The sequence below is a fragment of the Mesoplodon mirus genome (genome assembly GCF_964341445.2).
Source record: "Mesoplodon mirus genome assembly, chromosome: 12".
Lineage (NCBI taxonomy): Eukaryota > Metazoa > Chordata > Mammalia > Artiodactyla > Ziphiidae > Mesoplodon > Mesoplodon mirus.
In genome coordinates, this window is record NC_138988.1 from 41,194,839 (window position 1) to 41,312,022 (window position 117,184).

Genomic DNA, 117,184 nt, shown 5'->3' on the forward strand with positions numbered 1-117,184 from the left:
ATGGAACTATTTATGGACCTTTGTTTTTCTATTTCAATTTTAGAGTAAGTTTATCAAATTTCTTAAAAATTCTAACTGGGTAAGTGACTTTATAGATTAATTTTGGGAAAAATTACATCTGAAATATTTAGTTATTCTATTTAAAAGCAATGGCTCTTTCTCCATTTATGCCAGTCATTTTCAGTGTCCTTTATTAGAGTTTAAAATGTATTACTGCAAAAATCTTGCTTAGTGTTGGATACTTTAATTCCAAGGTATTTTATAATTTTTAGCTATAAACTGTATCTTATTTTGAATATAGTTGTGCTATACTCAGGTTGGTTGGCATAGAGAAATATTGATTTTAAAAGTCAGTTACTGAAGTATTATATACATACACAAAAAAAGTGCACAAATTATGTGTCCAGCTCAAGAAATTATCACACAGTGAACGCACCTGTGCAGTCTCCACCGAGGTCAGAAAGTAGAGCAGTACTAGCACCCAGAAGCTCTCTTATGTCCTCCCAGTTACTTCCTTTGTCCTCCTCCCACAAAGTATCATTATTCCTGGCTTCAGAAAGTATAATTTTTTTGGCCTGTTTCTTTGTTTTTTTTGCGGTACGCGGGCTTCTCACTGTTGTGGCCTCTCCCGTTGCAGAGCACAGGCTCCGGACGTGCAGGCTCAGTGGCCATGGCTCACGGGCCCAGCCGCTCCGCGGCACGTGGGATCTTCCCAGACTGGGGCGCGAACCCGTGTCCCCTGCATCGGCAGGCGGACTCTCAACCACTGCGCCACCAGGGAAGCCCTGGCCTGTTTCTTAATGTTATATGATGTTTGCTGTAGGTTTGTGGCATATAATTTGTATAAATAAGTATTTTCTTTCTGTTCCCAGTTTGCTAAGTAAGAGTGTTTTGTTTTTTAGTCGTAAATCTGTGTTGAATTTTTCAAATGCCTTTTTCTGTTGTCTATTGAGAAAAGCACAGTTCTTTTAGAGAAAAAGAACTGTTTATGTGGGGAATACACAGAGAGCGCTTCCAATTGTGGGACCACCCTTGTACCCCAGGACAGTCTCTACATGATCATGGTGCATTATTTTAAAAAATATAATATTGGCTAATATTTTATTTACAATTTCTGCATCTGTGTTCATATTCATGCAGTCATACAACTTGATTGTTGGAACTACTTGCAAACTGATAGCGTGTAAGCTGTTACACAGAGTGGGAGGCCTCTGTTGGCTCCATGCTGGGACTTTTTCTTGAATGGTCTACGTAAAGACTTCTGACATAGAAGTCTGGAGCTTTTCTTGACTCTGAGTAGTGTGGGGACAGAGGCCTTCTGCATCTAAGAGATGCAGAAAGCTTTATAGCCTTTCAGGAACGTGGCCTGGGGACTTACCCTGACACAAGAGAATACATTTCCTGTCCTGGGGCTCCTTCTATGCTCCTCCCTTGTTTTGAGGTTCTGTGCTCTTTGCTCCCTGTGTGTCTCAGTGTCTCTCTCCTCCTCCTGTCATGTCTCTGTGTTTCTGTCTTGATGCTTTTTATCTCTGTCATTGTCATTTTCTGTCAGCTCAGTGCCTTTGGGCAGGCCACTGCTCTTCTCTCACCTTCATTCTCCCCTTCTTTGAAATGGAAGCAAGTCCCCAAGTTTACAGCCTCATGCAAATTACCCTGGAGGGCATCTTGGTCACAGTCATTCTTATCCTCCTCTATGCGGCCACTGTATCTCCCTGTCATGCTTGTTCCTGAAGCTTGTGGCAAACCCTGGTGGCCGAAGAATTTGGATGTGACAAGCCATTGGCCCTGGGAGGTGAGCCTCCGAGTGGAAAATGAGCATGTGTGTGGAGGGGCCCTCGTTGATCTCGACTGGGTGGTAACTGCTGCCCACTGCATCCAAGGGTGAGTGTGGCCCACGGAGACCCAGGGCTGCAGCGGGCCCAGCCTAGACTCCTCATTTCCTCTATGAAACAACGTGGCAGTGGGGGACGTGGGGCGGAGTGGGAAGGGATGTCCAGAACAGGGAAGAGTCATGCTCATGATCTCACAGAGGCTGGGGACTAAGCTTGGGCAGGAGCCCCAAGCAACAAAGACTATATCCTGACCAGGGCAACAGCATACACCCTGTATACACCCCACCCCTCACACACATTAGAACATGCGTGCATGCTAATAGCTGCACACTCGAATACACAGCACATAGACCCGGCCGCTTGAATCAGCTTGACTGATGAATGAGGAGGCAGTCATATCTCTGACTCTGAGGGCCCCCTGGCTGGATGAGCAAGATGGAGTGAGCAGGGCAAATGAGGCAGGACTTCTGCTAAGGGGAACGTCCTTGGCGGAGGTAGGAGCATAGTGTTGCTTGATAACCTGACATCTACCAGGTGGGGCTCTGTGTCTCCTGTAGCACAAAACAGTATTCAGTGATTCTCGGTACCTCCAAGCTGAAGCCCACGGACTCCGCGAGGGCCCTCTTGATCCCTGTGAGGGACATCATTATGCACCCCAAGTACTGGGGCCGGAACTTCATCACGGGTGATATTGCCCTCCTCCAGCTTCACACTCCTGTCGTCGTCAGCAAGTACGTGCAGCCCATCTGCCTCCCGGAGCCCACCTACAACCTGAAGGTTGGGACGCAATGCTGGGTGACTGGCTGGGGCCAGGTTAAACAGCGCTTCTCAGGTGAGGAGAATGGGGTCGGGGGTGACGTGTGGTACCCCAGAGGGTACACTCCTTTCCTCTGGGGCCTCTCCTGCTGAGCCCCCTCATGGTGCCTCTCAGGAAGCTTGGTTCCTGGTTCTTTGGATGTGTTAGGATTGCTCCTCACATGGGAACTGTTGCCGTGGTTTACACCATTGCATTTGCTATGGGCACTTCATTTAGTCCTAGGAAAACCTGATCATTTGCCTCTTACGGAAGCTCAGAGTCAGGGATTCATAAATTCACTCACTCACTGATTTGTTCACCTGAGAAACTTCGATGTTCAGGCATCTGCCACACGCCAAACCCTTGTCACTGGTAATGCATGCCCTGCCTCTAGGGAACTCATAACTGAGTATGGGTGGAAGCATAGATTAACAAGGAAAGAGGCAAAGACTTTGTCAGGTGATCTTGAGAGCAAGTCGGGAGGGATCTGGGATGATCTCTGGCAGAGAGTCTGCCTGAGATGCCTGAAGGAAGCGCGAATGTCAACCAGGTGGCAGAGGGCACAGCCAGTATAGAGCTCAGAGGCTGGAGAGAAGCAGCATGGGGGTGGGGTCTCAATTTCTGAGTGGTTGCATTGAAACTTGGATTGTAGCCTGCTTGGTTCAGGAGCAAAAGATTCCCAGAGAAAGGGATCCTGAAATAGAGCCTTAGAGGGCAAGGTGCTTGCCCGACATGGTCCACACCACAGGGGGAAGGGCCAGGTGAAGGAGGGCATGGAGGTGTGAAGGGGTGTGGCTGAGTCTTGAGGATGGAGGTGACAAGACCCTGGGAATAGGCAGGGCTGAGTAGAGTGAGGAGTCAGTTCTCACTCCACTGGACTCCTCCACAGCCAACTCCACGCTGACCCCAGAGTTGCGGGAGGCCGAGGTGTTTATCATGGACAACAAGATGTGTGACCAGATTTACCGCAAGAAGTCCCTCATCCCCCGCGTTGTCCCCCTTGTCCTGGGGGACATGATCTGTGCCACCAATTATGGAGAAAACTTGTGCTATGTGAGTTTCTGGGAAGTTCTGGCAGCTCTCCTTCGGTTGGGATGACCCCAGGTAGGGGGCATTTCCCCAGGGAGAGGTTTGCTTGGCCTCCCTCTTTGTCATCATCATCAGGTAGTGCCCTGCTCCCATCTTCCTTCCCCGTGACTTTGATTTTGCCCGATATTCTGGGATGGGATCCCCAACTGAGGAGTGAAGGAGGGCTCCAGGTAGTGAGATCCTCAAGGAATGAAAGAAGCTTCCAAGCAGAACTCAGAGGGTGGGCATTCTGGGTCCCCCAATCCCTTGCATCCCAGCTGGGTCCAGAGACTCCATCACTCCTCTCTCTTTGCCTAGGGGGACTCTGGGGGTCCGTTGGCTTGTGAAGTCGAGGGCAGATGGATTCTTGCTGGGGTGTTGTCCTGGGAAAAGGCCTGCGCCCAAGTACGTAATCCAGGCGTGTACACCCGTATCACCAAATACAGCAAATGGATCAAGAAGCAAATAAGCAATGGGGTTCTCTCAGTCCCCTGCACCTCCTCCTGGCTCCTACTCCTGTCCTGGCTGCTGCAGCCCCAGATGGGCCCCTGATCTCCCTTCTCCTTTCTTCTCCATGCTTTGCCTTTGCCAAATGGGGCCAGATCAAGGTTAGACCAAGGTCATGGGTCTGTATTCAACAAGGGTCAAGGTGGGGAAAGAGTGGCCCCTGGGAGACTGGGTCCTTCTTTGACCTCCTAGTGGGGAGGATGTGGTGGATGACTAGGCCTTGAGTGACCAGGAGAAGGGAAGTGCGGCCTAGAAGGGCTTTGGAATTGGGGACCAGGATAGCAGGGATTAATTAAATCTGTGCAAACATGAGCTGGCTCTGTTCTCTTTTCTGGGTGGCCCTGGGAGTTGGGGGTTGGTGCGTGGGTAAGGCCTCCTGGAATTAATTCTGCTGGGAGGCTCCCCAGAGTGGGGACTGATGGTTTTTGCTATATCACTTGTGCTGGGGCTTTGGGAAAGGGCCTGGGCCTGAGGCATCAGTTTCCTCAACTGTAAATTGGGCATGCTGTAAGAGAGCAGTTGAGACATGCACTGTAGGTGACAGTAGGAAGGACCCACATACCGTGCTCCAAAATCAGCTTTTTTTAAAAAAAAAAAAATGGCATTTAAAAAAAAAAATGATTACAAAAGCTCCCCTCCTACTTTTTTTTTTTTTTTTTTTTTTTTTTTGCGGTACGCGGGCCTCTCACTGTTGTGACCTCTCCCGTTGAGGAGCACAGGCTACGGACGCGCAGGCTCAGCGGCCATAGCCCACGGGCCCAGCCGCTCTGCAGCATGTGGGATCTTCCCGGACCAGGGCACGAACCCGTGTCCCCTGCATCGGCAGGCGGACTCTCAACCACTGCGCCACCAGGGAAGCCCCCCTCCTACATTTTTTAAAAATTTAAAACAATTGAAAGCAATGTCTGAATTTTTGTTGTGATTTACCAAAAAAATTCAGAAATACATGTAAAGATTCTCCCTTGCTCATTCACCCCCACCACTAATGCTGCTCCCCTCCCCAGAAGTAATCATTGTTAGCATCCTTAAATAAAATATCTTTATGGTTTCTTAAATAAATAGAATCTTATATATGTATTATTAATAACCTACATTAAAAAAAAAACTATATGGGGGCTTCCCTGGTGGCGCAGTGGTTGAGAGTCCGCCTGCCGATGCAGGGGACACGGGTTTGTGCCCCGGTCTGGGAAGATCCCACATGCCGTGGAGCGGCTGGGCCCGTGAACCATGGCTGCTGGGCCTGCGTGTCCGGAGCCTGTGCTCCGCAACGGGAGAGGCCACAACAGTGAGAGGCCCGTGTACCGCAAAAAAAAACAAAAAAACAAAAAAAAAAACTATATGCCTTGAAAACCTATGTCAGTACCTAGAGCTATTCATAATTTTACATTATTGCATGTGTACCGTGTGGATGTAATGTATGTTATTTAACCAGCACCAGGTTTTAGGCTGTTTCTGACTTGTCAGCATTGTGACAGTGCTGCCATGAGCATATTGCTGCGTGCTCAGGGGTGGGATGGGGGAGAGCACAGTCTGAAGCATTTCTGTAGCGGTCTTCCTAGGAGTGGACTCGGGAGGACCATCACAGTAGACACAAATTTAGTAATTTTGGATGAATATAATTTACTCCTCGCAAAAGCTGAACCACTATACATTCACACCTACAGTATACAAGAATGAATGCTTCTTTTTGCTAAAAATGGATATTATTAATCTTCAAAAATTTTGCCCATCCAGTGGTAGAAAGTTATATCATTGCTGTTTTAATTTGCATTTTCTTGATTGGAAAAATGTCTTTTCATGTGTTTATTGAAAAAAAGCTATACCTTTTCACTAGTAAATCCTCCGTTCATGTGCTTATTTTAGAAATTAGGTTGTTTATCTTTTTCTCATGGAAGGTCTTTATCTTTTCTGAATATTAAGCTTTTGTCAATTATTTTACAAATATTTTCTCCAGTTGTTGCCACTTATCTTTTACAAATATGTGGAATATATGGGTAATTTTCCTGTAAAGACTTTAAAAATTATTATTGAATGAAGTCAGTCAGTGTTTACTTTCTTTCTGGATTTTGTGGCTTGCTTAACTTGGCCTTCTCCATCTCCAGATTATAAAACTATCTTCACATATTTCTTTTAATATTTTGATAAATTTATTTTTTATGTGTAACTGTAATCCTTTTGAAATTTCTGTTATGTATAGTGTGAGTCAGGCGCTAACTCTGTTTTCAACTGGAGAGCCAACTTGGTTGACATTATTTCTTGTAGAGTCCATCCTTTCCTGCTGATTTGAATGTCCACATTTATAATAACGAAATCCTAATATATTTGTGGGTGTGGTTTTGAAACCTTTATTATTTCCCACTAATCTGTTTGTCTGTCCCTGGGCTAGTGCTGTACTGTTTCAATCAGCTTCATGTTATGTTTTGTTAAATGGTAGCAAAAGCTCTCCTTCTTTAAAAAAAAAATTGCCTAATCTACAGAGCTTGCCTTCCATATAAACTTTAGAATCAGTTTGTTGGTTTTCACTAAAAATGTTATTGATATTTTAACTGAAATTAAATACACAGAATATTTGGAGAGAACTGTCATTTTTACAGTGTTGAGTTCCTAACCAGGAATATGGTATATGTCTCCATTCATTCAGCTCTTCTATTCATGGATGTCTGGAAAACCATTGAGTTTATTTCTAAGTAGTTTACAAATTTTGATTATGTCTGTTATGGGTGGTATCTTTTCCCATTACACTTTTTCTAATTCTGCATATTAGGTATTTTAAAGCTGTTGATGGATTTAAAAAAGTGATCTTGATTCCTGGTCATCTTGCAAAACTGTGTATTAAATTCAGTAGTTTTTCAGTTGATTCTCTTGGCTTATTTTGGGGTAATCACATCACCTATAATGGTGACAGCTCCCTCTTGTCCTTTTTGAAAGTCACACCGTTTATTTCTTTTGCTATCTCATTGCTGGAGACTCCAGCACAATATGAAATAGTAGCAATAATGGTGAGGGTACATGTGCTGACCCTGACTTCATTCTTTCATTCATTCCCCAGATACTTGGAATTTCCTCTGTGTCAGGCACTGTTTTGGGCCCAGGTGACACAGTTGTGAACTGTTAAGATGATTATTCTTATTTAATTTGTTTACTTAGTGAAACACATGACTAGATCTCCGGTAGATTTCTTAGGTAAATCCTGTAATACACTCTGGATTAAATTTCTACCGTTTTGTTTAGAATTTTTGTTCCAATATTGGATTGGCCTACAATTTTCCTTTCTGTTCCACCCTTGGTGCCATTGCTATGCTAGCATCTTAAAACATGTTGAGGAGCTTTCTAGTCTTTTCCTGTGCCCTAGAGCAGTTTATATAACACCAACATTATCTGTTCCTTACGTTTGGTAGATTGTACACATAAAACTTATTAGGCCTGATGCCTTTTTTAGGGGACAAATCTTTGACTATTTAAAAAAAAAACTTGCATAGTTATTGGCTTAGTTGGGTTTCCCACCTCTTTTTGCATTAATTTTAGTAAAACAAATCAATTTAGCTTAGATTTTAAAATTTTAAACTGATACGTAAAATTTGAACCTATGGCTCCTTTCCTATTTTTAATATTATTTACATGTGTACTCTTTCACTTTTCTTAATTATTAAAGATTAAAATTGTCAATTTTTTGTCTATTTCATAGGTATTTTCCAAAAAAACACCTGGTGTACTGTTACTGGTTAGCTTTATGGTATCCATCCTTCCCTCATATTACTACAGGTCCTAGTCATTAGTCCACACTGTCTGCCATGTTGCTCATCATCTTCAGGGAGAAGCTGTCATACTCCCAGCTCCCAAGTGGGTGGCTCATTGGCTTGATCTAATTAGCATAGTCCAGTGCCCGGCCACCTGACCCCAGTTAGGTTATCCCAATAAGCATAAGGTATGGTTAGAGGAGAGAAATGCATACTGTCTCTCCGTATGTATGTATGTATGTATGTATGTATGTATGTATGTATGTATTTATTTATTTATGGCTGCGTTGGGTCCTCGTTGTTGCACGCGGGCTTTCTTTAGTTGTGGTGAGCGGGGGCTACTCTTCCTTGTGGTGCACGGGCTTCTCATTGTGGTGGCTTCTCTTGTTGCAGAATGTGAACTCTAGGCACACAGGCTCAGTAGTTGTGGCACATGGGCTTAGTTGCTCCGCGGCATGTGGGAGTCTTCCCGGACCAGGGCTCGAACCCGTGTCCCCTGCATTGGCAGGCGGATTCTTAACCACTGTACCACCAGGGAAGTCCCCATACTGTCTCTCTTAATGTGGATGAGGAGGCAGAAGGATGCTGGCAACCATTTTTCAATAAGGGGATCAACTCAGAATGAAGCCACCATCACTGAAGAGAGGAGACAGAAATTTTAAGCCTGTCTGAGTGGAAGTTTCTCTTAACTTGTCAACTCCTATATGGTACAAACTACCTTTTGATTTTAGTGATCAAATATGCTTCTTTTTGTTTATTTTATTTCATGAAAGTTCTTTTAGCTTTAGTAATTCAATCTTCTCCTTTGGGGAGATTTACTCTATTGTTCTTTTTCTAACTTCCTGAGTAGTATGCTTAGTTCATTATTATAGACTTTTTTCATTTCTAATATTTTCACTAATTCCATAAAATTTCCTGTGAGTCTCACTTTGGCCGCATTTCACAGGATTTTATATGTACTGACCTCATTGCCATTCATTCTATATTGTTTTTTATTTCACACTGTATTTCTTACTTAACCCAAGAGTACTATATGGGTGTTATTTAATCTCCTGACGGATAGTTTGGGAGAGGGACAGGGGCTTCTCCTTTTTCTCTATTAAAAATTATATCAATATGGATTTAATTATTTCCACATTCTGGAATGTATTGAGGTTTTCTTTGTGCCTAGTATTTGGTCAGTTTTATTGAATATTTCATGTGCGTTTGAAGTAAAAGAGTGTGTTTTGAAATAGAGTTCTAGCTATAACTGACTGGATCCGGCTTGTTGATTGGGTTATTCAAATCCTCTCAACACTTCAAATATTTTATATCTGTACATCTGCTGATTTCTGAGCGGTTTGTCATGAGAATGCAGAGCTTGTCTGTTTCTTCCTGCAGTTCTAACAATTCTTGCTTCACGTTTGAAAGCCGTGTTGTTAGGAGTGCAAGGTTCATGCCTGCTGCACCATCTTGACGGGTTATACCCTATCAGAGTAAAATATGCCCGTTGTCCTATTTAATATTATTTATTTTATAAAGATCCAGATCATAGAGTTCATTCCTAACTCTGCTGTACTAATTGATTAGGCTATAATTTTGTATTTTGTACATGTTTCTTACAGATTTTCCTTGGGGTTATTTTGTACCTTTTACGGTTTCTTGCTTTGAACATTTAATTCATTAATTTTCATTCTTCGTTATTCAATAATAAATACCTTTAAGGTTATAGATTTGCCTTGAACACACTCAAAAAGTTTTTTCAATGCATTGCTCTAATTATTAGTATTTTCTAAATAGTTTATAGAATGTTTTTATTTCCTTGAAATAAATTAACCAACTTTATTTTTAAAATTTTCAAGTCATTTGTTTTATTTCACTTACTCATTCTTATTAAATCTTTGTTTCGTTGCATCATGGTAAGAAACGTGGCCCAAACTAGTTCCACTTTTAGGGAAGTTATTGTGGTTTTCTTTTTTTTTTTTACAACTTTATTGGAGTATAATTGCTTCACAATGGCGTATTAGTTTCTGCTTAGTAGTCTAGTGTGCAGTTGATTTTTATAGATGTTCAATCCCTCAAAGATAGACAAAGCTGGAGAAGACTCTCCCACTGCAAGTGAGGTTTTTCTATTTCTCATGTGTCACTGTTTGATGTTGTTATTGATGAACAACTTTAATGTTACATAGTCATTATAATTTTTATCTTTTTTAAACAGAAAGTAATTTTATTTTTCTGTTTTGTCCTGAATTACATCTTTAGAGGTTAATATTGTCATTTCTATTTTTGCTTACATATACTTAACATATTTTTGACCATCTTTTACTTTCAACTGCTTCATATCACTTTGTTTTAGGTGAGTCTCTATTGAGTAGCATGTGAGTGGATTTTTTTCTACCCAATATAAGAATCTCTGACTTGTAAAAGTAGAGGTTTTTCTTTGTATTCACATTGGCAGTGACAACGGATATGCTTGGTCTTTATTCAATTATCTTGGTTTTATTGGTTGATCATTCCCCCGCAAAGCATTACTTTCCACAAAGGCAGAAGAGTAGAGAGAATTTTGCTTCTCTGGATTTTCTTTCTTCTCTCTCTCTCCCTCCCTCTTTCTCCCTCTTTCCCCCAGAGGAAATCTTATTGTGGGAAATCTGATTTTCTACCATGTATCCCTAAAAATAGTTTGTGTTGCCTGTTTTCGAATTTCATGCAATATGTACCATTTGGTGTCTGAATTCTTTCACTCAGCAATATGTTTTATGAGATTCCCATGTCGCTACATGTAGTGGTCTGTTCTCATTGCTCAAGTATTCCATGCATTCATCCTGCCTTTGATGGCAGCTGGGTAGTTTCTAGTTGGGGCTCTACCCAACAGTGCTGCTGCCAACAGTCTCATGTGTCTTTCCTCCTGCATACATGCATGATGTTTCTAGGGCTCACAACCAGGAGTGGAACTGCAGGTTGTGAGGTAGGCACATTTTCTGCTTTGCTAAATGATTCCAAAGTTTTCCACAGTGCTGGCCCCAGTCCATCTCCGCTAGCAGTGTAATGAGCAGCAATCTCATTACCCATGATCTTGACAACACTGACAACGGGGTGGAGCCGAAGTGAGCTGTCCTCATGGACAGTTCCTCAGGGGATTCTTGGGGTGGGGACTTCAATGGAGTGGTGGGGAGGGGTCCCAAAATGTCATTTATTCTGCTGATTCATGAAGACCCAGGCTTGCAAGCTGCTTCCTCTCAGGAATTCACCTCCCAGGCCCAAAACACCTGGCCTCTACCCATGAGCTGTTCTCTTAAAAATGTAGAGTGGGAAAAAGGAAAACTTCAGTTCCAGCTCAATTAATCACAGCAGGAACTAGCTGTCCCCCCTCTCAGAGCCTCAGTTTCCGTACCTCCAGGGGAGCCATGAGAAGGGCTTCATAACGGAACTTGAACTGGGTACTGGGAGTGCCTCACAGGCCAGGCACTAGGCACTGTCATGAGCCAGATACCTGGCGCTATCACAGACTTAGGGTTAGGGATACAGGGGCCCTGTCAAGGCCAAGGCTGAGCCCAGGAGGCACTGTCTCGGGCCAGGCAGCACGTGCTGTCACAGGCTCAGGGCAAGGCATCAGCAGCACCATTCCAGAGAGGTGTCTGGCAGCAGCATCACATCATGGCTCTGGCAGGCCATGACCCAGACCACATTGTCTACTTAGCCTCCTGCTGCTGCCCCAGCTGGGTGAGCCCCCAACCCTGGGGCAGAGGCTCACTCCCTGCTGCCCTGCATAAACAAACCATGAGTTCTAGAATTCTCACGGAGATGCCCTGCCCCACCCTGCCTCCAAGTCCCATGATGAGGACCAGTGAGGGCCGTGCAGCTGCTTGCCGTGGCATGTGGGCAGGGAGATCTTCAGGGCCTCGCATCTCCATTTCCTTCTGCCAGGGCTGAGAATAATCTCTATATTGAAGGTAGGGCTTTGGGAACATGGGAGAGAGGCAGGAGGGCTTTGTTTGCCTGGGTGCCTATATCAACTGTCCTCATGCCTGCACGGCCTCCATTTGTTCCTGATGGGCACCTCCTCATCAGACTGCATGGCGTGCCAAACCTGGGGACCCAGACAGTGTCGAGGCAGTTTCTGTTTGCCAGTGACCACGAGCATGAGGAAAGAGCCTTATTAAAAATGGAAACAAAGTAATATCCATGGAACGGATTTGGGAGGCACAATCTCAGAGAACTGGGACTTGTGATGAGGACGATGTGATATGTGGGTGACTGCTCATCCCACATAAGGGATCATTCACATGGCTTATATCTCAACACCCCTTGAAGTGGGCTTTACCAATATCCGCCTTTCACAATAGGAACCTGAGGCCCAGAGAACTAAGTGCTTGTGGTGCCAGGATTCAATACCAGTTTTCAGTAGACTCTTTGGGGGTAAAAAGTGTGGGACCCCATGTGACAAGGTCTCTGGGCTCCCACCCTAACTGACCACATGTAATCTTGTGGTGGCAGCCCTGATTCAGGTCACCTGCCAGCTGTCCATTCTGCCCCTTGGCAGAAAATTTGCTGGCGTGGCATCTCTTAGTAGGGATGTGTTCCCCAACTTAGGGGATTTGTCCTTTTCCTTCACTGTGTGACTCCCCTTCCCAGACCAGTTCCTTGAGTGAGTGAATGAATGAGTGCTCTCCTACTCTGTGCTGTCCTCAGGCATCTGTGACGTCTGGGGGTGGCGAGGATGTGCACTGCTCCTTGTAGCTAACTGCTGTGCCTGTGATGATGCGGGGGTGAGGGTCTGGGACCTTGTAGGGATGGAGGTCATGAGCCACGACACGCACTCCCATTGCCACGTGTGAGTGCACAGGGTGACGTCGGAATACAGCTTGTGAGTGGGATTGCTTGCACTCTGGAACTCCAAGAAGGGGAAGAGGTGGTCCGCAGTGGAATCTGTTTGAGCCACTGAGTGTCCCCCGTGTATGGAATGGTATCACTGTGTCTATGACAAGATTGATCCGCAACACCTCATGCTCCCAAATTAATCCATCATGGCTCCCTCCAGATTCAGCTGCTGTTCTTGGTGCTGGCATCTGGTGCTGGCATCTCCAGGCTGAATCCTGCACATCTTGTATAAGGTTTGGGGGAAGGAGATCAGAGTCAACGTTGTCCTGGACGTGAGTTCTGAGGAGTACTGTTCTCTGAAACTGAGGAACCCACTGAGGGTGTGGAGCACAGAAGCAAAGCCTAACCCTACCTCTTAGAGCTGTCGCTTTTTAAGTAGCGAAGTTCATTCTGTGGGACCCTGGGTCTCCAGGGCCTAAGCTTTGTGAGAGAGGCAAGGGCAAGGGCAAGGCTTTGGAAGCCCTCTCTTTCCTCCCAAAGTCTCCATTGGAGCAGGCTGTAATCTGAAACAAGATAGCCATAAACCCACCACAGTATATGAGAAGGGCTGGAAATGTGGCTCCCCCTTGGGGGAGACAGAAAATAAGACAGCAAGCCATTGGACAGAAACATGGGCAAGAATGGAGCAATGAGAGGGCAAGGCAGACAAAACTCCATGGAGATGTTGGGGCTTGTGCAGGTGCCTGTGTATCCCTGGGGGGAGCCACTGGTTGAGGGTAAAGGTGACCAGCCATGGGAGTGTGTGGCAAGGGAACCAGCCATCCACATCTGATAGCAGTACCAGGAGCCCTGGGACATGGTGGAACAAGACCAAACATCAACGGTTTGGGACCCTCTGAGGGACTGCTATGAGGCAGAGCCCAGTAGATGTTTCTGCTAGTGTGTATAAGTTGCAGTAGATTATTAGCCTGGTCTGTTGATTGTTGTACCCTCTCCACCACCACCACGGAACGCGCCCCTGCCGCCCCCCTTCGCCCCCCGCCCCATTCCCAGGCAAGGACGAGCCTTGCTTGCTGCTGCTGAGTCCCTGAAGCTCTGGTTGGCACTGCACACCGAACTGCTGAGGGGAACACTTTCTGGAACCACGTCTGCTTGAGGCAGTGTAAAAGGTGTCCAACTTTGCCTGTATGAGGAGGTCCATGACCGCCTGTGACAGCTTCTTGGCCAGCCCAAACTTTACAGCAGGCTATACATAAGGAACCTTTTAATTTGTCTTTAATCTTGGTCTCCAACCTTCGCTGTAGAATTTCTCCCTTTCCTGCCCTCGGTGATGTTTAGTTATTAAATACCAGTCCAAGGTGGTCCAGTTCAGAATCTCAATCTCCTATCCAGTTCAATGCAGCCCCCACTGCTCCCATTCCTGCTGTTGGGGCCAGTGAGGGGCAAGGAGGAAATTGACAAGCATCTCTACTCATTTCCTGGTATGGTCGCAGAGGGTGCACCTCCAGGGCTGGTGGTCTATGGAGGCAGGCCCTGGAGTTGTACAATGTGACATCACTGTCCATTGCTTTCTGGCTACAACTGACTAGCAGCCCTGCTCATTGCGCCCCATCACTTAGCGCTTACTGACACTCACCCCTCTGATGATTCTCTCTTCTCCTTCACTTGTGTAAACAAGGGCGAAGGGATGAATCCTGGGCTGATGGATTGTAAGCAGCCCTGGAGGGGTTGTCTGGTCCCCGTTGTTTGGAGGCTCTCTTTATAACATGGGGCTCCTGCTGCCTTTGGGCCTTTGGTTGCCACTTTGGGGGTGGTAAGAAAAGCCCCTCCCCACATGTGCATGTGGCAGTGGCTGCTTGTGACGGCTGGAAGTCTGAGGGCTGCCCTTTGCCGCCTGAGAGTCTGCATGGGGCTGTCATGGCTCCCTCTCTACCTTTTTTCTAAGGGTCCTGGTTCCAGGCCTGTGGTCAGACTAACATCTGCTGCAAGAATGTGAAGGGGAAGCTAGTAGAGGCAGGCAAATGGCCATGGCAGGTGAGCATCCTATTCCTGGGCGCGAACAACTGCAGCGGCTCCCTCATCCACCACCAATGGGTCCTTACAGGTGTGCACTACTTTCAGAGGTCAGTCAGGGTGGCCAGCCAGTCTCAGGGGCTTTGCTTTCTGGCCTGGGAGGCCCTGCTGAATCTGGGGATCCGGAAGTAGGGGCCTGGCTGGGTAGCCCTGTGCTCAGCCTGTGTCTCTCCAACCATTCCATATTTGACCTCACTGCTGGTGATCTGCCTCCTACCCCTGACCCTGTAGATCCAAGGACCCCAGATCATACTCCACGAAGATGGGAATTCAACGCCTCTCAGAAAATGGCACCGAACTCTCAGTAACTCGCATCGTGATTCATGAAGATTTCACCAGCCTCATGTCCCAGGATATTGCCCTCCTGAAGCTCAGGGACTCTGTCTCCTGGTCCCCCGTCATCCAGCCTGTCTGTCTACCTAACCCTAAACTCAAGCCATCTCTTGGATCCATGTGCTGGATGATTGGGTGGGGACAAACATATACTCGAGGTAAGTGAAGGCAGGCCGAGGTCCCAAGACACCTGCCTCTTCAGAACATAACTCCACCACGGGCTCCTCCACCCATTCCTTTATTCACTCATTCACTCCATCAGCAAATATTTCCTGAGCACCTACACGTGCTGCACATTGCCCTGAACTCTGTTGATAGGAGGATATACACAGTGCCCTGGTGTAAAAGACACTCATGGCGTGTATGAATCTCAGTTCCCAAAGTTAAGTTAACTCCAATGTCAAGCTCTTACTTTGCAGCCTGGAAGGATATTAATCTTTGGCTATGAATTGGATTTCCTGTCTGCAGGTGGCACAAGGGCTGTGGTCTCAGGTGGGTACCTAGGCATTGGGTAGCCATTGTACACACTTGTTACCTTGAGCACCAATAATTCCTGTCCCTTGTTGGTGTCATTCTGAGGTCCTAGAATTGAGGAGCCTTTGTGGGGTCCTACCCTCCAGGGGGCGGCTCACTCTGGGCTCTAGGGTCTTGCCACATTGGCAGGTAGCCATGGAGCAGTGCCCAGCCATTCACCCTCATGGAACGTGAATTACTGGGGTAATCTCTCCTTGGTTTCATTCAGTGCCTGGATGTTGGTCTGAGCCCCTTGGGAGACTTTTTAATGAGCTCGGGCTTTTTCAAAAGTCAGATTGTGGTTTGGGGCCTTTATACATCACTATCCCAGGAAATGGCCCTACATCCCACATTACGAATCTGGATAGCTCCAAGATGGAGATGTGCCAAAGAACTGAAGGGATGACGAGGCAGGATCTCTCTCTCTCTTCAGAGACCCCACAGCCCTCCTACAGTCTTCAGGAAGTGGCTGTCAAGATTGTAAACAACGAGATCTGCAATCAACAGTACAAGTTCCTCTTCTTGAAGGGCCAGAAAAAGTTAAACGGGAATGACATGATTTGTGCCATCTTACAGTGGGGCATGGACACCTGTCAGGTGTGCAGTGTCTAGACCCGGGCAAGAAGATGACTTTCAGTGGTCATACATTGCTTTCCACATGGCACTGGGAGACCTTATGAAAATCTCCTTTCCCTGGGCTTCAGTTTCCCAATATGTAAAATAAGGGTGAAAATACTTTTCACTCCTCTCCACAATTATGGTTAATAATGGCAGTACTTCTCAGGTTATTTGAGCATTTCTGAACATCAGTCACATGCCCAGATCTGGGCCAGATGCTGGCAGAACGAGTTTAGCATACATGGCATCATTCTGTAAGCAAGCTTCTGCTTCTTGCATCTTCTAGTCAACATTGTTTTTGAGATTTATCCATATTGATACATGCCTCTGTAATTCATTAACAGCTCTATCTACAATATTCTCTTTTGTGAATATTCCACAGTTTATTCTTTCTCTTGTTTATAAACATTGAGGTAGCTTCTAATTTTTTCATATCGCATACTCTGCTGCTCTGAATATTCTTACACACATCTCCCTATTTACATGTTCCAGAATTTCTCCATATGGTGCATCCTGCAAGGAACTGATGGGTCATAGGCTGTGCATACTTTCATCTTTAATAGTCATTGCCAAATTGTTTTCCAAAGTGATTGTATTAATCTATATGCTTACAGCAGTGTTTGAGAATTCCATTGTTCTATATCCTTGCCAACTTTTAGTATTGGTCAGAATGTAAAATGTTTTCCATTCTGAGGATGAGAACTAGAGAAATAGTATCCCTTTGCGGTTGCATGTACCTGTCCCAGTTACTAATGCAACTGTGCATCCTTTCATATTTTTATTCACCATTCATAATTCTTTTTCTGTGAATCACTTGTTCAGATAGTTTACACATTTTTCTATTGTTTGCCATTTTCTTTTTATTATATATATATATATATATATATTTTTTTTTTTTTTTTTTTTTTTTTTTTTTTTTTGCTGTACACAGGCCTCTCACTGTTGTGGCCTCTCCCGTTGTGGAGCACAGGCTCTGGACGCACAGGCTCAGCAGCCATGGCTCATGGGCCCAGCCACTCTGTGGCATGTGGGATCTTCCCATACCGGGGCACGAACTCGTGTCCCCTGCATTGGCAGGCGGACTCTCAACCACTGCGCCACCAGCGAAGCCCCCTTTTTATTATATTTTTCTGTTTTGGATACTGATTTTATGTTCATTGTGTATATTGCAAATATTTTCTTTCTTTTTGATCATTTTGTATATACTCTCCTTTGCTCAACAGCAATTTAGATTTTTTAAAACAAATTTTTATTGGAGTATAGTTGACATAATGTTGTATTAGCAATTTAGACTTTATTTCAATCAAACATATCTTATTTTTTCTTTTTGGTTTATGCTTATTTAAGAAATCCTTCATTTTCCTGAGGTTATAAGGACATTTTCCTATGTTTTCTTTTTCCTAAAAGTCTGGGAATTTTGGTTTCCACATTTGGGTCTTGAATCCATGTGCATTCATTTTGTGAACGATGTAATTTAGGGGTCTATTTTTATTTATTTTGTGTATGGACTACCAATTGTCCCAGTGTCGTTCGCTGAAAAAAACATTTCCTGTACTGGCTGTCACCACTTCTCTCATAAATCAAATTTCTATATACACAGGGGATAATTTCTTGAGTTGGACACCTTCAAAATTTTTTTTTCATTTTTAAGACAAGTATTTCTTGTGGTTTTTAAAATTGAAGTATAGTTGATTTATTGTGTTAGTTTCAGGTGTATAGCGTAGTGATTCAGTGTTTTTGCAGATTATATGCCATTATAGGTTATTACAAGATAATCAGTATAATTCTCTCTGCTCTACAATATATCCTTGTTGCCTATCTATTTTATATATATTGAATAATAGTTTGTATCTGTTAATCCCATACCCCTAATTTGTCCCTCCCTGCTTCCCTCTTCCCTTTGGTAACCACAAGATTGTTTTCTATATCTGTGACTCTGTTTCTGTTTTGCATATACATTCATTTGTATTTTTTGGATTCCACATATAAGTGATATCATGCAGCATTTGTCTTTATCTGACTTATTTCACTGAGCATAATATTCTCTAGGTTCATCCATGTTGCAGATGGCAGTATTTCATTCTTTTTATGACTGAGTTATATTCCATTGTTATATATATATATCTCTCACATCTTCTTAAGCCAGTTGTCTGTGAATGGGCACTTGGGTTGCTTCCATGTCTTGGCTATTGTAAATAGTGCTGCTATGAATATTGGGGATGCATGTATATTTTTAAATTAGTGTTTTTATTTTTTCCAAGTATATACCCAGGAGTGGAATTACTGGATTATATGGTAGCTCTATTTTTAGTTTCTTAAGGAACTTCCATATTATTTTCAGTAATGGCTGCACCAATTTACATTCTGACCAACAGTGTACAAGGGTTCCCTTTTCTCTACATCCTCTCTAACATTTGTTATTCGTAGATTTTTTTGATGATAGCCTTGCTGACAGGTGTGAGGTGATACCTCATTGTGGTTTTGATTTGTGTTTCTCTAATAATTAGCAATGTTGAGCATCTCTTCATGTGCCTGTTGGCCTGTCTTCTTTGGAAAAATGCCTAGTCAGGTCTTCTGCCCATTTTGATTGGATTATTTGTTTTTGTGATATTGAGTTGTATGAGCTCTTTGTATATTTTGGATATTAACCCTTTGTCAGTCACATCATTTGCAAATATTTTCTCCCATTCCATAGGTTGTCTTTTGGTTTTGTCAAGGTTTCCTTTGCTGTGTAAAAGTTTTTAAGTTTAATAAGGTTCCATCTATTTATTTTTGCTTTTATTTCTTTTGCCTTAGGAGACTGATCCAAGAAAAAAATTGCTCTGATTTATGTCAAAGAGTGTTTCACCTATGTTCTCTTCTAGGAGTTTTATGGTTTCATGTCTTACATTTAGGTCTTTAAATCATTTTGAATTTATTCTTATATATGATGTGAGGGAATGCTCTAACTTCATTGTTTTACATGTGGCTGTCCAGTTTTCTCAGTACCACTTGTTGAAGAGAATGTGTTTTCTCCATTGTATATTCTTGCCTCCTTTGTCATAGATTGACTGTAGTTTTGTGGGTTTCTCTCTGGGCTCTATTTCTGTTCCATTGATCTCCGTGTCCATTTTTGTGCCAGTACCATGCTATTTTGATTACTGTAGCTTTGTAGTATAGTCTGAAGCCTGGGAGAGTTATATCTCCAGTTTTGTTCTTTTTTCTCAGGATTGCTTTGGCAATTTGATATCTTTTGTGGTTCCATATAAGTTTTAGGATTATTTATTCTAGTTCTGTGAAAATTTTCCTGGGTTTTTGTTTTTTTTTTTTTTTTTTTTTTTTTGCGGTACGCGGGCCTCTCACTGTTGTGGCCTCTCCTGTTGCAGAGCACAGGCTCCGGATGTGCAGGCCCAGTGGCCATGGCTCACAGGCCCAGCCACTCTGCGGCATGTGGGATCTTCCCGGACCGGGGCATGAACCTGTGTCCCCTGCATCGACAGGTGGACTCTCAACCACTGTGCCACCAGGGAAGCCCTCCTGGGTATTTTTAATCCTGGAACTTTTTTTTTCTTTTTTTCCTGCAGTACGCAGGCCTCTCCCATTGCGGAGTACAGGCTCCGGACGCGCAGGCCCAGCGGCCATGGCTCACGGGCCCAGCCACTCCACAGCATGTGGGATCTTCCTGGACCGGAGCATGAATCTGTGTCCCCTGCATCGGCAGGCGGACTCTCAACCACTGCGCCACCAGGGAAGCCCTCCTGGGTATTTTTATAGGGAGTGCATTAAATCTGTAGATTGCTTTGAATAGTATGGCCATCTTAATAATATTAATTTTGAAATCTAATAGCACAGGATATCTTTGCATTTCTTTCGGTCTTCAGTTTCCTTCATTAATGTTTTATAGTTCTCAGTGTATAGGTCTTTCACCTCCTTGGTTAAGATTAGCCCTAGTTTTTTGGTTTGTTTGTTTGTTTTTGACACTATTTTAAACAGGATTTTTTAAAACTTTCTCTTTCAGGTATTTCATTATTAGAGTATAAAAATGCAACAAATTTCTGTATATTAAACTTGTATCCTGCAAACTTACTGAATTCATTTATTAGTTCTAATAGTTTTGGTTGGAAACTTTAGGCTTCTCTATATAGAGTATCATGTCATCTGCAAATGTGACAGTTTTACCTCTCCCCTTTCAATTTGGATAGCTTTTATTTATTTTTCTTGTCTAATTGCTGTGGCTAGGACTTCCAATACTATGTTAAATAGCAGTGACAAGAGTGGGCATCCTTGTCTTGTTTCTGAATTTAAGAGGAAGGCTTTCAGCTTTTCACTGTTGAATATTATGTTGGCCCTGGGTTTGTTATAAATGGACTTTATTATGTTGAGGTATGTTCCCATATGTTGTTGAGATACCCACTTTGATGAGGGTTTTTATCATGAATGGATGTTGAATTTTATCAAAGGCTTTTTCTGTGTCTACTGAGATGATCATGTGGTTTTTGTCTTTTCTTTTGTTAATGTGGTGTATCACATTGATTGATTTGTGTATGTTAAACCATCCGTGGGGCCCTGGAATAAATCCAAGTTGATCATGGTGTATGATCCTTTTTATGTATTGTTGGATTCAGTTTGCTAATATTTTGTTGAGGATGTTTGCATCTATATTCATCAAAGATATTGGCCTGTAATTTTCTTTTTTGGTAGTGTCTTTTTCTGGCTTTGGTATCAGGGTAATGGTGGCCTCATAGAATGAATTTGGGAGTGTCCTCTCCACTTCAATTTTTGGAATAGTTTGAGGATAGGTGTAACCTGTTTTTCCTATGCTTGGTAGAATTCCCCAGTGAAGCTGTCCAGACCTAGACTTGTGTTTGCAGGGAGTTTGTTTGTTTGTTTGTTTGTTTGTTTGTTTTACAGATTCTATTGCACTTGCAGTGATCAGTCTGTTCAAATTGTCTGTTTCTTCTTGACTTAGTCTTGGCAGGCTATATGTTTCTAGAAATTTGTCCATTTCCTCTGTATTGTACAATTTGTTAGCATATAACTGTTCATAGTATTCTCTTATGATTTTTTTGTATCTCTGTGATATTGGTTGTTATTTCTCCTCTTTCTTTCTTATTTTGTTTATTTGGGTCCTCTTTTCTTCTTTGTGAGCCTGGATAAAGGTTTATCAATTTCATTTATCTTTTAAAAAAACCAGCTCTTGGTTTCATCATTCTTATATATATATATATATATATCTTTTAAATCTCTATTTTACTTATTTCCTTTCTGGTTTTTATGATTTCCTTCCTTCTGCCAACTTTGGGCTTTCTTTGTTTTTTTTTTTTCTAATTCTTTTAGGTGGTAGGTTAGGTTGTTTATTTGAGATTTTTCTTTTTTTCTTGAGGAAGGCCTGTATCACTATAAACTTCCCTCTTAGAACTCTTTTGCTACATCCTGAAGATTTTGGAAAGTTGTGTTTTCATTTTCATTTGTCTTGAGGTATTTTCTGATTTCCTCATTTATTTCATCATTGACCCATTGGTTTTTTAGTAGCATGTTGTTTAGTCTCCGCGTGTTTGTTCTTTTCCTATTTTTCTTTCTATAGTTGATTCCTAGTTTTACATCATTGTGGTCAGAAACATGCTTGATGTAATTTCTATCCTGTTAAATTTGTTGAGGCTGGTTTTGTGACCTAGTGTGTGATCTAACCTGGAGAATATTTCGTGCCCACTTGAAAAGAGTGTGTATTCTCCTTTTTTTTTTTCTTTTTTGGATGTAGTGTCCTGCAGATATCAATTAAGCCCAACTGGTGTTTGGTGTCACTTATGAACTCTGTTGCCTTACTGTTTTTCTTTCTGGATTATCTGTCCATTGAGGTCAGTAGGGTGTTAAAGTCTCCTACTATTATTGTATTATTGTTAATTTCTCCCTTTATGTCTGTTAGTATTTGCTTTATATATTTAGTTGCTCTTGTATTGAGTGTATATGTTAGCAAGTGTAATATCCTCTCCTTGTATTGATCCCTTTATCATTATATGCTTCTTTGTCTTTCATTATGGTCTTTGTTTTAATGTCTATTTTGTCTGATATGAGTATTGCTACCCCCACCTTCTTGTCATTTACATTTGCATGAAATATCTTTTTCTATCCCCTCACTTTCAGTCTGTGTGTGTCTTTTGCCCTGAAGTGAGTCCCTGAAGTGAGTAGCCAGCATAATGAAGGGTCTTGTTTTGTTTTGTTTGTATCCAATCGGTCACCCTATGTCTTTTGATCAGAGGATTTAGTCCATTGACATTTAAAGTAATTATTGACAGGTATGTACTTATTGCCATTTTATTCCTTGCTTTCCAGTGTTTTTGTAGTTCTTATTTTTTCCTTTCCTCTTCTTTTTGTTTTTCCCATTGTGGTTTGATTATTTTCTTTTATAGTATTCTTGAGGTCCTTTCTTTTTGGTTTTTGTGTATACAAAACCTACAATAGGTAGGTTTTTGTTTTGTGGTTACCATGGGGTTTATATATATATTAACCCATAATTATATCTATTTGCTTTAAACTGAAGTCATTCAAGTTCAAATACATTCTAAAAGATCTACATTTTTTACTCCCCTCCTCCAGATTTTGTGTTTTAGATGTCATATTTTATATCTTCATGCTTATCCCTTTACTGTTTATTGTAGTTATAGTTGCTTTTACAATATTTTTTGGTTTTTTATTCTATGTACTGGCTTACTTAAGTTATCTTCAATCCTTACTATATATTTGTTTTTCCTATTGGGATTTTCCCTTTCCTACAGATTCTTTCTTCTTTTCCATTTAGAGAATATCCTTCAACATTTCTTTTAGGGTAGATTTGGTATTGCTGAATTCTTTTAGTTTTGCTTGTCTGAGAAATTATTTCTCTCTCTGTCTGTTCTAAATTATAATCTTGTTGGGTAGAGTATCCTAGGTTTTAGGGTTTTCCTTTTCATGAGTTTGAGTATATCATGCCACTCCCTTCTGGTCTGCAAAGTTTTTGCGGAGAAATCAGTTGATAGCTTTATGGGGGTTCCCTTGTACATGACTGTTTTTCTCTTGCTGCTTTTAGGAGTCTCTCTTTATCTTTAACTTTTGACATTTTAACTATGATATATCTTGGTGTGGGCCTGTTTGGATTCATTTTGTTTGGGACCCTCTGTTCTTTCTGTACCTTGATATCTGTTTCCTCCTTTAGGCTTAGGAAGTTTTCAGTCATAATTTCTTCAAATACATTTTCAATCCCCTTCTCTCTCCCTTCTCCTTCCAGAACCCCTACTATGCATATGTTGGCACATTTTATATTATCCCATAGATCTCATATTTTGCTTTCTTCTTTTTCTTCCATTTGTCTGTCTGTCTGCTGTTCTGATTGGGTTATTTCCATTATTCTATCTTCCAGATCTCTTATGTGTTCTTCTTTGTCATTTAGTTGGCTATTCATTGCTTCTAGAGTGCTTTTTATCTCAGAAATTGAATTATCTACTTTTGATTAGGTCTTCTTTATAGTTTCTAGTTCCTTGTTAAAAAGAATCTGTGTTTATATTGATACTCTTTCTTAATTCACTTAGCTTTTTTTTTTTTTTTTGCGGTACGCGGGCTTCTCACTGTTGTAGCCTCTCCCGTTGCAGAGCACAGGCTCCGGACGCGCAGGCTCAGTGGCCATGGCTCATGGGCCCAGCCGCTCCTTGGCACGTGAAATCTTCCCAGACCGGGACACGAACCCATGTCCCCTGCATCGGCAGGCAGACTCTCAACCACTGTGCCACCAGGTAAGTCCCACTTAGCTTTTTTTTTTTTTTTTTTTTTTGTGGTACGCGGGCCTCTCACTGTTGTGGCCTCTCCCGTTGCGGAGCACAGGCTCCGGACGCGCAGGCTCAGTGGCCATGGCTCACGGGACCAGCTGCTCTGCGGCATGAGGGATCCTCCTGGACCGGGGCACAAACCCATGTACCCTGCATCGGCAGGCGGACCCCCAACCACTGCACCACCAGGGAAGCCCCCACTTAGCATTTTTATTAGCAACTTTTTTTTTGAAATTTCCCCCTTTTCTTTTTTTTAAAATAAATTTATTTATTTTATTTATTTATTTTTGTCTGCATTGGGTCTTTGTTGCTGCATGCGAGTTTTCTCTAGTTGCGGTGAGCAGGGGCTACTCTTCGTTGCGGTGCACAGGATTCTTATTGCAGTGGCTTCTTTTGTTGCTGAGCACAGGCTCTAGGCATGTGGGCTTTAGTAGTTGTGGCACACGGCTATTAGCAACTTTTTGAAGTCAGCGTCTGGTAGACTGATTATCTGTTTCATTATTTGGTTTTTCAAGGGTTTTCTTTTGCTCTTTCAGCTGGGAGTAGTTCCTCTTTTCATTTTACTTAACTTTCTCTGTTTCTGTGAATTTAGGTGAAACAGTTATCTATTGTGGTCTTGAAGTGGTGTTTTTATGTGGGAGTGTCCCTACATAGACTGTGTGTGCCCAGTGTCTTTGGTGTGAGGGCCGGATTTGATGCGGATGCCAGCCACATCTTTCCTCATGGTGTGCTGGCCACTATCCCCTTGATAGAGGGTGTGGCTGGTGATGGAGGAGCTAGAGCCTGCACAGGGTGTGAGGTGGGACTTCCTCTCTGCTCCCTGGCTATGGCCGCCCTGTCAGGGGTGGAGTCTGCTCCCACATTGCTAGAGCGGAAACTCTGAGGTCGGGCTTGAGCCAGCTCTGTTCCCTTTAAGTGTGTGTTTTTCCTTCTCCCCCACTGGGGCTTGTGCCCCAGAGGAGGGGAGTGCTGAAGTAAATGGGGCTGAATTGGAATGTAGTTGATTTATAATGTTGTGTTGGTTTCAGGTGTACAGCAAAGTGAATCAGTTATCTACATCTATATATCTATATCTCCACTCTTTTTTAGATTCTTTTCCCATATAGGCCATTACAGAATATTGAGTAGAGTTCCCTGTGCTATACAGTAGGTCCTAATTAGTTATCTATTGAGAAGTTTGACTTTAAATCAAGTCTAGCTTTGTGATTATTGCATGGCTATGGATATTCTGATTTCTGTACTGAGATGTTTATGTGACAGTGTAATCATACGGATTATGATTACATTAATCACAGTGAGCAAAACGTTCTGACTCTGCCCAGTTTTTACCCAGGATCGGGGAAAGAACTCACCCCTTAAATACATTTTAAAGGGACAAAGGGGGTTCCAATGAAGATGCCTGTTGTGTTCAATGTACCATTTACACTTTTCCCTGTCCTTTGCCCATGTTTTTCTGTTAAACTACTTTTCTTTTTATTGATTTGTAAAAACTGTAGATATTATATGCTGTGGTAATTGGTAAAGGAACATCATGTCTTTTTCAACTTAATTTTAAGTGGTTCATAAGTAAGGTGTATACATACACACATACTTATGGAGAGAGAGAGAAGACAAAACAAATATGGTTAAACATTAAATTAGTGAGTCTGGGTAAAAATATTATACTTGTATCTTTTCTGTAAGTCTTAAATTAATTCAAAATAAAAAGTTAAAAAAAAAACTTTAGGAACCAGAAGTTTTAACCCTTTGTGAAATGCTTTACAATATTTTATGCTACTTGTCCATGATTTACCTTTTTTTGGTGTGGATTTCTTCCCATAGAGTTAATTATTAAAATTTTCATATGTTCATATTTATTGTTATTTCCCTTAATGATTATAGTTTTTGTGCTGTGCTTAGAAATATCTTGCCTACCCTAAGATTATAAAATTCTTTACTCATACATGTTCTTAATTCTTTTCTTTAAATATTTTAATTTTGATTCATCTAGAAGAGTGAGAGAGGAAACCAGTTTTATTTTTCTCCAAATGTAGCCAGTTATGTCAATAATTTTTATTGAATACTTTTTTTGGCAGTGAATTAGAAATGCCCTCTTTATTATATCATACATTCCTATCTTATTTTTGTGTATTTCTGCCCTTTGCAGTCTCATTCGTGCGCCACCACTCTTTAAATTATTGTAGCTTTATGATTCCTTTTTGTATGTGGTAAGGCAAGTCCTCCTTCATTATTCTTCTTTTAAAGAATTTACCTTGCTCTTCTCCCATGTTCATTCTAATTGAACAATCTTTGTCTCGAGGTATTTTCTGATTTTTTCTTTGATTTCATTGTTGACCCATTGGTGTTTTTTTTTTTTAATTAATTAATTTTTTACTGCATTGGGTCTTTGTTGCTGTGCGTGGGCTTTCTCTAGCTGCGGCGAGTGGGGGCTACTCTTCATTGCAGTGCATGGGGTTCTCATTTCAGTGGCTTCTCTTGTTGAGGAGCACAGGCTCTAGGCATGCGGGCTTCAGTAGTTGTGGCGCACGGGCTTAGGTGCTCCACGGCATGTGGGATCTTCCCCAGCCAGGGCTGGAACCCGTGTCCCCTGCATTGGCAGGCAGATTCTTAACCACTGTGCCACCAGGAAAGCCCGACCCATTGGTTTTTTAGTAGCACGTTGTTTAGTCTCCAGGTGTTTGGGTTTTTTTCCCATTTTCTTTTGAACAATCTCAGTATAATACTAAAAGGAAAATCATGTGGTGATTTTGGGAAAATAGACTCTATTTTGCTCTATTTTATTTGTGTCCCTAGAGCAGGAGTTTATATAGCTTTCTCCATATAATTACTGCATGCTGCTTCTTTTTTTTTTTTTTTTTTTTTTTTCTTTTTTTTTGCGGTATGCGGGCCTCTCACTGTTGTGGCCTCTCCCGTTGCGGAGCACAGGCTCCGGATGCGCAGGCCCAGCGGCCATGGCTCACGGGCCCAGCCGCTCCGCGGCATATGGGATCCTCCCAGACCGGGGCACGAACCCGTATCCCCTGCATCGGCAGGCGGACTCTCAACCACTGCGCCACCAGGGAGGCCCTGCATGCTGCTTCTTAACGTTATTCCTAGATATTTTATATTACATCTCTATTGTAATATAAAATGTTTTTTTCAGTGTATTTTCCATTTGTATTATATATTGATTTTTTGTGTATTTACTTTGTAATAAGCAAAATTCCTAGATATAGTGGATATAATGGATTCTCTTTAATTTTGAGACATACCATCTGCAAACAATGGTAAATTTGTCTCCTACTTTTCAATATGTATGCCTCTTACTTCTTTTTCTTGTTTATTGCAATGTCAAGAATCATATTCCAGAACAATTGCTCTGTCTTCCAGGAGACACTGTGTTATCTTGTTTTAGGTATGTCTCTTAATAAACAGTATAATGCTCAGTGCTATATTTTTCAACACATTTGGGAGGCTTTCCTTTAATCCATTTACCAAGAAGAATGTTTCTTTTTATCCCCCTACTTTATGTATTGGTTTGATTTTTTTTCCACTCCACTTTTCCCCTGTAGTGGTTTATAAGTTGTCATATCTCAATGTCATTCTACTACAGATATTTTCCACACACATATTTAAACTTGACTTAACACCTAGAGTTAATCAATGTCTACTGCTTCCTCCTTAGCAGGACAAGAGCCTCCCTTCCTTTTCACTTGCCTCATTTCCATCCCCCAGACTGATCTTGTTGAAAACATCTGGGAGTTCAGCTCACTGAACCCTTCTATTATATCCAAGAGTTTTTAGTTGACTCTCTTGGGCTTTCCAGGTCTATGCCCATATGAGCTACAATTAGTGATGATTTTGCCTCTTTCGTTTTCATGATTTTTCCTTTTTTCATTATTTTGGGTACTGCTCCCCCAAAGCAGCCTGGAATTGTAGCTCTACTTTTTCTTGTTGCTTACCTTCCTGGAAGTCCTTCCCACACTTCATCATGAAGCATGTTGCTAACATGGCATATCATCTGTTGAGGAGAGAGCCATTCCTTTGTTTCACTGTGGCATTTTATTTCAGGAATGAATGCTATGCTTCGTAAAATGTGTTTCCTGCAGCTATCGCAATGACTCTACACTGTAACCGAGCTAGAGTGAGTTAGAGATACGGTTGACTGGGCTCCATATCTAGAGTGCTGAGTCGGTGCCATGAACAGATTCTTCATGTCCATTTACCCTGCCTGCCAGGATTAGCCCTCCCTGGTCATGGCGTGCTTTGGTTTCATTCATCTGTTGGATTCAGATTTATAATATCTTTTTTTAGAATACATTTAATTTATTTGTTCATCCAACAAGACACCCCATGCTGGGCTCTAGGCCAAGCACAGGATAGTGTTGGTGCATGGCCCAGGAAAGGTACTGGCCCTGGAACAGCAGTCCTGTGAGACACCATCCACGCAGCCTTTGCGTTTTGTTTTGTCTTCCTCCAGTGAGGCTGGGCTCCACTGAAGGTGTGTTGAGGAAGGCACCCCCTTTGTCAAGTTATAGAATCACGAATATGCTTCACTTGAAAGCGCAGTCTATCTTCTGGAACATTTGAAATAACATAAATTATCTGCTCCTTGAATGCTGGATAGAAGTTGCTTGCGAAACCACATAGGCCTGTTTTCCTTTGAAGGGGTAGTTCTTGAGCAATACTTTAAGTTGTTTTGTCCATTATTATTGGATTTTCTTAAAAATTATTCATTTCATCCAGATTTTAGATCCATAAAGAGAAAGTTATAAATAGTCTTCAGATTCTAGAAAGTGTATTTTCCCTGGATCTGATTCTAGTCTCTTTTCTACTTACACCACAAAGTATTTGAATTTTCCTTCTCTTTGAGTTTTTCTTGGTAGGACTTACAATATATTTATTTTGTTGTTGTTTTTTAAGTACAATTTATTGACTTTATTCCTCAAGTCTATGATTTTTTTGCTTTCTAATGCATGACATCTGCTTTTTGTCTTTATTAATTCCTTTTCAAGTGTCTTCAGCTGAATGTGCAGTGATAACTTATTGATGATGATAATAAATAATTTATTTTCATTCTCTCTTGTTTGGTATTAAAGTATTTAGACTAAGACTCTTCTGTGTGAAATTCAGGCCCACACCCCATGGGCTTTGCAATGTATGGCCTTCTTATCTTTCTACACTCTAACTGTAGGTTTTAATTCTGTTTTTACTTTAACGTTTTTGAAAGTTAATTTTTTTTTCTTTGATGGGGGTGGTTCACATTTTGTTACTGGATTCTGGCTTAATTTCACGATGGTAAGAGAATGTCCACATACAAGATCTTTCTCTCTCTCTTCTATTTTCTCTCTCTCTCCCTCTGAGTTCTCTTTTTCTCTGGATTGCCAGAGTCCAGTCAACCATATCTCTATCACTAGCTTGATTATCACTGGCTTGATTTTCCCCTTCATCTTCCATTTTCTCTCTCCACAAAAGGCCCCTACTGAAATCTGTTTAATACCTGTCTTTAAAGAAGTCTGTATCTTTGAAAAATGCGTAGTGTTGCTATATGTGTATTTTACTTTGCATAAATGATGTTGTGCTACAGTCCCCTCCTGTATTTGTTTGTTGAGGAATCTCAAGTTGTTCGAGAATCCACATTAAATAGTTTTATTCTTTCCAGTCATTGCCCCCATATGCCCTGTGTCAAATCTTCCTCCCTTCTCCAAACATCATTTTGGGCAGAGTCCATAATTTTCAGTTACTTTCAGTTATTCAATACCTTGTCCTATTATAAGTCTCAATTTAAAAATCAATTTGATTGGAACTTCCCTGGTGGCACAGTGGTTAAGAATCCGCCTGCCAATGCAGGGGACACGGGTTCGAGCCCTGCTCCAGGAAGACCCCACATGCCGCGGAGCAAATAAGTCCGTGCACCACAACTACTGAGCCTGCACTCTAGAGCATGCGAGCCAAAACTACTGAGCCTGCGTGCCACAACTACTGAAGCCCACGCGCCTACAGCCGATGCTCTGCAACAAGAGAAGCCACCTCAATAAGAAGCCCAGGCACCACAACAAAGCATGGCCCCCGCTCGCGGCAACTAGAGAAAGCCCACGTGCAGCAATGAAGACCCAACGCAACCAATAAATAAATAAATAAATAAAAGTCAATTTGATTTAAACTTCGCCAAGCCCTACTCCATCTCCCTCCTCTGGAGCATGGGGGTCTGGACACTGGGAGCTGACAACTGGGTCAGCCTAGACATGGAAACCTTCAAGTCTTCCTCAACTCACTTTCTCTGCTTGTTAATTTTCAGGGTTTCCCTAGATATGCTAAAATTGACCTCTAGTTGGTTTTAGACAGAGAAAATGCCCTATTTTATAGCTTTTTTTTTTTTTTTTTTTGGCTGTATGTGGGCCTCTCACTGTTGTGGCCTCTCCCCTTGCAGAGCACAGGCTCCGGACGCGCAGGCTCAGCGGCCATGGCTCACGGGCCCAGCCGCTCCACAGCATGTGGGATCTTCCCGAACCGGGGCACGAACCCGTGTGCCCTGCATCGGCAGGCGGACTCTCAACCACTGCGCCACCAGGGAAGCCCAAATGCCCTATTTTAATTCATCATCTATCTTCAATGAGATTTGGTGTCTTTCATTGAACAGATGGTCTTAACTTTGATGTAATTAAGCCTAACACATTTGCCCTCTTCAGGTTTGTGGGGTTTTATCTTATTTTAAAATATGTGCTTCATCCCAAGTCATAAAGTCATGGCCCTACATTTTTAATTAGCTTTATCTTTCTAACTTTTCACATTTAGAGTTTTATTTCCTCTGGAGTTTTGTTATGGCAGGGTCCAACTTCATTTTTCTCCATCAGTTTCTCCACCATCTACAGCAGAGACCTCCTTTCTCACAGTCATGACACTTTCTGGAGCATGTGCCAAGTTTCCTCCACCTGCAGGCATCTGGCTGGCTCTCCATTGCCCCATTGGTCTATTTTTCAGTTTCTATGCTAGTACCGTGGTTTCTATAATTATAGCTTTGAAATATATCTAACTCTGTTTAGATATTTCTCCAGTCCCCAGCCTCTCCAATTTGCTCTTTTTTTCTCAAACCTGTCATAGAATTCATGGACTATTATCCTTCAATATCAATTCTAGAATCAGACTGTCAAGGTCCTGGAAAAATCCTGCTGACATTTTATTTGGAATCGCTTGAACTTTAGAGGTCAACATAAGGAGAACTGACATTGTTATAATTTTTGACTCTTTCACTCTCTGTTGAACACAGATAAAAGAATATTTATAAAATGTGTATGGAGAATAAAGAATAACACAACCAACACCCATACCCTCAGCACCAAGCCTATAAAATAGTGCATTACCAGAAGCTTTGAGGCTTCCATGTGATGATTACTGAATCTCAGACCATGAAGGCTCTGATGCTGCTTTGGTTTTTTTCTGCTGGCTGGCATTTGCTCTTGGTGCCTCAGCTTCCCTGTGTGCAGGGTGATGTTTTAAGAGTGAGGACATGTTCTTTAGAGTGTTTTTTTGTGGGAGTTCGCTGAAGCATGGCTTGAAAGTGGGTTCCTTCAGTCAGAATCTATATTTGCTTCTGCCAGATACCTGGACATAAAACCAACCCAGGACCTCTTTAAATGACGTTCTTGGCTCAAGTTTTTTTTAACCACCCGGACAGTGTGAATTCAAGTCGCAAGTTCACATGAGGGCAGGTGTTCCTAGTTTATTGTCACTCTGAAGGTGTGGTCCTTTCTGGGAGGTATAGTTTTTTGCAGGAGGTTTCCTCTTAGGCTCCCCTCCTTGGGCAGGCCCTGGGTTTTGCCTTTTGTCTTCTGCACCCACGAATGAGGCTGTGAAAACCAAGGTTCAGTTTCACTGGGTTTGGCCTATGGCTTTGGGGCAAAAGTCATCTTCTGGGCTTTGCTGATGGCTCTGTGTTTCAGCCCTCCCTTGGGTTTTGCACTCTGAGGAGTCTTTATTTTCTTGCCAGCTCACCCATGCATTTAAAATCTCACGGGTTTAGTTATCTTTAGCAAGGTGGGAAAGGGGATCTAGTCTTCCATACTGCAGGAAGCCAAATATTGAGAACTGACTTTTTTACATTGTTTTAAGTTGCCTCATCTAAGAACAACGGTATATCTGTACATTAATGTAGGTCTTCTTTTGTGTTCTTAAGTATAGTTTTATTATTTTTTCCTTACATGTCTTATGCATTCTTCATTAGATTATGTCTTATAAATCTTGGTTTACACTACATTAAAAAATCTACATATATGTGGGGGAGGGAGGGAGAGCATGAGCTGTTTTTCAGATTTATAAAACTTTTCAACAATACAGAAGAATGTAAGAAAGTTTTAAGAAAATCATAAACCCACCATCAGCAGAAATAACAGCTACTACTTTTTGATGTATGCTGTTGTAAACATTATTCTTATACATGCACCTGCTTTGCGCAGAGAGAGGGGGCAGGTTTGCATTTCAAATGGCTCATTCTGTAAGCAGGACTGTAGGAAAGAAGAAAGTCAAGGGCAACACCTTGGAGGCCCACCACGATTTAAAGAGAAGGCAGAGGAGGGGACCGGTAGTTATGGTCAGAGAGTTAGCAGGGGAATGCAGAGAGAGGCCATTGTGATCCTGAGCTTGGGCCCCAGTGCAGGGGCCCGTGTCACAGAGCAGGTTCATAGCCATGCCTCGATATCAGGGACAGCACGGGCCTAACACAGCTCGTGCTAAGGATATGGCCCGGGAAGGTGCAAGTTTATTTGTCCAGGACTTGCAGGGAGGCCTTCCTGCTGCCTCCTTTATGCCTCCCTTCCTCCCCTCCACAGGGTAACTCTGGCAGTTCCCTTGTCTGCCAAGTGAACCACACCTGGATTCAGATGGGGGTGCTGAACTGGAGCTTTAGCTGCAGCCGGCACCACTTCCTGGGCATCTACACCAGCACCTCCCACTTCACCGACTGGATCAAGAAACAGATCAGTGACGTGAGGTTCGTCAGTAGGGCCGGGCCAGGCTTCCTGAGCCTGGTCTTCCTCACTGGCTACATTCTGCTGGTTTCCTTGGGCTCCCTGTGGCTCCTGTGAGTGATGTTTCCAGGGCAGTCCCTCCCGGAGGCCACTTCTTCCTCCCCTCTGTCTGTCCTCAGGAGAAGTGGAGGCTGGAGGAGCACAGGACATCAGGGCAGAGTACTCTGGGGGAGGGTCCCTTTGTGTCACTGAAGTCATCATCTTTCTTCTTGATTATGGCCAGACCCTTCAAGGCCTCCCCTCCCCCAAGAGGCCTGGCTGTCTTCTCAAGGGGAGCCTCCCTGATAGTCCTCCTTGTGGGCTAGTTTCCTCTTCTGCCAAATGTGGAGCTGGACTTTGTGATCTCACTCCCTGCTTAGTCATCCCAGCATTCCAGGAATCCCCAGGTCCCTGAGCCTCTCCTGGGTCTCTGACCCAACAGTTTTCCCTCAGGCCTTACTGTGAGGGTTGGCCTCTTCCCAAGAAACTCAAAATGACCAGACCTCCACTTGTGGACCTGGTTCTAGAACGTGTGGGTCTCTCCCAAGCCCTCATATCACCCTAGGAGTCTATAGAACCTGACTGGTTCCTCCTCCCTCCCTGGCAGGGATGGGTGATGATGGGGGGCAGGGAGGGGCAAGGCAGAGTGCCTGCTTAGGGGATTGTGTGAGGTGACTGCACCCTGAGCTCCTGAGCTGCCCTAGTGACCTCCATCATACTCTGAAGAGGAAGGACAGGCGCAATCTAGCCAGTCAGAGAGGGCAGAGCTCTGCCACCCTTGTGGAAGGTAGCATGGGCCCCCATCAGACCTGGTAGGCCTCAGGTTCACAGTGGCCAGCTACCCTTGCCCTTGGGGTCCAGAGTGTAGTAGGTGTGGTTTGCAGGAGATTGGAGTACTGAATGGCCAGCCCTATTGTCTCTCCCAAGACAGCAGGACCTGGCAAATGTTAGATTGTCCTGGCTTGATCTAACTTTCAAGTTATCTTTTATTAGGCTAGAATTTTCCAACAGCTTTGAACCAAAGCTTCTCATAGAATTTCCCCAGACTACTTTTTAATTGTATTATCCATCTGTGTCACTGAGCCATCAAAATGTTCCCCAAATTCCAACATACCAAGTGGCCTTCTGCTCCCAGAAGGGCCCAATGGTTACTATCCCTCTTTCTCTGTTTATGGAAACCTCACCTGTGTCATCTTTCTAAGCAGATGGATCTGTAAGGGAAGGGCATTTGCTGAATGCCGACAATGCTTAAAATTATGCACTCTTGAAAAATTATTATTGAAAACATTTCAATCTGCTTAATTTCAGTGCCCTGGGGCAAGGCCCCACCGTAATTACCAGGCTGGATGGCAGGTGGGTCCGCTTGGAAATCCCGGATGCCAGCCCCAGGGGTTGGGCCTTCATCTCACCGGGTAGGGATGGAAGTGGGCTGCCGGAGGAGGAGGTGCAAGAACCGGCCGCGGTGAGGTTAGGGGACTCCAGGAAACTGCTGGGCCAGGCCGACTGGGAGACACGGGGTCCCAGGAGGGCAGAGGCGTGGCCAGAAGCCAGGCAGTCCTGAGCACCAGCAAGCCAGACGGAAGGCGGCTGGGACACCAGGAGCATCATCGCTGGGGGGCCACTGGGGGGCCCCGCGCGGACGGGGTCGGGAGCGCCCGCGCCCACCACACCGAAGAAGCTGCCGCTGGCTGCCAATGGGGGGCGCCGTCATGGGGCGAGCCCTGGGAGCGGCGTCGCGAGAGGAGCGCCGCGACTTATTCGCTGCTTCTCGGGGATGGAGCTCTGGTATGGGGCGCTGGCCGGCAGGCGCAGCCCCCCGCAGCCCCCGGACGTTCGCCCGGGCCCACGCCGGGCTCCTGCTGATGCTACTGCTGATACCGCTGCTGCTGCTGCGGCCCGGGGGAGCCCCACCCCCTCCCCTCCTCCCACAGGCCTGGCCTCCACCTCTGATCCTCTGCGTCCTTCCACAGGTTGCTTCGGCGCTGGCGAAGTGCCGGGGGCACTGTCCACGGATGCCCCTGCCGACCTTGGCGCCCCCTGTGCCCCCAGTGCCACCTGTCCCTCGGACGGACGTCGCTTCCCCTGGCAGGCTGCCACTAGCCAGCCGCCCAGGACCCTGCAGTACTCTGCTTCTAAAGCCGACGAGGATGAGTTCCTTCCCCGTGAGTACTGTGACCTCCACGCGGGAGGAGGGTGCCCAAGCAGCCTTGAGGACCTTAAGGGACAGCGGAAGAAGGGGCACGGAGAGAGAGAGGGGGCCTTCCTTTTACCAGTGCTTATTGAGCACCTATTGTGGGCCAGGCCTCCCATGCTGTTGAGGTAGGAGGCAAGGAAGGTCGGGGGGAGCCTAAGGTGTGCTCACGTCCTGCCTCCCTGAACGGTCTATGGGGACAGCGCCTCTCCATACGGCCCAGTCCCTGATCCAGGCTCCCAGCCAAGGCCTTTGGGGGTCTCCAGCATGGCTTTCAGGGAGCCTTCCCTTGTGTGTCTCGGGGCACACCTACAAGACATTCTCTCCAGCAGTGGCTTCCAAGCATGTTGAATTAAGACCCACATAAGAAATACTTTTCATCCTGGAACTGAGTGCACAGAATTTAACTGTCACAGAAAGTCACACACAGGACCCAGCTGCACCCTGCTGTGCATGCTGCTATTCCCTCTCCTGTGTTAGCCTTTACAGCCGCTGGTGACAGCCCACTTACAGTGATCTCACAATCCTCTAGTCCATTTGGAACACGTAGGAGCGGGACTGCAGTGGTGTTGGATATGTGCATCTTCAGTTTAAAGAACTTTTTCCATAAAAGCTTTTCCAAAGTGGCTGCACCCACTGACCCTCCCTCCAGCGGTGAGTGAGCAGCCTGGGGCCATGCTCCTCACCAACACTTGTTATCAGGGACATTTAGTTTTGCCTGGCAGGTGGTGGTGAGCAGAACCTCACTGTGATTTAAGTCCATACTTCCCTGAGGACTAATGGGGCTGAAGAGCTTCTGCATTTGTTTGCTATTGGGGTTTCATCCTCAGATGTATGTGTTCATGCACACTACCCATTTTTCTCTTAGGTCACCTGCCTTTCTCTCACTGAATCATAGGAGAAGGATCCTAGAGGAGGGAGAGGGGTCTTCCTTGGCTGAAGTAAGGAAACCAGATGGAAACACAGATGGGTTTGTGAAGGGCCTGGCCAGAGCTGATGTCTGATTGACCAGGACAAAGGAGCTAGTGGTGCACCAGGCTGGTCAGCTGGAAATGCCCTGGGGCCTAAGCTGTGGGACCAGCGAGAGGGATACCTGGGGAGTGCTGAGGCCCTTCTGAGGCTGGAGACCCCAGTCCTCATGTGAACAACATTATGTGATGACCAGTGAAGAAGGAGAATCATTGGATGGGTGACAGGCCAGCTAGAGAGGTGGGAGATCAGGCTGAGGGGAGGGAGGAGGGAGAGGTGCTGTGGGATGTGGCTGGAAGGGCCCATTTGTTATCAAGCTCCTTTCGTTTTCCTCCTTAGCCTGTGGCTTCTCCTATGAGCGGGACACCACCCTCAGGGATCCGGAGGCCATGGCTCGGCGGTGGCCATGGATGGTCAGTGTGCGGGCCAATGGCACACATACCTGTGCAGGCACCCTCATTGCCTCTGAGTGGGTGCTGACCGTGGCCCACTGCATGATCCAGTGAGTCGGGGCCTAGATGGATGGGTGGAAAGTCATTGGAGCCACCAGGGCCCCAGTCATCTTGCCAGCTGGCCCATCAGTGGCAGACACCATAGTCCTAGCCCCACCTCACCCTAGCTCTGAGCAGGTGGGGGATGAGTCCTGCAGATTCCTTTCTGGGAGCTGGGGGTTTCCTCCCCTTCCCTGGCCCCCTCCAGTCCTATGCAGTCATGCCATAGATAGGAAACGGAGGCTTGCAGCCACTGTCTAGGCCTCCCTCCTCCTATCTGCAGAAAGAATGTCCTAATTCTTCTGCTCCACACCCTTTGTTTCACTTACTCATTCCTTCCTTCATTCAACCAACAGCCTTGGCACTCTTTGAAGCCTGGGCACTGGGGGCAGAAAAGGGCTGCACCACTCCTCTCAGGTTGCTGGGGAAAACAGACAAGAAGACAGATGCTCACAGGGGAGTCTGGTCAGTGTGGGGATGAGAGAGTGGGCATGCCCATGTTCTGGGGCCAGGGAGCGGCCTGAGGGTCACATCTGGCCATGAGGGCTGACCAGTGGAAAAGCGAGCTCCAAGCCTAAGGGACATGCTGAGAAAGTAGGCTGGAGGGCAAGGCAGGGCTGATTGCACAAGGTCTCTGTCACTTCCAGGGCCCAGCATGGGATGCTGGACAGAGTCCAGAGTCTGGAACCAGAGAAAACTGGGTCCACGTCCCAGCTCCACACTTCTTAGCTGTGTAGCCTTGAGTCAGTCACTTGAGCCCCGTTTTCCCTCTCCATAAAATGAAGGGTTGTTGTGAGGACTGGACCACACAGTGTGTGTGCAGGGCCCCATTCACATCTGTTGTGAGGAGTGGGCTCTGGGGCTTGAAGCAGGTGGGTGGCCTACCTGGGTTTGCTAAGGGTGCAACAGTGTGGTGGAGGGTAGGGGGTGCAGGCTGGGGTGGGGTTCTTGGAGCTGATGGAGGACTCTCCTCGCTGTTCCCCTAGGAGTGATGTTACCTATTCAGTGCGGATGGGGAGTCCACGGGTTGACCAGATATCCAAGTCTACTGCCGACGTCCTGGCCCAGCATGTCATTGTGAACAGCCATTATCAGTCCCATCGGTACTGGTCCGGGGCCGGCCAGGCAAATGACGTTGCCCTCCTTAAGCTTGAGTGGCCACTCAAGTACAACAAGTATGTCTGGCCCATCTGCCTGCCTGGCGTGGACTGTGTGCTAAAGGACAATGCCCTCTGCACTGTGACAGGCTGGGGACTCCCCAGGGTTGATGGTAAGTTGGAGCCTCCCCACAGCAGGGTCGGTAGTGTGGGAGAGGACCTGGGTGCAGGCCAGGGTCTACCATGGGCAGATATTTCTGAGACACCTCCCCCAGAGACCCCATCCCCACCCCTGTCAGGTTCTCATCTCTGAGGTCTCTTTCCCTTTGAGGGTCTCAGCAGTGAATGTATCATGGCCATTTAGGCCTTAGGGGACCCAGATTGCCCTTGAACCCTCAGGCCCAGGCCAGGGTTGTAAATAGGACTTCCTTGAAGGTAGAGGGGGCACAGAATAGTATCTTGCTGTCTGCACACAATCCCAGGGCATCCATGTCTTGAAGCAGAACAGCCAAGGTGAGAGGAGCAGGGTTCTGTGTCTGTAAAAGGCTCCCCAGAAGATCCCATGTGGCTGGCTAAGGGCAATCTTCACCCAGAAGGTGGGAGTCACTGAGGGTCCACTCATGGCTCCCTCCCCCAGGAGTGGCCCTCAATCCCTCATCATCCCAATTTAGGAGCCCAAAGAGCAGGAGTGTTGTCCCAGGGCCGTCCAAGGGACCATTTCCTTATGAGCCCCAGGAATGTCCATTTCCTTCAGGGAACTCCTATTCTTTTCCCACAAGAGAGGCGCCCTTCCCTGTGGCCTCATAGAGCCAGCTTGCCTGAAAGCACCCACAGGGTCTCCAGCCTGGGGTGGGGTGGCTTTTTGTCATGCCTGCCATGGCCTATCTGAGGAATAGCTGGGAATGGTTGGAAGTCACCTGTCCCCTAGGAGCTCAGACTAGGGACAGAGATACAATTGAGAGAGCAGGGAGGGGAGTAAAGAGTGCCCGAGACCCATGGAGGGGAGTCTGGGGAAGCTTAGAGAAGGAAGAGGCCTTTGGGGAAAGCTTGAAGAAAAGGCAGGATTTGGACCTTAGATGGGCCTGCTGGCTTTGGGGATAGAAGGAATGCAAGAGCCAAGTTGCTGAGATCAGAATGGACTCAATGGATAATACTCTGCAGGGTGTGAGACCAGGTCCAACAAGGCCAGATCATGGGTAGCCTGCTCCCAAGGTTTCTATGTCAAGGGGCCCTTGGGAAGCATCAGCTGGAGTGGTGGGTGGCCTATGCCTGGAGAGATCTCCAGGGCTGCTGTGTGGCAAGGAGAAGAGGCTGGAGGAGTGGCGAAGAACAAAGGGAGGATGGACACAAAGCTGGCGGCAGTAGGCAGGAGCAAAACCGCCAAGCCTGAATGGGGGCCCCTGTCCCACAGGTGTGTGGCCCCAGTTCAGGACCATCCAGGAGAAGGAAGTCACTATCCTGAACAGCACGGAGTGTGAAAGCCTCTACCACAGGTTCTCCAAAATCCCCTCTCTGATTCAGATCATCAACTCCCAGATGATTTGTGCAAAGGACGTCAACAGGAACAGTTTTGCTATGTGAGCATCTCTCCCCCTTGCTCACTTGCCTCCAAGGGCACCTGGCCAGGAATGGGGCTGGGGGCACAGGGAAGCCAGGACCTGCGGGGAGGTGGGGAAGGGGATGGGGATGAGCCGGGGTGACTGAGGGGGAAGATAGGAAGATGAGGGAGGGGAGATTTGATGAGGACCGGAGATTGGGAGGAAAGAGATGAAGGTTGGGGTGAGAGAGATGGGGAGAGGGGATGGAGGTTGGAGATGAGGGAGAAGAATGGGAAGTAGTGGGAAGATGGAGGTGGGTATTAAAGAGATGGGGGATGGAGAACTGGCAAGAGAGAGATGGGAGGTGGAGCCCTTTGAGGAAGGTCTCCTGGGTCAGGACCTCAAGGGCACCCCTCAGCTATGTGACACTCGGGCTGTAGGGAAGTTCTGATGTGAGGGCACCCTGCTTCTTCCTGAGCTGTATTAAGTCTCCCTTGGACCACATCTGGCCTCCTTTTTTGTTTTCCCCACCCCTCCCCACAGGAGATAAGTGGTGAGCCCTTGGCCTGTCCTGTGGAGAGCATATGGTACCTGGTGGGAATGGTGAGCTGGGGCCCAGGCTGCAAGAAGAGCAAGGCCCTGCCCATCTACCTACACATCTCCTCCTGCCAGCAGTGGGAACACCTCAATGGGCAGACCTGCCAGCCCCATCCAGGGCCCTGCTCCTGGCACTCCTGCTGCCCCTCAACCTCCTTGCTGTCCTCTGACACTCGTGCCGTTGTCTCTGGGTGCACCCTCCCTTGCCCAGGCCCCTCCTCACCCTCTGTGCCTAGAATGCTACGGGTGCAGCTCTCGCAGCCCCGCAAGGCAGGGCAGAGACTAGGTGCTCAATTAAATGTTTCTCTTCCCCATGCTTCCTCCTTCCTGGGCCTGCTCCAGTGGGAGATGAGAGAACGAGACAGGGGAGGGATGGGTGACTCCAGGCAGTTTATACTGAAAAGTACAGAGCCCCAGGATCTGCCTCCATCCAAAGGTTCAGGGTGGCTCCCACAGAAGGTGGAGGGAGTGTGTAGGGATGATATTGGGGTCTGATGATGGAGGGTCAGGCTGAAGCTGGAGCTGCCAGGACACAATGTGAGGCTGGGCATAAGGGTGCAGCTGTGTCTGGGCCGGGGAGGTAAGTGTGTTCTCCTTGACTTTGACCCATCTTCTGGCCGGTGGCTAGAACATACCCTGTTAATGCCCTGAAGCACTGTAGTGGACTTTGACCTTCCAGCCCTGTCCCCTGTCTGGAGACTGGGGCAGATGCCCACTGGGATCAGATATTATCCCCACCACCAGCAGACATGCCTGTCCATAAAGGGCTAGTGGAGGCCCAGGTCAGAGGTCAGGGAGGCAGCTGGCAGGGCAGATGTAGCCCGGGCCTGGACTTAACCCCAGGCATTACCAGCTGCTTCTCTGACTTATAGTGGCCCCTGCTCCTCTGTGCTTCTGCTGCCCAGCCAACAGGAGGGCTCTGGCTTGTATGAGTAGAATGATCTTTGCCATAGCCATATGTATGAGAAGCCCATAGGCTGGAGCCCAAGGGCAGAGTCAGGGTTCCCACTTGGTGGTGCAGTGAGTACTCAGCTTCCATAGCAGGGCCTTCTGTAATCTCTCTGCCCCCTCATGGCTCTAAGACCCCATGCTCCTCCCCCCATGTCAGCCTGGTTCCCTCTTGTGTAATAATGGTCCAGATCCAGGTCCAGGTCAGAATCCAGGTTTGACTCCTCTGTGTCCCAAGCACCCACTCATTGAAACCCAGGGTGTGGAGCAGAGGCAAGTGGAGAGCAGGCAGCGTCCTCCCTGGTCCTGCTGCCCTGCCTCGGGGCTAGGCCCCACTGGCTGCAGCTGACCCTCTGCCTCTTGGCCACCACCTCTCCCTCCGGCTCATCCGAATTCAGGCTGGGAGAAAAGTCAGGAGAGGGAACGTCAGCCTGGCCTACACCACCTATCACTGATCACTGCGTCACCCTCCACGTAAATGCTCCAGGGATGGGGCATCCTGAGGGGTCATCTCAGGTCACTCGGGTATGAGAAGGCACTCAGCTTTATTTACAAATCTCTGCAGGCTGCAGAGGCAGCGTGAGCTTTGCCAGCAGCTCCCCCTGGCTCGGAAATCTCCGGTGTCTCCTTAGTCTCCAGGCCCAGGTCTGAGTACCTCAGTTGATGTTTGCTGCCATCTAGAAACCCCTCTCTGCATCTCCCCTCCCCAAGGATTCACTCCCCAGGTCAAGTTTGAGCCTTCACCTTCTGGCTAGCAGTGCTTCTTTTAGGCACCGTTGTTAAGAATGGAAGAGGAAGCTCTGTGCTGTTATATTCAGCACGTGGAAGGCTGGTGGCTGCCTCAATCCCTAACCGCCCCCTGCGGTGATCTCCTGGGGCCCTGACACCTGCTACCACAGCTGAGCCTAGAAAGGGCCAGCAGAAATACCCTAAGTCCCCCTTGGCTCCTCAAATTTTCCCTGGATTCCCAAGATGGGGCCCTTCTCTCTCTGGCCCATTGGCCTCAGCCTTCTGCACCCCTGCAGCCCCTAGCCCTGAGCCCATGGGCCTCATGCTAGGCCCTCCAGCAGCCTCAGCTGCATCACAGCGTGTAAGACAAGTGTACCCATTGCTTAGAGCTTGGTATCTGCTATGCTGGGGGTTCCGCTTCTGGTCTCCCTCTGCTCACTGCCCTGGGCCAGAACCCCTGCCAGGCTTGGGGCAGCCCCCTCACCACTTAGCTGCTATCCAGCTAAGTCCGAGAACCTTCTGCTGCCCCTGCTTCCCCCAGTGACCCTCTCCCTCCTCATGGCCAGCCTGGTGTGGCCTCACATCTATCCCATCCAGGTCAGCCATCCCCTTCCAGAAGGAAACCCACATCCCATTACCCCTTTAGCCACTGCTGTTCGTGGCAGAAGAGGGGACAGAGGCATGTCTGGGTGGGTAGAGGCCACTTTGGATCTACAGAGGGACAGTGGCCCAAGACCACCTCTGCTGAGCAACCACGTGGATGGCGTGAAAGGAGTGGAGTCCAGGCTGGCAGGCAGCACACCTGGTACCGTCATATCCTTGCCCCAGTAGGCTCTAGGACAGGGTCCTGGGCCTCAGCAACCCCCTCTGAGCAGGGAGAGGGTGTTCTGCAACCTCTATGGTCCATGTATGAGCTTGGAGTCTAAGATGTCTGGACTCTGGCCAGGACTATGAGCCCCAGGGCCGGCTAGCCCCAGCCTCCACCTCCAGGAAGCTCTCCTCATTTCTCTTCTTTCTTCTTCTTGGCCTCATTCTTCTCATCCTCCTCTACCTTGATGGCCACTGTATCCACACTGTCCTTCTTCTTCTTCTTCTTCTTATCGTCTGTGGAGCAGAGGAAAAAGGGTGCAACGTGAGTGAGACAGGGTCCTAGGGCCTGCACCACAGCCTCCCAGTCCAGCCCTTCATTCCTTCTTCCTTGCAATCCTCTCCTACCTGCGGAATAGCTCCTTGTTTTCCCTGCCTCTCACTCTGACCCATTTCTTTGCTCTGGTCTCCAGAAACATGGCTGGATCCCCTCCCTGAACCAGGTGGAGGGGAGGAATAGGGCAACTCTGGGTGGCAGGATTGAGGAACTGGCCAGCGTGGCAGGGTTGGAGGGTGGCGGGGCTGGGGGCCAGGCCTGCTCACCTCCAGGGATTTCTGTGAGCTCATTGAGGGGCGGCACAGTCTCTAGTTTGTCCGTGTACATCTTGGCTGCCTTTCGCTGTAGGTACCGGGCTTCAATCTCCTTCCGGGTCCGTGGCACGCGGCAGTTGAAGACACAGCAAAGAGTGATAACTACGGGTAGGACAGAGCAGGCTTGGCAAGAGCCAGAGCTCAGACACCCCAGGAATGGTTCCCAAATTTCAGGCCTGTCTCCGTCTACCTATGTGTGTCCTACCCAAGAGACCCTCTCAGGAGGCTCCACATTTTGACAAAACCCCTGTGGGATCTGGGGTTTTCAAAATACCTTTCCTGAGCCGGGCTGGCTTCACGTAGTAGGCCCACTTTCAGGAGGGCCTTGTGCTTGGTTTGTTATTCTGCTGTCACTTTCTTGAAATTCTTAATAATTTTTGAACAGAGGGGCTCCCAATTTCATTTTGCACTGGCCCCGTATATTGTGTTACCAGTCCTGGTTCTGGGGGTTCTTTCTGACTAGACTGAGAGGTCCTGGAGGGCAGGCAGTGGGCTGGACCATGACTCAAGCTACAGCCTCCTGGAGGGTGTCCTGTGCTTCTAACTCAGGCCTCTGGGCTCCTGTGCATCCTAGTTTCTCCTCCCCAGGCTTCTGAGAGCACCTCAGACCCTGGAGGACATGGCTGCATCCTCCTCAACCTCCCTGAGGACAAGCCAGGGCTGCTCCTGGCTGTGAGAGCATGAAAGAGGGCACAGACCTTGCCCCGGCGTGTTCACCTCAGACAGAGTTATTCCAGGAGTGGTTTTCTGGCTCAGGGCAGCTGTGCCCACGCAAGCTGGGCCAGGGCATGGAGCTGGCCTGTCTAGGGACGGGCAGGGCAGGGCTGCCAGGACCCGGCTGGACTGAGTTTATTTTTCTAAGGCCCCTACAGTCTGACCACCTTGGCCCCAGCCTGAGGGGAGGGGATGGAGCTGCTTCCTATTATAAATCAGATGACCAGACATAACTTCCTGACAGACTCCTAGGGGCAGGAGGACCAGGCAGGACAAGTCAGGCCTATTTTGGGGAAGGTGTATCAGACCCATGTGGCCTGGGCTGGAGCACCCCTTGAGGTCATGTTGTGTAACCCCTTCAGCCAATGTTGTGGTCCCACTGAGTCTCCCCCAGACTCACAGAATGAAAGAAAACAAATGAATGAGATGGTTTCAAAGCATTTGTGGCTGAGGACAGGACTGGGCTCCTGAATAAATGGATGGGGTGCCAACAGCATCCAGGAACACATGGTGGCGGGTTAGTTGTGCAAGGGTCCCAGCAGTAGGTCTGCCTTTCTTACCCAAAGAACTGGGTTCTGGTCCTCTCCAGACCCCTGTATGCCAGAGGTCCAAGGTTGGACCTCCACCCTACTGGCTTGGACCACCTCTTCCAGCTACCCCACCAGGTGCCTCCTCAGGACCATGCCCATGCTCTCTGCAAAGGCTGGAGGCCTGGGCTTTAAAGGGAGCTCAGCCACAGCTATTGGCAGTCAGAGCAGGACTCAAGCACCGCCCCTCACTCCAGGCCTGCCCCACCCAGCCTGGCCTGTTTGCTTCTCTTCAAAGAGGAGAGAAAATTCCTTGGATCGAGTTCCAGGCCCAGGCAGGGGCTTGGGATAAGAGTCCCCAGGCTGGAGGGGACCCCGAACAGGTACCCCATCCAACTCCAGCTCTCTCCACAAGGTTCTGGGGGTGATGCTCCACAAACAGCTGTACCACCTAGGCCCAAGCAGACAGGGAAGTGGGAAAGATGTTTCCTCCCCAGGAGATGGCGTTTCCTACTCCCTAGAGCCCTGCATAGAGGGTAACAAATGCTAACCTATTGCTCAGAGGCCTTTGGGACTATCCCTTACCTTTCTCTAGGAAATGGGTTTAGGAGTGGAAGTCAGTCTGTGTGGTTGAGGTCCAAGTGCCTTTTGGGGCCTGACACTGCAACTTTCCTATGTGGCCCCAGGTACTTCTACCATCTAGGGCCAAGCAGAGCTCTGGAGAAACCATTGTGTGCCTTGAGGCCCCATGGTGCCCTTATCCCTGCTTCTTGGGGTACCCCAGAGCTGCTCCTTGGACCTGCACCCTGGATTGCTCCTGTGGCCCCTGCAGGGCAGATACCTCCCCCAACCCTACCTCTTGGTACTGGGGGTTATTCTCCTCTCTGGACACCTGAGCTGGGGCTGCAGCCACAGCTGTTTTTCTGTGGGGCCTCCACTCAGAAGCCTGACTGATCATTGGCCTTGGCTAGGAACAAAATGCAGGCTCTTGCTCAGATCTTGCTCCCACTCCAGCCGGGAAGACATGGGGGCATGGAAGGGCACTTCTGGTGCCAGGAGAAGCACATGCAAATTAGAGGTCCTTGTCTCCCCTGGAGCCCCCGCATCTGGATGGGCCCTTGTGATCAGCCCTGCCCCCAGGATAGCTCCAGCTAGAACTTAAATGCTCCTTTAGCCCCTGACCTGGGGGCACTCAGTAAATGTCTTATAGGGGTTATCTGAGACCTGTGTGGAGGCCATTTCCTTGCACCTCTGCCCACACTGTACCTCTGCCTGTAATGCCTTTCCAGCTGCCTAACACAAAGCCACTCATCCATCCTACCGATCTGCAGCTTGGAGGACCCCTCCTCCATGAACCCTTTGCTGGGGGAGTGTGTTTTCTTTCTCTTTACTGCCTGTGCCCCACTCCTCCCTTTGGCCTGTAGGAACCTCTGTCAGACTCTGCTTTGTACCCTGGCGGCCTCTGCCATCCAGTCGGCATTTCTCAGCCCCCTTTTCCCCAACTCCAGACCCCAACTCTGGAAGGACAACTGAAGGGAGCATGCCAAGCCGGCTTCTGTTGTGACTTCGCATCAAGCAACTCCCAGGTCCAAGAGAGGAAGGGGTCTCCTGCTTTTGACTGAGGTGGGTGTGAGTCATTCCAGGGAAGTGGTATTTGACAATGCAGGGTTTGCAGCCTGGGAGCCACATTTGCTGGGCGTCTGGGGAGCCTTTGGGCTGAGCTGCAGCCAAGGGTGGCCTTGCTGGGGCCCCTGGGTGTGGGTGTTTTAAGCTGGCAAAACTGCAGAAAAAGCATGAGGAGGCCAACGATAGGGAAAAATGACACGTCTTCGTCCTGGTTCAGTGGAGTCCCCTGTAATTACCATAATTGCCATGTGGCTGCATCGCCGGTCGGGCAGAATACTTCAGGTCACCACCAGCCTGTCAGCCCTCCACAGGGACTTTGTGTGGATCAGGAGGTGCCAGAAACCACAGCGGGCCTCCTGTGGGCGCCTGGCCTGCCTGCACTGCCCGGAATTGCTGCTCTGAGCCTCTGGGGGTGGAGCGGGGGGGTGGGGGGGTGATGAGGCGGTGCCGGGCTCCCACCGTGTTGTGGCAGCGGCAGGGGGCGGTGATGGGGGGAGCAGCTACTCACTGATGGACAACACGAAGAGCGAGAAGATGCCCACCACGTGCCACAGGCGCATATCCCAGAACACCACCGTCTCCTTGGTCAGCGGGGGCGGCTTGGGCTTGGGTGGGGCCGTGCTGGGCTGTGGGTTAGGAGAGAGTGGAATGAGCCAGGCAGAGGCCAGGGGCTGGGACGGGGCCGAGAGAGGCCCAGGTCTCAGCAATCACTCAGTCCAAACATTTCAGAATCTCCTACAATCAAGTGTCTTAGACATTCATAAACAATGCCTCAGACCTTGGGAAGTTCCAGATTTAGAACAGGAAGAGGGTAAAGCCCCAGAACCATGGAGCTGGGAACTTGGAGTGCAAGGGTGGTTGATGCTTGAGGAAACCAAAGCCCAAGGGGCAAAGGTGGATGGCTTGTTCCAATCAGGTTCAAGGCTCCTTCTCTCCTCCTGCTCCAGCCCTGGGCTCCTCCACACAGGCAGACGGGGTCTCAGGACCAAGGCCAGAGACAAGGCGAGTCCTGTCCTGTGGGACTTTGTTCACATGTACCTCCAGTGTGGGGTGCGGTGTGGAACTGGAGTCAGGGCCCCGTGACTCTGTTACTTGACCAGGACTCCCACCAGGTGGCCTCAGCAGTCACCTGTCCTACCTGAGTCACCGCCTCTGACCAGAAGGCTGGGCCAGAATCCTCACAAAACGGGTCTAGATAATTTGTCTGAAATGCAGTAGCGACACCTGGAGGCCAAAAGCTGTAAGCACGGCTGGAGCAATCGTGAGCAGAGCACAGCGCGCCACTTCCCACCTTCCCAGTAGGACACCACCCTGTCCTGGGGGTCTGAGGGGACATGGCCCTGCTCTGGTGGGTGGGAGCAAGACCTATCCCTGACCTGTGGGGCTGAGAGGGATATGACCCTATCTCTGTCACCAAGTTTGGCTGAGGGGTGTGGATGGGGGTTAGTACTTGGAGGGAGAGGGGATCCTGGGGCATCTGTGCAGTGCCTTGTCCCCTGATTAACCAAATAAGGACAGACATGAGGAGTCTCTTCCAGCTCTCTGGGAAGGAAAAGCAACCCACAGCTCAACCATCTGTCCAGTCTTTCCTCTGGTCCCTAAGCATGGATGGGGCACCTACCAAAAGCCAGGTACTTCTTCATCCAATGGACACCACCCTTCAGCATGTATTGGGGACACTTGGAGAGGATCAGCAACCTGTCCCAGGTAACCCAGAGGATCTGTGTGCCCAGGAGTGGTATATGATTCCTGGCTTTTTTCTCTTAACCAAGGCAAACTGGGGTAGGAGACTTCTTTTCTCTAGGCCTCGGTTTCTCCATCTGTTAACTTGAATGGGATGGTTCCAGTGGTCTCTGGGAAGCTCTCTACACAACCTGAGTGGTAAAACTGACAAGATATCCTTCCTCAGCATCATCCCAGGGGCCTGGACCCATTTGCGGGCTCAGACACATGTCTGTGGGGTCTGGCCCATGTGTGTGGGGTTGGGGCACACATATGGGGTTAGGGCTGGGCACTGGGGGTATAGAGCACGTGAGGTTGGATACACATGCATATGGTTGGGCACCCATCTGTAGAGTCAGGGCCAAGGTCTGGGCAGTGGCAGGGTTCCCTGAAACTAAAGCTCCGTGTGTTGGCCTAGTTGGGTTGTATAACTGGAAGATTCTGAGGGCCACGGTAAAGATCTCAGATTCAGAGCCTGGGCAGCCAAGAGCTCACTTCTTACACATTCTTGTTCCAGCTTTGTTCAAGACACCCTGATAGGGGTCTTGGGTAGAGGGAAACAGGTAACAGTCGGGCATCTCCTTGTGGGCACTGCTGGGGGACTGAACGCAAGCTTGGAGTCCTGGCCTCCATCAGAACCTCACAGGCTGATGGAGGGTGATGCCTGTGGGTGGGGTGGGTGGTGTCATGGACCCCAGCCCTGCACATCTTTCTGGTGCTTCCCTGGATCGCCTGGACTCAGCCAGGCCCTCGTTCAGGCTGTAGGCAGATGGCAGGCAGATGGACTTGAAATGCAGTTTCCCTTGATGGGCTGGGAGAAGATGTTTTCCTGGGGGCTGAGGGAAGAATCCTTGGTTCAGAAGTGAGTTGACCCCCATGCTCAGGCTTCTCCTACACCCAGACCAGCTCAGTTTCTGTGCCTGAGGCCTCAGGGCAGCTGGTGAGGGGACCAAGTACACTCCATGGGGCTCAAGCCAGCCTGGCTCCCCTTACAGGGACACTAGAGCTGACATCCGACTCCAGCCCAGCCTTCTGATCACACCCCCTGGTCAGCAGCAGGAACAGGGGGTGCAGGGCTCTGTCTCCATGTACCTCAGACCCACCAGTTCAGGGCTGTGTCCCCTCAGACCCCACGGATAAGGCCCTGTCCTCCCTCTCCCATCTTGTCCCCCAGCACCTGCCCCTTGAGGGCTCTCCTGGGTGCTTGGCTGTCTCTTACACTTCTGTTTCCCTGCTCTCTCCACTCTGCCACTGCCTACAAGGCTCCGACCCCACTCCTCCCTTGTCCTGCCTCTTGGGCCTTCTCCCTCCAGCCTAATGCTCCTGAATTTTGGGTCTGGTCAGCCTCTTTGACTCCCCTTCCTGGCTCAGCAGGAATGGGGTACAGAGGGGCCTGCAGATGGCCCCCACTCTTCCCTCCCTGGCCCAGCCAGGCTCCTGGCCAACCCCCCAGCCGTCCTCTTCACCTCTTCCTGGGCGATCTTAGCAGCTCCTTACAGTCCTCCCAACTGTGTGCCCTCTTCTGATTTATTCTCCTTCCAAACCAGGACTCATGACTCTTGCCCGCTCAGAAACGTTTGCTAGCTCCCAGTTATCACCAGGACCAATTAAGACCCTGAGTCCTTGGGCCCTGCCCTGCTTGCCCCTCCCCTCCAGGGCCTAGTGTACAGCATGGAGTCTAACTCAACACATGGCTGCTCTAGGAAGGGTGTCCTCACCCTCCTGCCTTCCACCCACCACCTTCGACCTCACTAGACCAAAGATTAGAATATAGGGGCTGAGTGTCCCCCATCAGACACTCGCTGATGCCCGGGTATCTCCAATCAGACCGGGAATCCCTCAGGTCAGGGTGAGTCTCCCCCGTCAGAATAATGTTCCTGAAATCAGAGGCTGTGCCTTCCCATCCGACCAAGGACACTAAGATTGGAGGCTGGGTCTCCTCCACAGCCTGGAAGCACTTGGGATAGTGCTGTGTCTCCCCATTAAGTGAGGTCCTCTAGGGCAAGAGGAAGGGAAAAACCAGCTCCTGGTCAGAAAGGCGCCCCCAACCCTCTGCCTGGAGGGTGACAGCCACCCCGAGCCCCTCCGCGCCGCCCCGCCTCACCTCCACCAGCTGCCCGGCGACCCCCGCGAGGCAAACCCCAAGGGCGGCGCCGCCCAGCGCCCAGAGCGGCCCCGCGCCTAGCCGCTGACCCGCCATCTTCGCGCGCTCCGCGCAGCTCGGCAGCAGTTCAGGGGAGCCGAGGGATGCCTGCCGGGCCGCCTTGGCTCGGTGACTGCCCCCTGGCCAGCCGGCGCTCGGCGGTGGCGATCTGGTCGCAAGCAGGCTGCGAGTGGGCATCATTTATTCATTGTCGGTGTCTGGTTCCTGTGCTGCCCGCTCCCACACCACTCTGGGTGGAGGGCCCGCCCCTCTCCGGAGATCACACTCCAGACTCCGCACTCCCCTAACCCGACCGAGACCGACATAGGGCCGGGAGTGGGTGGGAGGGAGGACAGGCTGGGGTCAGGTCCTTGAACAACAGGTCCCACCTTCCCTTCCCCACTCCGGCCTCAGTTTATTCATTTGGGACAAAAGGGAGGGGCTGGAATCTGCTGATCTAGGAGGCCCTTCCCATTCTGACGTTCTGAATTTGAAAAACTGTACTGGACCAGATTGGGGGGGTTGGGAATGGCATGGCAGGCAGGTTGCCATGGTGACAGGTGCTGGGGATGTCCTGGGCTTTCTGGGCTGGCTTCCTGCCCAGAGGCAGCTCTGGTCACCCTGGACACCGGATCAGGGGGGAGGGAGAGGGGGAACAGGGGATGGCATGGTCACAGTAGCCAGCTGCGGGTGTGATGGAAGGTTCCTGAAGGAGCCAGCATCTGTGACCCCACAGGACAGGGTGGGCTCCCCCTGGAAGGGCTGGAGGACCATGTTCTGTTTCTGATTGATCCTCAGCCTCTGCCCCAGCCTGAGCTCTGACTCTCACTCCAGTCTGAGCCATGACCCTGACCTCACACTGAACCTGGCCCACACTGCACTCTGGTCCTGACCTCAGAGTGAGCCTTGACAACCCAGGGACTGAGGGAGGGAGGCTCGGAGGAGCTGTGGAGACCTGGGGAGGACTTTGGAAGAGGAGTGGGGAGGCCTGCAATAGGGAGACTCCTCTGATCCATCCTCCCCTCTCTCTCCTTTCCTTCCTTCCACTATTATTAATCTGAGAAGCAGCCCAGGTGTTGGACCCCTGCATTCCTCATCACCAAGGGCACCAGTGGAGACCTGTGCAGGCTGGGGTGCTTTGGGCCTTGGGCCTGCCCTCAGAACTGGGGACCCTGTAGATCTAGAGTCTTTTGCAGCTCCTGCCTGGCGGTGCCATAGATGGGCAAGGACCAAGGCAGGCTGCAGCAGAGAGGAGAGGGCCAGCTGTGGATACCTACAGGCGTCAGGGCTAGGAGATGACAGGGCAGGCAGGAAAATGAGAAAACCACTGGCAAAGGACAGCTGGTCCATCGAGAAGACCCTTGACAGTGGGTAGAAAAGTCTGGGGACTGGGTGGGCTGGGCCACCCCACACTCCCCAGGCTTGCCCTCGTCAGGCAAACAAGAATTTCACTGAAGCCCAAATCACTTGCTGCAGCTCTCTGCCCACCATTTCTTCAAGCCATCTGTTATGAAAGCCACACTGACCAGCCAGGGAGGTCACCCTTGGGACAATGGGGTCAGAGAAGCCTTGGCTGGACTGGGCTGAGGTTAGTGAGCCTGACAGTGGCCTTGAGTAAACCATTACCCCTCTCTGCTTTGATGTCCTCATCTATGGAATGGAGAGGGCAAGACTCTCATCACAGGGCTGATGGGAGGATTATATGATCTAACAATTATGGGAGTGATGAGTACAAGCTGGCTCTCCTTGATGGGACCGCTCAGCCCGGGAGGGGAGGGTGTCATTGCTTCTTTCCATCCAAAAGGTAGGGAAAGCCCAGTGAAGAAATCTGAAAGGGAATACAATCATGTGTGTCCCCAGTGTCCCTTGATATGGCCTCTGCTCCAAGTGGGCTTTACCTCTTAGCAGGCTGTTGAACACAGCTGAAATCTCACTGTATGCTATTTATCATATACCTTTTTCCCAGAGCTTTTTCCCAATACAACATCCTAGATCCCCACATGCCCCAAACACAGTGTCAATACTGTCATGCAGGCTTTGGAGTCAAACTGACTTAAAATAACAAGATGGCCCAAAAGGCTTAGTGCAGTTTTAAGCTTTAATAACCTCAGAAGTATAAAGCTGCAAACTTACAAGAGACACCATTTGAAAGTTTAATTATTTAAATTTCCTTTTTTGCCCTTTGAAGATGGCAAAACTTGACAGAAAAAAATTAAAGTTATCCAAAATTCACGATGAAATTAGCATAAAGAAAATATAAGGAATGAAACTTTCAAATTACGTTTCTTGTAAATTTGTAGTTTTATACTTTATAACTTCTGAAGTTATTAAAGCTGAAAGTGAAGACTTATGGGTCATGGTCATATTGACAGCTGTGAGCTCTCAGTGGGCTACTGAACCTCTCCAAGCTTCAATCCCTCATCTCTAAAATGGGTATAACTACAGTATCATGGCACCTGCACATTACAAGCCTTCAGTAAATGCAAGTCGTTATGATTATTGCTGTTACTGTTGTTAAAGGCAGTGTGAAATTACATTGTATAAAACCCAACTATACTTTGTTCAATCAATTCCTTATTCTCGAATATTTGCATGTTTCCAGTTTTCCAGTGTTAAACACCGTAGTGAGAGGGACATCCTGGAAGCTAAAGCCTTTTCCACCTTTTTATTCCTCCCCCCATTTACTTGTAAAGAATTGAGGCCCAGAGAGGGGTTGTGTCCTACCTAAGGTCACTCAGGAACTGGGGCCTCAAACTCAGTTTTCAGCTCCTAACCCAGAGCTCTGCTCACTGTCCAGTACTGTTTCTACTTCTTATGAGGGTCCCCATATATTCCTGCACCCCACTCCCAGTTGGGCCCATCAGGTCTGGGGTGGCGGAGCTCTGGACCCCCATGCTCTCCAGCCTGGCTTCCCTGGAAGATAGTGTTCCCTCCATGCATGGTGGCATGAATGCTGGCCTGCAGAATCCTGTTTGTCCCTTGTGTATTATTTTTAGCTCCTATGGGTTTCCTGTAGGGATCCAGTCCAGGCTCCAGGGCCTCTGGGTTGGAAGCTGTGGGCAGAGTCATTTGGCAGGGGCCAGGGGACCATGTGGACATTCTCTTCTGGAGCCTGAAACCCCAGAGCTCAAGGTTCAGCTCTGGGGAAGCAGGGGGTAGGGAGCGAGGATCCCCCTAGTCACAGAGCCAGGCTGAGATCCAGTGCATCTTGGACTCAGCCTGGGCTGGGGGTGGGGGCTGGGTGGCCTAGGCCTGTGACACAGTGGCTGGGGCCTGTTGGGAGCTGGCAGTCTCTGACCTTGTTGGCCTCGGGCCTGGCCCAGAATAGCTCTGGGGCTGAGCTGGGCCTGGATGAGACCTGTGTGTTCATCAGCATGCGTTTATGTCCCAGGGCACTCAAGTACGTGGGAATACACATGCACTCCGCACGCCTGGGTCTCTCAGTGCGCATTCCATGGAGCAGTGTGTGAGTCTGCACACGTGCACATGTACAGAGCTGCCACCCAAGTTATGCAATATGGAGGCCCTGCCAGTGGGTTCAATAGCAGATGGGTCCGTGTGACACAGGTAAGTGTACACACCACCACATTCCCGTGACTGTGGAGTCATGTATGTGTGCAGGGGGTGTAGGAGAGGTGCAGGTGGGTGTGTGCACATCTGTGGTGGGGTTGTAAGGGCCCTGGGCTGTACTGCAGGGGGCCAAGGGTCTTTTGGGCACTACCGGGCACTACAAATTACCAACAACGCTGGGAGAGAGGCTGGGCAGGTCTTGCCCCATTTATCAGGTGTAAAACTGGGCTTGGCAATGGCTGTGACGCTACCCAGTGAGTGGGGAATGAGTGAGGGAAGACCAGCCCCCAGCCTTCCAATTCCCCTAGATGTGGCTGAACAGGAAATCTAGGCTCTAAGGAGGAAGTCAACAAGGTGCTTCTCTTCCTGCTTGAGCCCAGGCAGCACTGCCTTCCCTCAGCTACAGGTACAGATAAGGAAACTGAGGCCCAGAGAGGGGGAAGGGCTGGCCCAGAGACACCCAGCACAAGATTAGACCCCTCCTGCTCAGGGCCTGGCCTGCCTGCCCTGTTTGTTGCCAAGTGGTGGGACCATACGCTCCTGGATCACCTTGCTCTCTCCACATGTGGCTATGGCCACTCTTCAGCCCTTGGCCCTTCCTCCCAAGGCCCAGAGACCTCTTGCCTGCCCACCACAATGTGCCAGGCCACTCACAAACCCGCCAAGACCCTGCTCATCTGTGAAGGAACGCTTGCAACCCGCCATGTACTCCACTCCACTGGGGATCTCTCTTCAGCCTGGCAGGACGGGGCATGCCTCCCACCAGCTCAGACTTGAGTAGAGCATTGGTGGGCCATCCTTTCTGCATTTCCACTGCCTGTCTCTGGATGGGGCCTCTCGGCCTCAGTGTTGTCAGCCGTGAAAGGGGCAGTGATGTGGGTCATTCCCTGGAATCCGCGTGCCTCGGTAAGTGAATGGAGAACCGGAGGCAGACAGCAGACTCCTTTGTTACAGGCTTGAACCGTGGGCCCTCCCCCTGCCGGGAGGTCCGCTGGAACAACGCTTCCCCGCCACCTTTTCCAAGGTCGCAGGCCCTGGCGCGCAGACAACCGCTGGCTTCACGCTCTACCGAGCCATGTTGAGACTCAGGAGTGCGGGCAGGGGACTTCCCCAAGGTCATTCAGGAGTGGCCGCTGGCCACGGACACCCTGCCCACCGGGGGCAGCCTCGGTTTACCCTACTATCGGCCACAGATTTCACGAACCCACCTGGTGCTCCTCTCGTGCCGGCCCCTGTGACTGGTGCGGGCGGAGGAAGGTCACCGGGCTGCACCTAGGCCCGCAGGGAGTCAGAATGAGGGCGGAGGGGGGGGGGAGGTGAGGGGGATTGGAAAAGACCCCGCCGGGACGAGGAAACCAAGACTGCTTCCTAGACACACCCCGGCTCTCCTGGGCGTGAGCAAGAGCGTGTGCGTGTGTGTGTTGAGGGGAGCGAGGGACGGGTCAAGCTCCCACCTCCTCTCCTCCTTCTCCCACCCCCCCACTGTGTCCCAGGAGACTTCAGACCCTGGAAGACAGCAGATTGAGACTTCAGGAGAGCCCTAGTGCGCGAGGCAGATGGACGCCAAGCCCCGCCTACTTCCAGGCAGGCCCCCGTCCTCGACTCGGAGCGGTACCCTGAGGCGAGGCGGGGACTGGGTGGGGTGGGGGTGGAGTGGCCTTCGGGGGCGGGACCTGCAGGGGCGGGGCCGACGTGGGGCGGGCGTCCACGAGAGAGCGACCGCGGCGGCTTTCCCGGCGTGAGCCCCTGCGCCGCACAGGTAAGGGAGGGGTGGAGGTCGCGCGTCTGGGGTAGAGCCCTTCTGCTCCCCGCCCCTCCTCGCTCCAGGTGGGACTTTAGTCTCCGCTCCCCTTCGGGCCGCCGCGCGCCGCCCCTCCACGACTCCTCGGTCCCCGGCAGCACTCACACCCGGGCCGTCCGAGTTTGTCCGAAGGTCCCTCCCTCCCAGCGGGGTTCAGCTTCGTCCTCCCTGCCCCTTGGTCACCCTGTCACCACAGGACAGCCTCCCTGGGCCCGTGCCTGACACGAGGGCAGACACACGTGGGCAGTGCCCAGGGGCTTGGCCTGGGCTGTGGGGCTACCCCGCGGGGCCTCACCCAGCCTGAGAGACTGCCAGGAGGAGGTGACGCCGGCTAGTGTTGCTTGCAGTGAGAACGGCATGGGCAAATACCTGGTGGTGGGAACTGGATCCCATGTTTGGGAAATTCCAGTGACTGCGTGTACCTGGCCAGGAAGAGGAAGGAAAGCTGTGAAAAAAGCGACCAGAGAGATTGGGAAGGTGGGGGGTGGGGGATGGGGTCTAGGACAAGAAGCCTGAAGCCACGGAAGGGCAGAGGAAGGTTGTGGGGGTAGGGTGGGGGGAGAGGCCCAGGTGGAGGCTGGGACCCGTCAGCTGTGACAGTTCAGCGCCCCCTCCCTTGGGCAGCTCCTCCCTCCTCTGCCTACCACTGAGTTTGCTGGATGATCAAAGGGGGTTCCAAGGCAGCCCAGGAAAAAGCCTCCACAGCAAGCAGCACTTCCTTGCCTGTCCAGACCAGGAACTAACAGAGTGAGTACCATGACAGGGTGTGGCCCAGGGGCCTGAGGGGCCAGGCCTTGGAGGAGGCAAGGGAGAGAGGGGCCCAGCATGGACAGAGACCAAGAATGCAAGAGAGAGAGAGAGAGAGAGAGAGAGAGAGAGAGAGAGCGAGAGCGCGAGCACGAAGGTCTGGCTGCTGGTTAGATTACCACGGGGACTGGCAGCTGACTCACCTGGACACGCCAAGACTAGCCAGTCTGTCCTCACCCCGCCCCATGGTGAACATGAAGGCTGCCTGGGAAGCCTAGGTACTTGCTGTGTGCCCTAAGGTGAGTCGCCCAGCCTTTCAGGTGAGCTTGGTGGGACTGGGAGCCAGAGGCCTGGGTCTGAGCCCTGTACATGCTCTACAGTTAGTGTCCCTGGGCCCTCCCATTCCTTTCTGGGCCTGCTTCCACATATGTACATCATGTGCAGTCTGCTACTAAGGAACCTTAGAGCTGGATGGAGTGAGAGGGTAAGGAGGCCATGCCCTTAACCAGAGAGGAGTGGGTTGGAGGTGGGACTGGGGTTTGAAAGGGGAGACTCCTGCCGGGTGCCTGTGGTGTTAGGTTCAGCACCTCTTCCTCCTCTCTTGCCAGTGTACACACTCAGGCACACTCACGCCTGGCCTGGTCCCTGCCCTCACGCTCTCCTCATTGCCTTCGGGATGAAGCCCCAGAACTCCCTAGCCTGGGAGCAGAGGCTCTCGGGACCACTCTCTAGCCTCAGCTGCAGTCTCCTCCCCACCCACCGTCTCACCAGCCATGTTTAACCTCTGGCCTTTCCTCTGGGCAGTGTGACTCGGTTTCCTAGGGTTAGAGATCCTTTTGGGGCCACAGACCTGGAAGGGTCCCAGAGTAGTGTTGCCAGTTTGTGTCGGTAAGACTCATCCTTAGGGGCCCCAGGCTGCACTGAGAGATAAGGGAGACTGAAGAGCAGGTCCCCATACCCAGAGGAGCTCCCCTCCACCGGTTTATCCTTTCTAGGGAGGACTAAAATAGTTTGAAAAGCTGTGATTTAGTCAGACCTCCATTTCACAGAGGAGGTGATTGAAGCCCAGAGAAGAGCAGGGCTCTGGATAAGCTGGGGCATGGCCAGGGCCGAATAGCTGGGCAGAGGTCAGAAGGGGGTCCTGTGGGAGCTGCTGAGGTGTGAGCCAGGGGTCCAGGGTAGGGGAGCTTCTGCCAGCCCCATGGGGGCAAGGGGAGGAAACCTAAGGGGGATAGGAGCGCCCTGGGCGTGGCATTGGTTGGGGTGGGCCCCAGGTAAGTGTCAGGGATCTGATGTGCAAGGCCTCGCAACAGTGAGTTATCTGCTGCAGGTCCCCAGCTCACCCTGATCTGGTTCCTAGTCTGTACCTCCCATCCTGGCTGCACCCTCCCCCCCTCCATCTTTAGCTGGTGTCCTCACCTCTCAGCTCAGATCCCGACAGACTGCCAGCTGAGGGTGGAAAGGTCACTTCCCAAAGGGTCTTTCCATTCCACCAGTTTCTGGAGATATGGGTGAGGGTCAGATGGGCCCAGGCCGCACTTGCTGTACCCCTGACTCCTTGGCTGTGTTGTCCTGGTATGTCTGAGCTGACTTGGAGCAACCCTCCCCCAGTCCTCCACAGGGGGCTGGGGCTGCTGCAGGGGGCCAGCAGAAAGAGAAGGCTGCAGTTGGGTGTCCAGCCATTTCTCCTTCCTGCTTCTCCCTCCCAAGGCCTCGCCCTCCTGAAGCAACAACAGCAGGAAAGGTGGGGCAGGAATGCCTGGGCCTGGGCCCTTGGCCAGAGTTCTGAGGCACTCATCTCACTCTGCCCCAGAGCCAATTCCCTGGGAATTGTAGTCTCTGTCAGGGGCCTGGAATGCCCTTTGGTGTCTTTGGGGTTGGGTGGGGAGGGATGAGACCCCTTCCCATTTGATCCTTTGGGTCTGTCTGTATCACCTCATATTATGTCTACAGCCCCACCCAGGTCAACCAACTCAGAGCCTCAGAGTGTCACAGTCGGAGAGAGGCTGAGTCTGAGGGTCTGGGGTTAAAAGACTCTCTAATTCTCAACCCTGAGACGTACAGTCACGTAATCTGGGCAGATGACCTCCTTTGCCAGGTCTGGTAGGAGAGGGCTGTGTCTGATTGGAGGATGCAGCCTGGCTATGGGGGTGGGTTTGAACCCAGGCCCCTTGCTCCCCCTCCCTCCAGTCAGGAGGCTGCGTTCTCAGGTGATGCTGCTTTCTTGGAGGGTCCCGCTTTCCAGGGCAGGAGGTCCAAAGACCTGCCCACCCCCATGGCCCCCACGTCTGGAGTAGAACCTGTCCTGCCGGTTGCAGGGGGGCATGAAGTGTCTGGCTCCTGCCCACACTCACCTCACCCTCTCATGGCTTGGAATCATCTCCTCTGAAACTGTCACCAAGTCCGTGTCCCCAAGTCTGACTTTGAATCCCATCACTCCCCCACTCTGAGGCGCTCCATGGCTCCTCTGTTAGCCACTTAGGTAGCCTTTGCTCTCATGGTTCCCCCACCTGCATGCCTTGTCCTCCTCTCTGCCTCTTTATTTCTTGCCCATCCTTCATGGCTCCAGCAGGAAATTTCCCACTTCCCCCAGACCTCTCCTACATAGCCCTATTGGGTGACAGGGGGTCCTGAGCCATGGCCTTGAGATAAAGGCTGTGCTCCTCCGAGAGTATGTCCTTGTTTCCAGAGAGTCAGTGGAGAGAGGGCTAGGTTGGAGCACTACTAGATGTTACTCTGAGCCCTTGAGAGCCATGGTGGGTGTTGGAGCAGAGGAATGAGCAGGTCAGAGGGCTTAAGGAGCATCTGCCTTTTTGGTAAAAAATAGATGCTTCCCTTGGCAGTTCTGAGCCCTCTTTCCCACTCCTTCAGGCTCCCCTCAGCTGGGCCCAAGTGGAGCATGAGCAGGGGTCACTGGCCAATTCAGAAACCCCCCTTTGGGGTGACATGGGCTCCTTGCTCAGTTCTGAGGTAGGGTGGTCATGGGCCTTGCTTTTGGGCATATGGCCTGAGAGGGCACCCTGCTCCCATGGCTGCTATTCGCTCTAATCTGTGCTTGGTTCTCAGGCCCTGAGTCTGGCACCCTGGCCATGTGCAGCCCTGAGGAGGCAGCCCTGCTGCGGCTGGAGGAGGTCTTCTCAGCCACACTCGCACGCATCAACAGTTTTGTCCTCCAGCCCCTTCTGGAGGCCGGTGAGTTGAGGGGAGGGTGGGGGATGCAGGAACCGTCCTAGGGACAGGAGTCCTCCCTTGTTGGACCTTCTGAGCTACAGCTTTCTCAGCTGCAAATGGGAGCGGTGACATTTGGTGTGGGTGTCTTTGGATGGATCCAGGGCCCTCACCCCCAGTTGCTGGCTGCTTCCTTCTCAAAGGGACCCCAGGGAACCAGGCTGTGAACCCCATTCTAGCCCAGACCTGCTGTGAATGGAGACGATGTTCCATCTCTCCCAGGGCACAGGCCTGGATTCTCTGCCTGAATTCTCATCTTGCTTTCACCCAGGGCATGACTGGAAGGCAGGCTGCCCGGTTTACAAAATGACCTTGGGCAGGTGCCTTCCTCTTGGGGGCTGTGTTGGTGTATCTGTGAATGGCAGGAGACTACAGGACCCTATGGACTCCACATTCTGGACCTGAGGAAGCTCTGAAACTCGGGGAATTCTTGTACTTGGTGGCCCTAGGTCATCAGTGCTGTCCCTGTTTAGTGAGGAGGTGGACACGTGCCCCTGTTGAATCCACAAGGGTGCTGCCCACTGCTGTAGCCTGCCCATCCCTTGCTGAGCTCAAGGGGGCACATGGGCTTCCAGTTCTGTCCCAAGGACCCCAGGGATGTGGGACCCTAGCTGCAGCTCCAGGGCTAGGGGTGCTGCTGCCCCTCAGGTGACCACCCAGGGCCTCTGCGTGCTGCCTGGGAGGCGGAGCGGCCCTGTTCCCCTCACGGTGTGCTTGTGCTCCTGCCCCAGCTCCAGAGCCCGCAGATCCCTGGGGCAGAGAGTGCCTACAGCTCCTGCAGCAGCTGCACAGGAGCTCCCAGCAGCTGTGGGAGGTGACGGAGGAAAGCCTGCACTCACTGCAGGAGAGGCTGCGCCACCCGGACTCCACCAGTCTGGAATCCCTGCTGCTGCTGCACAGCGCTGACCGTGTCCTGCAAGTCCACGTGCAGTAAGATAGCCGAGGCGGGGCTGGGGCTGGCACTGGGACTCACCTGGGTCAGGGCTTTGGCAAAGGTCTGGGTTCAGCCCTGGGTTTGGGTGTTAGCCTAGTGGCAGGCTCAGGCACCCCAGATCTGAGCCTGGTGGCCTCCTAGGGAAAAGAGACTTTGAGTTAGAATTGTCTACTTGGGTCAGTTAAGACTCAAGGTAACCAGTGCCCAGAGCCAGGCCCTCAGGGCTGCAGCCACTCAGTGGGTGGGATCTGGGGACACCAGAAGGGCAGGGGCTTGGGTCTGGAGCTGAGGGTTGGGCTTGCTGGGTGTCCCCTGTGCTACCTACAGGTACATCGAGTCCTACACAAGCTGCGTGGCAGTACAGGCCTTTCAGAAGGCAGTAAAGAGGAGGAGGTGAGCACGGAGTGCTGCAGTGGGCCTCTGAGTTGGGGGTGTCTGGGAGGGAGGGCTTGGGGAAGCCTCGTCCCCAGAGCAGTGAGTGTCACAGCCCGGGACTCATCCTGAGCAATCCTGGCTCTAGCAATTACACGCTGATCCACACTGAAGAGAGGGAGGGAAGCCTAGTGAGGCTGTGAGCAGAATCCATATACCAACTAACAGGAGTGACCCTGGGTTGAGGAAGCATTCCTAATTGCTACTCAGGGTGGGCTTTAATCTCTGAGATACTGCTACCAAATCTCCAAGAGGGTCACTCAGCCACTGTTTTTCTGATGGGAGAGAGGTTTGGGGTCTGGGACTGGTCCTGGGATTTGGGGGATTAGCCAGGGCAAGGGGGCAATGGTGGCAGGTGTGGGAACAGAGGAGAGAGTGAAGGGATGTGTGGCCCTCCCTCCACTCAGCGAGTACTGGCAGGGTCAGCGGAAGGCGCTGCGGCAGCTGCTGTCGGGCATGAGCTCAGAGGGCTCAGTGGGCGCAGCGCTGGTCCAGGCTCTCCGCCAGCCACTCACCCATCATGTGCAGCAGTGCGTGCTCCTCCTGCTGAGCCTCGGGGACACTGTCGGGGAGGTAGGTAGCAGGGGTGATGGGGAGTGGGGGGCAATTGCTGGTTATCAGGCCTGTCTCCCATGGGGAAGCGGAGGGATGGGAGAAATGGGCCTCTGGCTCAGGGAACCTGCCTACTCAGGAACCCTGGTTTGAGAAGGACCTGGCCATGCCTTGGGGACATGGTCTTGTTCTGGGGGGTTTGAAGGGACATGTCCTTGCCCTGGGGTATCTGAGGTACATGGCCCTGCCCTGGTGGAGGCAGCAGAGACCCAGAGAACAGATGTAGAATCATGTACTGGGTGTGAGGACACATGGCCCAGCCCCAGCTGGGGGAGTCATCGAATGGTCCTAAATCCCCTGGAAGCATCCTCCTACTACCAGAGGAGGGGCCGGCAGGGAGAAAAGGGAAAACTTAGACTTAGACCCAGACCTCCTGACCTGCTGGGGCCAGGCCAGGGCTGGGGCAGTCATCACAGGGTGGGAGAGGATTCTGATAATACCCCACCCCAGCTGCTCTGTCCCCCTACAGCGTCACCCCACCCGGGAGCTGTTGGTGCACGCAGCCACCGTCTTTGGGAACTTGCAGTCCTTCATGAGGCAGGAGCTGGACCAGGCCATGGCCACGCAGGCCCTCTGGCACACTCTGAGCAGTCGGCTGCGGGTGAGTTCGAGGCCTGAGGGGCAGTGAGGGAAGGGGTTGCCGTCCGGCAGGGGCCCGTTGGGTAGCCTGAGCTGCCTGCTGCATGCTCCATGCCTCAGCTTCCCCACCTGGGTTGGGGGGCAGTGGCTAAAGCAGGTGTCTGTGATGTTCCCCTGTCCAGCCATCCTCACCCATTTGCTGAGCACCTCCTGGGCTGGGATGTGAGCTTCTGGCTCTGGGGAAGAGTGGTCAGCAGAACCGACCCTCTCTCCTGGGATGTCACTGAATGATTGCACCCCTGAGTCACTGCCTGTATTGCCCCTGCAGGAGGGAAAGTCCCCTGTGCTCTGACAGGGCGTGACAGGCTTGGGGCCCAGTGCAGCAGAGAATTAGGAGGACAAGTGAAGGGGACAGGAATTGCCAGAGAGAGACAGGGATTGTAGAACCCTGGGTGAGAGTTGATGGGGGCTTGGCTGGGGCCGTGGCCTGAGATGGGGTGGAGGAGGACAAAGTAAGGCTTCAAGAGAAGTTGTGCTGTTCTGCTGGGTATAGCCAGGAACGAACCCCCCCACCTTGGAGCCCCAGTGCCCATCACTGACCTGGGAGCCTCCAGGAGATGCTCAGAGTGTTGGGGGAGGTGCCTGGGGCAGAGGCGGGCAGTGGACTGGCCAGCAGCCTCCAGGACAGAGGTCCCTGAGCCTTGCACCTCCCTCCTCGCCTCACCAGGATGTGCTCTGTACCCCCGCTCACCGACTCTTGCAAGACAGCCAGGACATACCTGTGACGGTCACCCCGCTGAGGGCAGAGCGTGTGCTGCTCTTTGATGATGCCCTTGTCCTGCTACAGGTAGGGTGGGGCTGGCCAGAGGTCTTGGGGTCACAGTGGGGGTCTGGGGGCTGGTTGAAAAAAGGAGTAGGAAAGAGACATGTGGCTGGGAGCAAGAACTTGGGCCTGGGGAGGTGATGGGGGCAGAAAGGCAGAGTGCTAGGGTGGGGGCAGCAGGTGGAGCCATCCCTGAAGGAGTGTGGACTATGGAGAAGGGCTCTTCCAGTCTCAACTCTCCACAGCTGGTATCCCTGTTGAATGTCTTCACCTCAGTTTCCTTATCTGTAAAGTGGGACAGTTGTCAGTTTGTCCTTCTGCAGATGGCAGACAACTCCTAGTTCTCTTCCTCCAATAGGAGAGGAACCTCAGACAATGGTCATAGGTGGCCCATAGTGGCTGAGGAGGGCTGCGTGAACCATTCAGGGCACATGCAAGGCTTCTAGAGAGGAGTTCCATGTAGCAGCAGTGCCCGGGCTCTCGGCATTACAGAAGTCAGGAGGGAGCCAGTACTAGGGTTTGGGATTTGTTATGTGGCCCATAACCTTGGCTGTGCCTAGTACCCCCTGAACTTGTATTGCCCTTGTGATAGCCAGAGCACTGTCTTCTCTATCCCCCTAGAGTGTCAGCCTGGAACTCCCCTGCAGATAGGGAGGCTGAGGCCTAGAAGGGATGCTACTTGCCCATCCAAACCTGTGTGTCCTGAAGCCTGGTTTTGGGGTTTAGATTCAGTTTGAGTTTCCCTCCACTCCCGATTTCACCCTCTGTGCTCCAGGTACACTGACAAGTTACTGTCACTAAAAGGTGCTGAGCCCTTTCCCACCTCGGGACCTTGGCACGTCCTGTTGTCTGTGCTGGACCCTCTCTTGTCCTGGCCCATGTCTGGCACACTCCTCCTCCCCTTCAGGCCTGGGCCTGGTGCCGCTTCCACCTGTGTCTGTTGCCAGGCGAAAGGTCACTCTGCAAAATCTTCCAGAGGAAGGGAGGTTTGGTCTGTCTCTCAGAGCAGGGATGACATTCCAAGTAGAAGGAACAGCACATGCAAAGGTTCAGGCTGAGGAGAATTTGTGGCAAACTGGAGGAGGCCCGGGCAGTGGAGGGGAGTGGTCTGTGTGATCTCAGGTGTCAGGCTCAGCCGTAGGGACCTTAGGGAGGTTTCCAGCAGGGGCTAACAAGATCCACGCTGCATTTCCAGAAGACCACTCTGAGGGCCCTGATGGAGCAGAATGTCGGGGGTGCGGGAGGCTGGTCCTGGGTTTGTGGCCAGGCCCTCGGGTGGGAAGGGAGGTGGAGGAGCTGCCCTGGAGATGGGGAGCCGGCAGGGGTGGTGTGGGACTCAGTGCTGGGCGTACCACACTGAGCATGCTGGGGACACCCAGCGGTGTGCCAGCGAGCTGCTGCCTGGGAGCAAGGCCAGACCAGAGAATAGGTGAGCGTCTTGCCCACCTGTTCCCCCTCTTCTTCCAGGGCCACAGTGTCCACACCTTTGATCTGAAGCTGGTGTGGGTGGAACCTGGGCAGGACGGGTGAGCACCCCCATCCAGTGACACCCCAGGCCTTCCCTCCCTCTACCCCATGTAACCTGCCCACCCCCGGGCTCTGACTTGGGCCCGCCCTCAGCACCCTCCTGGACAGAGCTGGAGCCTACTCATCAATTCCATCTGTCTAGGTGCATGTTTCACCTCCTCACTCCTGAGGAAGAGTTCTCCTTGTGCTCCAAGGACCCGCAGGGCCGGGTGAGTGTGGGCGGACTGTGAATTCGGGGAGTGGGGTCAGGGGAGTGAGGGAAGGCGACAGGAAGGTAAGGGGAGGGCACAAGTATACAACCCTGGAGGCTCGTTGGGAACGTCAAGCCTCTGGAGTCATGGTCAGAGTGAGTCAGGGGTCAGCCTGGGCTCAGGCATCAGAATGCCGAAGAGAACAGGTGTTTTTCTCTGTGAAGCCAGAGTTGGGGCCTGTTTGAAGGTTCTGTTTGGCCTCTCTGGGCAGGCCCGAAGCTGCAAACAAGTATTCAGGTCTGGATGATGCCCCAGGGAGCAGTACAGGAGCTGTTGGAGGTCCCCACAAGTGATAAGAGTGGGGTGTGGGTAGGGTGATACCTGATGCCGCCCCAGGAGGCTTCCTAGAGGGGCTGCCTCCAGCAGCAGTGGCCTGTCCTGTGTTTCCCTGTCCCCCCGCAGGTGGTCTGGCAGTGGAAGGTCACCCAGGCTGTGTGCCAGACCTTGCGTGGGAAGAAGGACTTCCCGGTGCTGGGGGCGGGCCTGGAGCCTTCTGAACCCCCCACCTGCCGCTGTGGAGCATACACCTTCCGTGCGGAGGGCCGCTTCAGCCAGGCCACCTATGAGGGCGAGTGGTACTGGGGCAGGCCCCATGGCAAGTGAGTGACCGAGGCTCTGGGCCAAGCAAGGCAGGGATCCTCCTGGGAGCCTGAGGGGCAGACAGGACCCATATGGACCTAATTGCCTCGGGGCATGAACCAAAGGCTGTTACCCACTGTGGTGAATTCTGTTTGTCCCCCAGAGTCTCTCTTAAGTCCTCTTGGATAGGACCTGGCCCACTGTAGGTTTGTGCCAGATACAGTCTTGATGACAGTGAGGCTACCGAGTGTGGGTTACCATTCTGTTCTCAGGCGGGTGGAAGAAAACTTTCGTGTCTACATAGCATTGTCTGGTGGTGGTAGAAATGTTTTGCAGACATTCTGTCTTCATCAGTCCTTACAAGAATGCTCTAGGGGAGTGTTATCACCCCCTTTAGGTGATAGGTGCAGAAGCTGAGGCCCAGAGACTGGCATGACTTTCCCCAGGCCTTAGGGCAGGTTCTAGGGTGAACCTGGCCTCAGTTGCAGGTCGACACGACCCCACAGGCAGATAGGCTTTTGAAGGACATGGCCCCAACTTGTGCTACAGCTGGCAAAACCAAGGCCCAGAAAGCAGAAAGGACTCGCCAAGTTTACGCTTGCAAGCATTCCACTTGTTTCTGATATCCTGCCTGCTTCCGGAAAGGGCTTGAGGAAGCTTATGAACAAAAACACAGAAAAAGCAATGCTGTGTCAGAAGAGGAGACAAGGATGGTAGAAATCCCACTGACTAGCACTTGGCTTGAGCTTGAAGGTTAGCTCTGAGCTTCCTGTTGGTCAAGGGAAAAAGGCAACCTGGATGCTTCCAGAGCTCTCCCTGCTGGGTGTGGAGCGTACTCTGTGAGGCTGCTGGGGCCATTGTGCCAGGAGTAGAGAAGGGCTGAGAGCCCATGTGGGGTCATAAAGCTCTGAGAAGAAGACCGAGTTGGGGCAGAGTCCAGTCCAAGGGGGATCGAGGCCTCGGAGAGAGTCTGCAGCGGAGGCTGGCTGGGGGTCTTGTGTGTGTTGAAGGTCTGGTGGGTCTGATGCCCATGGACCTGATGCCCGTGGACCTCGACTGTGTTACAGGGGAACCCTGAAGTGGCCAGACGGGCGGAATCATGTGGGGGATTTCTGCCAGGGCCTGGAGCACGGGTAAGGCTGGGGCTGACACGGGACTGTGTGGTGGGCAGGCAGGGAGTGGTTTCCACCCCTCTCCACTGTCACCAGCCTGGCCCCATCCTACATTCCCAAACCTCAAGCAGAAACTTGGAGGCCATGTGGTCCAGCTCCACTCATTGTCCTAAAGGGGAAACTAGGCCTGAGGAGGGGGGCAGGTCATGGAGGGAGTGGTCCAGGGCCAGAAGGCCCTCCCAGAGTGCATGGGGGTTGGGGTGGAGATGGGGTGTCCTGAGGGGCCCTTGGGAACAAGATGGGGCTCAGCACCTCTCAGATTCTCCCCATCATCTGAGAAGGCCCCTTGGAAGAGCAGGGACACTCCTGGGCATGGAGGGGGTGTGACAGGTGTCTTGGGCCAGGGCTGTGGCCCCAGTGCTGACTTCCCTCCCTGCCCACTCACACTGACAGCTTTGGCATCCGCCTGGTGCCCCAGGCCTCCGAGGATAAGTTTGACTGTTACAAGTGCCACTGGCGGGAAGGCAGCATGTGCGGCTATGGCATCTGTGAGTAAGTGACCCTTGGCCTGATGGTAGGACAGGCTCGTGGGACAGGCTCGTCCTCTGGGAGGCAGGGCCAGCCATTGGTGACCCTCTGCAGGTACAGCACCAGCGAGGTGTACAAGGGCTACTTTCAGGAAGGCCTGCGGCATGGATTTGGGGTCCTTGAGAGCACCCCGCAGACCCCTCAGCCCTACAGGTACACGGGCCACTGGGAAAGGGGCCGGAGGAGTGGCTATGGCATCGAGGAGGACGGCGACAGGTGAGTGCTCGGCAGCCCGCACCAGGATTGAGGGGCAGAGAGGGCCCTCACAGACCAAAGGCCTCAGGGCACGGGGTCCCTGTCATCACTGGGTCCATTCTGTCTGTCCCCCAGAGCCTCTCTGAGGCCCCTCGCTTTCTTTCCACTCCCTCGGTTGTTGCTGAGGCTCAGGATGAGGGACCCCGACCTTGACTGCAGGAGCCCCCCCACTCTGGCCCCTCCCTACGCTTTCAGAGAGGAGTTTCTGACCCCCTGATCTGGTCCTATCAAAGGATCACAGCCCTTCCAGGCTCTCTGGGCTGAGACAGAGCCCAGTGTCCTTGGCCTGACATTTGAGGCCTTGCCTGCTCCTCTGACCTCATGCCTGCTATGCCACCTGTGTACCCCCCAGCCTTTTAGACCACTGAACATCCCCACGTATCTATCATACACTCCTACCTCAATGGCTTTGCATATGTTAAATGGCACCCTTACTCCATCTGTCCTTCCTGCCACCTCTCCCGGGAAGCCTGCCAGGATGCCCTCCCCCAGGCAGGCTCCCTTCCTCCTCCACCCTCGTTCCTCTTGCGGGTCCTCACCTCACCTGCCCTATGTCTGACTTGAGTGGATTCAGGCCATCTCATTGCTCCTTATCTGACCCCTGCCCCCCACCCCGGTCCCATGCCAGCAGAACACACAGAAGGTGCATGGGAACAATTCTGATCCAACTCTGGCCCTACTCTCTCCTCCCCCAGGGGTGAACGCTATATTGGCATGTGGCAGGCTGACCAGCGCCATGGCCCAGGGGTCATGGTCACCCAGGCGGGTGTCTGCTACCAGGGGACCTTCCAGGCAGACAAGATGGTGGTGAGTACAGTGACCCACGTGTGTCCTGAGCTACCGTTTCCCTGCTCTGGGGGGCTCCAAAGCTGAACTGAGACTGGTCAGGGGTGGGTGGGGCAGGAAGCGGGGTTCCGACTTGCTAGAGGGAGCCAGAACCTGGGCAGGAACCCAGTTCTGCCACCTACCTACCCTGGCCTTGGGCAAGTCCCTGCGCCTCCCAGCCTCAGTTTTCCCATCAGCAGCTCAGGTGAACTACTTATCGTAATGACTCACTAAAATAGCAACAATGAAGTGCATAGTAATGAGGATGCCAGCAGCCTCTACTACCCATGTTTTATAGACCCCTAACTGGGTGTCTAAGCTCTGGGCCAAGCCTCCCAACATGATCTCGTGGGATCCTCCCAGTAGCCCTGGGGTCATGTTATTGTCCCTAGTGTAAAAGTGACAAATGTGAGGCTCAGAGAGGTCAGAGAACCTGCCCACTGTCGCATTCCGTTGAGTGTCAGAACTGAGGCTCAAGCCCAGGTCTCCCGCACCCGGGCATAGCCCTTACCTTCTGCCTCACCCACACCCTGCCAGGTGCTTGGCACATAGTGAGGCTCTGGCCTGATGGCTGTTACTGATATTGTGGCTTGTTTGTCTATCTACACTTTGTCCTGGAAAGGATTGAAGGAGGAAGAAAAGGTAAGAATAGGCACATAAAATAGATTCAGAAATAAGTAGAACATGAATTGTATCCCATTTGGTTCTGAGCTTCCGGGCAGCCAATGCAGCACAGGAGCCTGATCAGCTCCACTGTCCCCGGGGTCAGTGACAGGGAAGTGGGGATGGTTCAGGAAAAGCCCAGTACTTCCTGAGCTGTAGGTGGGAAGGAAGGGTCCCCCAGGAGGCTTCTTGAGAGAGGCTGCTGGAGGGGAGGAGCCAGGTCCCAGGATGTCGGTCAAGGTAACCCAGGGTCGAGGTCCATGGGCCTTGTGCTCAGTGCTCAGAAGGCCAGGGGCTGGCATCCCACCTAGGCACAGTCCTGGGAGGTATGGCAGGGCTCAGGACCCTTCTGCCCATGGGTCACTGCCCACCTCCCCTCCCCACCGCCAGTCTTCTGCCCTTCCTAACCCACTGCTCCTACCCTCCCCGCTTCCTTCCCTAGGGCCCAGGGATCCTTCTCACTGAAGATGACTACTTGCATGAGGGCACCTTCACCAGGGACCTGACCCTCGTAGGGAAGGTGAGAGCCACTGAGACCTTACTCCATTCCCTGCTGAGACCTTGACTGGGGTCTATAATCTCCCTGCTTGGATCCAGGGCTGAGGGTAGGTAGAGCAGGTAAGGGAGGGGCTCTCCCATCTCCACTACATCTAGGGGGTGGGTACAGTGACCATTCCCTGCTGCGGAGGTGTGATTTGATTAGGTGTGAGTCAAGAGGGGATAGGTAGGCTTGCCTTGGGTGCAGAGGGTGCTGGTGGTCTCCTGGCTGTGTCCCCTCCTGGCCCCCAAGATAGGGATCCACCCCCTCCACCACCACCATCAGTGCCTTGGGCAGGTGCCCCTGGCGGCATTGTCCTTCAGTATGTTTCTGCCTGAGCTGACCTCGCAGAAGGCAGTTGTATCCCTGCTGGGGCCTTTGGAAATGTGGGGGCTATTTGACTGGCGGGTACTATGGCATCTAGTGGATGGAGACTAGGAATGCTGTAAATGGAACAGTCCCATGCAGCGAGGAATTGCCCCTCCTCAAGGCCGGTAATACCTCATGTCCTCCCGAGGCCTCTGCTTACTTCTGGACCCAGTGGTGGTCCTCCCCACTCTGACCTGTGAGTCCCTTCTCTGTCTCCCTCGCCGTTTCCTGCCTCAGATATGAGCCCTTTGGTGGTGGGCACAGGCAGGGGCTCCTGCAGGGGTCGAGGATTATGAGCCCCTTGGGGTGGGGCAGGTTGAATGGATGGTGGGAAGGCCATCCATCAGTTTCTATTCTCTGTGACCCGGGATGGACAGGCATGAGGCCTGACATGATGGGATGGAGGGGCAGCTGGACAGACATCCCTGCATCCGTCTCCTGGCTTCCAGGGCAAGATCACCTTCCCTAATGGCTTCACCCTGGAGGGCTCTTTTGGCAGTGGGGCAGGGAGAGGACTGCATACCCAGGGTGTGCTGGACACAGCTGCCCTCCCTCCAGATCCAGGCAGTACCTGCAAGAGGTGAGAGACTGACCCTCTGGCGTGTGTATTCTGAAACCTTTCTGGGGGATGTGTCTGTGTGTGTCTATGTTTCTACCCTAAAGGCTCAGGTCTCATTAGAACGGCTTTTCTGTACCTCCTCTTAGCTCTTTGGAGAGTTCAGAGAGCTCAGGTCACATAACCCTTGTCAGAGACTCTTGGAATTAAGGGCTATGTGACGGTAACTCCACGTGCCACAAAACTGGAGAAAAATACTATGTGTAGGCTTTGCTTAGACCCTGCTTTTTTTCTAGGAAGGGTACAAGACAGTTTATGAAACAAAACAAACAAGAATAAGATAGAAAATTAAAGTGTGAGTTGAACTTACAAGAAAGGGAGGTGCAGATAGGCCTTATAATCAAGCATTAGCCTGGCTCTGAGTTCCCTGGCAGCCAGGGTAAAGAAGGAAACTTACTAAGTGGAATCACTGTCCCTATCATGGGGTATTTGAGAAGGGGATGGACTTCTTCCCTATGGGGACAGAGTTCTTCCTTGGAAAACCGTGGTTCAAGTGGTGACTCTTACTATGTCTGTTGAGGTGTGGGTGGTGGTTCTAATGGTGCCAGCCAGCATTTCACATGTTGATTACTTGACACATTGTCCCTGCATGTTTCTTTTCCCTGACAGCAGGAGCTAGAAGTGGATGGCAAACCCTAGGGGTGTGAGCCCGGGTCGGGTGCAGGTGTAGGAAAATCTATGAGCGTGACATGGGAGAGCAGTGCTCCATTAGACACTGCACCAGACACACACACAGCCAGACCCCTAAGCCTATTGGCTGAGACAGGATCAAGCTCAGGAAGGACCCAGGTGTGGTAGGAGGGAGAGTGGGGTCCCGTGGCGGGGGAATCCTGGGATTTGGGCCCTGGTCTCTCTTAGGCCAAGACCCCACTCTCTGGACTTGGCCTTCAGCTCTCCAGATCTTTCTGTTTCTTTTCCAGTGCTTTGTGTGCCCCTGTCTCTTTTCTCTACCGTGGAGTAGATTCTCTCTGACCCTTCTCTGCCTCTCGTTTCTCCTCCTGGAGTCTTGGAGGTCAGGCCGCTCTGCATCCCCCGCTCCACCCACCCCACCTGGGCCCTGACTCTGGGCCAGGCTGGATATCCCCACCTCTCCAAGGGCTGGACAGAGTCCTGTCCAGCTTGGCTCCATCCCTATCCATGTCCCCCACTGCCTCCATCGCAGGCAGCTGGGCCTGGGCGTCTTCCCCGTGGAGAGCCGCTGGCAGGGCATCTATGGCCCCTTCCAGGACTTTGTTCAAGCCGGCTGCCCTGGAGACCTGCAGGAGGCCCTGCTGGGCTTCCACGTGCAGAGCTCAAGGGAGCTGCGCAAATCCCAGGAGTACCTGTGCTGCGAGAGGTGAGGCCCAGGCATGCGTGGGCGTGTGCACCCATAGGGCATCCAGAGCGTTGGGGTCAGTGGGCTCTGAGTGGGCCAGGGGAGGAAGGCTTCCCAGAGAGGGCAGGCCTGGGCGTGGGTGAGAGATGTGTGTGTGTGTGGTGCCCCAGGACCCACCCCGAGGACCACGCAGGCAGAATGGAGGACATCCTGGAGGAGCTGCTGCAGCACCGGGCACCCGAGGCCCTGCAGCAGTGCCTCAGGAAGGTAAGGGCTCCAGGGGAGGGTGCTGACCAGAGGGGAAGGCCTGCCTGTGGGCCCTTGCTGAGAGGGCCTCGATGCTCCCATCTAAGAAGCGGGGTCTTGCGTGGGCATGCTGTGCTCCAGCCCACGGTGCTGAGTATCTCTTTGTTGCCTTTGCACCTGCCCAGGCCCTGAACAACTCTCTGCATCCCCTGGGAAAGCTGCTCCGGACTCTGATGCTGACCTTCCAGGCCACATACTCGGGCATTGGGGCCAATAAGCACCTGCAGGGGCTGGCGCAGGAAGAGGTGAAGCAGCACGCCCAGGAACTCTGGGCCGCTTACAGGTGAGCTTGGTGGCACATGGGGACAACCACTGCCCTGTGACCCCAGGGCCAGGGGTGGGGGGAGCTGTGCCCTTTCCAAGCATCAGCTTTGCCTGGTGCCCTGGGTAGGAAGGGTGCCTTTGCCTTGGGTCTGGATCGAGAAAAAACAGAGGGTGGGTTGGTTAATATGCAGCTGGTGAGCATAGGAGTTAGAGGGTGGGGAGGTGATAGCAAGGCCTGACTGCAGCCAGAGTCCAAGCCCCAGCCAGGCCCTGGGCTAGCCCTGACCCCAGGAGAACTCTAACCCCACTGCAAGCTGAGCCTGATCTGGGCTCAGACACCATCTCCTGTCCTGTCCCAGCTGAGCTGTGACCTCGTCAAACACTATAAACTGAAACTTTAGATGCTGCAGTTAGTTCTGTTGGTGGGTTCCAGGACACTCAGGCAGACATCCCGTACTCCCAACCTCCTCACTGCTGGGGTTTGGGCCACTGGGCTCTGCAGACCTCAGGCTCCATGGTTCTGGGGGTGGAGCCCACCTGCCTGGCCTTTGGTGACTCCCATTCTGTGGGAGATGGCAGCCATGCCGCCCCTCCCTTTGGTTTGCAGGGGTCTGCTGCAGGTTGCCTTACAGTGCAAGGGCCAGGCCCCAGAGGAAGATGAAGATGCAGAGACAAGGTGACTGCCCCCATTAGGTCTGTGGGGTTCTCTGCCCTGGTGCAGCCAGGCTCAGGTCCTGGGAGTCCTTATACCTTTGCTTCTGGGCCCTCCTTTTGGGGGAAGAGGGTATTTCTTGGGAAATGTTAAGGGTTCATGCTATTGATCAAATATTGTTCATTGACCATTCAAGAATCAGAATGATCCATGACCTCTCTTCCTTGAGCAACCTGGGGAGGGGCACCGTCACAGTGCATCAAATGCATCTTTGTTCTAAACATGTTATCCCACCCTCATCTCTTGGGTGTATGGAGGGTGAGCAGCTGCCTCAGGCACCTCCTTCTCCCTGTGCACAGATGTGGAAACTGAGGCCTGGCAGGGGCTGAGCCTGAGGTCACACAGAGCAGGAATTAAGTGGGTCATTAAATCTGTCTCCCCAATCCTCCGAGACCAAACCTTACAATTTGCCTTCAGATTCAAGGCCCAGAGATCCTGATCAGAGAGGTCTTTCTGTTACTGCATTGCAGGAGGCATGGGAAATGGGGTTAGACATTAGGGAGAACTTCCCCCTGAGTCCTAGGAAGTGCAGAAAACTAGGAGGCAGAACTGGACTAGCTTGGAACGGCTGCTGAGAGCTTTGTTGCAGGTCACTCGTCTATCAAGGCCCTGGTTTTGCTTTCAATCAAATGGGGATCAAAATTCTGCCTCAGCTGCCATATTGGTTCTCAAAGTCAAGTGAGAGAGTGAGGTAGTCACAGATGACAACTGGTTGTGAAATGACTGAGAACAGGCTGGGAAGGGTTTTCTCCGGGATGGAGGAGGCTGGAGGCAGGAACACTGTGGTGGGACAAGGAGTTCTGTGGGCTCTTTGAGGGGCAGCCCAAGTAGATCCCCACGCCCACCCTGCTGACCCTGACCTGTCCTGGTGGTTCTCACTCAGGGACCTGCAGGTGCACAGATTGGTGCTACCCCTTGTCCTGCCCAGCTTCTACTCGGAGCTCTTCACTCTCTACCTGCTTCTTCATGAGAGGGAGGACAGCCTCTACAGCCAGGGCATTGCCAACCTTAGCCTCTTCCCCGACACCAAGCTGCTTGAGTTCCTGGACGTACAGAAGTAAGCCTCCCCACCACGACACGTTTGCCAGAGTTCTTGTGTAGCAGAGGGTACAAACCCAAATTGTCTTCAGCAAAAGACCAGGGAGGTTAATTGGCTCGTGTACCCATGAAGTTCTAAGGTGTGGCTGGATTCAGGTGTGGCTGGATCTGGGTGTCCAGCTGCATGATAAAGGAAGCAACTTCTCTCTTTCTCTGTTGAGCTCTCTGGCTCCCCCGTATGGTGACAAATACGGTACCAGCCACTCGAGGTTTATATTCTCCCAGCTCAGGCCCCACAGGGAGCTGGTGTCTCCTTCCCAACAGCTCCAGCAGAGCCTCTGAAGTTCCTCCCTGGCTTGGCTGGGGTCTTGAATGTGCCCCTGAATGCTGGCTGTGGCCCAGATTGGTCAGGCTGGCCTCAATATCTACCACTGGGGCTGGGGCAAGGTCGCCTGCTCCCAGCCCTTGGACTGAGAGTGGGAGAGGGGAGATCCTCAAGGGGAAACTGAGGACTGTTCCGGAAGTAGGTCAGGGCCTCCCTTCCGCCCTCAGTCATCAAAATGTTCTTTCTCCTCCATGCCCCTTTGATCCATTGATACTACCAGTGTTGAGGGCATGAACGTACTCTCTCCTCCCACACCTGGTTCCCTCTGTCTCAAGGTGATGGCGCTTCCCATTCCCTTTCCTGCCAAAAAACCTTGTTTCCCCTTCCGATGTGGTGAATGTTTCCTGTATCTGACCAGGCACCAGCCCAGAGACCTGGTTGTCCATGGCTTTGCAAGAGTCCCTCCTCCCCACCCCTCCTGCTGCCTCAGTGCCGCCTCCTCCATGCAGGCCTCCCTGCTCCATTGGCTCTACTTGCCTTGCGTGGCATCCCTACTTCTCGCCAGCCTGGGCCAGCTCACTGAGCCCCTGGAGCAGTCTCCACCACTGAGCTCTCTGGCCTGACCCCCAGGACTTTGCCCAGGAGGGTCCCCTGGCCTGCAGCACTGCCCCCTATCTCCTCATTGTGTCCCAGTCCCACTCGTGTTTTGGGGCTGCATGGAGGGCTGCCCTCTCAGGGAATCTCTCCTGCCCTCCTCTTGCCTGGGCTTCACACAAGCGTTCCCAGATGCCATTGTGCATCCCCTGCCCCTTTCCCCTGCTCAGCCCTCCTGGGGGACATGGAGGTGCAGGGAATTTGCCCTCTGACCTCAGACCCCACACCGTGGTCCTGGCAAAGCTTCCCATCTTCCTTTAATTTCAGGCACCTGTGGCCCCTCAAGGACCTCACGCTGACGACCAATCAGGTGAGAGTGTGGGCCCATTACCTGCCCAGGAGAGGGAGGCCTGAGCCTGAGCCGGGCCCCCAGCTTTGCCCAGGCTTCCGAGCAGCTCTCTGTCTCATGCTCACTGGTCAGAAGCTGCATAGGCGGGTGAGGGAGGAGACGGCAGCCTTTCTGCACTGTTCTGATTTCCCGTGTGGGTGAGTGTACAGCCACAGTGACCAGGTTCAAGCATAGGTCCCACCCTTTTACTGGCTGTACGACCTTGGGTGAGATACTTGATCTCCGTGCCTCAGTCTTCCCATCTGTAGAAGTAGTCCCTGATGCAGTACTAGTACTGCCTCATGTGATTGTTGTCGGGTGACGTGGGCCAGAACACAAGGGGCATCGGTTCTCAAAGTGTGTTTGCTGGATTGGCAGCATCAGCATTGTCTGGGAGCCTGTTAGAAAATCAGATTCTTGAACCCATCCCAGACCTACTGAGTCAGAAACTCAGGGATTGAACTTGGAATTTGTGTTTCAACAAGCCCTGGGACTCAGGAACCATTGACATAGAACTGGGCGGCACCCAGTGACCATTGACTGTTATGATTCTTATCTTCTTTTTCCATTTTGATCCTCCCAGCCTCCTGGAGACCATTTACCCCACTTTACAGTTGAGTAAACTGAGGCTTACAGTGGATCTGTGACTTGCCCTGGGTAACTCAACCCTCTGGGCAGAGCTGGGCTGAAGCCAGTGATGGGGAAGGGGGTGGGTGGTGAGGGGCTCAGGGGCCAGCCCTGAGGAAAGAGGAGGTGACAGAGCTGGGGGGCTGCGGCCTCATCTAACCCACTCCCCCAACCATGCAGAGATACTCCCTGGTCAGAGACAAGTGCTTCCTGTCAGCTACGGAATGTCTGCAGAAGATGATGTGAGTCCACACCCCAGGGAGGGTGGGCGTGGGTGGCAGGAGTGTTGGGGCCCCTGGTTGGGGCTGAACCTGAGGGCCTTGATCTGGAGCCAGCTACCCTGCTGCAGCACCACGGTGGACCCCCGGGAGAAGCTGGAGGTGCTGGAGAGGACATACAGGGAAATTGAGGCCACTGTGTCGCGGGTGCTCGGCCAGGAGCACAACCTGCCCATGGACGACCTGCTGCCGCTGCTCATCTACGTGGTGTCGCGTGCCCAGTGAGTCCCAGCTGGGGGTGGGCTGCAGGAGGTTCCCTTCCCACCCTGCCTACCCCCAACCAAGACATACTTCAAAGTCTTTGAACATGGGGGTTTATGGACACAGCCTTTTTTGGTACACATGGGGAAGCTGAGGCCCAGAGAGGCCCACCCAGGGTCCTGTGGGTGCCAAACTCAGAGCAGGGACCACACCCCAGGTGTCCAGCCACCCAGGCCAGAGCTCCTTCCAGGCTGCTGGATGCCTGTCCCTGATAGGTCCCCTTTTCCCTCTTGTGGTGGCGGTGGTTCTCCAGAATCCAGCACCTGGGAGCCGAGATCCACCTGATCCGTGATATGATGGCCCCTATCCACACAGGAGGCCTGTATGACTTCTTGCTCACGGCCCTGGAGGTGAGGGACAGAGGCGGTGGGCCCAGACAGAAATGCCCTGGCCACTGGGGCAGACCCCTTTCACCCCAGACACCATCACGGGGATGAGCTCAAATTCACAGCTTCTGTGTGTCTCCATGGGAAGGGTCCTCACAGAGCCACTGCTCTTGCCCTTGTTAAAAGGGGCTGGGTGGGGGTAGGTGGGCACAGTGCATCCCCGCCCTCGGATCCCCAGGGCTGAGTGTGTTCCAGGCTGCATCCCTGAGCACAATAGGAGAGGGAAGGGCCCATTTCCTTGCAGACTGTGGCTGAGGGCTGAGTTGGAGACACGGTGGTCCAGGCCCGGGAGGTGGGTGCACCCCAGTGTCAGGCCCTAGAACCTGTGCATGTGGCTGAAGCGGGCAGGCCAGCTGGCTTCAGCCTCGTCTCTCTCCCGCCAGTCCTGTTACGAGCACATCCAGAAGGAGGACATGAGGCTGCATCGCTTGCCCAGCCGCTAGAACTCCAGGGAGCTGTGGTAGCTCAGCTTCTCCTGGACAAACCGCAGAGCTGAGAGGGGCCGCCGTGGAATTCCCGTGGAGTGAGCGTGGCCCACTCTGGCCCTTGTGGCCCACAGGACAGAAGGCAGGATGAGCCCTGGAGGTGGCTCTTGGGGGAGATGAGCGTTTAATTTCTCGCAGGGAGATGCTGCTGCTGTCCTGACTGGGAGGAAGGTGAGGGTGGTGGGTGGGGCCCCAGAGCTGGTGGCTTCCCCTCCCCCTGCCCCCTGCCACTCTCCAGGCCAGCCTCGGATGACCTTCTTGACCTGCAGCCGCTCATGGACTGGGGGCAAGGAGCCCCTGGCCTCTCCTTGCCTCCCAGTTATTGAGCCTCTCTGGGCCTCAGTGTTACCATCTGTAAAATGGTGGACTACATGGTCTGTAAAGGGCCTTCCATCCATCTTGCTGACTTCTGGCGTCCTTCCGTAAGTCTGACTTTGGTCTGTTGGGCTGTAACTGAAGTTCTTGTGTCTCGGGTGGTGTCATTCCATTTCTCCTCTCCTGGTCAGAGGCTCCAAGCTGCTAGTGATGGCTCCGTTTATTGGGCTTTTTTCCCATGAGTTGTTTCCTGTGGACCTGCCTTCTTCCCGACTGCCCCAGGGCAGAGCTGGCCTCTCAGGGCTACAAGGCAGGAACAGCTCCAGCTCCACCCTGACCTGCTGGGTGGCCTCTGGCAAGGCCCTTCCCCTTGCTGGGTATGCAATTGAGAGCATGGACTTGGGGGTCTCTGAACTACAGTCCACATATCATGGCCGTGCTGGAGCAGGCTGGGGGCGGGGGAGGAAACTCACCTTGCGTGCCTCACTGCCAGCAGGTGCCAAGGGAATTACACACCTATGACCTCTGTGGGCCTGCGTGCAAGAGGGACAAGGGAGGCACGAGGTTGGCCTATGCCCTGACCGATAAGCACCTCTGGCTTAGGACCCCAACAGGAGTTGGGGAGGGAGGCATTGGGAGCTCCTTTGCCTTTGGGAGGGGAGGACTTTTATTTAAATAGTGGTTCTAGTGTGGAACCAAAAAACACAGAACTGGGTCTTGGGGCAGCTTCATCCCTGCCGGGCCTCAGTTTCTCCTACCCACATGGAGGAGTTTGGGCCAGGTGGCCTGCAGGGGCTCCCCCTGCCCTAACAGGAGATGTGTGACAGTAGGCAGGGTGACTGTGTTCTGAAGTGGTCCAAGGGCAAAGCATGGGGAGAGGGTGGGTTCATGCAGGGGCGTAGCCCTGGAGGACAAGCTGGGCCTAGCTGTCAGGCCCATGCCTTGGACTGTAAGCAAATTGGGTCATACATCTTGGCTCTGGGTGTGCCTTCCATAAAAAAACCCTGAGGGAGGCTCCAAGAAAGCCTGGGCCCAGGGCTGAATCCCCAGGGATTTAGCAGGGGGTGATCCAAGGACCCTCAGAGATATTGTGGGGCATTGAATGGAGAGACCGAGCTGCCTCCATGCACTGCTGCCTCCAGAGGAAGGGGTGGGGGTGAGCTTTCCCTGGCTGTTCCGCCAAATGTGGCAGCTTGAGTGGAGAAAGGTCCTGGGCTCTGGTTTTGCCAGACACTCCTGTGGTGTCCCCGCAGAGTCCCTGGAAGAGGGTTGAACTGAGGAAGGGTAAGGATATCCAGGCTGCCGTGGGCATGCACCTCACCCAGGACTATGGCAACTCTCCAGCAGTTGTCAGGTAGTTCTTGTCCCTTAACAAGTGACAACAGCCTTGCCCAAGGGCAGCCCTGGGTTGGTGCGATGCTGCAGCCTCACTCCAGAGAGCACCGCACACTCCCCGGCTCCATCAGGATCAGTGCGCACTCACTGCAGTGCAGATTCACCAGGACCTTTCACCCATCCTCTTGCTGGGCCTCCCCAACACCTACTGAATTGGGGCCCCTGGACAGGGCTTCAGGAGATTCCCGGGGCAGCTTGGGCTGTTGTGTCAGACCCTTTCAGCACAACCATAAAGCCAGCAGGGGCCTTCGAATTAGACAGTGAGCGGATTGACAACTGAGGTCAGTTCTTCATTTACAGAAGAGATACCTGGAGCCAGGTAACCACCTGCCATGTGGGTGCCTGGGGAGGCTGATGGAGATGGTCACCTGCGGGCAGGCGAGTCCCCGCTCCAGTGATGGCCTCCCCCGGCTGCTGCAGGAGCCCCTTCGCTACAGTGAGAGCACTGGTGTCCACTCTGTGAGTCTGGTTGGGAACCAGGAACTCTAATGCCTTGGGTGATCCAGCTGATGTCAAAAGCAGCCTCTGCCCTCCGTCTTTCTGGTCCCCATCTCTTCTCCAGGATGAGGATTCTGCTTTCAGCAGTGATGGTGAGGAAGTGGTAAAATTCTTCACAATCAATCTCAATCAGGACTTCATGATCACCAGGGCTAGAGAGGAGAGAGGCCAAGGGAGATGCTTTTCACTGACGGCATTCTGACAGGCTACAAAGAGCCACAATGGCCTTGCCCTCACGGGCCTGGACTTGGGGCTGAGAAAGACAGAGACACCTGAGAGTTATTAAATGGCCTCTCAGGGAGCAAATGTGTCCGAGTCACACAGCCCAGCCCCCTGCTTTTCTCCCTCAATGCAGCCCTGGTCCTGCATGCAGTCTCTCATGCAACCTCTCAACCCCTGCTTCCCCCCCACCCTTTACTTCCCTTCAACAGTCAAACCTATCTGCTGCCACCTCCTGCTCCCCAGCTCCTGCCCCTCCTTGTTCTGTTCCCTAGAAATGTCCTCCTCCAGTGCCAGTGGGTCCCAGGCTGCTCCATCCTCGCAGGCCCAGCTCTCATGAAGCCCCGTGTCCCAGGGCAGGAGTCTCCCTGCTCCCCAGCCCTTCTCCAGGGCCCCTTCCCCGGCCTCATCACGTTACTGGTGTGTGACTGGTGGGTGCCTGCTTCCCCCCAGTTCGCCAGGCACACGGCTCACTGTGCTTGCTAGGCCGAGAGAAGGGGGAGCTGGATCCGAGTTCTGACCAAGTCTCTGTTTATTCAGACCACCCCTGAGGGTGCTGGGAGCTAGTGCACAGTCTGGGCGGCCCCTTGCCCACTGCAGCCCCAGAGACACTGGAAGGAGTCGGGGTGGGGGGTGAGAGAGCAGTCGGAGCAATGCTGTGTAACCCGAGCAGGGACCTGAGTGAGGGCCACATGGCTTCAGCTGTCGGGGCTCCCAGAGGGATGGCTGCTTACTGTGGGGTCAGCGAATGGCAGGGACTGCCCTCCTGTGGGCACTGGGGAAGGGATAAGTTCAGGGTTAGGGTCAAGGTCAGAGTCAGGATCAGTGTCAGGTTAGGGTTAGGGGTTAGGATTGAAGTGAGAGTGAGAGTCAAGGTCAGGTTCAGGTCAGCTCAGGGTCCTAGTGCAGGTCAGGGCTTTCCTGGTTGGCTTAGTCAAGAGTTGTGCAGAAGTGAGCTCTGGCTTTTATCTCACTGTGAGCAAGAACCAGGGTTGGGGACCAGGCTGCCAAGGCCTTGATCTGTCCATGACCTCGGCCAAGTCCTTCCCCTAACTGGGTCCTCTGCGCTGTGTGTAAGGAAGGTTGTTGCTAGGCACTATTGTTCTGCCATCCAGGAAGGAGGAGGAGACCTGGAGCGGAGGAACATATGTTCTGCTCCTGGAGAAACGCAGGACTGAGCGTCTAGGTCAGGATGGGGACTGAACCCAGACAGCCTCACTCCAGAGCCCAAGCTCCACCTGGGGGGTGAGCTGGAGCCCAGGAGTCGGGGCCACCTCCCCTCTCCCCACGAGCACAGGAGGTGCCTCGAGATGGGCAAGTCTCTCCCAAAGCCACCTCCGGATGTGCCCCTGGATGAGGCCTGCCCCCTCAGATCCAACGGGGGCTGGCAAGAGACCGGGAGAGGGGGAGGTGGTCCCGTCAGCAGTACCAGGTGGCGGGTGACAGATCCAGCAATCAGTTCAGTTTAGAGCACTAGCTAGGGTCTGGAGGAAGCACACAGAGAAGTTTGGTTTTGCTCTTGTTCTGACAGTAGAGGGAGACCACAGGGCACCAGCAGTAATAAGATGACGCTAAGGGAGATCGTATCAGCATCTAGAAAATTAATCTTATTTTGTCATTTTGATGGAGGTCATCCTGCCTCCCGAGTCACTAGTCCTCAGTTCAAAGTATCCCGAGAGTGGGTGTCCAGGACTTAGATCGAAGGCAGTGGTGATGGTCTGGGACGAGGTTGCCAAAGCATTCTGAGATGACAGGCTGGGCCAGGTGTTCTGCAGGTGAGAGCCAAGTCGCTAATGCCCCCCTCCCCGACGTCTCTGACCTTCGGGAGTCCGAGGTGCTCCTTCCCCACCAACGGAGCAGCAGTCCTTTCATGGCCGCACGGTCAGTATATGTATGACCTGTCCCTGCGGTACAGGGTCTTTACCCTTTTAGAAGTCCTCGCCATTTCTTACACTGGCTGGATTCATCCCTAGGAGATTCCTCTGTGGGGCATCCCAGAACGTGGTGGCCATGCTGGCAGGACCACCTTAGGAGCTGTCACCTCATACTCATGCTCATTATCAGCAGTGTCCACAACTGCCTGATCCAGCAAGCATAGGCACGAGTTAAGGGAAGCCCCAGACTTGTCATCTCAGAATGTTTTGGCAACCTCGTCCCAGGCCATCACTACTGCCTTCAGGAAACCAGGCTACGGGACCTGTGGGTGGCAGAGCAGAGCTGAAGGTGGGCACAGGAGGGGAAAAGGGAAGCGGGAGAAGGGTCATTACGTGAAAGGTCCCGTGAGTGCCAGATAGTTGTCTGCTGTTGGCACTCGTGACCATGAGGGTGGCATCACTGTCCGACTGGATGTGTTCAGGGAGTTCAAATATGCAGCAGCACACTTAGGAGTTCTCAAATGGTGTGGCCTGCGTTTGCTCTGCAAGTGGGAATTGTGTTGTACCCAGAAAGGGTATCACTGTAGTCAACACCCAGTGGTACCCCTGGGACAAAAGTAAAGGGTTTCTAGAGTCTATTTGCCAGGACTGGCCAGGTCTAGTGCACTGGACCATGCACCCCAGAGTTCCCTTTGTCATTTGCTGGTGGAGCTGCGAGTCAGGCACATTAGCCAGGCTTCCTTGGCCTCAGGTGCTGGCATTGCCAGGCTTTGATCTATGGCTTGATTGCCATGCCCTTTGTGATGATGTATCCAGGTGGCTGTGGTCTTTACCTATGTGATGCAGAATTGGTCAGCGTGTCGCTTCCAATGATGTTCATTGCCAAAGCATCCTTTTCCATGGGTCATGGACAGAGTGCCTGGGTCCTGTGCAGTCTGCTGCCACAGTGTTTGTCCCTAAGGGGCTGGGATTCGATCCCGGTTGTTCAGTTGTCAGGTGCTACACTGATGTCCATTGGCTACTGGCTGCAAGTTGGTGAAAATGTAACAAGATGTGTTCAGGGGGTGTCTTCCAGGACAAGCACCAGTCTGCATCTCTGTCCACGGGCAGAATTTTTTCCTTTCTACATGCTTTGGCTTTTTCCTGTGGCTGCCCAGCCACAGTGGGCCGTTTAATATAACTGGTCTGACTGTGCATCGGGCCCAGGCATCCTCTGGGACCTTGGTGTACTGAAGACCACACGTCTGAGGTTCACCCATTCATGCAGGTGAGAGAGTCCATTGATGGCTGGTTTACTTCTTTCTTGGATGTACCAGTTTCATTTAATAACAGGTGCTTGCTGGGCAGGGCCCACTTTATCCCATAACACATGTGCCGGGGAGGAGCAACACAAGTGGAGCTGGTCTCTCGTTGTCCACCTATGCCCAGTTAGAAGCCAAGTTAATTGGCCCTCACATGGGGCATGCCGAGCCGTGACTGTCAGGCAACTGCCACTCAAAACAGCAGGGGTCACCTTTGCTGCGTGTCAACTTCCTTCTGCCCCAGGCTCCAGGTTGCATATCTCAGTCCCCCACACTGTCATTGGAAAGACTCTTTAGGACAGTTGGCCTGAGTGGGAGGCAGTCTGTACAGCCTGCTGGTTGCTTTCTTTAAGCACTTGTGCGTCCACCGCTCTTTAGTTGGTGTGTGGTGATCTCCTTCCCCGTCCACCCTTGTCTTCTAAACTGCTTTACTGCCACCATGTGGCTGGGCCAGGGAGCCTGGAGGGCACCTGTTGGGCACCAGTCCCAATGTCACTGTCCTAACTGTGGCCTTTCCCCAATGGCAGCATCCCTCACAGTAAGGAGAAGTAGTTCTCATCCTAAAACCTCTATTTCCACAAGGCATTATTCAGCAGGGTCAGCTACCTGGGTGTGTGGAATGTCCACCAAATGAAACAACACAGGTTAGTTTGAAGCACGTGGTAGGGCCAGTGTTGGCTGAAACGGCACCTTTGTAACCTAAAAAGGACAGCCTAAAGCACTATCCTTGCCTGGAGAGGAGCGGCCAGAGATCTCATCAGGAGCATATAGGGCCACAGCCCCGTGGAGTGTGGCTTTTTTCCCTGTTAAGACAACCTTCTGACTGGAGTTACAAATCCAGCACACAGTGATAGCTTCTGCATCAGAAACATAGGTTCCTCCACCTTGTGAGGGACAGCAGTTCTTTTCTTGCTGCCCGAGGGAGGCACCCCCTTCTCAGAGTTCTGGGTTCCTTCCCCATAGGGCCCGTCTTCCAAGTTTCTATGTTTTCATATCTTTAGCCTCCCCCATTTCTTCCTCCAGCCCTAGGGAGAGGAAGCTGCTTTATATAACTGTTAGAGCATTCTTTTTTTTTGCCTTTTCAGTTCTTCGGTTGCTGGGTGTGGTAGGCAGAATAATTGTCCTCTGAAGATGTCCACAACCTAATCCCTGGAAGCTGAGAATAGGTCACCTTACATGGCAGAAGGGACCCTGTAAATGCGGTTAAGTTGAGAGCCTTGCAATGGGGAGCCGATCCTGGGTTATCTGGGTGGGTTCAATCTAATTATGTGGGTCCTTAGAAGTTGAGGAAGGAGACAGAAGAGAATCAGAGGGAGATGTGACCACCGAGGAATGGCCCGGGAGATGGCAGGGTTGGAGCACGGGAATGTGAGAGCCTCTAGAGACTGGAAAAGGCAAAGAAATGGATTCTCTCCTAGAGCTTCCAGAAAGGAACACAGCCCAGTGAGAGCCGTGTTGGATTTCTAACCTACAGAACTGAAAGAGAATGCATTTGTGTTGTTTGAAGTGACCAAATTAGTGATAATTTGCTCTCGCAGCAATAAAAAACACGTAACTGGTTAATGCTTTTATATTAAATTCTCTTTGTTACTATAACTGGTGAGGTTTCATCTTCCCTGCCCTGGGCTAATTCAGAGACTCCCTCCAACTCCCTCACATCCTGCATGTTCCTGTCACTCCAGATGGTGGGCAGTGTGAGCTCAGGGCAGATCCCGTCTCTCCCACCTCTATCTTTCATGCTGGGTGGCCCTGACATGCAGGAAATTCTTCCCTCTGATGGGCCTCTGGGTGTCTCTAATCTTGTGTGTCCTATACCTGGCCCCTGGATGGCACAGACGCCACAGGATTCCCAGGATCCCAGGAAGCTAAGATTCTATTCCCTCCTTGCTTGTGACATCTTCAACTTATAAAGTACCCTGTCATCATGTAGGGTCTCCCCAGAGTTGGGGCTTTTGGCCCCAAACCCTCTTCAGCCTTTCACTTTAGACCCTTCTGGTCACGTAGACCCAACTCACTCAGGGCAGGTAGCAGAACACATGCCCTCCAGTTCTCTTTCATAAAAAGGGATGGTGTAGCTTCCTCCACAGACCACAAAAACAAGCACCAGATAAACTAAATAGTTAAAAGGTAAAAATAAAACTAAATATATTAGAAGAAGAGATAGCAGAATAAGTCCCTAAATTCGTATGTGAAAGACCATTTTATTTAAGGATGAGCACGAACACCTGTTGATGCTGCCTAATGGTTTTGGGGACCAAATTAAAATAGACCACCTGGTAGACTGTACCAACTATCCGTGCATAGGCTAGAAAATTCATTCAAGAAGTGGAGGGTAAAATGAAGTTCTTGTACGTGTAAATAGATAATAGATTTAATGTTGGTGAGCAGAATATCCAAGATGACCTTGAAGTTTCAGGAACTGTTGACTGAGCATGGCTGTACCCCTGGTATACTAGAGAACATAGAAAAAAAAACCTTTGTTAATTGAGAAAGAGAAATTATAAATTTGGCTTTGATTCACTGTCTCTATAAAAATGGTGATTCATTTTCATGTGTCTGTTACTCATCTATTTGAGAGCCATGAGTTAAATCTTTGGAATGCTTATTGGCTCTAGGACCTGTTTTACTCCTTATCCCTTGCAAGATGTTCTTATCAGGACTCAGCAGAAGTCTAATGTAGCACTTGGGGGCAAAGATTCAGCCTAGTAGTCCTGCCCTGGAGGCCGAGATGGAAAAGATCTCCATGGCCACTATGGTGCTGTGATAGGCAGGGAAGGATGTGACCCAGACACTGCAGAACACCAGCATGCTTGAACTTCATTGAAGGTGTCAGGTAGATTCCTGGCCCAGAAAGCCACAGCAGTGCTCCCCAGAGTCAAGGATCCCATGTATCCTAGGACACAGTAGAAGGCAGTGACAGAGCCCTTAATGCAACCAGTGATGTGTGTAGGGTCAGAGTGTGTGTTCATTTCAATGAAAGGAGGAGAGAGTCTCAATCTGGTTCTAGATAGTGACTTGGATCAAGGCACAGATGGGAAGGACAGAGTCAGGTGCTCCTGATATCAACCACTGCCTCATCCTTTTCCCTTTGTTTTGAAAGCCAAAACCACAGTAATGATTTTACCCAAAACAGTGGAAATAGCCATAGTAAACACAAATGCAAATGTTGTTTGCTGAGGTATGCAAATGCCTGTGTTGGGAAGGCCAATGGAGAGTAAGAAACAGAGGGAACCCAGGAAGAGGGAGGTGAGCAGGATGTAGCTGTGGGTTGGTTGTTGGCCTTGATGATGGGAGTGTCTCTGTGCTTCCCAGAGACCCCAAGGACCACAGCTGTGAGAACAGAGAAGCCCAGAGCAGTGCAGGCCAGAGCCATCCTCAGTGGGTCTTGATAAGGTAGGGGAGTCATTTTCTTTGGGAGACAGTGGTTTTGACTTGGGTTTGAGTACTGATGATCTGGACACCTCACACACTGGTGTGTATCTGACAAGAAGAGAAAAGATGTGCATTGTCTCCAGTTCAGGGATTCCTACTAATTCCCAAGAAAAAGAGTCCCCTTTGGGAACTTTGGGCATATTGTGCATCCTGATGCACATTCAGACAATAGCAATGAAATTTACAATTTTCCATTGATGCTGTCTAAAGGTTTTTTGGACAAAATGAAAATTTCTGTCACATCATTTCCTGTGTGTAAGGGAGCTATTTTGTTTCTTTTCACAGGGAAACTATTATAGATCCTTAGAGATATAAATATTATATCTTCAGGTTATATCCCGGATTACAATGTTTCCCCACCTTAGGTGAGTAATTTATTCTTGAGAAACATGTTTTCACTGAGTATTAGATAAGTTTAAGGAATGACTGTTAGTTTTGTTAGGTGTGATAATTTTGTACTAGTTATATGGGAAAATGTCATATTTTCAGAGAAGTTTTCAGAGTGAAATGTCAATATACCTGTAATTTATTCTCAAAAACATTTGCAGAACAGTAATAAGTGAAGCAAACATGGCAAAATGTTAGCAGTTAAAATTTTGATCACATATATATGTATATTCATTATACTTTAAATTTGAAAATGCTTATAACATAAAGATCAGAAGAGGAAAAAAACCATAAACATCATTTGGGGCAAATTCTCCTAAGTTAAAAGCATAATTAAGTTTAATTTCAGTGGAAAATTGTTAATTCATTCCAGAGCCCCAAATTTAAGCACTGAGTTAAAATAACACAAAATTCCTTTAAAAGTAGGCACACAGTTATTCCAGGTTTTAATGTTATCTGTCATAAACTGACATAATAAGACAGGCTCACTTTTATTAACTTATATCTGTCTACCTACACTGCTTTAAGTCATTTGTGTCTCTTACATATTATACACCTAAATTTCTGCTTATAAATGATGCACTTGATAATCAGTGTATGTTACTTGAGTCTTTCATCCAAGAATCCATCAGAAAACACAGGGTAGAATTAAAAAGTCTACAAAAATAATGTTAATAAAGCACCAAGATTGCCACCACAAGAAACCAGCAAACCAGGAGTAAATCAATGAGACATGCTTTTTTTTTTTTTAAGTGGGGTATAGTTGTTTTACAATGTTGTGTTAGTTTCTACTGTACAGCAAAGTAGAGTTCCCTGGGCTATATAGCAGGTTCTCATTATTTATCTATTTTATGCATATTAGTGTATATAAGTTAATCCCAATCTCCCAATTCATCCCATCCCCCTTTTCCCCCCTTGGTGTCCATACATTTGTTCTCCACCTTGCAAACTGGTTCATCTGTACCATTTTTCTTTCTGCCTTGCAAACTGGTTCATCTGTACCATTTTTCTAGATTCCACAAATATGCTTTAATATACAATATTTGTTTTTCTCTTTCTGACTTACTTCACTCTGTATGACAGTCTCTAGGTCCATCCACATCTCTACAAATGACCCAATTTCGTTCCTTTTTATGGCTGAGTAATATTCCACTGTATATATGTACCACATCTTCTTTATCCATTCATCTGTCTATGGACATTTAGATTGCTTCCATGACCTGGCTATTGTAAATAGTGCTGCAGTGAACATTGGGGTGCATGTGTCTTTTTGAATTATGGTTTTCTCTGGGTATATGCCCAGTAGTGGGATTGCTGGGTCATATGGTAATTCTATTTTTATTTTTTTAAGGACCCTCCATACTGTTCTCTATAGTGGCTGTATCAGTTACATTCCCACCAACAGTGTAGCAGGGTTCCCTTTTCTCCACACCCTCTCCAGCATTTATTGTTTGTAGATTTTCTGATGATGCCCATTCTAACTGGTGTGAGGTGATACCTCATTGTAGTTTTGATTTGCATTTCCGTGAGACATGATATTGATCCCTCCATCCCCCTTTGTCCTCACTGAAGCTCCTTTAAGGAGAAAGATTCTTAGGGGCGGGGCAGAGGTCTCCCTTTCCCCAAGAGGGATCAAAGGCTATACACACCTCTCCAAGTATGCTGGGGAAACTCAGAGAAGGGAAAGACTTAACCTTTCATGGTTCTGTTGGATACAGACACCTGTCTCCATCCTATCAGGCCCATAGGTGACTTGTATCTTGGGGGTGTCATAAGAGACCTTTGAGTGCTTAAAGAAACACCATCAGTGGCTCCTGTAGCCCTCAGACAACTGCCAAGAGCTCTTCAAAATGAGGCTACCGTTGTTTTCTCAGACTCACTATGTATGTGCACCCTGAGGGCATTTTCTCCGCAATGGGAATCGTCCAGTTAGAAAAGGTGGTGTGAAAATTTGTCCCTGATTTCAGCTGAAGTGACCAACGACACCACCTCGGCTCTGGAAGGCATTCAGGGCAGCCTCAGCTCACAGGCCAGGGTTGTTACGGATGACAGAATCTCCCTAGGCTTCCTCCTTACAGGAGAAAGTGGCGTCTGCAATCGCTAATACACTCTGCCCATCTGGATTAATGCCTCGGGCCAAGAGGAAAGGTCAATACGGAGACTTAAGGGGAAAGCCACCTTGCTTTCTAGAGTACAAATCCATCATGGTTGGTGGGATTTGTTCAGCTGGTGGGATCCTGGACCCTGGGGTACATGGTTGAGTCAATACTGTAGGAGAGTTTCATCCTTCAGCTTGAGGTCCTGTTCACAGTTGGCTAATTAACTGCTGAGTGAATCAAATGAAGTGCATTTGGCTGGCCTGTCAGTCAGATGTATCAGAACAGGAGTAAATTCTTCCAAACCCTTTGCATGATTCTTTCCAAAAAACTATTCTATCTCTCTTGTTTTACTTCCCTCCGTTCGTTCTCTGCCTTCTTTGTATCCCTCCCTCTTCTTGTCCCAAGTCTTCCGTAGACTCTGGAGCTGTCCTCCAAGATAGCCTTCTGGGGCCACTGTCATGAACAAGGGGCAGGGACCACCCATCAGTAAAGCGACTCAGGGCATACATATACAATTATGTTTATTAGGGAGAAACTACCAGCAGAGAAGCCACAGAGCACACCCAGAGGTGGGCTCAGGCCTGGCACAGCTGGACTGGGCACATGTGAGAAGGTTCCAGAAGCACCACACCCCTGTAATGCCCTTCATTTTGTAGGCTGAATGGAAACACTTGGACAATTATGAAATTATGAAATCTTCCTGGTCAGGAAGTGCCCTTGTAAAAAGAAGCCTCTGAAGCTTAGCCACTGACATCAGCCTGTTTTATGTGGACTAATTCAGACAAGCTGAGCTAGCTCTCTGCTAAAAGGGGGAGGAAATAAGCCTGGGGTGACAACCGTTCAGTCTCCTCTGCCCTGCTGTGAATGGGGTATTGTTGAGGAGTTTCTCATAGAGCAGTGTGCTTGTGCAAACCCTCCATTCATTCAACCAACAGATAAGTTTCATGTCTCATAACATATTATGAGTGTTGTTCCAGATCCTAGGGCTGTACCAGATGCCAAGGTTTCTGCCTTCATATTCAGCCTCTGAGGCCCCTGAGATGGGTCCTGGGTCTTCCTGGCTCTAACTTATCTTACCCTTTCCCCATAGCCATACTGTGTAGCTGGAACCTTCCTTTCATGGTCTTCTCCCATTGCCTTTCTCAAGTTCTCCCAAAGCTGGTCTCCAGCCTAGTGGATGCATTATCCTGGTGACCTTTCCATAGATTAGAGAAAAGGAAGCAGGGTCTGCTCATTTCCAAGGAACAACAACTAGGACTATTCAGATCTCTGAGAGGACACCAAGCCACTGGGGAAGAATGGATTGAGAGCTGAGTTTCAAGGCCTGATTCATCCCCTAAGACTCTTTTTTGACCTTGAACAAGCTAATCCTATGTCATACATCTGTTATTTTCAAGGACTAAACAAGGTTCCCAAAACACGTTTTTCCTAGAAGAGAATTCCATTGGAGCTTCAAAAATGATGAGTTACATCCACATAGGTGGACATGACAAGTTGATTTTATGATCAATCCTAAAAGAAGAATTTCATTCTGCTTATATTCATGTGCTTTACAAAAACACTAAACTAAAACACACCAATCAATAAAAATTTCTTCAGGACATGTTCAGCCTGGGAATAGGATAGAGCCCCACCCAGTCAGCAACACTTGGGTACTTCCAAGGAAAGACATCCCTTTTTAATTCTCAGAGATGAGACATTCACAGACTGTTTCACCTGCCAGCACACCCATAAAACCTCTCCCCATGGAAATGGGATCTCCAAGTCCAAAACCTCTTCTTCCCACTCATCACCTCCTTGACCGTGAATTCGTCATTCTTTCTGCTGGGTGGAGACCAGCATGGAATCAGCCAAGATTTCTGCCAAGTCTCTATCCCCCATTTAGAAGACCAGATAGACATCAGAACAGAGGGTCCTAAGATAACCACTTTTACAGTATCTAAAAAGTGTCCTGAGGAGGTAGTGCTCCAGAATATCTGAGCAGTGACCTGGGAATAGAATTCCTTCTGTGTTTCACACTCCATTTAAAAAGTACCACTTCCACCAAGCTTTCTGAGTGACCTACAACCCATCAACCCAGCTCCCTTGTACCCACCCTGAGTGAGCCATCGTTCATGGAAAGGGGGCAGCAACTGCCTGGAGGAGGTGACCTTGGGGAGGGTGGGAGACTCTGACCTCTTATAAATTAAGCAGTATAAAGACAATAAATTTTAATTGCGTTAAAATTACTGTGACCCTTGAACTAGGGTGTAGTGGTCTGATTCTAAACCTTGTGAATTTTGAAGGTAGAACTGGCAGGATTCGTGAGTGGCTTAGATGGAAGGTTTAAGAGAAAGGAGATGGGGTGACTAGGTTTTAATCTGAACAACAGGGTGAATGGGACAACATTTATGGAGATAATGAGATTAGGGGTGGTGGAAGATGGGGATGGGTGTGGAGAAGCCTTCTGGAAAAATCTTAGAAGAAGGAATGCTTTGATTTTGAAATTTTAAATGTAGGAACAGCCTTTAAGTGCACTCACTTGAAGCCCATTTGTAATCCTAGAAATTATCATTCTTAGAAGCTTAGCAATCTATTCAGTTTTTTTACACCACCATTTGCACCATCTGTTTGCCTACCATAACTTACTATGTGTCAGGCACTGTATTTTACTTATGAGGAAGGTAATTATTAACTGTATTATAAAGATGAGGAAACTGAAGCTCACATCTTAAATAACTTGACTAAGGTTACCTAGCTAGAATTATGCACAGTAGAATTCTCTTTCTGTATAGTTAATATGTTATATGGAAAGTTAGCCCAACACAGTAGGTGCTTTCTGGCTTCAAAACAAACAGCACCAGCTCCCTGGTCCCTGTGGAATATGTGCTCCCCCATCCAGTAGCTTCCTGATCACTAAATCCTTTATCCAGTGAGGGCACAGCACTTAACTTGCTGAGCAAAGAGAATCTAAGAGAGATGTCTTTGAAAAATTTTTGGACTCCTGTTGGAGTATATTTATGATGACCACATTTCTTCACCAAAAATGGTGACATGGGATCAGATATTGGCAGCACATTTGAAATTGGGACTGCTCTGGAGACCCTAGGTTATGAGGCTGCCCTTGAGATAGAACTGGGAGCGTTTTTTTTTGCAGAATTTAGTCCTTGAGTAGATTCTGGGTGCTCTCCTCCCAGTAAGTAACCCAGTACCTAACTTCTCAGACTGATGCTTTCCCCTAGAGGTGTAACTTGGCATTCTAGAGCATTGCTCAGATCTGGGGCCTCAGGTCCCAGCAGACTTTACAGGTGATGTGAGAGGCCCTGTCTCTGAAGAACAGCCCCATTCCCTGATGCAGACTCTGAAATCTCCTTTTAATGCATATTATTTGTAACCTTCTTTGTGAATAAGAGAAATATGCAGGCAGCTTAAAAAAGGGAATTTATCCCTGGTGGTGCAGTGGTTGGGAATCCGCCTGCCAGTGCAGGGGACACGGGTTTGAGCCCTGCTCCGGGAAGATCCCACATGCCACGGAGCAACTAAGCCCATGCAGCACAACTACTGAGCCTGCACGCCACAACTACTGAAGCCCATGTGCCTAGAGCCCATGCTCAGCAACAAGAGAAGCCACCGCAAGGAGAAGCCCTTGCACCGCAGCAAAGTAGCCTCTGTTCTCTGCAACTAGAGAAAGCCCGCGTGTAGCAATGAAGACTCAAAGCAGCCAAAAATAAATAAATAAATAAATCTATTTAAAATTTTTAAAAATAAATGTATTTAAAAAAATTTAAATAAATGTATTAAAAAAGCTTAAGTAAATAAACTATTTAAAATTTTTTAAATATTAAAAAATTTTAAAAATAAATAAATTCCCTTATTTATTTATTTATTTATTTTGGGCTGCCTTGGGTCTTCATTGCTACACGCTGGCTTTCTCTAGTTGTGGCGAGCGGGGCTACTCTTTGTTGCAGTGCCCAGGCTTCTCATTGCCGTGGCTTCTCTGGTTGCAGAGCATGGGCTCTAGGCGCGCGGGCTTCAGTAGTTGTGGCTCATGGTCTCTAGAGTGCAGGCTCAGTAGTTGTGGCACATGGGCTTAGTTGCTCCGCGGCATGTGGGATCTTCCTGGACCAGGGCTCGAACCCCTGTCCCCTGCGTTGGCAGGCAGATTCCCAACCACTGTGCCCCGAAGGAAGCCCCAGTAAGGGAATTTATTATGCAGATGCAGCAGTACCTCGTGGAGCCCAAGTTGGGAAAGCGGCCAGACCCTAAGAAGGACCAGAAGTGGGAGTGGAAGACTGCCAAGAACCATGGAGGGTGCTTTTGTCACCCCTACGTTTTTCACCAGGTGTCTACTTCCCTCTCATTTCCTAGCAGTTAGGCTTTCCAGTTTGAGGGCAGTGGTGGCCCCTGGATCTCTCAGATCTCCATGGTATTAGTTCAGATGCTCGGAAGGAAATGGATTCTTCCTTGGCCCCACCCCACCCAACCTGGGGAAATGTCCACTGGATCTGTGCCATTCTCTCTTCTGAACCTGAGTCAGGACAGGATTTTGTGGTACAAGCGTGGCTGTTGTGGGGACCACAGATCTGGGGAGGAATAGCCAGAAAGAAACTTCTCCTCTGAGTTTAGCTCTGGGCAGATGCTTCTCAGAACAGTTAAGGGTGGAAGCGTGACTGGGTTCCAACAGGAGGTCTGTTGAGGTCCTTTGGGTGTTTGCCATTTGGTCATGGTCCCCTTGGATCTATGGGGACTAATTATTTTCTACTCAGTACACTCTTCACTTTTTATTTGAGAAACTGATCCTTCCCCATTCCATGTAGGCCTGGTGGGAATCATACAGTATTTGTTCCTTCATGACTGGCTTATTCCACTTAGCCTAATGTCCTCAAGATTTATCCATATTGTAGCATGTGTCAGACATCCCTTCCTTTTTAAGGCTCCATCGTGTTCCATTGTATGGATATACCACATTTTGCTTATCCATTCATTCATTGATGGATACTTGGGTTGCTTCCACCTTCTGGCTATTGTGAATAATGCTGCTATGAACATAAGTGTACAAACATCACTTCAAGATCCTGCTTTCAGTTTTTTGGGTGTATACACAGAAGTGGAATTGCTGGATCATATGATAATTCTATGTTTAATTTTCTGAGGAACTGATATATTTTTTCCACAACAATTGCACCATTTTACATTCCCACTAATAGTGCACAGACTTTCAATTTCTCCACATCCTCACCAACACTTCTTATTTTCTGTATTTTTTTGATAGTAGCCATCTTATGGGTGTGAGGTGGTATCTCATTGTAATTTTGATTTGCATTTCCCTAATGATTAATGACGTTGAGCACATTTTCATGTGCTTATTGGCCACTTGCATATTTTCTTTGGAGATTTATATTGAATTTCTACTTAAATATGTCTACTCAAATCCATTACCCATTTTTGAATTAAGTTGTTTATTTTTTCTTGTTGAGTTCTAAGAGTTCTTTATATGTTTTGGATATGAATCCCTTATCAGATATATGATTTGTAAATGATTTCTCCCATTCCATGGGTTGCCTTTTCACTCTGTCGATTGTGTCCTGTGATGTAGAGAAGTTTTTAATTTTCTTTTTTTTTTTTTTTTTTTGCAGTACGCAGGCCTCTCACTGTTGTGGCCTCTCCCGTTGTGGAGCACAGGCTCCGGACACGCAGGCTCAGCAGCCATGGCTCACGGGCCCAGCCGCTCCACGGCATGTGGGATCTTCCCAGACCGGGGCACGAACCCGCGTCCCCTGCATTGGCAGGTGGACTCTCAACCACTGCGCCACCAGGGAAGCCCAGAAGTTTTTAATTTTGATGTAGTCCAATTTATCTATTTTTATTTGTTATCATATCCAAGTCAAATCCAAGAAATCATTGTCAAATTCAATGTCATAAAGTTTACCCCTGTTTTCTTCTAAGATTTTTATAGTTTTAGCCCTTATGTTTAGGTCTTTGATCCATTTTGAGTTTATTTTTGTAAATGGTATAAGGTATGTGTCCAACTTCATTCTTTTCCATGTGGGTATCCAGTTTTCCCAGCACTATTTGCTGAAAAGACTGCCCTTTCCCTATTGAATGGTCTTCCCACCCTTGTTGAAAATCATCTGACCACATATGCAAGAGTTTATTTCTTGGCTCTCTATTCTATTCCATTGGCCTATGTGTCCAGCACCACATTGTTTTGATTATTTTAGCTTTGTAGAAAGTTTTGAAGTCAGCAAGTATGAGACCTCCAACTTTCTTCTTCTTTTCCAAGATTGTTTTGGTTATTTGGAGTTCCTTGAGATTCCATGTGAATTTTAGGGCAGGTTTTTCTATTTCTGTAAAAATCACCATTGGGATTTTGATTGGATTGCATTGAATCTGTAGAATGCTTTGGGTGGTACTGACATCTTGACAATATTAAATTTTCCAATCCGTAAACATGGGATGTCTTTCCATTTATCTGCATCTTCTTTAATTTCCTTCAGCAGTGTTTTGTAGTTTTCAGTGTACAAGTCTTTTGCCTCTTTGGTTAATTCCTAAGTATTTTATTCTTTTTGATGCTATTACAAGTGGAATTTTTTTCATAATCTTTTTCAGATATTTCATTGTTGGTGTATTAGAAATGCAATTAATATGTTTTGTTTTGTGTGTTTATTTTGTATCCTGCAACTTTTCTGAATTCATTTATTATTATTATTATTTATTTTTTTTTTTTTTTGCGGTACGCGGGCCTCTCACTGCTGTGGCCTCTCCCGTTGCGGAGCACAGGCTCCGGACGCGCAGGCTCAGCGGCCATGGCTCACGGGCCTAGCCGCTCCGCGGCATGTGGGATCTTCCCAGACTGGGGCACGAACCCATGTCCCCTGCATCGGCAGGCGGATTCTCAACCACTGCGCCACCAGGGAAGCCCTGAATTCATTTATTATTAGTTCTAACAGTTTCTTTTGTATGTGTATGTAATCTTTAGGGTTATCTGTATATGAGATCATGTCATCTGTGAACAGAGATAAACCTTTTATTTTCTTTTTCTTGCCTAATTGCTCTGGCTAGATGTTCAGTACTGTGTTGAATAGAAGTCATGAAAGTGGGCATCCTCTTCTTTTGGGACTCCAGTGACACAAATTTCAGATCTTCTGTTATTGTCCCACAGGTCCTGACACTCTGTTTCTTTCTTTTTTTTTTTTAAGAAAACTATTTTTTCTTTCTCGTTCAAATTAGATAATTTTATTAACTATCTGAAACTTCACTGATCCTTTTTTCTGTATTTTCCATTTTGCCGTTGAGCTCATCCAGTGTTATTTTTGTTGTTTGTTTATTTTGGTTATTGTAGCATTCATTTATAAAAGTTCCATTCGGTTCTTCTTTATATCTTTTGTTTCTTTGCTGATATTTTTACTTTTTCTGTTTGCTTAAAGAGTGCTTGTAGTTGCTTGTTGAAGCATTTATATAAATGCTTTAAAATCCTTGTCATATAATTTCAACCCCTGTGTCATCTCAGTACTAAGTGTCTATTGATTATCCTTTCTCATTTGAGTTGAGATTTTCTTGGCTCTTGGTATGAGTCATTTTGGACTATATCCTGGACATTTTGAGTACAAGGCTAGAAGACTCTCCTTTTTATGTATCTATTTTAGTAGGCAGTCAATCTATTTATGTTAAGAACACATGTCTTGGCCCACTTTCGTGGGCTACACTTTAAATGTCAATTACTTTTCAAAGCCTTTGCTTTTGTGGTCTGTTGCTTGTGTGCTACCCAGAGGCCAATTTGAAACCTATGGTATTCCACATCATAGTTCATCTCTCAAAGTTTTTTGCTGTTTGAGCCTGGTCAATTTTATAAATGGGATGTGTCCAGGACTTGATACATAGTTTGAAAGCATCCCATTCTGCTATAGACTGAATTGTGTCCTCCCTGCCCCTCGGACCCTACCCTGCCCCAAATTTATATGCTGAAGCCCTAACCCTTCATGTGATGATATTTGGAAATGAGGCCTTTGGGGGGTAATTAGGTTTAGATAAGGTCATGCAGGTGGGGCCCTTGTGATGGGATTAGTGTCCTTATAAGAAGAGATACCAGAGAGCTTGTTCTCTCTGTCCCTCTCTCCCCCTCTCCCTCTCTCCCTTTCTCTCTTTCTCTCTCCTCATACCATGTGAGGACACAGTGAGAAGCGGCCGTCTACAAGACAGGAAAGAGCTCTCACCAGAAACCGACCATGCTGCCACTTTGATCTTTGACCTCAAGCCTCCAGTACTGTGAGAAAAGGCACTCATGCTTCTCTCCCTGTCTCTTTCCCTCCAGTCCCTGCTGCCAGGGCACTGAGGACTTAGTGTAGGCCTTCTTACCTCTTGGGAGGCATCTGCAGAACCTCCTGGCTGGCCTTCCCACCTTTGTCCTTCCATCTTTCTGTGCAAAGTAATCCTCCTGAACCATGGCCACTGTGGCTCTCCCCTGGCCAACACCCTTCAGTGGCTTCCTATGCCCTTGGGAAAAGCTCATACTCTCAGCCAGCAAGGCCCTGAATGCTGACTTCTGCAGATTCAGCTCTTGCTACACCTTCTCCTCACTCCCATTCTAGCTTAGCTAAATGTATTCCCTCCAGGCACCCAGGACCTGAGCCCTGAATCTTGCCTTCACTGGATCATGCTTACTTGGGTTTAAGTACCCTGTTCTTAAGAAGCCCTCCCTAGACCAGAATGGATCCCCATATCAGGTGGGCACCTTTGCTTGCTGTGGCTCCCAGTGCTATTTAGTCCCTCACACTTATTGCCTTGGCTTTTCTGCCATCTTTCCTAGACTGTAGCCTCCAGAGTCATCACTTCTGGTTTACTCTGCTGTATTTGGTCGTACAGCACAGTGCCAGGTATGCAGTGAATGAATTAATGCACAGTGAATCTTCACATGCATTATCTGCCTCACTTGACTGCATTTAGATTCCAGCAGCAGCATTTTGCAGTTCATGATGGTAGGCCTTTTCTTCTGAGAGCCTCTCAGCCTGAAAGCTCTGTCTTTTCTTCTCCTTCTATTTAATTCCTATTTCCCTCTTATACCCAACAAAAATTCCTCTTTCAAAAAAAAAAAAAAATTCCTCTTTCATCAATCTCAAATGAACCCAGCTGGGATTCATGGTTTATTAGTTGAATTGAATCCCAGGTTGAATGAGAGACCATAGCAGGAAGGAGGGCTCTAAGCCCTGTTTCCTGGATCATATGAGTGTGGAATCTGAGGAAATCCTCCCCCAACTCTTCTTGCCTCCTGGTGGCTCCCATCTGGGCTCCCTGGGGATGTGGATGGAAGCACTTTAGGGCACATCAGGGCATTTAGAGGACTGGAACACCACACTTGCTCTGTTCAGAACTGCCTCTGCCTTTCTCTCTGTGTCTCCTGGTAACACTGCCCCTTAAATATGTAAGGCTTTGCAGGCACTGCCTACAACCATCAAGTACTTTACAGCATGTATCTCTCTACTCCTTTGCCCTGGTTGGGAAATGTTGCACCAGGCCTAGTTACAGTTTGCACTTTTAGAAGCAGCAACCCTGTATGGGGACCTGAGAGATGGCTGGGCAGTGACAATGATATTTCAAAGTCCAGAATCTATGTGACAAGCACTTTGTTGGGGTGGCCAGATATACTTTAGAGCTGAGCTGACAGAGAGCCAACCAGTGCCAGCATGTGGAGATTTAAAAGAAAGCAACAAAATGAAGAGCACGTATACCAGTGATGGCATGGCAACCAAGTTTTATTAAAATTATCCCAATCTTATTCTACGTAAACATGTTTTTGAATAAGCCTATTAAATTCATGTCAAGAAAAATAATATTAGATCAGTTAATTTGCAATCCTTATTTTAAGGACTATTTACAATATTTTTATTTCTGCAGATAGGTGCATTTCTCTTCTCATAAAAAGAAAACAAGAGAAAGGATTACATGGTGCTGTTTCCTAGGAGAAATGTGGAGCAAAACTAATGTGCGCTGTTTAAAGTATGACCGTGAAAATCATTTCCCCTCATGTGCTTAGAATTTCAAATATTGGGATTTCAAAATTAGAAGATAATTATATGGAAATAAAGTATGCCGCATGGAGCTTTGCTGTTAGATAATCTCATCTTTAGACACACTGGGGATAATATTCTGGTCCCCATGCAGAGAGGACTGCCTTGGCTGATAATTCCCACTCAGCAGTGGGGAAGGATTCACAGGTAAATCCCCACAGGATTTACAGGTGGGGGAAACAATAGTATGGGATCTGTATGGTGTAGCAAAGGGACTCAGGGATTTGCACTGGCTTGTCCTGGCAGAGTGAGCTCAGTGCTTTGTATCCTCTTGTGTCAGTGAAGCTCTTGGCCAACATTGGCCCTCTTTTCTGTCTCATCTGAATTGTTCCGTAGTCTCAGCTTTGTTTCCAGTTTCTGCTTCCATTCTTCTCTGAGCCTGAAAATAGAAACAAGATATATACAAACGGAGTATTCATCTCCATGGCTTTTGGTTCAGGGAAGCTTCCTTCCTTTTTATTCTGAAGGAGTCTGTGTATGCATGTGTGTGCATGCATGTGTTCAGGTTTTAAAAGGTATGCAGAAGATGTGCAAATTTAAATATATACATATTTGAACTCTCACTTCTGTTTGAGCACTATTCTAGTCTTAATTCTCTGAAATTTCCCTTGAAAGTGCAATATCTTTAAAGTACAGGAAGGGGAAAAAAAACTTCAATCTAGAATTATTTACCCAGCAAAGCTATCTTTCAAAAACAGAGGTGAGATAAAGTTGTTTTCAGATATGTGAAAACTGGAAGAATTCATTACCAGCAGACTGTCACATATGACATGTTAAAGGAAGTCCTTCAAGCAGATGGAAAAATGACACCACATGGAAATCTGCACAGTGGAATGAAGAGCACCTGGAAGGACATCTGTGTGTGTGCGTATTAGTACTTTTTTTTTCTTACTATTTAAATCTCTTTAAAAGATAGTCAGTGGGTCATGGGAATTCCCTGGCGGTCCAGTGGTTGGGACTCTGTGCTTCCACTGCAGGGGGCACGAGTTCTATCCCTGGTCAGTGAACTAGGATCCCTCAAGCCGCACGGCACAGCCAAAAAAAAAAAAAAAAAAAAAAGATAATCATTTCAAAGCAAAACTGTTAATGATGTAATATGGCGTTTATAATATATGTGGAAGTCAAACTGTACTCTGTATAATAACACAAAGACCAGGAGCGGAGAGATGGGACTATATGATTGTAAGGTTCTTACCCTCTACAGGAAATAATGTATCACTTGAAGGTAGACAGTGATAAGTTAAAGATGTATATGTAAATGTTAAAGCAACCACTAAAATAACACACAGAGATATAGTTAGAAAGCCAAAAGAGGAGATAAAATGGAATCATAAAAAATACTTAATTCAAAAGTAGGCAGAAAAAGAAAGGGAATAAATAACTGTTGAGAGAAAAAGGTGACAAATAACAAGATGGTAGATTTAAACCCAATCATACCAATTAATGTTAATGCATAAGTAATCCAATTGAAATGCAAAGGTTGACAGATTGCATTAAAAAATATCCAAATATATGTTGCCTATAAGAAACTCATTTTAAATATGAAGACACAAATAGGTTAAAAGTAAAAAGATGGAAAAATATCCCATCTTAACCCTAATCAATGAAGGCTGGAGTGGTTATACTAACAACAGACAAGGTAGAGTTCATAGCAAAGAATATTACCAAAGAGAAAGAGGGTTGTTTTGTAATAAAAGGTTTAATTCATCAAGAGTATATAATAAGGCTTCCCTGGTGGCGCAGTGGTTGAGAGTCCGCCTGCCGATGCGGGGGACACGGGTTTGTGCCCCTGTCCGGGAAGATCCCATATGCCGTGGAGCGGCTGGGCCCGTGAGCCATGGCCGCTGAGCCTGCGCGTCCGGAGCCTGTGCTCCGCAACGGGAGAGGCCACAACAGTGAGAGGCCCGAGTACCGCAAAAAAAAAAAAAAAAAAATGTATATAATAATCCTAAACATTTATATACCTAATACAGAGCTTCAAAATACATGAAACAATGTGATAGATCTGTAAGGAGAAATAGATCTGCAAATCTTCAGTACCCGTATTTCAACCATCAGTAAAACAGATAAGGAAGTCAGTAAGGATATAGTTGAACAACACTATCAACCTACTGCTCCCCACTAATTAAAGGCAGTAACTCCCCAACATCCCTCTTCTGTCAGTGTTTGTTTCTCTATGATAAAAATAACAAGGAGGAAACTGAGGCACAGGGAGACTTGCTTCTCATCCGGAGGGCTCTTCCTTTGGCATCTTGCTGCTGCTATATTCAATCCTGGATTAAGTGGGAGTGTGGAGGAGGCAGGGGACCTGACATTTGTGAGCCCTGACCTTGGGCCCTGCTCCATGCTGGGCGCTTTCTTTTTTTTTTTTTTTTTAAGATTTTTTTGATGTGGACCTTTTTTTTTTTTTTTTTTTTTTTGTGGTACGCGGGCCTCTCACTGTTGTGGCCTCTCCCGTTGTGGAGCACAGGCTCCGGACGCACGGGCTCAGTGGCCGTGGCTCATGGGCCCAGCTGCTCCATGACATGTGGGATCTTCCCGGACCGGGGCACGAACCCGTGTACCCTGCATCGGCAGGCGGACTCTCAACCACTGCGCCACCAGGGAAGCCCTGATGTGGACCATTTTTAAAGTCTTTATTGAATTTGTTACAATATTTCTTTTGTTTTATGTTTTGGTTTTTTGCCCACGAGGCATGTGGGATCTTAGCTCCCAGACTAGGGATCAAACCTGCACCCCCTGCATTGGAAGGCAGAGTCTTAACCAGTGGACCATCAGGGAAGTCTCTAGGCACATTTTCTTATTCAAGCCTCAGAACGACCTAATGAACCAGAACTGTCTTCTACAATTTATGAAGGGACAACATGGAGTAGTGGTGAGGAGCAGAGAGTCTCTGGAGCCAGACTGCCGAGGTTCAGATTAGAAGAGGCAGGAGAAGGATAAATAAGAAGTTAGAGTTTTGCGACCCCACCAACCGAAAGTGTCTTTCCTGCAGTCTTATCTATGTGCATGGAGAGATCTTGCACACATATATTTTAATGTTTTAATAAACCACAGTTTGTTTCAGAGCTTATTTTATTCACCCCTTGGCTTACTCCTTGCTTAGAGACAAGGTTTTTGCATCTTCCGCAGGTCAGTTTCACTCCACCTGAGGCCTTCTGTGTACTGCCCCGGGGGACACACACGTGGCACAGGCCTCAGTGTGGCCTCTGGTGTGCAGCATGCTGAGTGGTCTGGCCTCGAGGGAGGAAGATGGCAGGGACTCCCCAGATGACTGGCCACCTGACTCAGCTTCTCTGAGAATCCCTGGACAAGATGCCCTAACACAACGCCTCAGCAGGTAGGACAGCCTGCTTTTTCTTGCCTGTGGCCAGGAATATGGCTGAGCAGGTCTCTGCATGTGGAAGAGGCTGGGTTCGCCTCTAGGGCTCAGGACGGGGTTTTGGAAGGTAACAGTGAATATAACTCTTGTGAGTTCATGCATGTTCTCAGCCCGGCAACCATGGACTGACAGTATGGAGTCATGGGCCCTGCCATTGGGCCAGCACACACCTGCCCCACCAGCAACTGGATACACACTAGTTGTGGTCTTAGTGAACAGACAGCGGCTGAGCTGTTCCCTATGAGGGGGTAGACAACCCGACCTGTCCTTCCCTGTGTCCTGTGAGTGACCCCCTGGAGTCATCGAGAGGCAGTAGGTGTGAGTGTGGTGAGGTGCCACTGTTTCCAGAGACAGCAGCCCTGGTCTGCTCATGTGAGTTACTGCTCTCCACTCAACTTGCTTGGTTAGAATAGGGGTGCACACCAGAGGGCTGAGAGGCCATTGGCCCTCTTCATAGAACCACGCAGGACATCCTGTGTCTTTACCCAAACGAGCACTGAGAATTAATTGGTCATTGTCTCCTTTGCTTGATTGCTCTTCACGGATACATCTGCTGATCTGCTCCCCAAATTTAGTGTAACCCTCACACACTAGAAATGGTGACAGAGAGGAGAGATTTTTCTGTTTATACAGATAAGAACTAGAGTGTACATTTGTTAGCTTAGAAGAATTTATTATTATTATTTATTTATTTATTTTTTGCCAGCGTGCGGCATGTGGGATCTCAATTCCCCCACCAGGGATTGAACCTGCATCCCCTGCAGTGGAAACATGGAGTCACCGGGGAAGTCCTAAAGAATTTTTAAAATTACTGCCCATAACCATAGATGGTGACAGGACCATATGCATGGAAAATCAAAATAATTATGTCCTCTAGGATGCCCATCTAGCATTCCTCTGTGGAAATCAATTTTGCTTTTAAAAAACAGACAAGTAAGTGTGGGTATGATGTGTCAATGTGGGTTCATGGATTGTAACAGATGCACCTCTCTGGTGGGGCATGTTGCTGGTAGGGGAGGCTGTGTATGGCGGGGAAGGGGCTGTATGAAAGCTCTCTACTTTCTGCTCAGTTTTGCTGTGAACCTAAAACTGCCCTAAAAATTAAAGTCTATTTTTAAAAATTAATTATCAATAATAAAAAAGAGACAAGCCACATACTTTCCCAGTGCACTTCTTCCCAGGCGATGCTCTTCTGATTCTCGGTAGTAAGTCTGTTTGCCAATTTCTCTTTCCCAGAAGCGTTTGAGCTCGTGACAGGTGTTCCGGCAGAAGACCTCCCGGCGGACGTACTGATTGTTCATCCCCTGAAAAAGAAAATATCAGCCGAACCCCCGTAGAACACGCTCTCTTGGACTCTGGAAGGTACAGACCCTGCTATTTACCTGAGGGAGACCCAGGTCAAGCACAGGACCTCACGGGGGGATACACTGGTTTGTTGACAGGATCCAGGGATGTGAAGGCAGAAGCTCCCTGCTGGAGCCTGGCGTGTCACAGGCACCTAGCAAATAGCTCTGTCCTTCCTTCCTCCTTACAGATGAATGGCCCCTCGGCTTTTTATCAGCAAGTAGTGTGTGACAGGCATTTTATGTCTTTAGTTATCACCACATCCCCATGAGTCAACATTCCCTTCCTCATTTTAAAGGTGAGACATTTGAGGAGTGATAGAATTTGCTTGTGGTCCCACAACTGTAACTGGCAGAAGGCAGGCTGCACACTTCTGAATGTTTTCAAGCCCTTTACTAAAGAGGTTTGTCACAGAAAACGGTCCCAACATCTGACACAACCGAGCAAGCAGCTTTGAGGTGTGTGCGTGCCTGTGTGCGTGCACACGCTTGTGTGTGAAATCATACATATCAGATACTCAAAAATGGTCACTTTTTTACATGAAGAAACCCCTGCCCAACTCCGAGACCTTGGTTGGTCTAGCAGACAAGTCAAAAGCAGGGGCTGGAGGGTGAGAGAGGGTGCGGGAAAGGAGTTAGTGGGCTACTGGAAATGTCCAGGGAGGAGCTATGACCAGGTGGTCGAGGCAAGGGTGATGAAGGCATTCTGGAGGTGGTCAGCGCCACGTGGTAAACAAAGGTGAGGGATGTCAGTGGAGCTGCACTGGCTGTACCTGTGCAAAGATGGGCAACCAGAGGAGGAGGGCCATGCAGAGTGACCCTGAGCAGTGCTGGACAGAGTTTGAGTTGCCTGGTCGCTAACATCCAAGGGGAAGTACTGAAGGGGCGTCTGGACACCTGGGTCTGGAATCGGCATGAAGGTCTGGATCACAGCTCTCCCAGAGGGACTGACAAGGGCAGTGGGGCAGGGTGGAAGCGGAGAGGGGTTTGAAGCCAGACATCCACTGCAGACCTATTTGTCCATTAACTTGATGCACCTTCTGTTTGACAATAAGTTCTCCAGGCCTCAGACTCCTCATCTTTAAAATTTCTCTGAAAATTAAATTTGATCATGAATATTCAGTTGTTTCACAGTTTACCAAGTTCTGAATAAATATAACTTTTGTAGTTCTAAAATCTCAAACTGTATAGGACATAGTGTAATAATTAACAATAAGTAATCGACACAACCTCTCCCAACTTTCTTTCTATAGACATGAAATAATTCTACTTCTCTTTTCTTTCTGGATCAGTATCTATTGACCTTGGCTGACCTTGGAATCACTTGGAGAGCTTTACAAAAAACGAATGCCAGTCCCCAGGGAGTCTGATTTCATCAGCCTGGGATGTGGCCTGGGTGTCAGGATTTTTAAAAGCGCCCCCTGTGATTCTAATGTGCAGCCAAGGTGAGAACTCGGTCTTTGATCCTGTCCTCTTATGTGATGGTCACATCTGGGTCAGAGCTGGCCCCAGGGATGCTGAGGTAGTGAGGGCTGAGCATAGGGATGTCACAGCAACAGCCATCTTGAAAGGTAAGCACTATTCTGCAGGTAAGAAAGTTGAGTAGCAATTTGGCTTTATCGAGGTCATACAGCTGGTAAGTGGGGCAGCTGTCATACTCAGGGCCTAGGCCCCACCCACTGCCCCCAGCTGTCCCCTAGGGAGGAGGAAAGTGACTTTCTTATCCCCTGGAAGTGCTCAGTGATCTCATACTTTCCTGGCAAAAGAGTAGAGATCCAACTGACCTTGCAGTAAGCCCCCAGAGTTTTTAGGAAATGTGATTATCCTATGTTTTATTTAAATATATTAAAACATGTACTGGTGCTCAATAAATATTTGTTGAATTGAATAAATGCCCCCCATCTCCAAGTTGTCTTTATCCTGAAGAGCTGGCCTGGAAGTGGCAGTGGTCCCTGTGGCAGTGCTTGAGGCATTGAGGGAAAGTCTGTGGGGCCAGTGAGGGGAACCTTGAAATCACCGGCTTGGTCTGAGGGCTTCGGGGTGCTTCCTAGGGGCAGGGACACGCAGGATGAATGGGTGGGTAGGAGCACCCAGAATGCAGGAAGTGGACTGTGCAGAGGCCTGTGGTGAGAGCCCCGCAGAACCAGAGTGACAGAAGCAGATGGGGTGGCCTGGGGTCGAGGTGAGGGAGGGGACTGACTGCAAAGGGGCCTGGGGAACCTTTTAAGGTTGTGGAAATGTTCTGTATCTTGCTTCTCATGATGGTTAAAAAACTGTATACAATTGCCAAAACTTATCAAACTGTACATCTAAAGCAGGTGGATTTTATTACACACAAGTTATGCCTAAGTAAACGTAGAAAGGGACTTCCCTGGTGGTCCAGTGGGTAAGACTGCACGCTCCCAATGCAGGGGACCTGGGTTCAATACCTGGTCGGGGAACTAGATCCTGCATGCATGCTGCAACTAAGAAGTCCTCATGCTGCAACAAAAAGATCCCGTGTGCTGCAACTAAGACCCGGCGCAGCAAAAATAAAAGAAATAAAAGAAATAAATATTTTAAAAATAAAATAAAATAAGCGGGGAGAAAAATTGTCTTCTGTCTTTGGACTGGAGATTCATCCAAGCTCCCCAGCTCTAACCTCCTGGGAGATCCAGCATCTCATTGTTAGGGTTTAGCCCATTCCTTCACGGGTAATACATGTTTCTGGGAGCATTTGTGTTTTGGTTTTCTGGCTTCTAAAATGTGGACAACTTCTCTACCTTGCAGAAATGTGTTGAGAAAGATATCAATAGTTGGAAAGCCCTTCGGAAACAAAGGGGATTGTCCCTGATAAATAAATGGCTCTATTCATCTGTATCTGCTCAGCTAAGAATATCATCCACCAGACCACACTCCTCTCAAGAGAATCAATAGTATTCCTTCCAGTCAATCACCACCAACCCAGAAAAGCCATAACTTCAATGACAGTTATGAACTTTACTTCACAAAATTAATGAGTGCTTAAAGAGAACGACAGTGTGTAACACCTTCACAGAATTCAGTTAAACAAAGTGTGTTGAACTTGTCACCATCTGTGAGGCATTTGTGCTGCACAAAGTGCCAAATGATGTTAGTGAGTCAACTGAAACAAAGGCACATTTGTCCATTGTGAACACTAATTGCTGTGCCAACCATTTAATCTCCTAAGTCTCTGGTTACTCAGAGTATTAAACCCAAACTGAGAAATGTGAGAGTTATTTTAAGAAGAATTTTGACGTATCAATTATTCCTGTGACTCTCGGCTAGTGTGGCTCACTGCACACCAACGTACTTCTTGCATACCCAGCACCTCATAAGAGCAACTATTTCATGGTTCTTTTTTTTTTTTTTAACGACATTTTAAAAAGCTTCATAAAGATCATGGTTTGAAACAGGGTTCCAGTTCCAGATAAAATGGAGGAAGCACATTCTACCCGTCTCTCCAAAGAACGCAGCTCCAAAGCCTGGACAGAATACTCAGTGCAACTGCTTGTGGACTCCAAGAAGTAAACAGTAGCAGGTGGATTGGAGAAGAAGGCCAGAATTCCGATTACCATTGAATGGCGATACGTTTTCTATTTTTATTCTGGTATCCCCAGTTCAGACTCAAGTCAACAGGAAACTCAGAAGTGGGAATGTGGACAGAGAGAGAGCTCCAAGCAGTCCTCTGATTCTAGGAAGAAAGGAGACTCCTGATGCTCAGAGAATGAGGGAAATCACTAGTTTTCCTTTTCCCTATTCTTGCAGGTCTCCAGGAAATTCCAAGGCGAGGGAGCTTGGCAGCAGCATGGAATTGACCAGCAGCAGGGCCTGCAGAGACGCAAAACCCACCTGCTCTGATAGGAGGAGCTGTTGTCCTACTGGATGGAGCAGACCCTCGCTGCTTTTCTCTCTGTCTCTCTCTCTCTCTCTCTCTGTCCTCTCAGCACATAACCCAGGTGTGGGTGCAGCCTCCAGAAGTGCACAGCAGAGCAGGTAACTAAAGCCCTAAGTTTCTGGCCAGAGGATTGAAAAAGGGGGGTCCAGGGAATTGGAAATTACCAGGGATACCACAGAGGTGGGTATCCTTAAAAATTGCTCATGAGTGCCTAGGCTGGCCTGTGGGCTGCACATGTGTGGATCTGATCCCAAACAGCAGAACTTAGTAGAGAGGAAATCACCAATGTAGAAAAATTGGGCAGCAGCAGCAGCCAACTAGATCTCAGTGTAATTTATAGATCTCTATTCAGTGACGACAGAATACAGATTCTATTCAAGTGCCCATGAAGCAAATCACAAAAAATAAATTCCTGGAACTAGTAAGTGAGTTTAGCAAAGATGCAGGATATGAGTTTAATGCATAGAAATGAGTATATGCTACCAGTGGACAATTGGAAATTGAAATTAAAAAGACAATACCATTTACAATAACTCCCCCCAAATTAAATACTTAGATATAAATCTAACAAAACGTGTGCAAAATATGGTTGCTAAAAACTGCAAAATGCTGATGAATGAAATAAAAGAAAACTTAAATAAATGCAGAGACATATCATGTTAATAGATTGGAAGACAACATAGCAGAGATATCAATTCTCCCAAAATTAATCTGTAGATATTTGCAATTCTAATAAAAATCCAAATTGGATTTTTAAAAATAGATAAAGACAAACTGATTATAAAACTTATGGAAATGCAAAAGGACTAGAGTAACTAAAGCCCATTTGAAAATGAAGAATGAAGTTGAAGGAATTACACTACCTGATTTTGTCTTACTATAAAGCTACAATAATGAAGATGTGTGATATCGGCAAAAAAAAAAAAGACACATCAGAGATATGTCTCAACAAATAGTGTTGGAACAATAAGATACCAATATGCAAAAAAACCCAAACCAAAAACCCCCTAAACCCCACACCTTATATAAAAATTAACTCAAATGGATTATAGATCGAATATAAAATGTAAAGCTATAAAACGTTTAAGAGAAAATATAGGAGACATTTTTTTGTGTGGCTTGAGGCTAGGCAAAGAGTTCTTAGACATGACAAAAAGCACACTTCATGAAAGAAAAACTAATAAATTGGGCTTCACCAAAATTAGAAAATTTTGCTCTCCAAAAGGAATGAAAAGACAAGATACAAACTGAGAAAAAAATATTTGCAAATCATGTATATGATAAAGGATTTGCGTCCAGAATATATGAAGAAGTTTCAAAACTCAACAATTTGAAAGCAAGCAACCCAGTTAAAAGATGGGCAAAACACTTTAGCAGACACTTCACCAAAGAGGATACACAGATATCAATTAAGCATGTTAAAAGATGTTGAACATCATTAGCCACTAGGGAAATACCAATTAAATGAAAAGTGCAGAGATACTGCTACATCCTTATAAGAATGGCCAAAATAAAAATTTATATATTGACAATATCAAGTGCTAGAGGGGAGAGGTATGGAGCAATTGGAACTCTCATACGTTATAACTTATAAAGTTAAACATATTCCCACCATATGACCCAGCAATCCCGTTGCTAGTTATTTAGCTTAGAGAAATGCAAACTTACGTTCTAGCAAAAACCTATACACCCACACACAGTTCTATCTGTCATTGCCAAAATGTGGAGACAACCAATAGTCATTGAATGTGTGAATAACTGTTGAACATCCATAGAATGGAATACTGTGCAGTAATAAAAAGGAACAAACTGTTGCTACTTTCAATAACTTAGATGAACCTCAAAGGCATTCATGCTGAGTGGAAGAAGCCAATCTCAGTAGACTATATACCCTCTATGATTCCATTTATATGACATTCTCAAAAAGACAAGGCTATAATAATTGCCTGGGGTTAGAGGTAGGGGGAGAGTATAACTGCAAAGCCATAGCATGAGGAAACTGGTGTGTGGTGGGGGAGGGGGTGATGTAATTGTTCTGTATCCTGATTGTGATGGTGGTTACACAGAGCTGAATGTGTAGCAAATTCTTAGAACTGAGAACACACAAAAGAGTCATTTTGCTCTATGTTAATATAAAAATCAAAATTTAAAAACAACAGAACTATTTTTGACTTTTTGCTATTTGATAAGATTCAGTCATTGCAAAGTCTAAAGATTATTTACCATCCCTGAAACACCACTGAACCCTGCTTCTCAATTGTCGCATGGACCAGCAGCACTGGCATCACCTAGGAGTTGTTATGAATGCAAAGTTTATCAAGACCAAAATCTGAATCAAAATTTGCATTTTAGGGCCTCCCTGGTGGCGCAGTGGTTGAGAGTCCGCCTGCCAATGCAGGGGACACGAGTTCGTGCCCCGGTCTGGGAGGATCCCATATGCCGCGGAGCGGCTGGGCCCGTGAGCCATGGCCGCTGGGCCTGCGCATCCGGAGCCTGTGCTCCGCAACGGGAGAGGCCACAACAGTGACCCGCATACCGCAAAAAGAAAAAAAAAAAAAAAATTTGCATTTTAACCTGATCCCTAGATGATTCACTTGCATAGGAAAGTTTAAGAAGCTCTGCTTCAGAATTACAAAGACCAGAATTTAGCACATCCTCTTAAGCATCAGTCTTCTGAGGAGCCCACTGTGGTTGAGAGTCTCTATCTGAACATTCCTTGAGGATGTTGGTTCCTCTGGGGGTTTTAGCATCTCTCCCTCCATATGCACTGTTTTCATTTACAAGATTTCATCTTATCAGTGCCATGTTAAATGAACACTGGTACTGATTTCTGGTGCTCTCACAGAGTTTAGCTTGTTTTGAATGCATCACTTAAATATATAAATTAGATATGGAAAAGCCCCATTAAGATTTCTAAGTCATTCCCAAGCAGATGCGAGGTGAGCGTTCAGAGGGAAAGATGAACCCCAGTGGCTGAAAAAGACAGGGTTACAAGGAGTCTATCCATTTGCTTCCCCCAAGAAATGCAAGATGAACTTCCATCCCAGGCACACTCAAGTTCAAAATCCTTTACCTTTGAGATGAATCTGCTGCTGTCTTGATACAGTGTCAAGGAGGGTGAGTATTGCAGCTCTAGGGTTTGCAAAGTCCACAGCCTGTACTGAAACCTCAGGCCCTCAACCCTTTATATGCCGAGTGGAAGTGTTTCAGAAATGCCTCAGCCTTTCAAGGTTACAGGCACCAGATTAGTAGCAGAATCACAGAGGTCTTATTCCGGGGACATGGTGACCTGCTTCCTGGTGAAAAATACCTCCCATTGCCTGTTCCCCCTACCCACCCAAGGGCAGGCGAGCTTCTGCCCTGGCAGGCCCTGCAGGGACCATGACTTGGCTGGAACCAGTTATTGTTCAGAACATGCTCTGGATTATCCGTGAGCTTAAACCTGCTGTGCATCAGGCAAAGCGGCCCTCTGCCCTTCAGAGGGTAAATGAGCCCAGGATGATGTGACAAGTCACACTTTGGGGTCACTTTACAGGACGACTTAGAGATGTGTGTTGCCCTTTGGAGCTGCTAATCCACTCAGGGAGCTTGGTGATGACATTTCGCAGTTTGCTTAGTTGTCCCCCAGCAGGAGCAAGAACTGGACACCCATGACCATCTTCCAGCAAAGGCATTAAACCGAGAAGGGCTTCTCAATTGAAAGGGGCCTTCAAGCCATTTCAAGGAGCTTGTTGTGTTCTTGGGTTAAACATCTGGCATGGTCCCTGTCTGAGAAGTCAGGTCACCATCAAACCCTGCTAGGGTACTAGTAAGCATGCTTATAACTTAGTTACATGAGTTTCAGTGTCAAAGGTCAAACCTCCACAGCAAAATCTGAGGGCAGTGAAGCAAGTGGAATTGCTGATGTTGAATCTGCAGAGGTATGCTAATAAGTCTTTTCTCTCCGAATATGAATGCCTAATGGAGCAGCAGAACCAGATAGTGCAGTGGAGGTTTTCTCATTGGGGAAAGAGGAGGTAGATTTGGAAGCAACCCCTCAAAGCATCACCTATTCAAAATGATAGCAAGAACAATGCTGATATCACTGGATTATATGTAAAGTAAAAATACCCATTTTGCTTTTAGTGTTTTTCTCTTGAGAAAACAGAGAGGATAGGATAAAAAAGCTAGTAAAATATTTCTACTGTAAGTTTTTAATACCCTTTTCCTCTTTAAAAGAAATCCACAGTGGAACAATATTTAATAGGTGAAAGATTAACTTGAAAGTTTTGTTGTTGTTTTTTTTTTTACAGACATGTTATATGCTGGGAAAACCTTTTTGGTTACATGAGCTTCTTCAAATTTTAGTGAAGCCATTAGCAAGTACTTTAAGAAAAAACTTATCAAACTAAGCTTCTGAAGTGTTGCTATTTCCTCTGTGCTCAAAAGTGATCTGAAAACCTACTTAATGCCCTGGCATGGAATTTCACAGCCTCTATAATTTGTTTACTCCAAAGGACAAACATTTATGATTTTCCTAATTTGACTGAATTTTGAATTGACAACACAGAGTCGAAAGATAGACCCATACGATCCATGACATTACTGAGCCACTGAATTCACCAACCCTAGAGGCTCCCTACCTTAGGAACTCATAATAGTGGGCACGTAAATTTCCTTTATAGTGTAAGTCAGTTGAGATGTTCTTTCACATCTTTTTTCCTAGAATATAATCTATTCTTTCTCCTTTTCTCTGCTTTCTGAATTTTTCCCCTCCTCCTCTTTCTGGTAAGGCTTCCACACACACTGACTCAGACAGACATATTGGAAAGGGCATGTACTTGGAGGCTCTGGATTTGGATCTCAGCTCTGTCACTAGTCGATCTACACTAGCTAATTAGTTTTGCTAAGTCCCAGCTTCTTCATTGTAAAATAGGAATGATTAAACCTGTAGAGAGATATAATAATGGTAAACAATTGTTTTTATTTGTATTATAAGTAACAACTAGCATTTATTAACTCTTTCTAGGTGTCTGGTACTGATCTAAGATTTATAGGTACAAACACAGTATGATATACATCATATACCTATGATCAGGGACTATCATCACTCCCACTTCATAGATAAGAAAACTGTGGCACAAAAGGGTAAGCATCTTATCTGGGGCCTTATGGATAGCAAGAGACAGATTGGGATTTGAACCCAAGCAGCCTAACTTCAAAGCCCTTAATCCAATGTGAGCTCCAGTATTGTTAAAGGTCATACCCAGATTTCTCTAGGTCTCTGCCCTGTGCTTCCATCATCTGTTCCCCAGCGATAAGTTACATAGTGAAGGGGGTTGAGACTTCATGCAAAGCTGTGGGGCTGCCAGATAAAGTGAGAAGAAAGGACACCACTCAGGCCAGACTCCCCAAGGGACATCTCTTGGAAGCAGAGGTCATGGCAGTGTCAGCAGGGCAGCCCATACAAGCTCTGTCGGGGGCTTGCTGTTTTCTTGGTTTGAACTTTTTATTTTGGAATAATTATAGATTCACAGAAAGTTGCAAAGAAATGTACGGGGTGGTACTGCACATCCTTCACCCAGTTTCCCCCAGAGTTAGCACCTTTCCTAACTATAGTACAATAGCAAAACCAGGAAACTGTCATTGGTACCATCCACACAGCTTCTTCAAGTTTCACCCATTTCACACACACGTGTGTGTGTGTGTGTGTGTGTGTGTAGCTCTGTGCAGTTTTATCATATGTGCAGATTATGTGTCCACCATCGCAGTCAAGATACAGACTTGTTCCATCGTAAGGATCCCTTGTGTTGTCCTTTTATACTCACAGCCACTTCCTTCTTTCCCTCCACCCACAACCTCTGGCAACCACTAATTTGTTCTTCATCTCTACAATTTTGTCATTTCGATAATGCTATATAAATGGAAATCATGCAGTGCGTAAATTTTTGACATTGACTTTCTGCACTCAGCCTGATTTCCTTGAGATCCATTTAAACTGTTGTGTGGATCAGTAGTTTGTTCCTTTGCTGAGTAGTACTCCATGATGTGACTGCATCAGCTTCTTTGATTTTTTACCTATTGAAGGATGTTTTGGTGCTTTCCAGTTTGGGGCTATTATACACAAAGCTTCTATGAACATCTGTGTACAGGCTTTTTATGAACAGAAGTTTTCTTTCTCTGGAATAAATACCCAAGTGTTCAATTGCTGGGTCATATGGTAAGTACATGTTTAGGTTTTTAGGAAACTGCCAAACTACTTTCTGGAGTGGCTGTACCACTTTATATTCCCATCCTGCATATATTTTTTTAGTATCTTCCTTTTCACTTGTCATGTTTTGCTTTGTTTTTTTTTAAAACTTTTTGTTTTAAAATAATTTCACACTTAATAGAAACTTTGTAAGAATAGTACAGAGAATTCCATATCATCACCAAGATTAACCAAATGTTCATTTTGCCACATTTGCTGTAGCATTTCCTACATCTGTCTCTCTCTCTATACCTATCATCTCTAACCATCCATCCATCCATACATCATCTCCTTTCTGAACTGTTTAAAAGTGAGTTGCAGACATCATGCCCCTTTACTCTTAAGTACTTCATACTTCAGTGTGTATTTCCTAAGAACAAGGACATTCACTTACATAACCACCATATAGTGGTCAAAATGAGGAAATTTAAAATTATCTTACATACAAATGTTTTTCAGATTTTCTCAATGCAACTGATAGCAATTTGGAATCCAATCCCAGATCATGTGTATACTGCATTCATTTGTCACATCTCCATTAATCTGGAACACTTCCTCAACCTTTTAATTAATTTGTTTATTTGGGTCTTTTGTCACACTGACAGTTTTTAATTCTGTAGGTCAGTATTTTGTAGAATACCCCTCAACTTGGTTTTGTTTGCTCTCCTGTCACTGTTAGAATCAGGTTATGGGTTTTTGGCATAAGTACCACTGGAGTGATGTTTCCTGCTCAGGGCACCCTAGCAGGACACACAGATAGCCATTTGTTTCTATGTTGGTGGTGTCTCTGTTGAGCATTGATTAACGTAGTGTCTGCCAGTTTTATCCACTGTAAAGTTATTATTTCTCCCTTAATTAATAAGTATTTTGTGGGGAACAAGTAGGAGACTGTAAATATCCTGTTGCTCATCAAACTTTCAGCCTCCAGGTTTAGCACCCACTGATGACTCCTGCCTGAAACATTTTTTGTTATAATGGTTGCAACTGTAATTTTCTAATACCATCTTTCCTTCTACATGTGTTAGTTGGCATTCTACAGTAGAGTTTGCTCTTCTCAACTATCTCTCAGTCTATTGGTCTGTCTATATATTTTCAGTATGGATTCATAAATTATTATTTTATTCAATGGATTATAATCCATACTACCATTTAAAAGTTTAGAAGTTTGATGCCCAGATTGTTGCAGATTTGGCCAGGGGGAGCCTCTTCAAGCTGGCTTCTGTGTCTTTTGACATGTCCCCATCCTTCTTTGAGGACCTCCTTACTTTTTGTCTCATCTTGTACCTTTCCTGCCCCTGCACTGGAATCAGCCATTTCTCTTTGCAGACCTGGCTCCTTTTCTGGAGAAAGGTGTTGATGCACCAAGGCCTGGGTGCTGGGTGTGCTTGCAGTGGAAGAGTCACAGCTTCCGAGCCCTCTCAGCACCCAGGTTTCAGGCTTTCTGAAGCGAGTCATGGGGACGCTGCAGAGCCTGATGCTGCTTGGCTGGTTTCTAGTTGCATTTATTCCTAAGACAGCCCAATACAGTGGAAATGGGACATTTTCTGAGTTGAAGGTTTGAACAACTCCCTCCTTGAACTTGGCCTGACCTAGTAGGGCAGCTGCAAGAGCCGTGTGGCTGAAGCAGTCCTTGGAGGACAGGAGAGAAGCAGGGGCGACAGTCCTAGGAGAAGACTGCCACCAGGCAGAGCATTTGGAAAATGCAGCTGCTTTGCTCCTCACGTAGCTCTTGTCCCAGAGGAGACCCTGATAGATGGAGATGTTTTTGCTTCCGCTATTGTTGCTGTTGTCATCGCACACAATCTTTCTCCTTTCTTGGAAACAAGGGATGTGCACTGATTCAGTTTTTGATATGGGTTGTCCCAAAATGGTGAAGGAGAATTCCAGGGCCCAACTGAATCTTGAGATGTTTGCATTCAGCGCAGCATATACTCTTGGCTCTGAGAAATGTGTTATTAGATGTGGTGGGGATGGTCAGGGAGAGAGCGAAATAAATAGCATGAAAACATGCCTCTCCTGCAGGAGATAACAACCCAGCTTAAAAAACCCTCCCTGCAAACAGTCCAAGGGAAACCCAGTTAGAGAGACCAGCCTGCACACCAGGAACCCTAACCATCAAGAGTCATTCGGCTGCAGGCAAGTGGGGACCTGGTCCAGCCATCAGGTTCACAAATGAGACTTTGTGAGACACCCCATTTATAAGGAAGGGGGCTGCTTTACTAAGCTTGGAGGCTGAGTGGAAGCAAAGAAGTTATGAGTCATTGGTCAGAAGAGGGCTGGCAGGAAACACACTTGCAGCCCAGACTGAGGAAGTGGCAGAGCCCCCAGGAAGGGCCATCTCTGTCCTTTGCGATGGGGCTCTAAGAAGCCCCTCGTTAGAGGAAGGTGCTTTCATTCAACGCTGAGCTGCAAGTACTGCCCCTCAACAATGTTAGGCCTTTTACAGGCAAGTTCAAGGTCAATAAGGCAGAAATTGGGGAGCCAATACATTTCTTTAGCTGATCCCAACCTCTTACTAACCTGGGTTTTGCGACACTGGAAGTATTTATGTGGGTTGCATGATGTTTCTAGCCCTTATTTGGCTGCTTTTCTGGGTTAAGCTGACTGGACCAGGAAAGGCCTTCCCAGGGCTGGTAGCCCTGAACTTTCCTGTTAACGTAATGATGGTCTCTCTTCCTAATGCTCCATGGAGTGAGTTCCATTCCCTGCAAAAGCTCACAATGCTTTACACATGACATATTAGTTATCCCATTGTTTCCTATTTGGAAGGAATGTAAAATTAGTAAGAAGATAGAATGTTTGAATTTAAGTAGAGGAGACTAATTTTCTATGAGAGAGGGTAGGGGAAGATGAAACTAATATTTATGTATGTTATATGGTGAAGTATTTGATGTTATATTGTGGTTCTTCACTGACGGTCCTCACATGAGGTTCTTGTCCCTGTTTTATAGACATGAAAACTGAGTCTGGGAAAGACTGAACAACATGACCATGATCCCACAGCTGAAAGTGGCAGAGCTGAGGCTCAAACCTATGTCAGTCTGACCTCAAAGCCTGCAGGTGCTCTTAAAGCTGGTATGTTTGTATCTGGTTGAAATTGGCCCATATATTAGGCACACAGAATATAAATAGTAACTAGCCTTATAAAACATGATTAACATTGTGTCATTTGAGCCATACTTGACTAAGACATGTCAACATCCCTGGTCATCTTCACAGGAAGGAGGGTAGGGGATTCAAAGTTAAATCTTTGATACTTAAATAGAAAATGACTATAGCCAATGTGGTCAATTAAAAAAACAGATGACCAAATAAATGTCCAAATAGAGTGGGATTGTTGGGGTTTGATCAACAGAAAGTGAGGGCTTGGAGTCTAACACTGTGGGTTCTGGAATCCAGTTTTTTCCAAGCGATTCCTGACAGCTCAACTTCATTAGCTGTGCAGTCTCTGTTAGTATGTGGCCAAGCATTGAATGGGAAACAAGAAACTCTGATGAGTGTACAGCCCAAAGACCATACCACCAAGCACAGACAGTTAAAATGGGTGCACATGGCCAAGATTACAAAGGTATGATGACTTTCCCACACAGCATCTTGAGGAAAGTCCTGACTGCAAATATTCCAGCCTATTATCCCTTGAGGTTGATGCTACTTAAAGATTATGGTCTGTCTTTTTTCGGTTTGTGAAATATGGTCACCAGAAGCAAAGAGGTCTCTGTATGGCTGGGCCAAATCCAAGAGAAGTCTGGAGGTTGTGTTAGGAGTCTACTGCAGGGCTCTGTCCCTGACTCTGCCATCTCTGGGTGGCTTTAACCTTAAACCTGTGCTCCTTCACCAGGACCCATGGGTTGTTAAATAGGAAGCAGCTGTACATCTTTCATCTCCCTCTATCTTCTCTCAGCAATTCCTTTCCCAGGCCTGATTCCTTACTTCCAGGCTCCACTTGACCTAGTGGAGCGGT

General features: G+C 48.9%; 6 protein-coding genes, 1 long non-coding RNA gene and 1 pseudogene across 14 annotated transcripts in view; 5 read left to right on the top strand and 3 right to left on the bottom strand.

Annotated features, from left to right (window-relative positions):
* Window positions 1–4,345, top strand: part of LOC309813109 (serine protease 45-like) — a gene marked incomplete at its 5' end in the record, with an annotated part of 8,282 nt that extends 3,937 nt beyond the window's left edge. Inside the window, 4 exons of the mRNA XM_082637703.1 lie at window positions 1,734–1,881; window positions 2,390–2,664; window positions 3,518–3,681; window positions 4,015–4,345. Coding sequence (XP_082493829.1) covers window positions 1,734–1,881; window positions 2,390–2,664; window positions 3,518–3,681; window positions 4,015–4,248 — 821 coding nt within the window. The 3' untranslated portion in view covers window positions 4,249–4,345. The remainder of the gene's footprint in view (window positions 1–1,733; window positions 1,882–2,389; window positions 2,665–3,517; window positions 3,682–4,014) is intronic.
* A 6,619-nt stretch (window positions 4,346–10,964) lies between these two features.
* LOC309813110 (serine protease 46-like) lies at window positions 10,965–33,108 on the top strand (the record flags this gene model as incomplete). The annotated part of the gene is made up of 7 exons (XM_082637704.1): window positions 10,965–11,023; window positions 11,617–11,639; window positions 11,759–11,869; window positions 14,683–14,860; window positions 15,042–15,301; window positions 16,090–16,253; window positions 32,854–33,108. 7 exons carry the CDS (start codon window positions 10,965–10,967, stop codon window positions 33,106–33,108), a joined length of 1,050 nt encoding a protein of 349 aa, XP_082493830.1.
* A 1,631-nt stretch (window positions 33,109–34,739) lies between these two features.
* Window positions 34,740–40,083, top strand: PRSS50 (serine protease 50; the record flags this gene model as incomplete). Its single annotated transcript, XM_082637706.1, is given in 7 exon segments — window positions 34,740–34,815; window positions 35,001–35,192; window positions 36,530–36,692; window positions 37,668–37,951; window positions 39,190–39,332; window positions 39,860–40,010; window positions 40,013–40,083. Coding segments are annotated over 7 exon segments (1,080 nt in total).
* A 2,507-nt stretch (window positions 40,084–42,590) lies between these two features.
* TMIE (transmembrane inner ear) lies at window positions 42,591–49,837 on the bottom strand (the record flags this gene model as incomplete). Its single annotated transcript, XM_082639144.1, has 4 exons — window positions 42,591–42,694; window positions 43,001–43,150; window positions 46,424–46,541; window positions 49,742–49,837. The coding sequence occupies 4 exons, from the start codon at window positions 49,835–49,837 to the stop codon at window positions 42,591–42,593; spliced, it is 468 nt and encodes a 155-aa protein (XP_082495270.1).
* A 5,206-nt stretch (window positions 49,838–55,043) lies between these two features.
* ALS2CL (ALS2 C-terminal like) lies at window positions 55,044–77,205 on the top strand. 7 transcript variants are annotated; one of them, XM_082637964.1, is made up of 28 exons: window positions 55,044–55,109; window positions 55,776–56,197; window positions 58,965–59,090; window positions 59,858–60,056; window positions 60,388–60,453; window positions 60,900–61,065; window positions 61,574–61,705; window positions 62,411–62,530; window positions 63,974–64,032; window positions 64,176–64,242; window positions 64,687–64,883; window positions 65,931–65,996; window positions 66,429–66,527; window positions 66,618–66,779; window positions 67,514–67,625; window positions 68,749–68,826; window positions 69,663–69,793; window positions 70,992–71,165; window positions 71,315–71,411; window positions 71,576–71,733; window positions 72,322–72,390; window positions 73,310–73,483; window positions 74,711–74,753; window positions 75,355–75,384; window positions 75,579–75,640; window positions 75,748–75,897; window positions 76,191–76,287; window positions 76,707–77,205. In XM_082637964.1, the coding sequence occupies exons 3-28, from the start codon at window positions 58,988–58,990 to the stop codon at window positions 76,764–76,766; spliced, it is 2,871 nt and encodes a 956-aa protein (XP_082494090.1). In that variant the 5' UTR covers window positions 55,044–55,109; window positions 55,776–56,197; window positions 58,965–58,987; the 3' UTR covers window positions 76,767–77,205. The 7 variants fall into 7 exon arrangements, with proteins under 7 accessions (XP_082494090.1, XP_082494089.1, XP_082494093.1 ...); XM_082637963.1 differs by having other exon boundaries at window positions 55,776–55,898; XM_082637967.1 differs by lacking the exon at window positions 76,191–76,287 and having other exon boundaries at window positions 55,776–55,898.
* A 1,817-nt stretch (window positions 77,206–79,022) lies between these two features.
* LOC309813089 lies at window positions 79,023–95,634 on the top strand. The gene is made up of 4 exons (XR_014295448.1): window positions 79,023–79,108; window positions 86,128–86,207; window positions 92,524–92,649; window positions 93,944–95,634. It is a non-coding gene; the product is annotated as an uncharacterized lncRNA (long non-coding RNA).
* Window positions 85,108–85,816, bottom strand: LOC309813800 (vomeronasal type-2 receptor 116-like; annotated as a pseudogene). The gene is made up of 2 exons: window positions 85,506–85,816; window positions 85,108–85,430 (listed from the first exon to the last, which is right to left on the bottom strand). The product of its transcript is annotated as a vomeronasal type-2 receptor 116-like (transcript).
* A 3,013-nt stretch (window positions 95,635–98,647) lies between the features above and the next one.
* On the bottom strand, window positions 98,648–103,109 carry FAM240A (family with sequence similarity 240 member A; the record flags this gene model as incomplete). The annotated part of the gene is made up of 2 exons (XM_082637688.1): window positions 102,912–103,109; window positions 98,648–98,750 (listed from the first exon to the last, which is right to left on the bottom strand). The coding sequence occupies exons 1-2, from the start codon at window positions 103,052–103,054 to the stop codon at window positions 98,648–98,650; spliced, it is 246 nt and encodes an 81-aa protein (XP_082493814.1). The 5' UTR covers window positions 103,055–103,109.
* Between the last annotated feature and the right edge of the window lie 14,075 nt (window positions 103,110–117,184).

What these genes read in the sequence shown, in the direction of transcription:
- ALS2CL (XM_082637964.1), top strand. Translation starts at nt 58,988, where the DNA reads ATGTGCAGCCCTGAGGAGGCAGCCCTGCTGCGGCTGGAGGAGGTCTTC. An exon ending in ATGCCCTTGTCCTGCTACAG is followed by an intron (nt 62,531 to 63,973) that starts GTAGGGTGGGGC and finishes CTCTTCTTCCAG; the next exon opens with GGCCACAGTGTCCACACCTT. An exon ending in GAACTCTGGGCCGCTTACAG is followed by an intron (nt 71,734 to 72,321) that starts GTGAGCTTGGTG and finishes TTTGGTTTGCAG; the next exon opens with GGGTCTGCTGCAGGTTGCCT.